General features: G+C 40.9%; 4 protein-coding genes and 1 long non-coding RNA gene across 12 annotated transcripts; 2 read left to right on the top strand and 3 right to left on the bottom strand.

The window, feature by feature from the left end:
- Window positions 1–14,850: 14,850 nt before the first annotated feature.
- SLC30A4 (solute carrier family 30 member 4) lies at window positions 14,851–45,108 on the top strand. 5 transcript variants are annotated; one of them, XM_037054543.1, is made up of 7 exons: window positions 14,857–15,656; window positions 20,445–20,591; window positions 36,190–36,343; window positions 38,109–38,310; window positions 38,924–39,029; window positions 39,825–39,959; window positions 40,828–45,108. In XM_037054543.1, the coding sequence occupies exons 1-7, from the start codon at window positions 15,266–15,268 to the stop codon at window positions 40,980–40,982; spliced, it is 1,290 nt and encodes a 429-aa protein (XP_036910438.1). In that variant the 5' UTR covers window positions 14,857–15,265; the 3' UTR covers window positions 40,983–45,108. The 5 variants fall into 5 exon arrangements, with proteins under 5 accessions (XP_036910440.1, XP_036910441.1, XP_036910443.1 ...); XM_037054544.1 differs by lacking the exon at window positions 20,445–20,591 and having other exon boundaries at window positions 14,854–15,656; XM_037054545.1 differs by lacking the exons at window positions 38,924–39,029; window positions 39,825–39,959; window positions 40,828–45,108 and having other exon boundaries at window positions 14,851–15,656; window positions 38,186–38,304.
- A 3,927-nt stretch (window positions 45,109–49,035) lies between these two features.
- On the bottom strand, window positions 49,036–57,460 carry LOC118992586 (uncharacterized). The gene is made up of 3 exons (XR_005067651.1): window positions 57,281–57,460; window positions 50,387–50,464; window positions 49,036–49,105 (listed from the first exon to the last, which is right to left on the bottom strand). It is a non-coding gene; the product is annotated as an uncharacterized LOC118992586 (long non-coding RNA).
- Window positions 57,461–67,201: 9,741 nt separating this feature from the next.
- COXFA4L3 (cytochrome c oxidase associated subunit FA4L3) lies at window positions 67,202–71,176 on the bottom strand. Its single transcript, XM_037054542.1, has 5 exons — window positions 71,087–71,176; window positions 70,914–70,975; window positions 70,689–70,774; window positions 69,042–69,102; window positions 67,202–67,582 (listed from the first exon to the last, which is right to left on the bottom strand). The coding sequence occupies exons 2-5, from the start codon at window positions 70,947–70,949 to the stop codon at window positions 67,514–67,516; spliced, it is 252 nt and encodes an 83-aa protein (XP_036910437.1). The 5' UTR covers window positions 70,950–70,975; window positions 71,087–71,176; the 3' UTR covers window positions 67,202–67,513.
- A 5,573-nt stretch (window positions 71,177–76,749) lies between these two features.
- AFG2B (AAA ATPase AFG2B) lies at window positions 76,750–92,917 on the bottom strand. 4 transcript variants are annotated; one of them, XM_037054538.1, is made up of 8 exons: window positions 91,262–92,917; window positions 90,236–90,421; window positions 85,118–85,276; window positions 82,279–82,488; window positions 81,349–81,573; window positions 79,890–80,024; window positions 78,857–78,982; window positions 76,750–77,064 (listed from the first exon to the last, which is right to left on the bottom strand). In XM_037054538.1, the coding sequence occupies exons 1-8, from the start codon at window positions 92,354–92,356 to the stop codon at window positions 76,897–76,899; spliced, it is 2,304 nt and encodes a 767-aa protein (XP_036910433.1). In that variant the 5' UTR covers window positions 92,357–92,917; the 3' UTR covers window positions 76,750–76,896. The 4 variants fall into 4 exon arrangements, with proteins under 4 accessions (XP_036910433.1, XP_036910434.1, XP_036910435.1 ...); XM_037054539.1 differs by having other exon boundaries at window positions 79,890–80,020; window positions 81,381–81,573; XM_037054540.1 differs by lacking the exons at window positions 76,750–77,064; window positions 78,857–78,982 and having other exon boundaries at window positions 79,896–80,020.
- A 21,303-nt stretch (window positions 92,918–114,220) lies between these two features.
- GATM (glycine amidinotransferase) lies at window positions 114,221–129,473 on the top strand. Its single transcript, XM_037054535.1, has 9 exons — window positions 114,221–114,388; window positions 115,822–116,043; window positions 121,892–122,087; window positions 122,843–123,033; window positions 123,939–124,076; window positions 124,215–124,379; window positions 125,956–126,019; window positions 126,475–126,591; window positions 128,581–129,473. Exons 1-9 carry the CDS (start codon window positions 114,320–114,322, stop codon window positions 128,691–128,693), a joined length of 1,275 nt encoding a protein of 424 aa, XP_036910430.1. The 5' UTR covers window positions 114,221–114,319; the 3' UTR covers window positions 128,694–129,473.
- The last annotated feature ends 797 nt before the right edge of the window (window positions 129,474–130,270 follow it).

Raw genomic sequence — 130,270 nt, 5'->3', positions numbered from 1 at the left:
GTTCAGTTCCCAGTCAGGACACATGCCTATGCCTGGGTTGCGGGCCAGGTCCCCACACGCAAGAGGCAACCACAGATTGATATTTCTCCCCCTCTCTTTCTCCCTCCCTCCCCCTCTCTCTAAAAATAAATAAATAAAATATTTTTAAAAAATAAAATAAGAAGCAAAAACTTCCACCACCCATCCCCACCAAAACCCATCCCTCCCACACCCATTACTCAGAGGTTTTATAGACAGCTTCTGTTTTGAGTTCTACTGTTGATTGCCACTGGAACTGTATATAATATATTTATACCTTACCTCTTTTTTTTCATTTATCAACTATAGAGATAACAACAAGAGATGTTATCATTTGACTGCTCATGGTAAAACTTTTGTAATGTCTGGTTTAAGTTAATAAATTCAACATATGGATGAAATGAAATGTGGTATTTGGCTATTGAACAGTCTCAGCCTGCTGCTAATTAGTCATCTTTTGTGGCTGCTACAAATAAAATTTTAGTTATAGAAATCTAGTTTAGTAATAACTTGGATTTAGATACAGATAAACTCCTCCAGGAGATGGAATACCTGCGTTCACATCATGGTCCTGCTGACAAGTAATTCTGTGACTATAAACACATTACCTGACCAAATGATACCTTTGTTTTTTATCTCTTCAAACAGGAATAATAACTATCTCACAGATCCAAAAGAGAATCAAATCAAACCATGCCTTTGAAAACAACTAGTAAACCACAGGGCATCATCAGTGCCTCTTCCTTTAGCCATCTCTGCTGTTCCTGGAGTGGGTGCTGGCCAGAGTTAGATGGGCAGGTCAGGAATCCTCACGGTACCCTGCTGCTTCTCAGGTTTCGACCTGTCAGAGATCTGAAAGAATGAGGGTGCCAGCAGGAGTGTGAGCTGAAGCAACAGCTCAGAGGTTCTAAAGCAGAACCTGGAAGCAGAAGAAACAGATGTTTGTTGCCATTAGTAGCAGTGCCAGAGACACCATAAATCCCTGCCCCTCCCCAGCCTGGAGAAAGATTTAGGTGCCTGACTTGGGGACAGGGAGAGCCACAAGAGAAGCCATTGGGTGTAGGCATCAGATGTCTAAGTCTTTGAGATGCCCCTGCAACTAGACCCTGGGACAGAGAGCAGAAGGAGAGAGAGGAGTTCCTGGATGCAGATGGAATTATATCACTGCCCTGGTGACTACACAGGAGTACATGAGTCATATGTGAGAGCTCAGACCCAGAAGCCTCTGGAGGCCTCACTCTGCTCTCTTGAACTGAGCTTTCATTTTCTAAAAATGAGCTCTCTTGCACTAACTCAACAATAAACACCTGAGGAACGTTTGTTCTGTAGTTAATCTAAAAATGTCCATAAGAATACAGCTGCTAGCAGTCTCCCGTAAAAGATAGCACTTCACGGTTCTGGAGTACACGCCCTTGCTGTGAGTCAGTAAGTAGTCTGACTTTGTCAGACTACACAGACTTGTCCTAGAGGTCTTGGGCTAATTAGCCTTTAACTCTGACATGTGCTGGATAACAGACAGTTCCATCTGAGATATGGCTGGATGGGAAGGAGCAAATGTAAGTTCCCCTCAAGATTTCAAATGAGAGAATAAGCCATCCTCTGAGAGTGATCCCAGCAAAAGTTAAATGCAAAGGAAGGAATCACTTCTCTGTCAAAGGAAGAAGCTTGTGAGCAAACAGATTGAGGGTGCTCAAAGATCCTCAGGGAGTATTCTAAGGGGGTGGGACTTTATTGGAGTTGTAATTTAGTAAGTGGAAATCAAACCCATTGTTTTCAGAGAAAGATGTAGAAATAGAAATGAATGGTTCAGTCATTTTGTACTGTTAATGGAACAGTAATCTGTGTAACACATTGGTATATTGCAAAAATAAAAGTAATCACAGCAATATAGTAGTGAGGTGATGTTCTGGATTTAGACACAGAAAAAGTCCTACAAGAGCACTGAACTAGGAGCCAGAATATCAAGCTTCTATCCCGCCTAAGGCAGCGTAAAGACAGCTAAAGTCATTCCAAACAAGTCTGAGGAATGGGAGCCCAGCCAAGTCCCACAGGAAGTAAATCTTAGTGGAAATGACCCCAGCACATGGAGCTGGTAAGCCTGGAACCTACTGCTAACTCCCCTTGCTAGGAGCCAGGTGGACCCAGCAGTTTTCAATCAGATTAGCTTTCCGTGTTGTATTCCTGGTTAAGGTAACTTGAATATCTGGGCTACCTAATTTTATTATTCTTCCTCTCTATGAATCACTGCATTGTCTTTATTTATTTTTAATTTTATATTACAAAAAAATTCAAACAAATAGAAGAAAAGAAAATAGTATAATGAATGGATATAATGTATATAATGTATAGTATAAAATATCCATTAACCAGATTTTCCCACACTAAAGATTTTGCCTCACTAAAAACTAAAATATTTTATTTTTTAAAGAGTTTATTATTTATTTTTTGAAAGACGGAAAGGGAGGGAGAAAGAGAGGGAGAGAAACATCCATGTGTGGTTGCCTCTCACGTGGCCCCCACTGGGGACCTGACCCGCAACCCAGGCATGTGCCCTGACTGGGAACCAAACCAGCCACCCTTTGGTTCACAGCCCATGATCAATCCACGGAGCAAAACTAAAATATTTTAAAGCAAATGTCAGACCCCAGCCATTTCATCCCTACTTACTTCAGTATGGACCTCTAAAACACATCTACACTTTCTTAAATACCCACAATATTCTTCTCTGTTTTTACTAGTTTCTCTAAACCAGGTTGATGGGAGATGAATGCATTCTCAGGATGCCTACAAACCAAGTTTCTGACTCTAAATGCACAGTGAACTTACTGAGGTAAATGCCACTCGAGGACTCTTCTGGTCTCCAGGATGCCTTTGCCTGAACATGACTTTAATAACTGAAGTGCAACCATGGAGGTCTCCTCACTTCTCACATGCGTAAGTCTACACACACTTGTGTCCATGTGCACTCACTGTGCACACATGAACACATGCTAAAAAGACTAATGAAGTAACCCCTTCTGCACAGTAAAACAGTCAGCCACTGTAACAATTCTGGTCGGCTATAAGATAAGTGGGGTGCTAGCTACACAAAGAAACAGGATGCAAAGGTAGCATCTGTGCTGACTTGGAAAAGAGCAAAATGAGAACATTGGAGAGCTAGAAAAGGACCAGCTTGTGGGGAAGGAAGCTGAAAACCATATGGCAAAATTCAGCTGGTCCCAAATCATCACTTCTATTTCAGTATAAAAGGATCTCATTAATCTACCCCTGGCTTCCACTTCATGCCCAATGTCCTCCTCTGGACCATAGGCCCAAGGTAGTGACTTCATAGGAAGTCCTTCTCTTTTCCTTCCTTTCTTTCCATCTTCCCCACCTACACACTCCCTCCCAAATGCCTCCTCCACTAACTCCCCAATGTCTTAATTTTAACAACTAGGGACACATTACATTTCTTTGGATTAACATATGCACAGTACGTAGTAGAGTGTCTGATATACAGCCTCTGCTATGGTCTAAATGTTTCTGTCCCCCTCAAATTCACATGTTAGAATCCTAATGCCCAATGTGATGGTATTTGGAGGTAGAGCCATTGGGAGGTGATTAGGTCCTGAGGGTGGAGCCATCATAAATGGTGTTAGTATCTTATTTAAAAAAGATCCCAAGGAGCCCCTAGTCCCTTCCACCATGGGAGGACACAGTAAGAAGGTGCTGGCAATGAATAAGGAAGAGGTTTCTCACCAGAACATGACAGCTGGTGGACTTGCTTGATCTTGGAACTTCTAAGCCTCCAGAGCTGTAAGAAATAAATTTCTGTTGTTTATGTGCCACCCAGTCTGTTCATTTATCCCATGTACAAAATGGAAATAACAGTATCTACTATGCAGGGTTGTTACAAGGATTAAATTAAGTAACATACTTGAAGAGTCCATTTGTTATATGCTCAAAATATTGTTATTTTTTATTATATAATAGTATCATTAAGAAATCTCCAGCCGTGGCTGGTGTGTCCTGGGCTGAGTGTCAGCCTGCAATCTGAAAGGTCACCAGTTCAATTCCCAGTCAGGGCACATGCCTGGGTTGTGAACCAGGTCCCCAGTTGGGGGCGTGCAAGAGGCAACCACACAATGATGTTTCTCTCCCTGTCTTTCTCCCTCCCTTCCCCTCTCTCTAAAAATAAATAAATAAAATCTTTTAAAAATGTTTTTTAAAAAACAAATCTCTTGAGGGAACATGGGAAGTTATGTTTACTTGTGAAATGGTCAGGCTAAACACAAAACTAACTTAAGAAAAGGATGGCAAAATGGTATCTTTAAAGAGAAAACTTGACAAATTAATTTAAATTTTGAGGCATAAACACCATGCACATAAAAAGACACTACTTAATATTATCTACCTTGAGACCTTAAGAAAACCTTTGCCAGGTTTCCAAATAAAGGTTGAAATAAAAGTCACTTGAGATCGGAATGTTTTGTAAGGCAATCAGGAACTAGCTGAGAAGGAAACACTGTTGATTCCAGCAGGTGCGGGGAAGAACAGAGGACCCGAGTGACCACTCCGGGGCAGCAGCAAATGTATGAAGGGTGTGGTAGTTGCAACTTCCTTGGATTTCTCCAAGGAAACAGTGCAGTTCTCAGTCCTGTGAGCTTGAGGAACCTGGGCAAGTGGTAGTTAGGCATCAGGCCATGGAGCTGAAACCAATGAGAGGAAGGGGAAAGGGAAATTAATGTTAATGTAACAGCAACTGGGGCAAGCCATATGCCAGGCACATTATCTCACTTAAATCACAACAACCCAATTATAGTAGTTATTACTCCCATTCTACAGAGGAAACTGGGGCTCACGGAGATCATGTAATTGATCTGAGCTCCCTCTGCTAGTAAGGGGTGGGAACTGTCGCAGCAATGCCCCAGTCAATAGGTTGACGACTTGTGGCTCCACTTCCTCCACTCAACAAGTGTCTTTTGAGCATCTACCATGTGCTGGGCACAGGGCCAAGTGCAGGAGATACAGAGTCAATAAAGACACAGTCTCCTACTGTCATGGAATGCAGAGTCTGAGAGTAGGGACAGCCATTAGTCAAACAATGCCACTAATAAAGATAAAATTACAAAGTGAAACATGAGTGCACGTAACCAATGGACTCCTCTAGACTTGGGGCATGATAGGTGCCATGGGGGAGTGGGTCCAGAATTTACCTAGAATTAACTAGGTAAAGGAGTGGTAAAAAAAAAAAAAATGCATTTTAAATGAGGCAACTACACTTACGATGGTTGTGGTCAGAGCCCCACACAAGGCAAGTTCATAGTACCTACAGCTCAGGTGAGGGACAGGGTGAAGATTTCCATTCTGAAACGCCCAAGGTGTTTTAACAGAAGCCACTGGGAGGTGTGGGCAGCCACAAAACAGAGCCTTCTGGTGGGTTGTGGGTCCCCAGCTACATCCCACCTTTGTGAGGACAGTTGGGCCATCTAACTGAAGCTGCTTGAAGAGTATGTGGGGAGGCGGGGATTCATGGAACCAAGTAAAGAGCCTCGAGCACCTATGCTAGGATGGGGCTCGCTAAGATGTGAGTGCATGATCTGAAGGAGGAAGAATGCAGTAATATCTGAACCACACAGCCAACTAAAGATGGCTCTAGGTCAGCATCAGCAAACTAGCCCTCGAGCCAAATCCAGACTGGGCCTGTTTTTGTGCAGCCACAAGATAAGAGCGATTTTCACATTTTTGTAATGGTTGGGGGACAATCAAAAGGAGACTAATATTTATGACACATGAATATTCTGTGAAATTCACACTTCAGGGTCCATAAGTAAAGTTTTATGGGAACACAGCCATGGTCATTGCTTACTGCCACCTATGGTTGCTTTCACAACACAACAGCAGAGTTAGGTGACTGCGACTGACACCAGGGTATTGCTGTAAAACTGGTATTGTTGCCTGGCCCTTTATAGGAAAAGTTCGCTGGGCTAGTCAGAAGAGCCTATAAATCCGACCATGTGGTCAGACAACTGAGCTTTAGTGGGACCAAGTGCAAAGTAATGCACTCTGTGATAAAAATATCCAAACTATTTATAAAACGAAAACAAGGCTCTGCGCTGTGAGGTCACAACTCAGAACAAAGCACAACGAGGAAGACTAAAGGCAGCTAGAGTAATATGAAGCAAATTTCCTGCCCTAGACTATAAAAATCAGTACACAATGGATGAAGTTGTTTATCTGCAGATCGCAACTGGTAGAGCCTAGGAAATGATTTCAGGAAGACTAGGCTAAAACACAACTGAGACAAAAAGGCTATAGTGTTTTGCACTTTCACTTAAAAACTATGTGTAGATATAGGTACTGATTGTCTTCATATAATCCAGGGAAAAATTAGTAATAAAGACGAAGACTTTGGGATGTGTATACAGAACTACCAGGGGATGGGATACCATCTAGACTTTGTCTTATTCAACACTATAGATCCAGTGTCTGGTTTCATGACTGAATATGATAAGCATTCAAATAATATTTGTCAAGGAAAGAAACAAAAGGGGGAGGGAAGAAGGAGGAGAGGGGAGGGAAGAAAAAGAGAATGAGGGAGAAAGAAGAGGAAGCAGGAGAGAAGGAGAAGGTTTGGCAGAATCTACAGGGTTTGGAGGCAGAATGGGAGTTAGCCAGATCCTGAGCATGAGGAAGAATACCTCAGCAGAGAAACAGAAGCTCAAAAGGCCAGAAAAGGACCTGAGGTCAGAACAATATCATTTAACTCCCAGTCACCTTTGCTCTAGTTCTAAGGTAACTTGGCTTCTCATATCACTGGTCCTGTGAAGGGGGCATGCAGGAAAACAGGAAAGGTGTATTCCCCCAGGATAACTAATGTATCAACCACGCGGTAATTGACTCAGTCTCTCGGAGCAGTTTGGCATGCATGGATTCCCCTAACCTGATCCTCAGGTGTAGTTTCTGTACCTGCAAAGCTACAGAACTCACCTGGGACTTCGATGACTCTAACAGGGTTGTGGCCTTTGGGGCCCCACCTGGGTGTGGCTGGCCTCCCTCTTGAACACCTCTGACCTCCTCCATTTCAATGTAATGGGAGTCATGTCCATAGAATTCTCTGAGAACGCACAGCCCAGTTTGCTGCAGGACCCAAGAGCAGCAAGCTGTCTTTCCCAGGAAAGATTCTCTCCCTTGCCCAGCAAAGACTCAGCCAAACTCAAGGTTTACAATTTATTCTTGCTGAGAGGTAAACTCATCCTAATGAACTAAAAGCCCCATGTCCTGGAAACCCCTCTGTCCCAAGCAAACCAGGACAGTTAGTCACCTGCCAGTCAGGTTCCTCATTTACAATGGGTCTCTTATCCTACTGTTCCCCACACCTCACCTGGGTCTGCTCCAGAGTATCTGCTGCCTCATGCCCACCACTCAGAATACTCAGAACGGCTCCTGCTGGGTCAGGGAAGGGGCCAGCATGGCCTGGCTGAGTCACTGGGGACCGGGTTGGGATCAGAAGAGATAGGAGACTGAGGAGAAGGAGATCCTAAGGAAACAGCTATTGGAGAGTTAAATCAAAGTCTCCTGTCTTTTATCTAGTGTCTGCGTGTACTGCTGTGTATACAGAATGAGGATTAAACCAGTAGCTGGTTTAATCAACATTTACAATGTTTGGAGTTAATGGAGAACTATTAAAGGGAAAGCTGGCTTAAACCCTATTTGCACATGAGCAGAATGTGAGTTATTAAAATATAAATAACAAAGAGAGTAAAACTTTGTTGGTCAATTAAAAACAACTGTAATGATTATAGTAATTTATACTTAACTCCCATAGGGCACAGTGATTACGAGGCATTGTTGTGTCATGTAAATCATACACAAAGACCTTTGTGATCAGTGCACTAAACATCAGTCATGTGCTCTGGGAGTAGGTTCAAAGCTATTAAAGGTAATTTAGGTTGGCCTAGTCTTGGGATTTTTGCTCCAGGAAAATTAGGGAGTAAAGAGTGGGTGAGCTTGTTACAGGGAGGACCAATACAAAGATACTTCCAAAACACTACTGCCATCCTTAGTTATTAAAGAATTCTGAGAAAAATTCAAAATACTGCAGATTTTAATTAATCCTCACAACAACCCTGGGAGGGAATTCTTACACAATGGCGTTCTTTGTTTAAAGCTACCAGTTGTTAGAGGCCATAAAAGAGCCACTTTGTCTGCAGTTGCTTCCCTGTTCTGGTTTAATTCATACATGTTACGATGTTCTTTAAAATAAATCTGGAATAAGTATAAACTGACTACTAGTGTATTAATAATTTCCAATTATCATGAGACTAAATGATCTCACCACTAAGAATTTCCGAGAAATGACTTTACACACCAGCTTAAAGAAACAGAAATGTTTGTTAGAGGGAAATTTAAAATTATAGATTAACTCTCTGAGATTAAAATGTTTTTTGTGTATTAATCCATGCATATCTGCAGGACTCCTGCTATGAGTACAATGTTAGGTGCTACAGACACGAAAACAACTTCGGATAGAAATGAAGTAATATTTACAGTAATGTGTGTGGTGATGATCTAGAAGTCTAAATAAGCCAGAACATGCTGTTAATAAACCAAGGACTGGAATTTAGCAGTACTAAGAAGGGACATGTACAATTGGAGGATTCTTGAAGACCAGCATTTGCCCATACCTTGGCTTCACAGTTTGGGTCAGATGGCATGGTCTTTAATAACTCTAGGAAAGTAGGTAAGGGAATGTTTTCACATACAAAATATTTGTATAGCATCTTCATGACATAGGTAGGGCAAATATTATTTTCCATTTTTTACAGACAAGAAAATGAGCTCAGCAATAGTACGCTGCTAGGAATCACAATGACTGGATGGCAAAGTTAGCAGCTAACCAAGTTCTCCAAGTTCTCTTGTGGTGCTCCTGTCTATGATGAAGCACTCCCAAAGCGTTTCCAAAGTCAGCCTTTCGCCTTCATTTTCAAGTTCCCCCAGCCCAGTTACCATCTCCAGACTCCAGTGCTACTGTGCTCAGTGTTTAAATACATCCCACCGGGACCACCTATTCATTTCTCTTTTCAGCCATATACTTAAAGAAACCCATAGAAATGTTTCCTTTTTTTGGTTCTTTTTTTCTTATCTTTTTAAAATTATAGTCTTCAATATTATTTTGTATTAGTCTCAGGTGGACAACAAAGTGGTCCCCCTTGATATTTCAAGCACCCACCTGACACCGTACATAGTTACTAAGAATCCATTGACTAGATTCTTCATGCTGTGCTTTACACCCCCATGACTACTTTGTAACAACCAATCTGTACTTCTTAATCCCTTCACCTTTTTCACCCAGTCTCCCAACCCCCCTTCCCTACCCGCCCCACAACTATCAGTCTGTTCTCTATATCTGAGTCTGTTTCAATTTTGTTTGTTCATTTATTTTGTTCTTTAGATTCCACACATAAGTGAAATCATACAGTATTTTTCTTTCTCCCAGTGATTTATTTCACTTAATATAACACCCTTTGGGTCTACCCAGGCTATCACAAAGGGTAAGATTTCACCACTTTTTATGACCAAGTAATGTTCCATTATATATACACCACAGCTTTTTTACCCACTCATCTTTGATGGACAATTTGGGTTGCTTTCACATCTTGGCTGTTGTAAATAATACTGCTATGAACATAAAGATGCATATATTCTTTCAAATTAGTGTTTTGGGTTTCTCTGATATATACCCAGAAGTAAAATCACTGAAGGAAGTGAGAACATACAATGGGGCAAAGATAGTCTATCAGTAAATTGTGTTGGAAAAATTAAATAGATATACACAAAAAAATGAATGTAGACCACTTTACTATACACATACAAGAAAAAACTCAAAATAGATTAAAGACTTCATTGTAAGACTTGAAACCATAAAACTCCTAGAAGAAAACATAAACAGTAAAATCTATGACATCTCTCTTAGCAATATTTTTTTCTGATACATTTCCTCAGGCAAGGGAAACAAAAGAAAAAATAAACAAATGGGACCACATCAAACTAAAAAGGTTTTGCACAGCAAAGGAGATCTTCAACAAAATGAGAAGACAACCTACTACTGAATGGAAGAAGATATTAGCCAATGATATATCACATAAGAGGTTAAGATCCAAAATTCATAAAGAACTCATACCACTCAACACCAAAAAACAACGACAACAACAATCCAATTTAAAAATGGGCAGAGGTCCTGAATAGACATTTCTCCAAAGAGGACATACAGAGAGCCAACAGACATAAGAAAAGATTCTCACCATCACCAGTCATCAGAGAAATGCAAAGTAAAACAACAAGACATCACCTCACATCTGTCAGAATGGCCATCATCAATAAAACAACAAACAAGTGCTGCCGAGGATGTGGAGAAAAGTGCATTGTTGGTGGAAATGCAGACTGGTGCAGCCACTGTGGAAAACACTATGGAGTTACCTCAAAAAACTCAAAAATTCAAATTAAAACCAAGGGAAGACAAAAGTATGAAAACAATAAACTTAATTTAGCAGGTTTCAGCCCACAGTTTGGTTTGCCTGACAGGGTATATAGACTTCTAAGACAGAGATCTCCTTCAACTCCTTCCTGTCCAAGAAGGTAATTTGTCAGTTCTTGGGCAATTCTCTTATCTATTTCAGGTCCTTTTTCCCCTCTCCTGGAGAAGGGGTTAAATTGAATCTCTAGCTACTCTGTTACCATGGTAATACATAGAAAGGAGAAATTATTACATTTGCCATATTTGTATATCACATTACTAACCCTTGTTCATATGCACTCAACAGCTTTCACCCCTATCTGAAAAAAAGAAGAGTACACATTCCAACAAGATCTTATGGGGACCCACATGCTCCAGTGGAGAAAGGAGTTCCCAAGATGGGAAATATGCAGTGTTTGAACCTGCCAATTAAATGACACCTTTTTCCACCTTCAATTAAAGAAAAAAAAAACATTTCCACTTTTTTCGCTTCATTTCCAAGAGGGATTTTATAAGATGATGCTAAGGTCTCAAGGTGTTGGCAAATCTTTGACATATGAAATAGGGATCTCTCCTAGCATACCTCCAAAGAGTCAAGACGGTTTCTGCAAATCATTCCATTTGTGTACAGAAAGAAGCCAAGGGGAACAGTATAGAATAATGGTTAAGAGCTTGAGCTCTGAAACCAAACTGCTCTGGAACTGTGTTCTTACTGTTTGCTAGCTGCACAACACTGGCCAAGTTATTTAATGTCCCTGAGATTTTATGTCTTCATCTACTTAAAAAATAATTGGCCCCGATCAGATAGCTCAGTTGGTTAAAGTGTCAGCCTGACACACCAAAGTTACAGGTTCAATCCCCAATCAGGGCACATGCAATAATCAACCAATGAATGCATAAATAAATGGAACAACAAATCAATGTCTGTCTTTCTGTTTCTCTCTGTCTCTCAAATCAATCAATAAATAAAAAATTTTTAAAGCTAGCATTGATTGAACCCACACTATGTGCTAAGAACTACATATGCTAAGTTTCACATGCTTTGCATACATTATCTTATTCAATCCTAACCATGGCTCTGTGAAGCAGATGCTATTGTTACCATGTAGTAGGTAAGAAAATTGAAGCACAAAGAGGTTAAATAGTTTGCCAGAGATTACCAGTATATGACTGTAAATGATGAAGCCACGATTCAAATACAAGCAATCTGATTCCAAGACCCACGCTTTGAATCATTTCCTTCTTCAGAGTGAGGCTGTAAGGATTACATGCGCTAATAGAAGTTAAGGGTTCTTACACAGTGTCTGACACATAAACAAGCCTTAAGTAAATGTTAACTGTAGTATGATTTGTAGCACTGCCATTTGTTCCAAGGAATTCCTGGACGAGGATCTATTTGAATCTATTGCAGTTAATTGCCCTGAGGTATGTGTCTTGCAATTGAACTGGCAGGCCTCTGGTATAACCTAAATAATCTGTGTATTTTGGGTTACCTAATTAAGAGATAGGCTAAATGGTTGACAATGTTTTCATTTGCCCATGAGAAAAACTCCTCATACTAGAAAGAGATATGAAGTCTCATAAAATCTTTTAAGAGAATGGCATATTGAGCAATAGCTAGCAGAATTGCAGGCAATACCCAGATTATAAATGGTTATATTTCAAAAGTTCATTTGTCTATTGTTATAAACTCTGAATACATAAAAATAAGTTTGCAAATAGTGGTTACATTCCAAGACTATTCACAAAAGTTTATTTATCTATCCCATTTTAAAGCTCAGTGACAATCATGCCACTAACCCAAGGGCAGGCCTAGGAAAAACAGTCCATGTGATTAAAGAATAAGAAAAGTATCTTTCTTGGTACAAAGGAAAGTTGGTATAGAGTATGTTACCATATTTTTCAGACTATAAGATGCACCCCCCGGCCCCCACAAAAATTTGGGGGGAATAATGGTTGTTAATGTTGCTGTTGTTTACATTTACATTGGTGAAATACTATGTTTTTTATGTCATTAAATATTTTACCACATTTTTTGCAAAATTTTTTTCCTATTTTCCTCCTCTAAAACCTAGGTGTGTCTTATGGTCTGAAAATACAGTAGTTATCTACTGCTCTATAACAAATTACCCCTAAACTTACCATATTAAAACAATACAGATTTATTATCTCATAGTCTGTGTGGGTCACCTGGGTTGGCTTCCCTGGGTAGTTCTGCTCAGGATCTCTCATGAGGTTTCAGTCAACATCACCCAGACTGCAGTGATCTGAAGGCTTATCTGGGGAGATCCACTCCCAACATGACTCACTCACATGGCTGTTGGCAGGAGGCCTCAGTTCCTCATCACTGGGCCTTTCCATGGGGCTGCCTGAGTTCCTCATGGCAGCGTAGCTCTGGCTTCCTCTACTACAAGTGATTGTAGAGAACAAGAAGGTAGCTGCAACGCCTTTTATGACCTAGTCTTATTAGTCATACATTGTCACTTCTGCCAGATTCTATTCATTGTGGGCCATAAGCTACTCATAAGCGCAGACCACACTCAACAGGAAGGGGAACTAAGCTCTCTCTACCTTTTCATGTGAATTTTTTAACATATCTTAAAATCCCCATGGAGTTTTTGTTGTCATCCCATCACTCTCTTTAGGGACCCAGTTATACAAAACAGTTCAACTGAAATGGAGAACTTCCCAAAAAAGTTTATTGTAATTTTTTTAAAAAAAATCCATGCTCTTGCCTCAACTTTTCTTGAAAACATCTGTCTCTTTCTTTAAATGGAATCTCATTTAAATAATTTACACTAAAAAGACAGCTATCATACTCCTGGATTATCTACTTTTATTCACTTATATCTCTCAATAGAATATCAGGCACTATAATAAATTAAAAACAACAAATAACCTACTCCCAATCAATTGGATTAAGATATTTGGAGTTAGGAAAGCAAACTTCAGTAAGCTCTTCACCTTCGGCTAATAATGACCTAAGTGCCCTGATTACTGAACATTCTAGGTCTTGGGAACCATGAAATCTCTGATCGTGTCCTAACCTGATTCTCACGGCTGCAGTTCTATGAGAATATTGTGAGCTTTCAGAAGTGAAAAAGCAGTTGGTGTTTTAGCTTCTGAGACATGCAAAATTCTAAAGCATCATCTGAATCTTTGGAGGAAAAAGATGTTTCATGTGACGTTTCATTATATTTTTTGAAACTTGAAATGTGGTCATCCATGTAGACTGTTGACAAAAAACAACGTCGATAAATACTGGATAAATAGAGTTTGCACTATAATTCAACTCCAAGTAGGAGCTGGGTGCTTGAACTATACAATGATTTCTCCTGACCCTGTTCCGTTGTTGTTTTTAACCTTATTTGAGATTTAACCCCATTCGAGAATATAATGAAGTGTAAGGGACTTACTCAAGATAATATACATACCCACAAATTTTTGCAAATAAGTTTAAGACCTCCCAAATCCCAAAAACCCATCTAGGGAATCACGGTGGAGGTAGGGACAGCGTGGGGTGGGCGCAGGGAGCGATTGGCATTTCAATAACATTAGAAGCCTTTTCTCATTCCATTAACATTAGAAGCCATTCCAATAACATTAGAAGCCTTTTCTCATTCCATAATGAGCCTTCTTCTGTTTAACGAGTTAAATTAAAGGCCGGACTTAGACACTTCTACTAGATTTTCTGTGCTTGGGTTTAGTCTGTATTGTGAATACTTGGAGGCAAAGGGAATGTGGAGTGAGCACACAGAGGACAACACATATTTGCTGAAAAAACAATAGTAAATATATATTAGGAGACAGAACTGCTGACAACCAGAAGCCTCGCCCTCTCCAAGTTGACCCGCCTGTGCAGCAAATTTTGCCGGAGAGGCAGCAACTCCGGAGAGAAAAGCTGCTTGATTGAAAGGGCTAAACTGGTTTTCCACAGGGCATCCTAAACCGAGATCCGTCGCAGGGGTTTTCCCTCATTCGGTGGAGCGAACTCCCAGCGCGGACGGGAGGGTTCGGTTCTACCCAGTGAACCCGCGGACCAGGCTCCCCGCCGCAGTTGTCCTACAACGAGGGCAAGGGGAAAGGCCAGGCGGCTATGGGGCTTCTCCTGTGCGCGTCCCCTCAGACAGAGGCCCGGCGGGACAAGGGGCGGGCGCGGGAGCTGGGGTCGGGGGTCGCGGGCGCGGCGCGCGCCCCTGCCCGGCTCCTCGCGGAACCCCGGCCTCGCGCCTCGGCCCGCGCGTCCCCGCGTCTGCCCCTCCCTCACGCGCCTCGCCCCCGGCCGCTCCGGCGCACGCGCGCGGCCTCGCGCAGGGCGGGGAGAGGCGGCGGCCGCGGGCGCCGGCCCCGAACCTGTCAGACCCGCGGAGCCGGCCTGGGGCTGCGGGCGCTGCAGCCGAAAGCTCAGCCGCGTCCCCCGCGGCTCCGGGCCGAGCTGAGCGGGCCGGACCCGCGGAGCCGGCCGGGGGCGGGGAGATGAGCGGCCGCCCTTCGGTGGCTCCCCAGAGAGACGCGCCGCCCCCTCGCGGAGCCGCGGCGCCTCCGAGCTGGCCCTGCGCCCCGCGCCGTCCGGAGCTTCGGAACTTGTGGGCTCTGATGGAGCGCCTTTAATCTAGGACGCGTTTCGTTTTCCACGGGATGGGGAGGGACGCGCGGCCGTGCCACCGGGAGCGGGCGCCCCAGTGAAGCAGGAGCCCGCCGGCCGTCCGCCTGCCCGGAGCCGTGCGGTGCCGCGGCAGCGCAGCCTCTGCCATGGCCGGATCCGGCGCGTGGAAGCGCCTCAAATCTCTGCTGCGGAAAGATGATGCGCCGCTCTTTTTAAATGACACCAGCGCCTTTGACTTCTCCGACGAAGCAGGGGACGAGGGGCTTTCTCGGTTTAACAAACTTCGAGTTGTGGTGGCAGATGACGGTTCTGAAACCCCGGAAAGGCCTGTTAATGGGGCGCACCTGGCCCTCCAGGCCGACGATGATTCCCTGCTGGACCAGGACTTACCCTTGACCAACAGTCAGCTGAGTTTGAAGGTGGACCCCTGTGACAACTGCAGCCAACGGAGGGAGTCGCTGAAGCAGAGAAAAGTGAAGACCAGGTTGACCATTGCTGCCGTTCTGTACTTGCTTTTCATGATTGGAGAACTCGTAGGTGAGTTGTGTTGCCAACTCACTTGCCATTTCCATTTGTCAAGCTTTAGATACATGTGATTGAGGCTGAAACTTTCTTTTTGTGAAGCTTGTTATTTATCGATACTGATCTCTTGTCATGTAAAAAGGCCACAGTTTCAAAGGGCAGCCCAATCTAAGTACAACATACATTTATTGTATATTATGTAACTTCCTCTTTTTAAAAAAGAATTGCGATAAAACACCAGGTTAAAATAGTGCATGATTCTAAAGTTACTTAGAATCATAAAATTTTACAGTATGGAGGGATCTTAGTGAACACCTGCTCCACCTTCTTTTTCACATAAGGAATCTAAGGGCCCACAGAGGTTAAATTAGTTGTCAGGAAATTACATAGTTAATGGTAGAGTCACATCTCCAGTCCCAGTCTCTTGATTTTTTTCTGTACATTTAACTTATGTGATCTCTTTATACTATTTTCCACTGGATTTATATCTAAGAGATTTGCAAAATTAAATACTACCAACTAACCTGAAAGTTATTCATTATAAGGAGGATCTGAAAGAAACCAGAAAATGGCTCCCCAGAGTTTATGAACTTGGTTTTATTTTTTAATTGTTTAGAGATTAATTTCACAGTCACTTTGTAACTGCTAATTTATCTTAGTGGCCATTTACAAAGTGACATTAAAGCATGGAGTTTTCCCATGTTGTCTCTTAATGATGAAACGTGACAAGGACAGAGATGGCAATCCAGATTTCAGGTGGTGGTGGGAGGTTACATGTCCGAAAGTTGTATACATGTCCTACCTCATTTCATATCACTCCTCCCCACTGCTCACTTCAGCCAAGCTGGCCACAACTCAAAAGCTCTTTCCTGCCCTTAAGGCCTTCACACTGGCTGGTCCCTCTATCTCAGTGGCTTTCAATTTTTTTTTTTGACATCACTAGAGTAAGAAACAATTAACATTGTGACTTGTGTAGGTATGCATCATACATATGCAAATGTACACACATATATATATATATATGTAAATAGATGTATAACTGAAACAAACTTTATTTCATATGATGTGTTTTAATATTTTACCAATTGTGGTCCCACCCCACTTAGTTGATTTCATGGTCCACAAATAGAGCGGGGTCTGCAGTTTGAAAAACACTGCTTTATGTGGATTGCCTTTTCCCAAATCTTCTCTTGGCAGGTTTCTTGTTATTGTTGTCTCTCAAAGGACTCCTCTGAGAGACCTTATCTGATTAACTAAAGCACGCCTTTCTTCTCCCTGTTCCCTCCCCAACTTTAAAAGCCCTCAACACCTGAGGTTATCTTCTTTGTATATTTACTTGTCTTATATTTACTTGTTTAATACCGGTTTTTCTCTACTGAAATACAAGCTGAAGTCCCCGCACCTAGAACAACGATTGGCGCAGAGTAGATGCTCATTAATTTTTTGTTGAATTCGTTTTTATTGTGTTAGAGAATTATAAATGCTTAAGCTGTGAAGAGATTAAAAGATGGGAGTGAAGCTATATCCAGAGAAGGCATGGTGTTAGCAGACAAAGATGCAATGACTTACACAAATTCACATAAATTACAATATTGAGTTTTTCAGACTTAGTGATTTTTTGTTAATATTTAGTATTTGAAGTTAAAATCACATCAATCACAGTTTTCCCCTAAGTAAAATTGTGAGTAAAATTAACTTAGAATTTTTGTTGCCAAAGTGAGAATTATTAAGATACAATTGTCCTGACTCAACTATTTTTAAAATCTTTCATTTGGCAAATGTTTTGTGAAAACCAAAATAAGTATTTTCTTTCAAATACTGAGTTTATTTTGAAATACAAAAATCTTGTATTAACACAGATGCTAGTACTTAGTATAGACATTAACAATAGTGCTTAGAATGTAATATAGAATTAAATTGTATGTAGTACAGTGTTTATTAAAGTATGTCAGAAGAACCTAAAGCACTTTTTGTAAGCATGGAGTAACTTTTTTATATGAAGTAATTTGAATACTGAAAGAGGAGATGATTTTGAATCTGGCTTTGCCACTACCTTGCTCTGAGACCTTAGACAAGGTCCATTCTTCCATTCAGTAAGTATTTTTTGAGTATTTACTATATGTCAGGCACTGTGCTGTTTCTGGCTATACAATGGAGCAGTGTTATGATCCCTACTATCTGAATCATTTAGTCTAATGGAAGACACAAATGTTAGACAAATAAACACACAAGCAAATTTATAATTCAAATGATCTTAAGTACTAAGAAGAAAAAGAACAAGGTACTATAAGACCTAGTAACCAGTGAGGCATAGTTTATGTAGGAGCCAGGTACAGTTAAAATTAAAAAAAAAAAGAAGAAGAGTAGGAGTTATTCCACAGTAGGACTCAAATGGAGTAGAGGAGTTTTCCAGGTGAAAAGAACAGCATTTATAAAGGTCCTAAAACAGACCTTTTGAAAGGACCTAAAAAGAATGCCAGTTTGTCTGGACTGTAGAAAACAGGAGGGAAAGAGGCATGGATACCACATCAGGCAGGTCCTGGTAGACTGTATTAAAGGAATGCAGTTTTTCATTCTAAATACAATGGGAGGTCAGTGAAGGCTTTTAAGCAGGGAGTGACATGATGGGATTTACCTTTTTAAAAGATTACTCTGGCTTTTATTTGGAGACTGGATTGGAGAGTACAAGAATGGAAGCAAGTAAACTATTGCAGAGTTCCAGATAAGAGATGATTATGGCCTGGACTAAAATGGATGGGGAGGCCCTGGCTGGTGTAGCTCAGTGGATTGAACATGAGCCTGTGAACCAGAGTATCGTGGTTTGATTCCCAGTCAGGGCACATGCCTGGGTTTCGGGCAGGTTCCCAGCAGGGGACACATGAGAGGCAACCATACATTGATGTCTCTCTCCCTCTCTCCTTCCCTTCCCCTCTAAAGATAAATAAATAAAATATTAAAAAATTAAAAAATAATAAAATGGATGGGGAAAAGTGTACTGATTGAGAAACATTCTAGAGGTAACAATGACAAACTTGGCTAGTGGTGTGGATGTGGGGGTTGATGGGAGAACAGTGTCAGGAATGATTCTGAAGTTTCTCACCTAAGCAATTGAGTATATGGGAATGTATTTCATTTCTGAAGCAGGAAGAAAATACAGAGCAGCATTTAGACATGTTATAAACATGTTATAATGTTTTAAACATGTTACAATATGTATGTGAAATAGCCAAGATGCCTAGTGAGCATATGAGTCTGTAGTTCAGAAGAGAGGTCAAGATATAATATGTAATGCCATAAGAATGGAAAACATCACCTGGAAAGCCCAAGTCTGAAGGAACTCCAACTTTAGAAGTCAGGCAGAAGGCAAACAGGTGTCCCAAAATCCAAGAAAAGGGAGTATTTCAAAGTGTCAATAAATAAGTTGAAGCTTCAGAGGTCCAGTAAGATGAGGACTAAAATATCCTTGAGATTTAATAACTTCATTTTTATTGGAAGTGAAAAAGATTAAAAAGTGAATGCAAACAGACCTCTAGGTAAAGATGGCAGATGAACCCATGCATTTAATTGTACTCTCTCCTGAAGCCTCTCTTAAACTTACAATAAAGGCATTTATATATATATATATATATATATATATATATATATATATATATAATCTCTACAAAGATGTAGAAAACTGAGGAGGGGACAATAGCAACACAAATTTGGGAAACTAGAAAGGAAATTGATAAAAGAGGTAAATGACTTACTTAATAGACCCAAGAAAGCCACCCCCTAAGCAATTAGTAGGGAAAGCCAAGAACCAACCTAAAGCATGAAAAACACCTGGAGAACTTATTCAAAAATAAATTACTGGACCAGAGTTTCTAATTAAGTAGTTCTGGGATAGGGTCTGTGAATTTGCATTTCTAACATGGTCACAGGAGATGCTGATACTGCTGATCTGGGGACCACTGTCGAGAACTACTGTACTAGATGATCCTAATTAGGCCCAGAATTGATTGCAGCAGATACCCCTGGAAGTGTGGGTAAAGAGGAAGGCTAACATAAGGAACTCTAGTCAAAACCTGTTTAAGACACAGTCAGACATAATAATGTACTAGTATAACTAGTGTCCACAGAGATAAGATCGTGTACCCCATGAAACAAGAAGGGCCTACTTTAAAAAAGAAACTCAGGTTTTTTTAAAAGAGGTTTTCAACAACAAAAACATTAAAAATTTTTTTTCACTTAAAGAAAATTTTTAACTCCACAGAAAAGTAAGAAGATAAACTAATGTTATCTTTTTTATCCCTCTATTAGAAGATATTACTGTGTATATCCAAATGAATCAGCTATTTTTATCTTTTATTTAGAACGAGTGTACATTTTATGAGTTTATTCAGTTTAATTTTATGTTCAAACCCTCCCAAACAAGTGAATACCTACTTTTTCTTCAGCTTTATTCTGTTTAGTTATTGTGGTTATTAATTTCACTGTCTTGTAGTGGAATTAATTGGTTGAGTAAAAGCTGTAATGCTAAAACCCAAAACTTACATGTTTTACCCTGCAGTTTAGTGGTTCTTAACTTTTTAAGGTCATTGATTCCTCAGAGAATCTGTTCATAGATGTGGAAATTCTCACTAGAAAAATATATGCATATTTAATGTTTTGCATAAAATTTCATGTACCATGATTTCATTGTAATAGGATAAAGATTTAGTTAGTTCATGTTTTATAGGATGTTACATATTTTTGGCTTTATTGCTTACATTTGTTATTTTAGTTAACTCATTCCTTCTTCCCTCTCATCCTTACTCTAAGGTGGATACATTGCAAATAGCCTAGCAATCATGACAGATGCTCTTCATATGTTAACTGACCTAAGTGCTATTATACTGACCCTGCTTGCTTTGTGGCTGTCTTCAAAATCACCAACCAAAAGATTCACCTTTGGATTTCATCGCTTAGGTAGGTAATTGAGAGTTTTTTAGTTTAAAAGATTTTATGGTAAGACAACAATGAACTATATATAACCTTTGATTAACTTAAATTTTTCTAGTAATAAGCTCTGTTGAAGCAGATGAACAAAGCAAATGAAAATAGGTGAACAGGATTTATTCAGATGCATATCTTCCCATGTACGTTCAACCCAGTCAGCTAAACACTTTACACATATAAGATTATATGATAGAGGAACTTCCAGTCAAGATAGTGGCTTAAGTAAATGCAGCTCACCTCCTCTCACAACCACATCAATTTTATAACTAAAATATAGAACAAATATCACTCATAAACAAGAGAAATCAAGTTGAAAGGAAGTCTGACAACTATGGAATTAAAGAAACCACATCCATCCAACCAGGCAGGAGAGGCAGAGACATGGAATGGGCTGGTCCCATATCCACGTGGGGTGGATAAAAATTTGGGAGTGATATCTCAGGAGCAAGGAATCCCAGCCCCACACCAGGACCCTCAGCCCAGGGTTCCAAGCCAGGAAGATAAGTCCCCATAGTTTCTGGATGCAAAAACCAGTGGGGATTAAGTTGGTGGAAGAAACTTCTGGAGTCTCAAGCAGTTCCTCTTAAAGAACGTACACACAAACTTATTCAGACTCACTGCATCTGAGCTCCAGCTCTGGAGTAGCAGCGTAAAAGGCACCAGTGGCATACTGGGAGGAACTGAAGTGTCTGGCATCAAAGTGAGAGCTGGGAGACAGCTTTTCCCAGACAAAAAAGAGGACAGAGCCACAGAGCCAGCAGGTGGGCGTCATATCTGAAACTCCATCAACCTGTCTAACACACTTTGTCCTACCCTGGCAATCCCCTGAGGCTCTGTCCTACCCAACTTACAGCTGTTAACAGTAGTTTTTCCATATGAATGGCTGATCTTGGCTCATGCTTCACAACTTCCTAAATTCTCTCAAACAAGCAAAAGCTGGCCTCAGTGATGCCCAGCCCCCTTACCTCTTGCTAAGGGGCCCCAGCCACAACACTAGCAGCAGCCAGCCTAGGTTCACAACGTGGCTTCACCTGGAAATCTCCAAGCCCAGCACAAGTAGCAGCCATCTCAGACTCCTTTACAGCACTGACAGAAGGGTCTCAGGAAAAACACAGGTGGGGGCTGCCCTTGGCCTGCACCACCCTGAGAAACCCCAAGGTTTGCACAGCCAGTGGAAAGCTACAAACCACATTAGAGCACCACCATCCTGCCCCTGCACAACTGATCCTCCACAGAAGGTGAAGGTTGGTGGTTAGTGGTCACAGCCATTCCTTGCAACTGACTGACCTGGGAAAATCCCTCACATTGACCTGCCTACAGCAAACAAGATTCAGCCAAGATTCAACAGTGGACAGTGTACTCAGCCCACACAAAGGACATACCTTGAGTAAGTACCCAGCTTGGGTAATAGGGGAGCTTGTGCCACTGGACACTACAGGACAACTACTACATTAGGCCATGCTATCAAGACAGCTCAAACTAATATAGAAACAAATACAGGAAGGCTGCCAAAATGAAGAGACCAAAAAAAAAAAAAAAAACATGGCCCAAATGAAAGAACAGATCAAAAGTCCAGGAGAAAAAGAACTAAACAAAATGGAGATAAGCAGTCTATCAGATGCAGAGTTCAAAACACTGGTTATAAGGTCACTCAAGGAATTTAGTGAGGACCCCAACAACATAAAAAAGATCCATTCAGAAATGAAGTATACACTATTTTAAATAAAGAAGAATTTATAGGGAAACAACTATAGAGTGAATGAAGCCAAGAATCAAATCAGTGGTTTGAAATATAAGAAAGCAAAAAACAACCAATCAGAACAACAATAAGAAAAGAGAATCCAAAGAAATGAGCATAGTGTAAGCAACCTCTGGGACAACTTTAAGCATTTCAACATTCGCATCATAGGCATGCCAGAAGAAGAAAAAGAGCAAGATACTGGAAATCTATTTCAAAAATAATGAAAGAAAACTTCTCTAATTTGGTGAAGGAAATAGACATAAAAGTTCAGGAAGCACAGAGAGTCCCAAACAAAATGGACATAAAGAAGCCCCCTCCAAGACACATCATAATTAAAATGTCGAAGGTTAAGAGATAAGGAATCTTAAAAGTAGCAAGGAGAAAGAAGTTATCTACAAGGGAGTTCCCATAAGATTTTCAGCTGATTTCTCAAAAGAAACTTTGCAGGCTAGTAGGGAGGGGGAAGAAATATTCCAAATCATGAAAAGCAAGGACCTACAGTCATGATTGCTCTACCCAGCAAAGCTATCACTTAGAATCAGAAGGCAGATAAAGAGCTTCCCAGACATGAAAAAACAAAAGGAATTCATCATCACTATTCCCTTATTATATGAAATGTTAAGAAAAAAAGATCAAAACTATGAACAACAAAATGGCAAAAAATGCAACACTATCAACAATTGAATCTAGAAAACACACTAAGCAAAAAAGAACAGACAGAATCATGGATATGGAGTTTGATGGTTGCCAGATGGGATGGGGGTGTGGGGGTGTGGGGGTATGGGGGAATGGGTGAGGAAGTGAGGGGATTAAGAAATACAAATAGGTAGTTACAGAATAGCCATGGGGATGTAAAATACAGTATAAGAAATGGAGTAGCCAGACAACTTGTACACATGACTCGTGGATATGAACATTGGTATGAGGATTGCCTGAGGAGCAGGCAAGGGAGGAGCTTAGTGGAGAGGTAGAAGGGGGTAAAATTGGGACAACTGTAATAGCATAATCAATAAAATACAATTTAAAAAATTATTTGGTAATCATTAATTTTTAAATGTGTTCCCTACTTCCTGAAGACGTTATCAGAAATATTCATATTCTATTTCTTGAACCAAGCAAAACCATGTGGGTTTAATTAATTAATGAACATTAGCTTCTTTCTTTCACTTAGGTTATTCCAACCAAGGCTACTGTAGCCCAGATTTTAAGCATTACTATAATACATATAACATATGAGTATACACTATGGCTGACCTTCATTGAGGCCATTTAGTCAACGTAATTCTGTGAATGCTGACGGAGATCTTTGCTTGACCAGATTTTAGTCAAATCTCCTGATTCTTCTCCAAAGCCCATTTGTGCACTTCCTTGTAAAATCTAATTTTAGCAAGAACATTGCATAAGCCAATTTAACAGAACCTCCCACTCTCAGTATCTGATGGGTTACCCTTGAGTGATGACCTGTCTTCAGCAAGAATTCCGTTAGTTCAGTTTAACCACAATCCCCCTTACTCCTATTTCCTCTTAGTAATTTTCTTTTTTTTAAGATTTTATTTATTTATCTTCAGAGGGGAAGGGAAGGAGAGAGGGAGAGAAATATCAATGTATGGTTGCCTCTCATGCATCCCCTGCTGGGAACTGGCCTGCAACCCAGGCATGTTCCCTGACTGGGAATTGAACCGCGATACTCTGGTTCACAGGCCTGCGCTCAATCCACTGAGCTACACCAGCCAGGGCTTTAGTAATTTTCTACACATAGACTTCCACCCTGCTTCTTGTTTATAAATTCCCACTTGCCCACAGAATATTCAGAGTTGAGCCCAAACTCTCTCCCCAACTGCAGAGTTCCATTGCAGTGGTCCCTGTGCATACCTCAGTAACTTCTTCCCCCATTGAATAAAGTCGTCTTTATCATGTTTTAATGCACATATTTTATTTTTCTATTTTTAACAAATATTAATATTTAACTAAGGTTAAATCATATGTAATCACATACAACTGTGTTTCTTGCTATCTTATTGTTTTTAAGTTTTTGCTTATTTAAAAAATATATATAAGATAATTGCCGGGACTCATATGAAGTGTCATATATCCACATGTCATTTGCTTAGAACCCAAAAGTTGACATTTAGGTAGCTTCAGCAAAACCTGTCTTAAAGAACCAGAATTAACATATTGTCATTTTATTTTGTGGAGACACTAACACTCTTGGCTAATGTATCAGTTCCTCCCCTTCGTTGTTCCTAATATTTAGCCTAATATTAACTCAACATCTAGGTCTTCTAAAATGTAATCACTGGATCTTCTAGTCTATAACTTGGCACTGTAGTTGAATAGCTGTATTCCAAGTAGCTGTCCAAGCCATCTGGTTGGGAAGTTATCTAGTGTCTCATGCCTCAGCACTCTCTACTGCTGCACAAGAGAACCAAAGCACTGAGTGCAGTTTTCTGTCATTGTTAAAGCCACTGCACAGTGCATTTGGATGTGTTCCTAGAGGAAACCCCACTACTTTCCAACACATTATATATTCATTTTTTTAATTAATTGACCTGGAGTTTTTTAACAAGTTTAAAATTATTTTCAAACTTTAATTTTTTTGTGGTTTAAACACCTGTATTTTAAGGTCTAAAACAGCATCATGGAACGGGGACTTTTACCCTCTAGCACTATTTGAGAGAGTATGTTTCATTTAATAGTTCTGTAGTTCTTAACCTCTTTTAGGATATAGACCCCTTGGAACTCTAATGACGACAGTGGCCTTCCACCCCAGAAACATGCAGTAACAGAACATAAAAGTCCTGCATATAAGTTAAAAACCAGTAATTGTGAAAATTCTATTAAATATCAAAAAAGTACAGTGGAACCTTGGTTCTCAAATTTACCTCTTTCCAGAAAACTGTTCAAGAAGCAATTTGTTCGAAAACCAAATTTCCTTTTTCACCTGAGAGACAAGTGACTGATCGTACAGGTATCAGCATGAAAGGTTGTCAGAGAATGAAGACCCAAAGTTCAGTTAGACAACCGAGACATTTTTCCCAGGAACATATTGGTCGAGAACTGAATTGTTCAAGAACCAACACATTAGAGAACTGAGGTTTGATTATACTTAGTATTTATCCATATAGTTACTTTGTGTACTCATAGATGATAAGCACTATGAAAAAAAATTAGAGAAAATAGAACTGACTGATCCTATTGTGTTTCTGAAAATTTCTAAAGGAAGTCAGATCTTTCCCTTTCCTTAAAAGTGCTAAGTTCAAGACGGTGGACTAGAGATCATCATTTGAGTCCAGTCTCTCCTGAGAGTACTTTTTATTTTTGAAATAAAAAGTACCAGAACAAAGAGAAGCAAATGGTTGGGTCACTGGTAAACAAGAAATTTCCAGAAATCTCTGAAAGTTAGAAAATAGATGGGAAGGGATTGAAGGAAAAAACAAGCCAAGAAAAAACAAGTCTAGAGTACACTGAGCCAGGAACTGGATCAACCCAACAGATCTCCAAAGAAGGCTCGGATAGGGATGATCAGAAGTGAGAACTGGGACTGAAAACAAGGAAAATTAGTTAAATGACTATAAATAGGAAATTGCTCCCAGTAATTCACTTTGCTCCTACCTTCCTTCCCACCCCCACCTCTACTTAAGCAGCCTCCACTTTCCCCACCGTAAAATAGTTCTTCTAGAAAGAAATTAACAGGTATTTGGGGAAAGCTGAGGCTTCTAGTGTAGATGTTGATTCTCCAAAAGAAGTCTTTTTCATACCAGAATCAGGGTTCTGCAGCCTTATAGCTTGGTTCCCCACCTACTCACCCTAAAGTACAGTACAATCATAATCTTGTCCTAGGCTGCCCTGCTGTACATCCCTTATTAGTAACCATTTTTATTAGTTGATGGCTTATCCTTCTGGCATTTCCTTTTTACAAGGATAGTTCCCCTGTTCTTCTCCACTAAATGTGAATGGACAACCAAAGATTTTTTGGCAGGTGAGAAAAACCAGCAGCATGAAAGAAAATGAACAAAACTAATCGAAAACTTGGTTTTAGAGAAAAGAGAGGTAATTTGAGGGACAGATTTAAGTTATGTTTTAAATTATTAATATATTCAGAACAATAAAAGTAAAATATTTTGGAAAACATAATAAAAAGCTTTTGAAATTAAAATATTGCTGAAATTAAAAAATTTTTTCTAATAGGACTAGAAAATATCAAGAAAGTCTCTCACAATATAAAACAAAAATATAAAAACAGGAGGAAAAAGTTTAAAACTACAAAAAAGCAATCTAGGGGGTTCAAAGTAATACTATTAAGAACCTCAGAACAAGAGAACTTAAAAAATAAAAAGGTGTAACTGCTTAATGAGTATAGAATTTCTTTTTTGAGGTCATGAGCACGTTCTGGAGTTAGTGGTGATTGTTGCATAACCTTGTGCTTATACTAAAAGCCAGTGAATTGTGCACTTTAAAATTGTTAAAATGGTAAATTTTGGATTATGTGAATTTTATCTAAATTTTTAAGTTATTTTAAAACATAAAAGGAAGACAATTAAGCTATAGATAGTTGAATATTTTCCAGAGCTGAGAAGGGACTCAGCCTTCACAGTAGCAGGGCCCTCTGGGATCTTCTTTTTATTCTACAATCTTATGAGGCTCTATCTAGATATAGAACTTATTTCACTTATTCTGTTCTTTGTAGTAGTGATGGAAGTAATGGAAGAAAAACATAATGGTGACTTGTGGAGCATGAAAAAGACAAAAAAGATATGTAGAATCGAATAAAGCTATAAACCAAAGCAGTGGCTCTCCCTGTGTTCTGAAAATGACCACTGCTTCACAAGTAATCCCGAAGTTCTGTCGGGGAAGGTGTATTTACATTGGACACATTTAAATAACGTTCCTCTTGTGGCCTCCAATACCCAGAGTTGGGGAAGGAATCCCCCTAGGAAATTTCTGGTTTGTTACTACTGTTAATTTTTTTGTTTGTTTTGATGGCATAGGAGGTAGGACAGGTTGGTTTTTTCTTCGTTGATTTATTTTGTAAATATGTAAAACATACTGCAAAAGTTAAAATTATTTTTTTGAAGATTTGTAGAGAAGTCTTCCTTTCATTCTGTCCCCTCCAACCCAACCCCCCCACCCACTGCTTATTAGTAACCATTTAAATTAGTGTCTTGCCCTAGCTAGTGTGGCTCAGTGGATTGAGTGCCAGCCTGCAAACCAAAGGGTTGCTGATTTGATTCCCAGTCAGGGCACATACCTGGGTTGCGGGCAAGGTTTTCAGCAGGGGTGCGCGTGAGAGGCAACCACACCTGGACATTTCTCTCCCTCCTCTCTCCCTTTCCCTCTCTCTAAAAATAAATAAATAAAACCTTTAAAAACATAAATTAGTTTCTGGTCTACCCTCACAGCAGTTCTTTTTGTAAGTATAAGCCAGTATATACTATATATGTTCATATCCTGCTCTCTGCCATCCTTTCTCATGCAAAAAGCAGCATATCATATAAGACTTGGAGGTGTTTCTGTGAATGATAGTCAGACAGTAGTATCATTTTCTTAATTTATTTCCTTTTGTTTTCTCATAACACTTTACATGTCCATAATGGCATTTATCACATTTGTATAATTATTTTAATACAACTGTGTCTCCTTCTGGACCATGAATTAACTAAGAACAGGAATAGATAATATTAAACTTTGTGTATCTGACATTAGTAAATGCTTTATATGAGATTATTAATCAAATTGTTGCAAATTCAGGCTGAATAAATAAGGATATGAAAGCTGTGAAACAGATAATTTAGTATAGCTCATGATCCTCCAATCTTTTGTTTGGGGTAAATCAAATCAATTTGCAAACTGGGAGTACAGGTATTTTTGAAATTTTGGGATTAAAATATTTGGGACTTAAAAACACTTATCTATAATTCTAAAACTGTGGTCATTTTCACAAACTAGACTACAAATTTGTTTGATCCATAACATAGCTGAGTGATACAGGCTTACCTATAGGACCTTTTGCCTAATTAAGAAACTAGAAAGAAGATGCTTCTTCCTTATCTCGGTCAGGGGCCGGTCTTCTTTGTTTGGGTACCTACCACATTAGAGCTTTGTGGTTGTCTTTGGTACAAATCTGAAATCTGCAGTTTTACTAGATATAGGGCCTTTTGGAAAATGATTTAATTTCTCAAAGTATGAGTTTCTTCTATAAAATAAGGATGATAAGACTTGTATTGAAGAATTATAAAACATAATAAGGTAAGGTCTGAGTACCTAACATGGTACCTGGCACCAAGTAAATATCCAACAAACGTTAGTTTCAGTCGTCTTTTCCTTCCCTCCTCTACCTGCCAGTGTATGATCTTACCCAGACTTTTGAGCTCTCTCAAACGACCCGTGCCTGCCTTCCTTTCTCCCCATAATGAGAATTCTTATTCTCTCAGCATAACTATATCAGCTAGGTAGTAGAAGAAAAGTGAGGTGAGTCAACCTGATGGTTAAATAACAATTTTAAAAGATGTGCTTTTTGACTCAGGTCTTTAGTAACATTTTGGGCAATACAACAAAATTTACTTTATCAAAAATCATTCAGTCAAGTTGAGAGAAAGATAGTTGTAGATTTGAAGAGTAGGCCCAGTGGCTGTCCCAGGAATCAGTTCCACTCTGTCAGTATTTCCCTTTCTTTCATGTGAACTCAGATTCTGTAAAATCATTCAGGTTTTTCTTTTTCTTTTCATTTCTTTATTCCCTTCAGGGAGCTACAATGGCAGCTCTTTTGTGGGACAAGGGAGAGGGGTAGAAACCATATGTGAGTTATTTTTAAATGCCTGCATTTATTTTTCTGCAGGTATGCTGTCTTATTCTGGAAGTCAATAAAACTTAGCACTTAGAGACCACACTGTGGGAGAAATCCCACTACTCCTTAGGAGAAACGGCACCATCTCCCCGTCCAAGGGGACGTTCTATTCCACAGAAAACAGTCCCATCCCTGTGCTTGCTTTCGTTTATCCTTCTCTGTGGATTACGAGTGTAATCAACTTTATTTGTATGGTTTTTCTCTCAGTTCTTGGGTGGCAGAGTCTGCATGGATTAAAGATGGCGATCACATGAAAGGACTGTAGCAAACGGAGTTGTCTGTATTTGAAATAAAAAGCACAATACACACTTTGGTAATGCAAATCATCAGCCTAGGCTAATGGCAAGGTGACAGTGTAGGAGTCTTGTAATAGTGTGTAGTTCTACTGAGCAAAGGCCTTGGCAGATCTGTCTAGATGATCGTTGTTCTTGGGTAGGCATATGATTTTAATGCTAATTCTATATAGTTTGTTATTTTATTCCCTGATGTTAAAAGAGCAGAAAGTATTCAGCTAAAAAATCTCTTCCCCCACACATGCAGCAAAAACACGTTTCTTTTCTCTAGTTACTGATTCATTTTAACAACTTCCTCCCATCCCTGACAAGAGTTGTGCCTACTCATTATTTACATCTTCATGAGAATTAATTTGTATCACATGAACATCTATAGGAAAAGAACAGGCACTTCCTAGAATTTAGAGTTTTTATTGAGGCAAAAGAAGACGTGAGTGAAGTAGTCAATTGTAGCATAGTCAAAAGTCACCTCGGAGGACTCAGGGCACCTTGGGTGTGGATCAAGGGAGTGGTAAGAAGGCAGAAAATAGGAGATTATTTAGAATAGGAGATGAGAGGGTCCAAAGACAAACTTTTCAGTTTAGCTTGACATTCTGGTGGCAAGAACGGGCCCCTGAAAATCCTATATGATGTCTTTAGCCTGAGTGCCATAGAGTTGTCTGTGGTTGAGTTGAAATACAAATATTTAGTTTGGAATCCTAGGCAAATCCAATACAGATCACTGATTTTTCTGTTTCCTTCCTATCTTCTATTGGAAGGAGGTAGGAAAGAGAAATGGCAGAAAAAGAAGTAGAAGAGAGAAGGTATCTCTATTTCCCTTCCCAACTGATTTTTATAAACCTCTGAAATCTGTCTTTAGATGTGTGCTATATATAGTTCTTTGAGGCAATAGAAAGACAAGTGTTACCTAATTTAAGGGGAATGTATGCATTATTGGCATCATATCATTAACAAAGTTAACACTTACGGCAGGCCAGTGCCTCTGAGCAACACTCATGAAAAAGCAAATATGCTTGGTCTGAGTGCGGTTTTACACAGTTGAAGCAAATTGTTGCTCATTCACTGCTTAGGCACTCAGTAGTTACCTGTTAAGTGAATGAACAATAGCATAGTGTGGGGAGACAGGCAGTAAATATGTTACACAAACACAACATAATTACAAATTGTATTAAATGCTATAAAGAGAAAGAATAGGGTACTGTGATGGAGAATAACAAAGGAAGACAGAACTCTCTTTTTCTTATGAACCTTGAAAACCTCTAGTTTTGGCAATTTATAGATGTGTTAAAATGTACAGTAACCATTTTTTATGTTTTATAGTACTAGCAAAACTTAATAATCATCTGTTCTCCCCCATTTAATTTTTTGTTACCATTTATTGGCTATTCAAACCGAAACTGTTTGTTCACATTGTGTGTGAAATTCACAGTGTATTTTGTTTTGGTGTCTACTAGATTATTGACCATAAACATTTGTTTATATTTCAGCTGAATATAAAAACCCAAGTGATACTATAACAAAAAACACATTCATTTATCTTACCCCCTCCTCCAAAGCTACAATTCAGCCAAGTGTAGTGACTTCTTTGTTTATAAAGTAACAAAATATGTTAGAGCTACTATAATACTGGGTTTTCTAGTATTTCCATAAAAATCTCTTTCAAGAGTTTTTCATTTTTGCTAAATTTCCATTCAGTCAAGTTTACCTAAAGCTAATGGGGTAGTAACTTTCACAGAAACCAAGGGTTTCCATTGTGCAAGTTCCCGTGTCTGCTTTAGAAAAGGAAAGAGATGGACAAGTTATGTACTCCTTTGTCTTGAAAAACTTTATTGTACGTTATGTGAACAAAGAGCAACCCAAAGCAAGAATGAGAAGATTGTAGCAAGTCATAATTTCATTGTTGATTGAAAACTTCCTTCTCTGTTAAACTTGGTGGGGAGAAAATACATCTTGCCTATGTTTATCTGCATTCCATCATGTTAAAAATACTAGGGCAAAAATTTAAACACTAATTAGTCCTGTTCATATTTCACCAAAGTTTAATTTACTCACAATAAAAGAACTTTTTGTTCTTATTATCAGAATAAATAGCCATATTACTATTTACCATTAGCATTTTTAGCTATATAGTGTTATATGTGCCTTATACTTCTCAATTATCAATCTCAGCCCTAAAAATCAGCTTAAAATTTTGGGGTGTTTTCCACTTTTGCCTTTATCAGTTTTCTGGCTGGAAGATGTTTTTGTGGATAATTTGAATAAAAACTAACAGATGAATGTCTCTGCTTTTCGAAAAGGGAACTAGCTGTGAGCAGCGTTCCTTATTAATTGCTGCAAAAGGGATACCACTGATAGCAGGATCTTTGCATGTCCTTTGAGAATCTCTAGGAATCAGCTGAATTCCATTGCTCTTACTTGTGGGCAGGCACTGGGATCCTTTTTATGCTACTGCCTTGTGGGAAACTGATTTTCAGTTCCTAGTGGGCCCTCCAAGGGTAGAAATCCTTCTTGCCAAGGAATTGTGTTTATGTTTTAGTTTGACTTCTATTTTACTTTATCCGAAGATGGTTTTGCCATACATGAAAGTTCATGAAAAGGTGATTTTGAGTGTTTAGGTGAATTATCGCTGGGATGTGGGCTCACCCAGTTTAGCGTGTGCATAACACACATGCTCATTTTGTCTGAAACATTGCGTAGGGCATACTTATACTAAAATATTATTTGTTTTTTTATCTGAAATGCAAATTTAACTGGGCATCCAGGATTTTATCTGGCAGACCTACTAGGGTAACTATATAAGATCATCCAAACCAGGACACTTTTCAGAGCAAAATGGGGCACTTTTTTTTATTAACCCTTAATATGTTTATTGATTTGAGAGAGAGAGAAGGGAAGAGGGGGAGGGAGGGAAACATTGATGTGAGAGAGAGGAAGGGAGTGGGGGAGAGATAAAAAAAAGAAGGAAACATTAATGTGAGGGAAAAAATCAATTAGTTGCCTCCCATACTTGCCCAGACTGGGGATCAAACCTGCAACCTAGGTATGTGCCCTGACCAGGAATTGAACCCACAACCTTTTGGTATGTGAGATGGTGCTCCCATCAACTGAGCCACCTGATCAGGGCTAAAATGGGGCACTTGTAATAATTATGCCAGGACAAAGGCAGAAATTGAGACTGTTATGGGAAAACTGGAAACTGTGTTCAATTTAATAATAGGGGGGTTGAAAGTATTTTTAATTATTGATTATAGATTTGCATAAGCAATCAAATCTCTCTGTCATTAATTGTATAGCTGTGAATATAAATGTAAAGTGTATCGCTTTATAATTCCATATGTAAAATTTGACTAAGGCACCTTAAAAACTGTGGTGGCCTAACTGCTAGTTCAACCTTGACATTTTCTGTTTTTGGAAGAGTGTGAGAAGGATTGGTATTTTTTAAATAACAATTTTAAAGAGAATTAAAGTTCATTTTTCATGAGCACTAGTATATGAGACTTTACAGTTCACATTTTTTAATTTTTTCATCTTTCTTTACATTACCTAATGTATATTTTACCATCAGCAGCTATAACTTAAGAAATTCATGTGTTTTCTGCCTTGTATTTGGCTTACTTCTTCTCTTTTTAACCTACTCACTTTTTGTTTTGGAGTATTTGATAAATACAGTAGTCCCCCCTTATCTGCAGGGGCTATATTCCCAGACCCCCAGTGGATGCCTAAAACTGTGGATCGTATCAAACCCTAAATATACTTACCTGTAATAAAGTTTAACTTATAAATTACACACAGCAAGAGAGTAACAACAATAAATAATAATAAAGTAGAACAGTCATAACAATATACTATGATACAAGTTACATGAATGCCGTCTCTCTCTCTGTGTCCGATAACCGGTCTGAGAAGGAAGAGGACTGCTGAGTGACGGTCAGGGAGCTCATACAGACAGCACAACGCTGGGCAAAGGGGTCATTCACATCTCAGGTGGGGCAGAGTGGGACAGTGAGAGATTTCATTGTCAGATGAAAAGAATGGTGCACAATTTAAAACTTATGAATTGTTTGTACCTGAATTCCCCATTTAATATTTTCAGACCAAGGTTGTTGGTGGATAACTGAAACCACAGAAAGGGAAACTGCAGAAAATGGGTGACTGCAGTAACCTATTATTCATAATCAGGTTAACCTTAATGTGTATTCCCTTTTATCTTACCATGCTCAACCTAACTTCACCCTAAAAATTTATCATAAGTATTTGAGTAGCTGCTACATGGCAGCCACCCTGCTGGGTGCTGTGGTACATAGGACATGGAATGTAACTTGGTCGTGTCCTCTGCGAGCTTAAAGTCTGGACTTGATGTGGTTGTCTCTCCACCGCTTTGTGTATTTCAGCTGGTCTTTTCTCTGTCTCCTTCAGCCCCGTGCCTCTTTTGAAGTATGATCATTATTAGCATGTCAGGAATAGGTGCACCGTGGTTTCAAGTGGTAATTGTGTTTTTTGTTTTATCCCAACATCTCTTTGTTAAGGCACAAGACTTTATTGGAGTTCCATCTAAATTGATGAGATATCTTCAGGAGACAGGTTATAACTTCTAGATAATTTTCCTGTCTGGTAATTTATAGGTTGGAATAAAAGTGTATCAAAGTCCAGTACTTGAACTGCCTAGATCCTCTGAGCGATGAGTTGACCCAGATTACAGTTTTCCAGATTCTTCCACCTTTTAACACTTAACAGAATTAACGGCTGTTGTCTCTAAAGGAAAATTTTCTTTAAAAGTATTTTCTTGTTTTGAGTTGTCAACACTTGTTTTATATAATAATATTGGTTAATTATTTTAATATATATTTCACATTGCCTATTTTTGTTATTTTGAAAAGATACAAAATTATTTCTACACTATGCTCACATGGTAGAAATTCATTTGGTATAAAAGTATATATAGTTCGAAGTCATCCTGTCTCCTTAGTCTAATCTCCTTTTAACCAGTTTTGTTCCAGCATTTTATATATCATTCCAGAAATTGGTTATACAGATCATTATTTTTATATATTCTTTTATCTTTTCACACAATGGTAACACTATACATGGTTATGCACTTCACTTTTTTCACTTAACTCTGTATTTTGGCGATTATTCCTTATCAGAACATAAAGAGCCTTGTTCATTTTTTACAGCTGCATAGTATTCCATGTTACAAGGCCTCTACTAATCACTTTTTTATTGGTTTCAAATGGTGTTGTAAACAGGGCTTGATGAATAGCTTCATAACATGCCTTGTGTTGTGCATGTGCAGCTTGGTTGGCATGAGCGTATATGTCATTCCTAGAAGAAGAATTCCTGGGTCAGAGCACACTCATACTTGCATGCCTAAAAATGTGTTTGCTTTTATTTAATCTCAAGGTGATACATGTTTGTGGTTAAAAACTTAAAACATTTCAGCCCCGGCTGGTATCGCTCAGTGGATTGAGCACGGGCCTGTGAAGCAAAGGGTCACTGGTTCGATTCCCAGTCAGGGCACATACCTGGGTTGCAGGCCAGGTCCCCAGTAGGGGACATGAGAGGCAACCACACATTGATGTTTCTCTCCCTCTCTTTCTCCTTCCCATCCCCTCTCTCTAAAGTTAAATAAATAAAAGAAAATAAATTTTAAAAACTCAAAACATTTCAAACATTACCAAAAAGAATAAAGTGAGAAATAAATTCTCTAAGCTCCTAGTCCCACTTCCAGATGTAACACTTTCTTATCTTTCTTGTAGATATCAATTTGCCTATTTTTTCTTTTTTTATACATAAATGGTTATATGGTATCCCATTATATGTGTATATCATAATTTATCCATTAAGTTCCTTATTGGTGAACATTTGTCTCTAGATATTTTGGGCACTACCAACAAAGCTGCAATGAAAAACCCTCTAGGTGTCTTTGCATATTATGGATGCATTTTGACCAGATTGATTCCTAGAATCCAAGAACACATGCATTTTAAATTGTGACTAGTTTTGCTTGCTGTTCTCCAAAAAGATATGATTTGATTCTTCTACCAGTATGTCCTCGATGATTTTGGCTATTATCCAACTTATTAATCTTTGCTAATTTAGTAAGGACCTAAAAGAAATTTTATTCATATTGAATTTCTTGTATTTTGATAAATTAGCCATTTCTGTTATTTTCTGTATATTACTATTTATGACCTTCATTCATTTTTCTAATGAGTTGTTCACTTGTTATGATTCTTTAAGTGTACTCATCTATTAGGAAATTAGTCTGTCATTATGTATGTTACGAATTTTTTTTTCAGTTTTTCCCATGTGTGTGGTCTATAAATATACATAATTTGACCCTAAAGAGATGAGGGGAGGGTGGAGAGTGGTAGGAGTGAATTAGTGGGGGATTTGGCTCAGACTACTAAACCTTTTTTGAATAAATAAATAAATCTATATTATACATATATACAGTATATCTGAAACTAATGTAAACTTATTTATATGTCATTATACTTCAATTTTTAAAAGTGTTCCATATTAAACTATTTTTTAATTCAAAGAAAAACATGACAAAAATGATATACTGCTTTTATCTTCTTAAAGGAAAGGAGATCTAAATAAATAAAAGGTTGTACAGTATTTAGTTTTTGTAAGGTATAATAACCATTCTGCAAATACATTTGTTTTTCATATATTTCCCTTCAGAGGTTTTATCAGCTATGATTAGTGTGCTGTTGGTGTATATGCTTATGGGATTCCTCCTGTATGAAGCTGTCCAAAGAACTATCCACATGAAATATGAAATAAATGGAGATATCATGCTTATTACTGCAGCTGTTGGAGTTGCCGTTAACATAATGTAAGCTCTGTTGTTGTTTTTTTTAACAAATTTAATAGGCTTTACTTTTTAGAGCAGTTTTAGGTTCCCAGCAAAATTAAGAGGAAGGTATAGAGACTTCCCTAACACCTCCTGCCCCCACACGCACACAGCCCCCCCAATATCAACATCCGCACCAGAGTGCTGTGTCTGTTACAGCTGATGAACCTGCACCGACACAGCATAGCCACCCAAAGTCCATGGTTTATATTAGTGGGTTTGGACAAATGCATAATGACATGTATCCACCATTGTCATAGCATGCACTCTACATTGTTCTCACATCAGTATTCTCAAATAGTGTGAACTTAGAGACTGTTATACATGCATTTAGTAATAGTGATATTTTCATATATTTATAAATTATATAGTACATCAGTTTTTCTTACAAATGTTAATAAAACACTGTTGAAATTATAAATTTCTCATTAGTTTGCTCACATATGCTGAGGTTTGACTAATAATCAGGAATTTAAGTAGGACAAAGTTTTTTTAAATTTAATTTTAAAAATATTTTTATGTTGAGATTTTTTAAACTACCAACTTTTTTCCTAAAAACTATGGCCCCTGTAAAGGGCCAGATAGTAAATATTTAGGACTTCAGAGCCATACAGTTTCTTTGGCAACTACTCTCCTGTTACAGAACAAAAGCAGCCCACATTCATTATGTAAACAAATGAGCATGCCTGCATTCCAATAAAACTTTATTTACTCTCCTGGCTGGGTAACTTGGCTGGTTGGAACGTTGTCCCACACACCAAAAGTCTGCAGGTTCCATCCTTAGTCAGGGCACATACCTAGAGTGCAGTTTCAATCCCTTGTCCAGGCACATGAGAGGCTGCCCACTGATCTCTCTCTCCACCTCTCTCCCTCCCTCTTGCCCTCCTTTGCTCTCTCTAAAATCAATAAGCATATGCTTGAGTAAGGATTTTTTTGTTTATTTATAAAAACAGGCTGTAAAAAAGTTTGTTTACAAAAACAAAAATTGTACATAGTCCACAGACCGTGGTTTGCTAGTCCCTGTCTAGTGGCTTCCATTCATACTTAGAATAAAATCAGAAGTCCTTGCTGTCCATTTTAATAAGATCCTGTGTACCACTCCAACTCGCCTGCTGGCTTATCACTCACTTTGTTCTAGCCAAAATGCCTGCCCTGCTTTTTTTTTTTTAAAGCACACAGAACACATTTGCATCTCAGGGCCTTTGCCCTGGCCTGCTTCTTCCCTGAACACTCTCCCACCACCCCTTGCTTCTGGACTTCGCTCAAGTCTCTGCTCAGATGGAATCTCAGAGAGCGCTGCCCTGACTGCTCTCCCCATCTCTCTCTACCCTCTTGCCGTGCTTTACTTTTTTTCTTCAAAGTATTCTCATGGCCTAGCAGTGCATTGGGAATTTATTTTTTTTCCAATTTTTTTATTTAATTATTTTTCAAGTACAGTTTTCTGTCTATTACTCCCATCCCATCCCACCCCCGTGCTCCCCCACCCTCCCTCCCATGCATTGGGAATTTATTGGTTAATTCCTCTGCCTTCCCTACTGGAACATAAGCTTTATGGAGATAGGGATCTGTCTCTCATCCACTCTTTTGACCCCAGCACCTAACGTAGTCCCTGATACATAAAAAGTGTGCTCAAGTATTTAGTAAATGAATGAGTTCCATGTTGCCTCATTCATGTCTGGTTAGTCACAAATATTTTTTTATCAATAGTGTTAGGAAGAATAATAATGTTTTCTTTTATTTTTAACAGAATGGGGTTTCTGTTGAACCAGTCTGGTCACCATCATGCCCATTCCCACTCCCTGCCTTCAAATTCTCCTACCACAGGTTCTGGGTATGGACACCACCACGGGCAGGATAGCCTGGCAGTGAGAGCGGCGTTTGTTCACGCTTTGGGGGATTTGGTTCAAAGTGTTGGTGTGCTAATAGCTGCATACATCATACGGTTCAAGGTAATATGATTGCTAAGTTTTCTGTTTTAAAAAATATTTCATTTCAACACTAAAACTAAAGGTGATTTTGTTTCATCAGCATAGTGGACACCAGGGGCAGTCCTACTCAGTTTGTGCTTATGCAGGCCTAACCGAGCCACCAGTCCGTTTCGCTCTTTTGTCAGCACTAAACACAATAGTTATCACGGCACGAGGTAACTTGTCTGTAACCGGCTTTGGTAGTGCCTTCTCTGGAGAACTCAAGTTTAACCTTTGTCACTGTCCCACAACTCTAAACTTGATCTCCCTCCTCTTTAAAATGGGGGGGGGGCTTAAGTCTGAGGGGTGATTTCTAAAAGCCCTTCAATCTCTGATATTCTATGGTTCTGGGTGGAAGATTTAGAGAAGGCACAGAGGAAAATAATAGAACAAACCATTCAACTTCTGAAAATAGATCTCATGAGGAAAGATACTGAAATAATCTCGGAAAGAGTTTCTCAATTGCAGTATCCAAGTTTTACGGTATTCTCAGTCCTGCTGAAGAACAGGCCACAGAGTGGGCCTGCCTGTGCTTTACAGTCTGTTCCATATCTGTCAATATTTAACCACACAATGTTGGTCTGTCTCCTCACAGCCAGAATACAAGATCGCTGATCCCATCTGTACATATGTATTTTCCTTACTCGTGGCTTTTACAACGTTTCGCATCATATGGGACACCATAGTTATAATACTAGAAGGTAAGATCTCGCTAATATCCCCATTGTGGATTTATTGCTCCCCTAAGTCAGACTGGCGGCAGGAGGGGACACGAGGGGACACCCGAGGGCGGGAGCCACGCCGTTTCTTTTTGACTGATACTTACTAGGCTACAGGAACATCACCTTACGTATACATGATGTATACGAACCCATGCTCTCTCCTGTATGTTACCCACTTGACCCTTAGAATAGCTAAGAAAAGAAGGAAAGGCATACGCTATTGTCCCCATTTACCAACAAGAAAACCAAGGTTCAGAGAGGTAGCGTGACTTGACTAAGGCCATGCTGCTGTCAAACTGAGGTGCTAGGGCAAGAATGAAACTCCTTTGATTCTAATGCAAGTATATTTAGTAATTTATTTCTTAATTTCTTAACTTCAATTTAACTTGCTACTTTGTTATACTTTCTGTATCCCTGCCTTACTAATATTATGGATAAGCATGTAAATATAGGTTCTCAACAGCTAGTTAATTATCATCGGGTGCTCCTTATTCTTTCTTTCTTTTTTTTTTGGTCTATCCTAGCTTATTTGTTAAATGAAGTATTCTGGATTGATTAGCATTCCTTTTAGCAAGAATGAGCCGTTCTAAAATATTTATTAGCCTTTTGTGTATATCCTGCTATACGTGTGCATGGTTTATCTTAAAAGTATTAACGTATTTTAAAGTGAAATGAATTTGGCAAAGCTAGTTCATTTTTTTAATTCTACCCTTAATGCATAACTTTTTCTACAAAATAAACTTTACTTACAATTGATATGTTCTGAATTAATAGGTGTACCAAGGCATTTGAATGTAGATTATATCAAAGAAGCCTTGATGAAAATAGAAGATGTTCATTCAGTGGAGGATTTAAATGTCTGGTCTCTCACTTCAGGAAAACCCATGGCCATCGTACACATACAGCTAAGTATGTGGTGGACAGTAAATACTGGGGTGGGTGGGCTTCTGTCTTTGGAATTAAACATCTGTGCTTATAGTTAAATAGGAAGACTTTTCTCCTGGAAATAGTTGTTGTAAGGGAGGTGTGGGCTCTTCAAAAAAGTGAGTTGCAGGTCAGTATTTATAGTGGGTCAATAATTTTTTCTCCCTTTGAGATGAAACCTTACAAGTAGACTTTTGCCTTCAGATTAAAGGCATTAAGTATATGTCCTAGCCAGGTGGCTCAGTTGGTTGGAGCATCACCCCACCAAAAGGTTGGGGGTTTGATCCCCAGACAGGGCACATACCTAGGTTGCGGGTTCAATACCTGGCCGGGGCATGTGAGGGAGGCAACCGATTGATGTCTCTCCTTCATGTTGATGTTTTCCTCTCACATCTCTCTATTTTTCTCCCCCCACCCCCGACTCTATAAAATCAATAAAACATATCCTTGAGTGAGGATTTAAAAAAATAAAGGCATTAAGTATATTTACCATGTTTTTTCTGTATTCGAAAAGATAGATCCTATGTTTTTATTTCTGTGAATTATTTCACAGATGGCTGCTTTTTACTTTTTTATCAAAATAATACATGCATGAGGTTTCTTTTTTTAAGTACAAAAGATGAAAGTCTTGTAATTAATGCCTAGATTTCTTTCTGTACCTGAGAGTGGACTAGAGAGATTGGGATAATGAGAAGCCTATCTAGCTTTGTAAACTGACACACTTACTTCAGGAGGGTAGAAATCAAACTAATAAAAATATGTTCACAGTATGCTAAGGTTGTTTTCCCCCTGTGTCTTATTCAGTAATGTGTGGTATACAATGAATAGTAACAATATTTTCTTGACATTGCAGTTCCTGGAAGTTCATCTAAATGGGAGGAAGTACAGTCCAAAGCCAAGCATTTATTACTGAGCACCTTTGGTATGTATAAATGTACTGTTCAGCTTCAGAGTTACAGGCAAGAAGTGGACAGAACTTGTGCAAACTGTCAGAGTTCCAGTTCCTAATTTGAGATGTTTGGGGGACGATTGCCTTATTCACCCTGCAGTCACAGACATGAGAGCAATGAATGCGCGCCTAAGTGAGAGAATGGGATTCCCGGCAGCTGTGTCCAGACCACACTCCGGTCCCACAGCCAGCCAGCCTGCGAGAGCCGGTCTCTGTCGATGGGGAAATGAGACTTCACCAGGATTTGTAGATGAAGATGTTTCCCAAACATTGTTTACGGGATGAGATGTGACTCCACAGATACCTCAGAGAAGACAATCCAAGACCATACTTCATTAATTACAGCACAGTCTGTGTCATCAAGGAAGCATCAAGAATTCTGTATTCGCATTCAAAAACCCTTTTTAAAGCCCATTTTATATCAACCCATGCTGGAAAACTGAATTTTTTAAAACATAATCTTGACACTCAGCTTCTGGAATTGGACACCCAACTCTCTTTTTACAGAAATTATTTCTCAACAGATTTCAGAAAGCACTAATAACTATCCAGAGTGGAATAGCATGTGTTCCTTAGTGTTTCAGAAGTGTTATATTTCACAAATAAGTCTTAATGTTATTGTTATACCTTTTAAACAAGTTTTTCCAAACATTATAGGGTTTTGAATCTCAAAGTTAACACTTTTGGTTATTTGTAATCTTATCAGAACCAAATTTTTGTCACTGTCATTAAATTGCTTAGGAAACATTTTCAGTATTATTCTGAATGACAGGAGTTAGTCTTAAACTGAAATTACTATATGATAATTTAAACAAATTATAGGCGCAAGGATGGGGTATGAAGTTTCAGATTTAAGTCTTCTTGAAATTACTTTTATTGTTCATGGAATTTATCTTAAGAACAGCATGAGACTGCAACATGTAAATGATGCCCTGCCCTCTTAAGAACTACCTTGGGTTCTATACAGGATGTTTGCTTGTACCTTTCTTCCTGCCTCCGTGCCAGTTAATCCGCGTGCGCCCCTCAGAGTGGAGCTCTGGGGGGCTAGGGTTCCTACCCACCTCTCACATGTGCATTAACTGTGCTCCCCCAGGGAGAATTTCCGTTTGATGGGTCAGGGTTCTCCATGGGCTGTGGAAACCATAAGATAGAATTTTGAGGTTTTCCAATAATATCATAGCAGAAGTGCTGAAAGGGATTGGGTGAAGATATTACTCTGAGAAGACAAAACCTTTAAGGGTTTTTAACTCTGTGTGTGTGTGTTTTAAAGCCCTGGAGTAGGATGGATGTTAAATCTGTGTGGTAGGGAGGTTAAGCATAAAAGTCTCTAAACAGAAGGCAACCTAATTAATAACAGTTGTATTGAACAGTTGTGAATATTCATGTTTCATTTTTCAACTGTTGGTTTTGCTGATATCTTTGTGCACCTTAATAATCCATTTTCAGCAGAGAATCAGAGTAAACTAACAATGCCCCAGACAGGTTGTGAAATGAAATCTTAGATAGACAAGCAGGTGACTTAAGACATAGTGGAGATTATGAAACAGATTTCATCTTCCAACCAAGTATCTCACTATTAGTAACCCTGAGACAAAACCTGAATTTACCTAGAAGATTTTTAAGAGTTGATGGTATCCAACAAAAGAGCTGATGAGGGTTAGTGGTATCTAGTAAAGCCCAATGTTGGTTGAATTGAATTGAAAATTTTATGGAATTCTTATTGTGAATCCATTTAAAATAATGATTTCAGTTTTTCAAAAATTTCAGGGGCATATAAACTGTTTAAATAAAAAATACTCTTAAATATAGAAGGCAAGTAAGAATAAATGAGAGGCATGTCAGTGCACATCTGGGCGTTTATTGCCTTTGTGTCCCTAGCAGGAGAAAGGAAAGGCATACGCAGTGTGTGGCAGTGGGTGCTTCCGTGTCTGCTGGGCTTGTTTTTCGGCACCAGTCCTTTATCTAAAGTAGGTATGTCTCACTTTTCACATTGACCTGTTCCTGGAAAAGTTATTGGGTAAAAGTCTAAAATCCATTTGAGGATTAAAAAGGATCCCTTTGTAAAATGCATAAACACTGAAAACTTTTGTGAATCTTAATTATTGGTTCTATTTAAATGAAGTACACAAAGTTTTCTGTGCTTTTTTTCTTGTAGCAAGAACTACAGGTTTTGTACTTTACTGGGTCTGTGAGATTTGATAATTGACAGATTTAACTTTTTGTAACTTGACAAAAGCTGCAGAGAAAGGTGTGAACCGAGCAGATGCAAGCAGAGACTGCCCAGCTTCTGACACAGACCCTTCGGTCTGTCCTCCAGCCACCCAGGGCCGCCCCCGGCTCCCCTCCTCAGCCAGCTCTCAGAGGAAGGTCCTTTCGTGCACCACGGTTCATTTTGCAACTGGGAGAACAGATCATAACATAAAAACTGGGCAGCTCTTCAGTGCAATGTGTTTTAATTAATATTTGCAAATGATCGAAGTTAGTTGTATACCTAAACCAGTGTTTCTCATCTCTGGCCAGATGTAGCCTTCTGTTTTATTTTAGGAAAAGGCCTATTGTTTGTTGATGACTGTGCTGCCTTAGAAGTACAATGTGGGGAATGCAGCTGAAGGAGGCATATTTCAGAGAACTTTGAAATGCAGAACCAGAAGTGACTGCAATTCCCACATACACTTTCCATTAGCTGCGCCCGTGTAACATGAGCCCAGAGTTTCACAGCTCCCAACAGTATTATTTGCCAGCTCACTGGATTTTGGATTTTTCTGTTGCTTTTTCACTGTTGGATGCTTTATTGCCATTTTCTAAAACAAAGTCTCCTGATCTTAGGAGTCTCCGTATTCTGGTTCAGTCTCTCAAACCAGCTGTCCCCACAGACAGTGTTTATCTTGGGTAGAATTTTCCCAGAATAGACATAGACATAAGCTTCCCTTTCATTTTAAAAAATGGTCAGCAAAAACCATCTTTCAGAGACAATGCACCACTAATAAAAGGATGCATTGTCTTATAAAAGTGTTTCTAGGTGAGGAAAACCTTCCTTTTACCAGTTGGCTGTTCCTGATCCAGGTTCCCTGCACACTGGCTAAGGGTGACCCAGACTGACCACAAGGACCGCGCAGCTGCACGCACGGATCACTGCTAGTGCGACTCTGGGCCATGCTTCCCCAGTGACCACTCCCGCTGCTCTGGGAGACGTCATCATTCGCTTCTGAAGCAAGCACAATTAGCTAAATTTATTTTTGTATGCATTTAGATTAATGAGTTCATCATAAAGAATAAAGTATTACAGAATTTGAGCCCCTTTAAAATAAGCTTTTAGGCAATTTTTTGTTGACTATACCTGACATAGTAAATATAGAGTTACAGAATATGTTCATAGGTATAAGATTAGTTCACTTGGTTCAGTTTGTCTTTCAACCACACTGAACTCATGAGCCATTTGGGTATTAGTCATAAATGGATAGTGACACCTGTGTTGAGAGGTGGCAGGTCTGGTCTCCACGTCACTGGGTAAGCTTAATGTCTTCCTAACCAAAATGCCATTTGCAAACTTGAACTGCAGATCTGTTAGGTGAGTCCCCCCAGGCAGGGGCTCGGGTTTGTTTCACAGATCAGCAACCAGGTATGGTGGTGGTGGGGGCAGCAGAGGCACCAAACTTGGAGAGAAGAAACTGGGAACTCCACAGTGCTGTGTCTGTGCATTCAGGCCGGCCTGTCACTGAATTCTGGCTGACAGAGGGTTTAACCCATTCTTCTAATCATACTGTGAGGACCCACCAATGGTTTCTGGTTTTCTGCAAGACTGGGAAACATTTATGGAGGCTTTCTCTGACAGCATCAATTTAAATACTGCAATTGAACACCTGCTGAAATGACTGCAACAGAACATTGGACTGTCCCAGTGCATCCACTTTGCACTGGAAGGTGCTGTGTGTCTGGAAGGCTGTGCTGCCCTGTGTGAACACGTGTTATTAAGTAAGCCATATCACGGTTTTAAGGAATTGTATATGCTTTTACATCTACCCCTTCAGAAACCAGTATTTTGCATATGATCGATTTTAGAAAGTTTTTGAAGGCAGTGTTTGTCCATGTAATTTAAAATCAAAGTATAGTATATGTATATGTACTGTATTTGCAACTTTTAAATTGTAATTTCCTGTACATTTATTAAATAAAGTATTGTTTTGCCATGTGGTTTATTAAAATAGAAATGTACAGTCCCTTAAATTTCCAAGTTTTTTAATTGATTCAGTAATAGTAGTAGGCCTTAAAACATAATCTCCCTAAAAAGAAAAGCACTAGAAAATAGATAACCTATCCAGTTTTGTAATTCAGATTACAACGCCCCCTTAGGTATTTAAGAAATGAGCCTGAAAAAAATCAGATGGGATAGAAGATATTAAAAGAACCTTCATTTTTTAATTCCTATCAGTCACTTTTAATGTCCTTCCAGCCCCAGCAACACTAGCAGAAAGGAAAGAAAGAAGCCCCTGAGAAAGTAAGACGGGGGAGGACCATGGCGAAGCCAGGGAGCCCTGAGCCGATGCCTCACGAGTGTGGCTAGGTGTGGGCGAACTGTGCCTCACAGGCCAAGTCGGGCCTGCAGCCTGTCTTGTGTGGCCCAAAGATCTGAGAATGGTTTTTACATTTTAAAATGGTTTTTTGAAAATAATAATATTTTATGATGTGAAAATGCTATGGACTTTAAATGGCAAAGCCTGTAAGTAAAGTGTTACTTAAACAGAGCCACACTCATTCATTCGATCACTTGTTGTCCAGCCACTGTCGCGCTGCAGTGGCAGAATGGCTACAGCAAGTGTAGCCTGTGCCACCGGCCCCTGCGTAGGGGAAGGCTGGCCGCGCGGGGTGTCGCCAGTGAGGTCTGCCGCCGCGTACTTAGGTGCAGCGAGCCCTTCGAGAGCCCACTTAGAGGTTGCTGGTACCTCTGAGGCTGCCCGAGTCAGCAAAGGTTCTTTTCTTCCCTTGGCCTTTTTTCTTTTCTTTATCCCCCTTGGAGTTTGGGGAGGAAATACAGGAGAAGAGTAGCAAGATTTCAGATATTACCTGTGTACCATATGCTGCCCCTGACGTTCACTAGCAGAGCAGCGTTTACCCACCCAGAACACCGTGGGCACCAGAATCATTTAACAATGTTTTTCATCATGAAGCTTTAGTCCCTTGATTTTGGAATTCTTCACTAAAGTTATGACAAAAATAAGGGAAATAAAAATGTATGTATGTTGAGTACCTTATGTAGTTTGTGCCAACTGAAAGCTCACAAATGAAAAATAACATTTTGTCTGCTAAATAAAATGAAAATTGGCTGTGAGGCTTTTAAAATAATGTTAAGTTTTCTAGTTACCTAGGAAAAGACAACTATTTTTGAAAATAGTAGTAAAATGAAGTTAGTTAAGTTATAGTAGCAAATAAAGAGATGCTGCTTGTTGTTTATCTACCCAGCTCCGTTTCTATTTTGATGTGTCATTTTTTTGGTCCATGTCAGATGCTAAAATAAAGGGTAACAGCCTTGAAAGCTTTGTTTATGCTAAACTTTTGGCTTTATTTAATCTATTAGTAGAATTATGCTTTGTCATAATTCAGTTTCAACTATGATCCATCATCATTGCTACGAGCTATAAAATAGGCTGAGCATAAAGGGGAAGTGAGATGAGATGTCATCTCTCCATGGACCCTGTGTTTAAGATTAGGAGGCTTAAAAATTCAGCCTCAGTGAAATATCACCAAAAATTCTATCATTTTCTAGCAGCATTGTGGTTTAAGGCTCTCATGTGACTTTTAAAGAATAAACTGTAAAGTTTGCCCTATGGTTATCACCCAATAAAACAGATTGTACTCTGTAAGTTACCAAATAGCTTTCATGTCTGTGGTCCTCGACTTCTCAAACACTTGTTCTGGTTAGACTTTCCAATTCCTATTGTCTGCGTTTCACTTGCCAGTTTATGCCCATTATTTTTTCTGGGGGGGGGGGGGTTAAACACTTTTGTTCACTTTAACAAAATGCTGACACTATGAGAAAAAAATGTGTGGGGGTCGGTTTCTCTCCAAAATATGTTGAGCTTTTTCTTGGTAAGAGAGTAGGATTTTTTTGTAAGTAGGACATTTTTAGCCCTGGCTGGTGTGGCACAGTGGATTGAGCACGCGCCTGTGAGCCAAGGGTTCTCGATTCCCCATCAGGGCCACATCCCCATGGGGTTGTGTGAGAGGCAGCCACACACTGAGGTTTCCCTTCCTCTCTTTCTCCTTCCCTCCCCCTCCCTCTAGGACTAAATAAATAAAATCTTTTTTTAAGTAGGAAATGTTTAATGGACCACATGAGAGCAAGGCCAGCCCTAAAACAAGACAGACACCTGTTCCCTCGACTTTCCTAGGACTGACTCAAGACCCCACCCTCCTCTGTCATCTCTGCCCCACCACCTTTCCGGAGGGAACCTGCTGACATGTAGATGGTCACGGGGATATTTGCCTCTGAATGGTGATGACAGTCATCGTCTGACCTCGGTCAAGGCACGGCGAAGCATAGTGAAGACAGGAGCTTCGCGCCCTCTGCTCATTAATCCACCATTACTCGCCTGGGAAAGCCACAGGGAAAGCCTGGGTCTAAGGCTCCGCACCAGTCGCAGGGTGACTGGAATTTCCTCAGGACACAAGCCTATTCCACCCTCTCTCTGCTTTTGTGTGTGAGGATATTTTCCAAAGTCCAGGGTTTTTTAAAACCCCTACGGAAAAGTATTGCAGAATTTCTAATGTTTGGCTATCAATATATATATTTGATTTCAGAATCATTCTCATCTTTAACCCACCATGAGACTGAAACTGGGACATCTCAAAAAGTTGGCTCGATGACTAGACACGGTTTTCTCTCAAGTGGGTTCAGACCACTTCCAATGCCATCCATTGTATTCAACCAGGAATAGACCTTTGAAGGTCACCTCCCTCCCACTGAACACGTTATAGAATAACACGCAAAATTCCTATGTGTTTTTAAAATTAAACAGGAAATGAAACAATATTAGTTTAGGGGGAATATCTTGGGCCATAACCTCACCCCTACAGATAGAAGATCACACTCACATCATGGATGGCTTAAGAAGCTGTGGCCTGTAGGGAAAAGTCCATCATCTTGGTCATGACACACAAAATCCTTTTGATCTGGGAACTGCTTGCTTCTCCACCCACAGTTCCAACCTCTCCATCACCAATATCCTGCCTCCCACGTGTCAGCCATTCCAAACTACAGTCCACTTTTGGTTTATGGGGGAAATAATCATCGTTAACATCTATTGGGCCCTTATTGCACTTCAGATACTGTGCTGTGCCCTTTATATGTATTATTTAATCTTGAGATGGTACCTTGAAGAACATTATAATCTTCATTTGCAAATGAAGAAATGAACCTGGAGAAGGTCAGTGACTTGCCCAAAGTCAGAGCGGTGGAGTTGCATCACAGGACTAGAAGGTCACAGACAACTCTTAAGGATAGTTAGTAAAACTAGTAAGTATGTTGATACAAAAAGGAACCAATATAGACTGATGTAGTTAAAGTCACAAGCAGCGTTTTAGATAACAGGTGTGTAAAAGTGATGGAAGTATAACAGTTCAGGAGCACTCAGCTTCACGCAGCTACACGTGTGCTTGGTGAAAGAGTAGCCCAAAGTTTACCGTTCCTTAACTGAGGCATCAGAATAGCACTCGATTCCACTGCCTCCGTTTGACCAAACTATCTTCCCTAAACTCACTGGTGCTCTCCTAAAAGCCCCGAACATTTTTCAGCCCTTTAAGTTATTATTCCCTATGAAGATCATTGAAGGAGGGGAAAAGTTGAAACGAAATGTGTACACAGGGCAAGAATTCTGAGGGTGAAGAAAGACAGGCAGACCCTTAAGGGAAGAATCTGAAGTATGTAGCAATATGTCTCAGCCCACACCTGCTTTTCTCCTTTCCTGAGCTTCTGTCTACTCACTAAACCCGTGTTCTTCTGGTCAGAAATCCCACTTTATCTTTCCACCTTTGACTTTTTAATTTTTTTACTTTACAACTGTTAGGTATATTTTTGAGTGGTCAAATCAAAGATAAGCTATCACAAAATAAACATAAACACCCAGGTCAAGAAATGTAGCATTACCAGCCTCAGAAGGCTTTCTTATTTCAGGTCCCATTTCTGTCTCTAGATAATGGTGAACGAGTTTTCAATGTTGTATCAATTTGTACCCCCACCAGCAGTATATGAAAACACCCATTGCCCGACATTTTTGCAAGCTTGGCATTGTCAGTCTCTTACTAAGGAAACACCAGACCTTACTGTGGTTTTACACCTGCATTTCCCTGATGCAAATTAAAAAGAAATGAACGAGCTCCCCCTAGTGGGTAAAATCTGAATTACCTGAGAGACTTTTTTAAAGAGCTGGTAGTCCTCCACTTCTCATCCCCTGAGTCTCTAAGAACAAAAAATTGACCACCTTTCATAAATTCGTTGTCCACTGTATCAGGTTAACCAAAAAGTTTGTTTAGTTTTTTTCATACAGTGGCTGTAGTAGTTCTTGGTGGCTTCATTCGAAACAATTTTGTTTGACTATCGTGACAGTTGTCATATCAATGTGCATTTTTAAAAAACATATCAAAATTGGTGAATTTTTGTGATGCCATTTTAATATTGAAAATGGAAGAAAAGAAGCAATATTTTAATATATTGTGCTTTATTATTTTGAGAAAGGTAAAAAGACAACCAAAATGCAAAAAATAATTTGTGCAGTATATGGAGAAGGTGCTGTGACTGATCAAATGTGTCAAAAGTGGTTTTCAAAGTTGCTTAACACTATTGACATTTTAATCAAATAATTATTTGCAGTGAGGCTGTCTTATGCACTGAAAGATATTTAGAGGCACCCCTGGCCTCTACCCACTAGAAGCCAGTAGTGGGAGATAACCAACATACTCAAAATATCCAAGTCAATAAAGTTATTCGTGAAAATGAAAAACGTGTCTTTTATTTTACAGAAAAAACTAAACAGATGTCGGCTGACCCAATATATCCTCTATTATAGTGCTGTTTTTTACTTTTATTAACTTATAAAAGTTCTTTATATTTTGACACAAATCCTTTGTTATTACCCGTGTTGTTGCACGCACCACCTTTTCCACCTTTAACTTTAAATATCAATTCATTTTCACCTCTGCAAACGGGGCTCGATGCAAGTTCGATTTTGTTATACTCAAAAATGACCAGCAGATGGCGCCCCACCTTTGCTCCTGAGCCATACCATGGGTGGTGCCTGAATGTCCCCTAAATCTCCCAAAATATTTTGCAAACAAACAATGTTAAAGAGTGAGAAATCAAACTTTAAACGATTATGTAGCTAGATAGAATACAGATAGAACTGGGTCTCTTGGTGGGAACAACACATTAATCTTTTTTTGCTCAGAATGAAGGGACAAAAAAGGTCTTTACCTGAAGGCAGGAAAGCCAGGTGAGGGAAGGTAGACAGGGCATCAAGCAGAATCCATGGCAATTCCCTCTGAGAGTCACCTGCAGGTGGATGGAAGAAGAGAGTAACTAGCACACATTGGGACAAAAGGGAGGTGCCCACCTGCACAGGCTGCAAGGAGAGGCGAACAGGGGTTTGGTCAGGGGGTATAACTATTTTTCCTCCGCCTTTTCCTGATTCCTCTTTTTGGTTTTGTTTTCATTAATTACATTTTGTGATTGCTTAAAACTGACTTTGGTGAGCCTCAGAAAACTAGTGGGAAACCAGCCCCAGTTGCTGGGGATGGAAAAATGGTGTGTCTAGGGTGTGTTTGAGTCCTGAGGCCTGGTAGGCGACCAGCAAGCAGCCTGCCTCTCTCTGCCTCTCCTCCTGCCTCAGCTGGAGACCGAGGGTCCTTGACCTAAGTTATTTCAGCTCCTGAGCACTAAGGTGGACTGACCCCTTGGCTACTTTCCCATGACACTAGACAGAGGGATAACGAAACAGACCTCAGAGCTTCCCATTCTCCTGGGTGGTGCCACTCGTAATAAAATAGCCGATATTTCTCCACTGCATTTTCAGTGTCTAGTGTTTGGCTCTGCCGGCACCAGGGGGATGAACTCCTGCTCTGTAACAGATTCAGGGTGGATGCTCCCCTGAGCTGGCCCCCAACTAAGACGGTCCATCCTCCTTCCTCCTCTACTAACTCCCTCCCCACCGAATGAGTGAGTGTATGAGTGACAAGGTCTTAACCTTCTTGAGCTTAGAAATCAGAGCACATAAACCCCACACTCAAAGGAAGACTCCAAGGGAGAAGTCAGATGTGTTGGGCTGGCCAAAAAGTTTGTTTAGTTTTTTCCGTACAGTGGCTCCAGTGGTGCTTAGTCGTCTTTAACTCCAATCAAAACAATTCTGTTAGACTGTGTTGTGACAGCTGTCATATCAAAGTGCATTTTTTAAAAAACATCAAATTGGTGAATTTGTATGTAGCCATTTTAATATTGAAAATGGAAGAAGATAAGCAATATTTTCAACCTATTGTGCTTTATTTCATGAAAGGTAAAAATGCAGATGAAACACAAAATTTGGGGGCAGTGTGTGGAGAAGGTGCTGTGACTGATCAAACATGTCAAAAGTGGTTTGTGAAGTTTCTTGGTACTATTGACACTTTGGCCAAATAATTCTTTGCCGTGGGACTGTCTGATGCACTGGCAGATGTTCAGCAGCACCCCTGGTCTCTACCCACTAGAAGCCAATAGCAGGAGATAGCTGACAGACTCCAAATATCCAAATCAAGAAAGTCATTGGTGAAAATGAAAAATGTGTCTTTTATTTTGCGGATAAATCTAAATGGACTTTTTGGCCAACCCAGTACTGTAGGTAGAGGTGACAACTCCAATAGCGAACGAGGAGAGGCTGGTGGGAGAGTCAGCTTGTGCTCAGCTGAGGTCATGAGCAGAGTGAAGGAACCTCCACTTGCAGGCAAGACATAAACCAGGGCCCGAGGCATATCTGGGGTGTGGGTGGAAGGTGATTGTCACCAAGGTCATCAGCAAGAACGTCAAGCTGGAGTTTCACTGCTCTGAGTCACCACTTCCAACGTCCCCAAGACCCAGCACAAGGACTGGCTCATTTAAAATGTTGCAAATGAACTTCCTGGTGCTTTTCATTCTCACTGTTCAGAAATAAGACCAGGTTGAATTGCACCCCTGAAGCTCTCTTCTGTCCCACATGTGTTCACACCCAGGACTAGCCCCCACCCCTTGCAGCCCATGGAAATAAAGGCTCAGAAAGAGGCTTTGTTTGCTTTTGTTTTCTTCATTGGGGGTGATTGGGTAAACCCACTTTCTGAGCTATGTGGAAGTTCCTCACCAGATTTCACATCTTCAAAAGGCGAAAGACATTGCACCACTAAAGCTTCCTGGCTCTGGGGGTTGCTAGGGTAGACACCCACAGGCTGGGACTGGGCAGGCTCAGGAAAGTGCGTGTCTGCTGGGCAGGAGGGGGTGCCTGTGGCCAGGCTCTGCTTCTCCTGGGTGTGACTACAGATGGGGATGCTGAGGCTTGCTGCCCACCCCCTGCACAGACTGACAGTGCCCAAAGTCAGGTAGGAAAGGCTACCAGGTGAGAGTGCTCATCAGTGTAAATGTTGTCCCCTAAACTGAGGTTTGGAGCCCCCCCTTTCCTCCTGGCCCAGGTGAACGCCAAGGTCTGCTGGAGCCAGCCCACAGTGCTTGCAAGAGCTAATTGGTAAAGTTTCAGGAACTTTGCAAAGCAGTTAGTTGTTAAGCAGCTATTGTTTTAAAATATAAATTATTAAACCTTGTTGGAAAATAAGGTATATTTTTAAAAAGCAACAAATACTCAAAACACATCACTTCCTACTTCTCGTTTTCCTTTTTTTTACTACATTTTATAATTACATATGGTCTTGAGGCTGTCTATATGTACTGTTTCTGCATGAAGGGAATACTGGGTTGGCCAAAAAGTTCGTTTAGCTTTTTCCATAAGCTGGCTCTAGTAGTGCCTAGTTGTCTGTAACTCCAGTCGAAACAATTTTATTAAACTGCATTGTGACAGCTGTCACATTAGCATGCACTTTTAAAAGCTTATCAAAATTGGTGAATTTTTCTGCAGCTATTTTAATATTGAATATGGAAAAGATATGTAACATTTTTGGCATATTGTGTTTTATTATTTCAAGAAAAGGTAAAGAACACAACTAAAATGCAAAAAAAATAAATTTGCACAGTGTATGGAGAAGGTGCTTGTTACATCAAACCTGTCAAAATTGGTTTGTGAAGTTCTTGGTACTACTGACACTTTGACCAGACAATTCTTTCTGTGGGGCTGCCTGATGCACTGGAAGGTGTTTAGCAGCATCCCTGGCCTCTACCCACTGGAAGCCAAAAGCAGGAGAGAGCCGACATACTCAAAATATCCAAATCAATGAAGTTATTCATGAAAATGAAAAATGTCTTTTATTTTATGGAAAAAACTAAGTGGACTTTTTGGCCACCCCATTGTTATCCCAGTTCTGAGCTAGGGACTCATCCTCAGCCGCCTGAAAGTGGTCACATGGGAACATTCACACCATAGAAATCAATACACACCACCAATCAGGGCTTTCTGTCCCCAAGTTCCTGTTCCTTTCGACAGCGCACTCTGTACCTTACCCGGCGATGGAACCCTGTGGGAGCAGCTTTGCCAGCAAGTCCCCCCGTCTGCCACAGATGAAAATAAAACTGCCAAGACATGATCCGCTTGGGGAGGAGAGGTGGTCAATCTCTCACAGGAAAAGGACCAAGAACCTCTTCTTCAATGGCTTTTATTAGGTAAATACACAGGTAAATACATTAGGTAATACACAGGTAAAGCTCATCAATCAATGTCAGGTGTCAAGGATCAAACAGTACATAACATTTCAAAGAAATCTTAGTCTGAGGGCTTAGTCTGAGTCAGTGTCTGTCAGGAAAGGGGGTTGCAAAAACTTGCAAAATGAGTATGGGAGACATACTCATTTCCTGCTTTGACCCTTATCATATGAATGAAAGCACTCTTAGCAAAGCAGGCTTCACAGGACTTTGTGAACTCTTTCTTACGCTCGATCACCCCAGAATCTGCTCTAGCCGACAAAGGGCTCCCCCATCATAGGTTTTCAGGCTTCAGTGGATTAGAGCCAGGAAGCACTTCTCCCAGATGGAAATGGGGACTCAGGCTATGTGAGAATAGCCAGGGGGCGAGGGTCCATCACTCCCTTTGTTGCAGCCCCTCGAGTCCTTCCTTGGGGGCCCCCCAAATGATCATGTCTGGCTTAGGTTGCCCCCCCCCAGGGGTCTTACCCATCTCTGACTAACCAACCAAGCGCTGGGGGCAGGGGATGAAGCAGAAGCAGCGCTGCTACCAGAGACAAGCTTTGTCTCCTTAGTGGCCCGCAGTCTGGAGGTCGCTCACTAGCCTTAGCCATGGGGGGCAGTTACGACTCCTGAAACCAGGCAAAGTGGCTTCCAACAGAACCCGGCTGTGCAATGGCTGGGAGGACAGCCAGCCCTGGGTGTCCTCCACCCTCCACCTTGGCCAGCTCTGGACCTTTTTCTCAGCCAGACCAGAGGGTGAGCGGCAGGGAGGAAGCTGGCCAATACCCTTGACTGCCCATGCCCATGGGCACAGCAGGAAGAGAGAGCCTGGCTCAGTCGTTTGTGGGCATGACAATCTGGAGAAATTCAGGGGAGAAAAGCCAGAGTGTGGAGAGTAACAGGGTAATAAGCCGAAATAAAATAAGTGACTGCACTGAAGAGACAGCACAGCAGCCCAGGAGTCCACCCTGTGAAGACGCAGGGGAACCACAGAATGTCGCATTCTAGTGACCACAAGGGGAAGTGAGCCACGCACCCACACTTGAACCCTGGAAGCTGGGGTTCCAGCACAGGCTCCCCAGCTGGTGCCTCTCTCTGATGGCAGCAACGGGATAATGAGGAGGGAGGAGGGAGGAGAGCAGCAGCCACAGGCCTCACTGTCTGGAGGTGTCCGCAGTCCTCCCTGACTCACTCGTCTGCCTCCTCTGCAAAAGTTCTTTTTTCAGGGGCATTCCAGCCCTCCTCCCCGAATCCTGCCACACACTCACCCTGCATCTTCTCACTCACACCTCAGGTTTCCAGAATCTTCTATTGCTGGTGACACACCAATTTCTATCTTGAGCAGGTGTCCCGTAGGTGACCAAACTGCTGCTCCCACAGGCTCCCACCTCAGGGAGAGACAGCCCAGAGCCAGGCTGGCCTGCTGGTTGGCAGGCCTCACAGCTCAGGGGAGCCCCTCCCTCCCCTCCCACACCCCATCTCCCAAGTCTCCACAAACGATTTTTTCCTTCATGTGACCCATGTTTTGAAAGATGCCTGTGACGTTGTATTTAATAAATAATATCACCCACACTTTAAGTTTTATATACAACTTCCAATCAATCAGAATTTCAGTCATTAAACACCTAATGAGCAGTCGCTACCTGCCAGGCACTGTGCTGGGCAGGAGGGACGCAAAGGTGGCCAGGGCCCAGCCCTCAGGGGTCATGCCTACTAGGGGACAAGCCACAGGTAGTGAGGATGGGTCCTCACAAAGGCCCGAGGCAAGGACCACCTCGGAATGTGCGCACAGCCCAGCAGGACCGTGGTGGTAAGCCTGCCAGACCAGACGGCCCGGCAGCCTCCCTGTGCCTCAGTCTCCCTCCCTTCGTGCGTCCACTCACCCACTCCCTGGACCCCGGGTACACTTCCTTAAACTCTCAAATCTGGCCAGTCCCCTCACTCCACAGCCATGGCTGGAGTTTTAGTCACCACCCTCAGCTACCTGGACTCTGTCTCCAGCCATTCTCCACACCGAAACCAAAGAGGGAGTCCCAGAGCCCCAAACTGACCAAGTCACTCCCTTACTGGAAACCTTCTGTGGTCCCTGTTGTCCTTAGGATAACACCCACGCTCGTTAACCTGGTTTCATGGCCCCTTCTGATCGAACTCACATTAACGCTGAATTACTTCTCATTTATGTGTACACTTAACACCAATTGAATGGAACGCTCACTATGTGCTAGGTACCCTGCAAGTACAGGAATCAAGCGAGAATGTAACGCACAGGGTTCCCTCTCCTCCAGCTCCAGGTCTAGCGAGGATGCGTATATTTATGACATTTATGCAAATGAGTCTTCTATGAATGCAGCAGGAACACTTCCTTGTGGACTTCCTGCTTTGACCACAATCTACTGCTCGCAGCACCTGCCTTCTGGCCCCGCCCACACTGTTCAGGTCCCCGGCGCTGCCATCCAGGTATCCCTCAGGGGTCTCTCTCCTCCTGGGGGTCTTCCCTGACCCTCCCCATGATCCCGTGGGGTTCTGTTCTCACTGCTGTGAGAGCGCAGACAGGCCCTGTGTCCTCCAGGCCTAGCATGGGCCTTGGCGCTGTAAACCCTCTGTAAATGTTTGCTGTGCGAATCACCTAGGTTCTCTTAATCCATGTGTACGCATTTGCATTTAAAAAATTAATTATAAGCGTATGTACGTCAATTTCACACACTCAGCCTGGAGCGGAGTGCTAATAAAGGCAGAAAAAGGTGTCTTAAAACAAGGGCACCTGTGAACCTGGGGGCTTTCAGGTGACTGTGACTAGAGGGGGCTGGCCTCAAGGTCACAGGGCTAAGGTGCGCCTGCCCAGGTGAGGTGGACCCAGCTGCCCCCACGTCTTTTCTGGGGTTGCCATCTTTCCTCTGGGCCCTCGGCCCTCGGCTGACCTCCCACTCTCACCGCCCACCTGCCCCTGCAGCAGGTATCTGCTCCTTCCCCTGGCTCCTGTGGGCTGCAGATTGCTGAGGAAGAGAGATGCGGCACTCGCACCTGGTGGGGGGCGGGGGTACCCGTAGCAGTTGGATTGCATCCTAGGGCAGCCTGGCCAAGGCAGCCTGGCCCTACAGGTAGGCACTTTCATTATTACTCCCACTTTACAGATAAGGAGACTGGCACTTGTAGAAGTGGAGAGACTCTCTCCACTGGGTCTGGGGAACTCCACTCCCCCACCTCCCATGGTCCACAAATCTCACCTGGGCAAGGGCAAGGGCAAGGGCAAGGGGAGGCTGCCTGGGCCTGTGGCAGAGGCCAGATCTGAGGCTTCATTCTGTCTGGTAGGCCCCACCTTCAGCAGCTTATCCACAAAACCCCACACTGCTGCCCTGAGTGTCCTCATTTCCTCAAACCATAGAGTTGGAAGATCACCTGGTCCACCCCCTTCAGCTTACAGCTGATGAAACTGGGGTTCTGAGAAGGAATGAAGCGCTTTACAAAACACCAGTCTCTTGACTCAGTCAGCCCCGGGGCCCTTCCACCAGCCCTACTGTTCACCTGTTTTTCCTGAGCGGCCCCCAATTTTCCAGCTGGTTTAAACCAGAAAGGTGTGCCTCCAGCAAACACCTTCCTGTACACCCGCTCTCGTTTACCTGCCCTTCTGACCCGGAAATGGGGACAGGGCTTGACCCTGCTCCACAGGCCTCTCCCAAGTGGGGACTGGGAGGAGGACGGCACAGTGACAGGCGTCAGGACTCACCTGGGTGAGGAGTGTCTGCCAGGCCAGCCTTAAAGGAAACTAAGCACAGGTGTGCTGTTTACCTTTCTGGGTCACAAACATGGCTGCGTTCTCCCAGCTGACAGGATAAAGCCTGGAGCTTTCAGCCCAGCCCTGAAAAGCCTCTTCTGTTCTGGCCACGACCTGTCTGCCCAGCTTCACCTCCCACCTTTTGGGACCCCACGCTGTCCCCCACCACATCGCCCCATCCTCTGATGGCACCACACCCTCCCGGCCTCTTCCCTCCTGCCTCAGAAGCCCTCCGCTGCTTCGCCACACAACAGCCTCCTCCTCCTCGGTGTGTCTGAAGTGCTTCTGTGCCAACTTCACAGCATCATACAGAAAATAAAAGGCCATGGGTCTGTGTCCCCACTAGACCCTCAACTCCTCCATAACATTCAACTCTTTGAATTCTCAGGATATATAGACACTCCAAAAAAGGAGGGTGTCCCCCCGATAATTGCCAAACAAAATCAATATATGGACTCTGGACTCAATCCAGAGCTGAATTAGAGCAAGTCTTCACATTACACAAGGATCCCCTCCCAATTCACTTACTCCACAATGTTTACCGAGTGCCGCTCTGTGCAAGCACTGTGTACCGTAAGTCCTAGGGGCTGAGAGCTGGAGCAGACACAGGGAGTCTGTGTTCTGGAGGCACAGGGAAGGCAGCGAAGAGTACGAGTTACAAGGGAATGGCCAGCACTGCTTGACTGCAGCTGTTACAGGCAGGTCACTGTATTCAATCCTACATTGGCCCTACAGGTGGGCACTTTCATTATTACTCCACTTTACAGATAAGGAGACTGGCACTTGTAGAAGTGGAGAGACTTGCGATGGCACAACTAGTAAGTAACAGAGATGGGACCCACATGCCCAGACAGAAAGATCTGCCACAGGCACACCTCGTTTGTGTTTCACAATTTTTTACGAACTGAAGGCAAGACCCTTCACCAGCAGAAAGACTGCAGCTCACTTTACAATGGCAACCACTTTATTGTGCTGGTATAGAACCGACCCCACAATATGAGGTATGCCTGTGTAAGGGTTTTAGTTTCTTAATTAGTGACCCTCAACGTTGTCTGCAAACACCTGGAGGGCTTCACAATCACGGATGCCCACCCTGGTCCCACCCCGCAGGTTCCAATGCAGTTGCTCTGGGGTGCAGCCTGGATGCCAGGGGTTCTGGCGAGCTGCCAAGGCTGAGAGCACCTGCTCCAAACTGCGGAGTCCGGGGCCGCGTGTGTAAGGTGGGACCCATCTGCCGCAGACACACTCCCTGCTTGTGGAGGTGTGTAGCTTTCCTGTCCCCTGGGGAGGGGCTCCAGACAGTGTGGGCAGGGCTTGCTTCCTCCAATTCTCTTGGCATCTCACCAGCTGTGACCTTCCTGTGGCCTTGCAGTTGCCACAGACACCTTCCTGGGGAAATTCCATGGTTTCCACACAAGGGACCATGGGTTTTCCAGGACCCTGCCCAGCTTCCACTATGGAGGAGTCAAGCCAGGCAGCCAAAGTCACAGTGAAAACAGCTGGTAGGAGGGTGGGTCCTGGGTGGGCAGCCTGTGGGCTGCGGACCTGGCATGAGCCGGGAGGGACCGGAAACCACCATGCACCCTGCAGATCCCAGTGGGCAGAGCTGGCAGAGCAGGAAGAACACTCCCGGCTTCACCACCTGTCCGCTGCCCTGGGCCCCACAAGTGCACAGGCTCCGAGGGACAGCAAGGATCTCCAGAGCCAGTGGAGCCAGGCTGCGTGGCAGCCAGTGACTCAGGGACAGCACTGAAAGCAGAGAGTGACCTCATTTCTGGCCCAGGGGAAGCATCGACCTCTCAGGAGCACAGAGAGCTGGGGAGGTGGGGGGAGCCCAGTGGGACGCAGGTTGGCAGTGAGGTGTAGAGGGGGGTACGCAGGACGCTTCCCTCATTGGCTGGATTCCCTGCGCTTCCTGTTCCTCACAGAGGTGGTGTGTCTTTTCACTGAATCCTCTCCAGCTTTTCCCGTGCGGAGAGCATGGGCTCCTCCCTCAGCCAGCAGAGCTGAGTTCCAGGGCAGGTGTCCAGGGTGAACGGACTCATATGGCCAGCTCTGAGATCTCCAGTGCTGAAGCCTCCTGCCTCCCAAGTCTAAGACTACACAGTTCACAGCCATCTCACCACATGAGCCATCACTTAGGGTGGTCACGCCCGTTGCTCTAATCTTGGGGGCCAGGATGTGTCCTGTGGTTTCATCACTGAGACCACATGAGAAACATCTCCCTTTACAGGAAAAAGGATGGGTCAAGACACCAGAGCTGCCACAGCCTGTGTTTATTTTGAAGGACCCTCTTTTCTTTACCTTCGTGTAAGCCCCTTGCACACGTAACGGTGGGAAACTGTAACCCACCCTCCCACCATTCTTTTGACATTGTTTCTGTCAGTGCTGACTCTAATACATGGCCCAAAGATGAACAGCATGGTTGTGCGAGAATCCTATGAAGAAACTGCGAGATACGGAGGCCGATACAGAGGCACCCCAGCTCTGCAGAATTTGCTGGACTTCAGCGGTAAAATCAGATGATGTGAATCCAGTATGACTAAACCAGGATGTTGCACATGGGACCTGCACTTGCCTTATCAGAAAGGACTGTGCTTGTCTGCACGTAGAGAACTTTTCAACCCCCTCCCTTGATCTCTTCTGTTTCCTCTTCCCTCCTTATAAAAACCTCTGTCTCCACTGAGGTGTGGAGATGGGCTCTTAGACATGAGACCCCCATCTTCCCAAGGAGATGGGCTTTGAGACAGGCATCTCCCATCTAAATAAACCACTTGCCTTTACATCAGCACCTGCCTCCCGAGTACTGGCTTTTGTAGCAGCAGGCAGCCAGACCTGCGTTCCGCAACACCCGTGTTACCTACAGGCCCATGGCAGATGCTCCTTAAATGTCTTCTGAATGATTAAACCCAGATACAAGTTCTCTTGCTAAGACTTGTGCTATCATTGACCACCAGCATACTTAATCTCAAGGTTTTTAAGTTTTCATTTATTCAACAAATATGAGTACCTACTATAGACCAGGCAATTGCTGCTAGCAATTCGATGGTGAGAGGAAAGAGCTCCTGCTGGAGCTCCAGCTGTGTGGGAGAAGAAATCAATTTCCCAAATGCCCATGAAATGATGTGTGTTTGGGAAACCACACTGTGATGAGGTCAGTGAGGGAGAGGGCCACAGGACTGTGGAAGTACAGGCAAGAGTAGTTAGGGAGAGCTTCTGTGGGGAGGAGGCTTGCATGTCAATCCACCGTCCACTACAGGCGGAGTTCTGGAGTTTGCTTAGCAAGGAGCCCAGAGCACCTTTGGCTGCCTGAGTTGTTTACGGTCCCTCAGAGCAAGGGGAAAACCCACGCCTCTTGCCAGTCCAGTCCTGATCCTGAACGCTAAGCTCAGCAAACTTTTTGGTGTAAGTTTTCCGGTAGATAGGAAGAAAGATTTTGTTGTTTAGACAAAGCGGCTTAAACTGAAACTGACCTCACCCAGGGTGTCTGAGGTGGTTTTCTAGGAGGGAAGGAAGGATTGAGCCAGCTCTCCAGAGATCACAGGGACAGACACACCCAGATTGCCCAATGCTGCAGGGCTCTGCAGCCTGGCACCTCCCAGGCCCCTGCTTTCCCTGACCTTGGGGCCCTGAGGGGATACCCTCCTCAGAGCCACCTCCTCTGCTGTCCACAGGGGGCAACCCTAGGCAAACCACTCCCTCGGGTCAGTGTAGGGAGAGGTCAAGGGCAGATCTGGAAAAGGGACCCTCAGACCAGCCAGAGGAAATACAAAAACATAACTGTCAACAATGAGGAAATAGGAGATGGATGACTGGTCCCTCTGATGCTTTGCCTCTCTGGCACCCTCTCCCCTTTTCAGGGCTCTTAGCTCATAATAATCCTCTGGCCCTGGACGCCTGGTGTTTCTCTCACTTCGGCTGCTTTCTGGCTTTTTGCTCTATCCTTTCTCTCTCCTGACTGGCTTCTTTCCATCTCTACTCCATCAATAACTTGGGGTGTCGGTGGCCCTACAACCGCCTCTCAGCCCTGGCTTTTCTCCTCAGGTGTGTGCCTCAGACTGTGCCTCTTGCCTATCACCTCAAGCTGTGGAGAGAGTAACCGAACTCGTAAAACCTCATCAAGCAGAAGCCACTTGGAGTCTTTGAGAAGAGACCAAAAACACTGCAGGTTGCCAAAGGTCTTGTCTCAGCCCCTTCTCCTCCTCTCTCCTTCCTACTGATCAAACTGTTTTTCCTTTTGGATGTAAAAATGGTTACCTACTATATCACCACCAATTCTTCCCAACTGCATGGCTTAGAACATAAACTCTTGTGTTCAGTTTCCCAAACATTGTCCCCCAAAGAAAAACCCTTTCTCTCCCAACACACTGCATACATGTGCATAATACTCTCAGGCTGTGACCTCAGTGAGGGATGTGAAGCCTCAACGTTGAAACTTCTTTGTTCTAGATGTCCCCAAACTTTAGTCGTGCACCTGAAGAGGTTATTTAAGTGCTCATTAGTAAATGAATGGATCAAAAAGCTATGGTACATTTACACAATGGAATACTATGCAAAAGAAAGAAAAGAAAAGAAACCCCTACCCTTCATGAGAGCATGGATGGAACTGGATAGCATTATGCTAAGTGAAATAAGCCAGGTGGTGAAAGACAAATACCATATGATCTCACCTTTAACAGGAACCTAATCAACAAAACAAAAAAAGCAAGCAAAATACAACCAGAGACAGTGAAATTAAGAACAATCTGATAATAATCAGAGAGGAGGGGGAAGGGAATAATGGGGAGGAAAGGGTGAAGGGTTTTCAGGAATGACTACAAAAGACACATGGACAAAACCCAGGTGGGGTAGAATAAGGGGAGGGAGGTGAGGATGGCTGGGGTGGAGGGAAGATAGGGAAAAAGGCAGAAAACTGTACTTGAACAACAATAAAATTTTTTTTTAATTTCAAAACACATACACACACACACACAGAATTCTGGACCCCCTGCTACGCCCAATATCCTGACTCAATAGGTCTCGGTGTGGTCCCAGAATTCCCATCACTTCCAGGTGGTGCTGATGTTGCCATTCCACCAAACTTCACTTAGAGTAGGTCTGTGCTTGCATCTCAGCCCTCACCCCGAGGCAAGCCGCACTTCTGGCTTACAGGTGGCTAGAGGAAGAGCAATGAGGAAGTAGTGCAGAAATGAAATATCTCTGAAAATATTTCTAAATATTAACCTACCTCAGAGGTTTGCCCCTGAGATGAAACTTCTTTGCAAAATAAGATTCCAAGAAGTTAGCAAACTTGCCCAGTTCCCCTAGCTCATGACTGACAGCCTGGAGTCAGGTGCTGACCTGTCCACTTGCTCCTGGCCCATGTGTCAACTATGAAGCTAAATTAATGTAAGATTTGTTACTGGCAGAGCCACCACCACCTGTCCCAGTGCAGGTGGAGCTAGGGTAATCTCTGCAGAGAAACAATGTTCACAAATGCAGATGATCTACCCACACACCTGATAAATCTACTGCTCCTCAGGTCAGGCAGCCAGGGTCAGCATGGCTGAACAGGCAGCCAGGGCAGCCAGGACAGGACAGGCATCTCCCCTTGCTCTGGCAGGATTTATTGCAGGAATAGACTCGTTGCTATGGCACTCTGTACTCCACCTCCCTTTGTGGGTGGTGGTACACCCATCACTCAGACATGAGGTAAGCCCAGTGCGTGGAGGCCACTCCTTGTTCTCTTCACAATGAACCTTCTTGTTGGCACCACATGAACAGACTGAACGGCGAGCCCTAGCCCAACTGGTCCTGTCAGTGTGTTTCTTACCATCTTCAGCAACTTCCAATTTCCTGATTTTGGAAAAATTTAAATCAACTGTAACATATAGGAATGGGGGTTACTTCAGATGGTGGGGGGAAATTATGCCAGCCTGTTATTTGTTGAGGTAAGATAGCAAGTAAATGTGGAGCATGTTTTTTCTTTCTTTTCTTTTTGAAGTATAATTCACATACCTTAAAACTCACCCCTTTAACTATAACTATACAATTCAGTGGTTTTTCATTTAAAAATTAAGTGTTGCCACAAGAGAAACTTTGGGGTTGATTGAAATGCTCAGTATCTTCTTCTGCATAATGGTTTAATGGGGCAGATGGTAGTCATCAAAACTCTTCTACCTGGAAAATTAAGACCTGCTCACTTTAGTACATATAAATGGTACCTTGACTTAAAAAGTAACTTAAACGTAAATGGTGCCACTCCTGTAAAGTCTGAAACAGTTAGAATTTGAGACACATTCAGTGGCTGGCCCAGTGAACTTGCCTCCAAAATGACAAGCAAGCGATAGGCCACATTGGCCCTGTGCCATGACTCCATCGCTCACTTGTGTTGAGAGGGAGAAGTCAGATAAGAAAGTCTGTATAAAGTAGCCCGTCAGGTTAACCTGCCTTCACAAACACCGAGGAGCAGTCGGAACTTCACAAAGACACGCAACTGGAGAAAAACCCACCTGTGCTACTTGATGTGAACACAAAAAAGTGGACTTTAATTTCTCTAAACAGGATGCCCACTTTCCAAGTAAGTAGCATTTTATTATATATGTGTTATATTAGGCATACAAGGCAAAGGAGCAATAGTTATAAAATTTGGGTATTCCTTAATTTTATGTTAATTTTCACTTTAAAGCAGTATGCACACAGGCAAATAATACAGTAAGCCACCACCAAGACAAAGGCAAAACCAAAGCCCTAGTTTCTGGAAATTCTGTAATTACCCAAGGCAGCTTTCTAAGCATGAGCAAAACACATACTAAGGGACAATCACCAGAAACACTCATCCCACTCATCACAATCTTTACCCTTTTTCCTCATTCAAACCACACACCACCACCTTTGACTGGGAAACTATGTGTAATATGCTTCTGTTAATATAGTGATTTCTAAGAAATGGACATCTGTTTCTAAGGATATGTTTTATATTGTATACCAAACAGATCACTATTACAATGTCTTTTCTGGAGTGAGATCGCCTATGTGGGTGCCCTCTTGTAAGATGTGGTTTCACCACCCCTTGAACTGTCCGCAGCTCACTCCTCTTTGTAGTTTTCCAGAAGTAATCTACTCAGATAGCTCTCCAACACAACTACTCCAAAGTCTAACTCATTTTCTTTCCTATCCACCCCTCTCTTGAACAGTCCCCGTTTTTCTCCCTCCCACATTCTGTCTGGGCACCACCACCCTCCCAGCTAATCAGGTGAGAGACCTCGGAGCCATTTGGACTTCCCCCAGCCACATCCAATTACCCCTGAGATCTTCCCATCGGTCGCCCTCAAATGCATCCTTTCCTATACCAGATCCTTGGGGCCAGCACAACGCCCACCACATAGTGAATGCGCAATAATTGTACAGCTTCTGAAATACTTGAATTTCATGAGAATGTTATATTTCAGATTTTTAAAGTTCCCAGGCCACATGCAGGAGAGTCTTACACAGATGAAACTCTGAAGAGGAAATGGTTCCACACAAGCTTCTTTGGAGTCATTTTCACAACCACACCTGTGTCAAGTATTCACGACAACAACCTAACAGCAAACACAACAAGGGAACCTTGGATTGTGGACTTAATGGTAGTCACAAAGAATATTACAGTTAGAGAATATGTGAATGGGATATATGGGAGGTGATATTATTGAAAGAATGTTCAGCTTCTTAGAGATTATAATGGCATCACAGTCAGCTAGACTGTCCTTTCGCTTAGGCATAAAAAGTTTTATGATGTCTGTCACTTATTTTCAAAGAATTCATTTTAAGAAAGCATAATATATGGAGATACAGCAAATATGGGAAAATGTTAATTGATAAAGAATGTGAGTATTTTTTGTACTCATTTTTCAACTCTGTGTATTTGAAAACATTTCAAATAAAACATTTAGGAAAAATGCTAAGAATACAACCAAAAATAAAATTGACCTTCTGAACTTAAAAAAGTGTCTTGGCCTTTCTCCCTCCCAGCCGCCTGCACAGCACCTTCCATCACATGTTCGCCCCTAAAGCCACTGCATTTCAGTGCATTTCAGGTTTGCATTTCCAAATTGAAGGGCACAGTGATCCCTCACAAATCTGCTCTCCTAGCTGGCCAGCCACGACAGCTGTTCATTCTGATTTGCCTAAACAGTATTGCACTGCACTTGAGATTAAGCAAAGAAAAAGTGTGGTTCCTAACTGGTTTTAATAATTCCTTGAAATCAGCCACTGGAGATTTCTATCTGGGGAAATGTGAGGTGATAAGGAAGCAACAAATGGGCATACCTGAGGCCTTGCGTTAACCCTTTCAGAACTGCCAAGCCTCTAGCAAGAGCTAGTTAATTTTCATTGTTGTGAAGGTGATAGGAGTTTAGCCCTTCTCTGAAATTTCTATTAAATTCGGAGGGAAATTAAGAAAAAAGCATTTATCACTTTTATCTAAAAGAGTTTAAAAACCTAGGTATGTACCCAAGTGAAATAAAAATATATGGCTACACAAAAACTTGTATGTGGCTGTTCACAAAGCCAAAAAGTAGAAACAATCCAAATGTCCATCAGCCAATGGATAAACAAAATATGGTTTATATATACAATGGGATATTAGTCATAAAAAGAAATTAAATACTGATACATGATGCAACATGAATGAGTCTTGAAAACATTATACTAAGTTAAAGAAGCTAGATGCAAAGGCCACATAATGTGTAATTTCATTTATATAAAATGTGCAGAATGGTCAAATCCATAGAGATACACCATGTTACTGTTTGCCTGGAGCTGGGGTCAGGACTCGGCAATGACTGCTAACAGGTACAGGGTCCTTTGTGGGGTGATGAAAATGTTATGGAATTATATGATAGAAATGGTGGTAAAACTTTGTGAATATACTAAAAACCACTGAATTGTACACTTTAAGTGGATGAATACTATGGTATGGAAATTATATCTCAATTGTTAAAAAAAGTTAACAGAAAGCAATTTTATGGAACAGTCTAAGGGAAACCTAGGGGCACACTGGGTTTGACTGAACCTTTGGTCTCCAGGTCACCACCAGCCAGAGTAGAGAGAGGCCCCAGACTCTGTAGGGTACTGTTTATCCTCCTCAGCACAGTCCTCACAGGAGCCTTTGTTGGGCCAATCTCAACATACCTCACATTCCTGTTCACCACCAGAATCCCTGTACAATCCTCCGGCAGGTCTCATGCCCCTTCATTGTCCTTCACTCACCATCTCTTGTATTCCTCTCTCTCCAGAATTTGGTTTCGTTCATTGCTTTATCTCACCTGCACTTGAACAGTGCCAAGCTAACAGTAGGTGCTCAATAAATTACTGGTGGATGAATAAACTTGGAAGAAAAGTTTACCCAGAAATTTTTACTGAATATTACTTAAAATATGAAGGGCTATGCTCTATTTTTAAAATATTTTTAAAGACTTTATTTTTTTTTTGAGAGAGAGGAGGAGAGGGAGAGAAACATCAATGTGTGGTTGTCTCTTGTGCACCCCCTACTGGGGACCTGGCCCACAACCCAGGCATAAGCCCTGACTGGGAATTGAACTGGCAACTCTTTGATTCACAGGCTGGTGAAGTGCTATGCTTTAAAAGGTGTTTTTCTCCAGTAAGACTTCTTCCCCCATTTAAATACATATTTAATCTTTAAGAAATCTTGCACAAATGGCATTTTATTATAGATAATCTAATTTACAAATCTTTATACACTTTAAGGAAAATATTCAGGCATCATAAACATAAAAATTTCAATATACAAAATTCCAATGTACAACAACAAACTTATTTTTAGATTATGTGGTTATTGCTGCACTACCTTTATAATTCTTTATCCAGAGTCCAAAAATGTAGGCAAGCCCTAAAGAGGTAGCAGAAGCATTTTCACATACTGGTGTCGTCATCTACCGGTAGTTTGTATAGGAAGTACTAGATTCATAGAGCATTCCTCAGAAGAAAGTGGCGAGGACTGGTCATTTGGTTGCCCTTCGGACCTTCTGCAACTCTTCAATGGCCTTCCATTCTTGGTTGATTGTTATAAGCTTAAATAAAAAAGCAAAATAAAATGGACAGATTCAAAATAAAAAGGACAGATTCATTAGGATCTGTCCTTTATCCATACATCCCCTTTGGGGGTTTGTCCACACTCCTCTTTAGAAAAGGCATCGCCGTAGCATTTGTAATCAAAGGATCACCTCTTCCCATCTCTAAAATGTGGAACAAGACAGTAAAATAGGCTGGCTTCTATCACCCTATCCCTCCCAAACCCCCTTGCATTCCTGGGTGTTATAGGATCAGAGAGAAAGGCCCTCTGCCCTTTATATCTCTGCCCCTCTTTCCTTTAACAGGATCTAGATTTTTAAATTTCCCATGGCTTTACATGAACCGTAAGTTTAAAAAGTGAGTCCACTCCCCATGAGTGGTTGTATAATGCTCCTAGTGCAGGGTGTGGCAGACAGCCGGCCCTACACAGAATTTCCTCATTCTAGTTACTCACGAAAAGTACAAAGGATCTAAATTATACAATAAGGAAAAAGGGACAGAGCTATGGATAGTCCTCGACATCCAAAGAAGTCACGCTCAGAAATTCTCATTTATCCTCACAAGTCTTCTGTCCCTCCTGGACCCATGAGATAGATGTAGGTAGCTTTAAAAGATCATAAATGTCCTCACCAAGCCAGACTGCGTTATTTGAAAGTTTTGTTAAAAAAAAAAATAGCTTTCTGGCCCTGGCTGGTGTAGCTCAGTGGATTGAGCACCAGCCTGTGAAACAAAGGATCGCAGTTCGATTCCCAGTCAGGGCACATGCCTGGGTTGCAGGCCAGATCCCCAGTAGGGGACACGTGAGAAGCAATCACACATTGATGTTTCTCTCCCCCTCTTTCTCCTCCCGTCCCCTCTCTCTAAAAATAAGTAAATAAAATATTTTTTTTAAATAGCTTTCCGGACAGACCTAAGTATTGTTCAGTCTAACAGACTAAATTTTATTACTCCCAAAATATTTAAAATGCAAGAAGTCTGTGCAATAGTCTCAAAAGAGTAAGTGAATATTAGCTACTTTTGCTTGAAGTGAATGCTACTTCTGTTTCTCAGGATCTCCTGTAATGTGTTACAAAAGACCTTATATTAAATTTACAAAGTAATGGATAACATGAGATAATATATTGTAATTATGAGAAAAAGTTAATATTTGAGTGTCTACTACAGGCCAGGCACGATGCTAAAGGACTCGACGTACTTTATCTTCTTTAATCCTCTTAACCCTATTATTGTGCCCTGTTATAGACTCTGAGAGCCTGCTCCATTATTCACAGGTGAGGTGATTATAAAATCACCTGTGAACAACAGAGCAGGGATTCGAACTAGATCTCTGCAACTCTATAGCACTCACTGACACTACACTAAACGGCCCCTAAAAGTGGAAAGTATTAAATCTGTTTTGCTGGTAACGATGCTAAGCCTTGGGCTAAATGTAAACAACTTTTTTAAGTTCAGAAATACCTTTTGAGGTACATTAGGATCCACAGTTTCCCAAGGTTCTGGATTATTTTTTCGATCAATGCTACAAATAAAATAAAGCTGATTAAACATGAAAGTAGGTGAATTTAAACCAACTCTGATACTGGGTCTACAAACATGCTGGGGACAGACCCAGACTGCACACTGAGGTAATTCATCTGTTAGTTAACTGAAAGTGCTGGAAGGTTCCTTAAAGGGGCTTCACAGGTCTGACTCAAACATTAGGGATTAATTCCTCTGCAGCACAGGAGATCTGAATTCCCTTTATTGGGCTAGATTGGAGAATATTCTCATAAACTGAATAGCAATAGGGGTGGAAACCCAGGCTAACAGAAAGCAAAAATATCCTTGCCCTGGTTTCTGGGACCAACAGGAGGGCTGGGCTTGAACAATGTTGGTGGTGAACTGCAGAGCCCTAGGCCCCCTTGCCGAAGCTGCCCTTTCTAGCCCTGCACTGGGCCAGGCTCCATTTCAAGTTTCTCTGTTCCTCATATTCCACAATATAAGGTATTTTACCTTACATCCACAGCTGAGATTAGATTCATTGCAAGTAATTGAATCTATAAACTCTATCACATAAGGAAAGATCTTTCTAGCAAATCAAAATTTCAAAATTTGGCCCCTGGCTGGTGTGTCTCAGTGGATTGAGTGCCAGCCTGTGAACAAAAGGGTTACTGGTTCGATTCTCAGTCAGGGCACATGCCTGGGTGTGGGCCAGGTCCCAAGTAGGGGGTACATGAGAGGAGATCACACATTGCTATCTCTCTGTCTCTTTCTTCCTCCCCTCCCCTTTCTAAGAATAAATAAGAAGTAAAATCTTTAATAAGTAAATAAGTAAAATAAAATAGCTGGCTGGTGTAGCTCAGTGGGTTGAGCGCTGGCCTACCCATCAAAAAAGGTCACCAGTTCAATTCCTTGTCAGGGCACATGCCCGGATTTTAGGCCAGGTCCCAAGTTGGGGATATGCAAGAGGCATATTTCTCTCACACATGGATGCTTCTCTCCTCTCTCTTTCCCTACCCTCTCTCTAAAAAATAAATAAAATGTTTTTTAAAAAATTTAAAATATCATTAAAGTGATTATCTAAGTTTGATAATGGATATCCCAAAAGATCATTAAAGAAGGTTAAATGATCAAAATTTAAGTTAAAAAACAAACGAACAAACTTTGCTTTGCTGCAGGAGAAGGGGAGGCAATGGATGGAAAAAAAATATTTAGAATTAATGAACTAATTTTACAAATATCATAATTTAATAGTCTTCTGTTATTGGGATGCTTTCTAGCCCTGACTCCAACTTCACAGTTTGGCGTTCTTGTCCTGGGGGGGAAGCTAGGAAATTGATACCATACATTTTATAAACTGAAGGTCGTCATCCTAACATTGCTATTAATGTTTTAATAATAAATGGCTACTAAGCCCTGGCTGGTGTAGCTCAGGGGATTGAGAACGGGCCTGTGAACCAGAGTACCACGGTTCGATTCCCAGTCAGGGCACATGCCTGGGTTGCAGGCCAGTTCCCAGCTGGAGACTCAGGAGAGGCAACCATACATTGATATTTCTCTCCCTCTCTTCTTCCCTTCCTCTCTATAAATTTAAAAACCTTAAAAAAATAATAAATGGCTACTTACATCACATCTGACTTCTTAAGGGAATATGCAGCAAAAGATGTCGCTCCACTCGCAGCCGCCGTCATGATCATCACCAAAGGAATAAGCTAACGGAGGACAGAGTGAGGGTAAATATATTTCAAAGTGAAATATCTGACCTATCACAGAATAGCTATGCACTACACCTGTTCGTCTTTAAAAATTAAAAACATTGAGTCAAGATTTTCAGTTGGTTTAAATACTTACTTCCTTCTTTTTCATCAGGAGTCGAAAAAAGCTCATGACGACCTCAGTGTAGAATGCCAAATCTAGAGCAAAAATAATCCAAGATCTTGACCAAAACTTCAACCCCTTGAACCCAACCTGGTGGGCGCCAAAAAGGCCAACGAACTCCAGAGGGCAGCCTGCGGCCGGCTCACCTGCGCGGCGGGGCGGGGCGACGCTCGCGGACGATGCTAACGGCCACAACCAAAAGAAGCCCCGGCCTCCCGCTCCTTATATACTGACCACAAGCCCGCCGGAAGGGCCTGGCCAGGGCTTTCTGGTCGTAGGTCACGGGTCGGGGACGTGCGGGACCTGACTGGGTTTCCTCGCGGGGCTCCTGCTCCAGGGCGCCCCCTGCAGGACACCGTGCCCGCAGACGCTGTGCAGGCAAATGCGGGCGCCGGGGGCCCCCTGTCATTTGACCGGGTTCTTACCCGCTGACCGGCGCGAGCCAAGGCTGGGCGTTGGCCCTCTGGGTGGTGCCCAGCCGTCCCAGGCGTCTACGAGGGAGTGGAACTGCGAACCAGACACATCTAAAAGGGAGTCCGGAAAAGAAGCTGCAGAGCGGAGGCCCCCCAGGGGGAGGCTGCCAGGTGCAGGCAGCTAAATTATAATGAATTCAATCACATTAAAAGCCCCAAAATGTGATATAGCGCACGTATGGAAATAATGAAAATTAAGTTGTAAAGTTCCTTCCAAAACAATTTTCTTATCCTGATTTTTTTTTCCCAGTAAAAAAGTCAAGGGTGAAGGAGAACAAAAATAATCAGCTGGAATGGTTTCTAGAATAAGGTCCATCCCTGAGACGACCCAGTCTGCTGGCTTCATCTTCAGATCCCTGTTTAATTTACCCCTAAGCTACCAGCCTCACCTTGCACAGAGCATGCCGGTGGCTACAAAACTGGGGAAACAATGTTAACAACAGTTCCATTAAAACAGGAGCCGTATGCCAGGCTCTGTGGCAGAATCTTCTCTACATTTCTGCAAGCAAAGTATGTTATTAAGGCTCAGAGATGCTCAAGTCACATAGCCAGTAAGTGGCAGATCTGTCCTCAGAACCCAGGTATGTCTGGCACTCATCACTGTTCTTTGTGCACCCCGCTCCTAGTTACTGCAATTAAGCCAAGTACGCAAGCTCAAATTTAAAAAGTTATTTAAAACATTTTAAAACTATCTGAAATTCAAGCTATGAGTTAAGGTTAAAACAGAAACATCTTGATGTACACTGGAAAGAGCCAGACGTTGCTCTCTTTCAACCCCATTTTAATTCTTCCTAAGGCAGGGGTGTCAGACTCATTTTCACCAGGGGCTACATCAGCCTGGGGGTTGCCTTCAAAAGGCCAAGTGAAATTTTAGGACTGTATAAATGTAACTACTCCTTAACAGCTTGGCACTTGCTGTGGGGTAGAAACAACATGCCAGGTGGGATAAAAGAAGGTGGAGCCGGATTTGGCCTGAGGGCCTTGTGTTTGCCACCTGTGACCTAAGATCACACTTAATTACCAACGGACTTTGAGAAACTACCTAACCTTTATGAGTCTCAGGTTGGATACCTATAACGTGGAACAAACCTCATTCAGGAGGAAGTTGGGGGAGGGGTTAGAATACCTACACATGTGTAAGTAAATCACATGGCATTCTGCCTTGCTTACAGTAGATATTCAATTACACAGTAACTATTACTCACAAAGATATGTTTTATATAAAATAGATTATAAATGTAGCTTCTCACCCACTTATTCTGACAAGGATTCTTACTGTGTAAACCTAGAGCTGTAACTGGAAACATTTGCCTATTGGTCAGATTCATATCAGATACTTGAGAAAATTCAGCGTTAATTCTCCCTAGAGTGTATTGAATACAATTAAAGAAGCCTTTTAGTGCTCCTTCGGAAGAATTTCTAAAGCTACTTTTCTCATAAGATTCTTTTAAAAGCTTCATTTTGTTAATTAAATGTAAGTTTTTCTAGGAAGAAAGGGTAGATGGAAGACAGGAAGAAATCTTAGAATGATCTTAGAATGATCTGTATAATGATCTTAAATTCAGAGTGCTGCTTTGTTGATGTTATTTCTTTTCAAAATGCAGTACAGTTTTGTAGTAGTCTAGGCATTGTTTTGAGAATGGGGGCACAGTAAATTCAAAGGATTAATAAGACACAAGTCTCTTACTTCAAGGTTCCTACAATGTAGTGCCCATAAATTCTAACCCCAGGCATAATCTGGTGCCAATAACAGATGATTAATTCTAAGGGGATCTGACCAAACTTACCAAAAGTAAGGGTATTTATTTGAACAGACAAACCCACTATCAAAAGACATTTGGGGGGCAACTATAAATACAGACTAGATATGAAATATTAAAAGAGTTGTTAATTTTGTTAGGTGTGGTAACAGTGGTATGGTTATGTAAAAAAAATCCTTTTTAAAGAGTGTAGATATGTATATGGAAAGAGTTAAGGAAGAAACATGATGTCTGAGGTTCACTTTATATCACTTTAATAAAAAACAAAGCAAATTTAGCAAAATAGCATTCAATCTAGAGTTAAGTATGTGGGAGTTTGCAGGTCTATTCCACTTTCACATGCATTTGAAAATGTTCAGGAAGTGTTTTAAAATTCACATACTAGATGCATGTAGAGTTACAGATGTAGTGTGTCCATATAACCTTTAAAATCTGCTTATTTCTATTGCCATTACGCCCAGAAACCCACCTCCCTGCTTTCAGTTAATGCCCGGATTACTGAATTTGTGGGAGATACAAGGTCAGTATATAATCTGGTCTTTCCCAGGATGCCGAGCAGGCGCAGCCCCCACCTTTCGAACCCTGAAGAAACGGGCCCTGACCATGTGGCTCGGTTGGTTGGGTGTGGTCCCGGAAAGGTCACCGATTTGATTCTCAGTCAGGGCACACCCGAGTTGCGGGTTCCAACCCAGGACCAGGAGTGCACGAGAAGCGACCCATCAATGTTTCTGTCTCACATGGATGTGTCTCTCCTTCCTTCTCCCTCCCTTCCCATCTCTAAAAATAAACAAAATCTCTTAAATAAATAAATAAATAACAAAGGAACCCACTCAGGACGCTTCACCCTTTGTAAGCCCATAATCCTGGGAGCTTCCCCTCCCCACCTCAGTTGCCAGAAACTTCTAAAATCTTCTCTAATTGCTGAAACCCAGGCTCTCAGAAACATGGAGTCATGACTGCTTGGTTCCCACACCAGGAACTGAAACTTAGATTTCAATCAGCTCATCTCATGCTTGATGAGAAAAAATGTTTTTATTAAATTTTTTTGTTGAAATTCTTTCTGCCCACTCTTCAGTGGCCACCTAGTTAGCAGGTTTAGCAAATACTGGATCTGCTAAATGTTGGCATGTCTGAGGTGTACTACTTCATTGTTTAAGGCTCTTAGAGTGGCTGAGAGGAGTTTGCGCCGCATGTGCCAGGAAAGCTATTCGTACTTCCCAGGTGCTTAGAAACTGAAGTGCTTCAATTTTCCCACCAACCAAGAACAGCTTTCGGAAGTTGCACAGAGCCATCCTCAAATCACATGGAAACTGAGTCAGAGCCAACGGAGAGGTGATTACCAAAGGTGAACTGAGGTCAGGGGAGGATGAGGAGAGTAAAGGGGGTCAAATATATGGTAACAGCAGGAGACTAAGCTGTGGGCGGTGAGCACCCAATACGATATACAGATGTCGAGTTGTAAGGTCACACACCTGAAATTCGTTATCAACCAATGTCACCCCAGTAAACTTAACTTAAAGAATGGGGAAAAAACTGAGTCAAAGAAATCCTTGATCTCACTTCCTCATTTATTGAGTATTCCAATGAGAGAAAACACATGGCTTTGTCCTCAGGAGGCTTCCAAAGGTCTGATAAGAGGTTATAGTTACAATTTTAACAGACATTTTCAAATAAAAATTCAGCTTCTAACCAAAGTGTGGATACTAAATTTCCAGCCTGATATGCACAACTTTTTCATGGAAAAAACGAGAGGCCTACAGCTAGAGTCAGAGTTAAGGGGCTCAGGCCAGGGTGCCTCAGGCCTAGGGCTGGCAAAGCTTAATGGCTGCCTTGTCCTATAAAATCAATTGATAGAGAAGATGAATGAAAGATGTCGAATTCTGAGTTTTTCTAAGCATTTTCCTCACTACTCAAAAGCGAGGGACCAGCTTGTTAGAATAATTTAGATGAATTACAATGTTATATCTATAAATAATTATTCCCCAAAAGGTGAGGTTTTGCTAATGTGTCCTGGCTCCAGCCAGAAAAGACGACTTTCCAACAACTTAACATTTATGGCTTTGTGTATTTCACGCACTACGCTCTGATCATACCCCCAACTCCTGGTTGTATGTAATTCACTGCACGACCTGTCTGAGACCTGTGCTCCCAGCTCGCCTGTTGGTCCTATGTCCGTCTCATTCACTTAACTCCAACAACTGCTAGGGCACCTTGTGAGTGAAGAGAGGCTCAGTGAGCTGCTTACCAGGTATCGCCAGGTGAGAAAAGCAAGTTACATAGTACCATGTCTGATCTATACCTGTGTAAGGGACTGGAAGGTTAAATACCCGTGCTTTCTTTGTGATTATCTGTATTTTCTGGCACTCTAATTATTTTTGTGATAAAGGAAAATTAAAATGTACATGTGATCTATCTCCTAAAAAAATACTTAGTTACAAAAGGAAAAAATAGTAGCTATACAATGGAGAAACTGGGTAATCCATAAACAAGTGACCAAAATTAACATGACCAGTAACACCGACACCCCGTGCCTCTATCTGAGCTCTTTGAGGACAGGACGGCACTTACGTTCGGCTCAGTTGGTGACGCATAACCAGAATCTACCACCATGTGATACAAGACAAACACAAATCAGGAACCACTGTTCTGTGACATAATTAGTCTGTACTCTTCAAAAATGTCAAGGTCAAAAAAACCTGAAGAACTGTCTCAGACTTTAGGAGGCTAAAGAGGAAAAAGAACAACTAAATGGATATATGATCCTAGACTGGATTCTGAAATGGGAAACCAATGACTACTGGTAGGATGAATGGAAAACCACAGGATGATAGATTAATATGTTGTATTAACGTTTAATTTTTTGAATTTGATAGATGCACTGTGGTCATATAAGAAAATAACCTTATTTGTAAGAAATATACACTGGCCCTGGCTAGCGTGGCTCAGTTGGATGGAGAATCGTCCTGTGGGTTTGATTCCCAGTCAGGGCACATACCTCGTCTAACTCACCTTCTTCCTTATCCACCCCTCCCTTGAACAGTCTCCCTCCCACATTCTGTCTGGGCATCACCACCCTCCCAGCTAATCAGGTGAGAGACCTCGGAGCCATTTGGGCTTCCCCCAGCCACATCCAATTATCCAGAGAGTCTTATCCAGATGAAATTCTGGGGATAATATCTATTCTTAAACACAGGCATAACTCAGAGATATGGCAGGTTCACTTCCAAACCACCGCAATAAAGTATCACAATAAAATGAGCTGTAATCTTTTTGCTGGTGGGGGATCTTGCCTTCAATTTGTGAAAAATGCAACATCTGTGAAGCACAGTAAAGCAAGGAGGAATAAAATGAGATATGTCTATAGTTGAGCATATGGCAAAATGTAAAAAATTGGTGAATATGGGTTAGAATATATGAGTTCTTTATTCTATTCTTGCAGCTTTTCTATAAGTATGAAGTTATTTCAAAATGAAGTTAAAAATGCAATCAACCCAAACCAAACCACCCCCCTGCCACTGCATAATCAACACACATACATATACCTTCTTCCTAAATTACAGTATTTTAACATACCTGTTAGAAATAAGATAAATCTTGGCTTATCAGGCACAAGTTTGTTTGTTTTATTTACAAGAAATAACATATGTACAAACTCTAAAACTGTGAAGTTGCACTATAGTTCAAGTTCACATTTCAATTAATCCTTGAGCAGGTATATACTTTTTAAATATCCTCTAAATTAGAAAATCCTTGTTTCTGAAATAAGTTTTTATATAAAGTCAAATCCTTGTGACTTAAGGATGGCTTGACAGTCTGAAGTGACTTTAGAAAGTGCTCTTGTCTCACGGTGGTTGCTTCTAGTCCATTTTCTTGCAGAGCCAGCAAGGCAGCCTAAGGGATACAATAAGAAATAGTCTGCTTCATTTTTGTATTATAATATACAAAGTCTGAATGCAAACAGCTCAGTCTTACTGCATAGAATTCCAATACTCATAACAACCAAAACATTAAGCTATAAAGTTGGTAATTAAAAGTCCTCTTAGTAGAACTTTTCTTCTAAATTAACCTCTGGCCTTAAACAGGAAAAAGTTGCAGAACAGTATGTACATTATGAGCCCACATACATATGTGAAGATCAGAGATGATCTTCCTGACCCCAGACTAGGAGTTTCCAAACAGGGACACAGCACGGATCACAAAGGAACACATCAAACACACACTTTGTGACCCAGCAATTCTCTTTGTAGGTACATACATACATGAAACAGACACGCATACACATGTACACCAACAGACATGTACAAGACTGTCCACAGCAGCACAGCTCGTAACAGTAAAGCATTGGGTGCCCTGAATGTGCAGGAGTGGTTTCCTCTGGGGTAGAGAGTGGGGGGCCCAAGGAAGCTCCCGGGGTGTGGACAAGCTTTTTTAAGCTAAGTGGCAGATATACAAACGTGTTCACTTTGTGTTAATTCAATGCACTGTACCCATATGGTCTATGCATTTTTCTGAACGTTATATTTTACAGAAGTTTATGGAGAGAATATATGTGCCCCTGTGTCCATTGCAGCATTATTTACAATAGTCAAAATATGGACGCAGCAACCCAAGTGACCCTCGATAGACAAGTGGATAAAAAAGCTGTGGTGTATATCTACAATGAAGTATTACTGGACCATAAAAAAGAATGAAATCTTACCATTTGCAACACCATGGAATGACCTAGAGGGTATTATGCTACGTGAAATAAGTCAGACAGAGAAAGACAAATACCATATGACCTCACATATATCTGGAATGTAAAGAATGACATAAATGAACAAAACTGAAACAGACTCACAGATACAGAGAACAGACCAATGGTTGACAGAGGGGAGCGGGATTGCAAGACTAGGTGAAAAAGGCGAAGGGAATAAGAAGCACAAATTGGTATTTACAAAATGGTCACGGGTATGTCAAGTACAACATAAGGAACGTAGTCAGTAACTATGTATGGTGCCAGGTGTGTCCTGGAAATATCAGGAGAAAGTATGGCTGTCTAACCACTACGCTGTATCCCTGAAACTAATGCAAAATAGTACTGAATATAAACTGTGATTGAAAAATAAAATTAAAGAATAATAAAATTTATTCAAACTTAAAAAAACATTTATGGAAAGGGAAAAACATGGACAATGGCTTCTTTTGTCCTCAATATAAAGTCTAAATGCCTTAAAGTGGCTTAGAAGGACCGGAGTGATCCAGCCACTGCCCACTTCAATAATGTCACGTCATTTCTTGTCTCCAATCGTCTGCATATTTTATTCCCCTTGCCTCAAACACTCCCCTTCCCTCCCTCGGCCTGGGAGCTCCCTCGCCATCCCCCGCCTTCCAGTTCACACACCCTCTCTCGCAAAGCCTTCTATGACACCCGAGTCTGGTGTTCTTCCTGGGTGCTTCCACAGCACCCTAGACTTGCCCGACTCACTGCATATTTTCAGTTGCCAACTCAGGGTTAAGACCTGCCCCTCCGCACACTCCCCATCGGCCTGGAGGCTCCGTAGGGAGGGGGCTGCCGCTGTCTGTTTCACCTTGCCTGGCGCCTGCCGCATGGACGTCTGTCAGCAAATACTGCTGACTGAGTGAAGAGCTGGACAAAGGAAGAAACACTTCGAACCCAACATTTCTTCACTAATTAACTTACTTCTTTGCAGAGGTTTCCAAGATCAGCCCCAGAAAAGAAGCGGGTTTCTGCGGCTAGGCTTTCTAAGGAAACATCAGGCCCCACCGGCATCTTTTCTGTACAGACTTTCAAAATGGAAAGCCTGCCCTGAAACAAAATGTGACATGTTTATAACCTTATAACATTTCTGTTTGACACATGCTATATTAAAAAAATCAAGTTCATTAACAACCACAACTAAAACAAAAACAAAAACATTTCAAGTTAAGAGTTTCCTATTATGTTACATAGAAAGGATGTGTATTTAAGAATCAAACAGTAAGAAAGAATCACTTTACCTGAAGAGGTAAAAACGATTAATTAATCAATGGCTCATATTACAATGGTAAAAATGACATCATGATAAAATTTTAATATTTTTACAGTTAATGTTTAAAATAGCCAATCACAGACACATCTCTTTAAGAGACATGATGAATCTCTTTTTTGGGCGTAAACAGTGCCATCAGACAGGTTTAAAAGTATTGTAAATACATGAACTATCAGACACAGCTAAAAAATAGAATAGACATTTAAAATTTTTTTCCATCCCTTCAAAACTTGAGAAAAGCCCAAGGAAAGACAAAGCCCATTCCCTGTGCCCTTCACCCTCCCTGCCCAGTGGCTCTGGGCGGTGAGGCCAGAGAACTCACTGATTCTTTGGCTGTGGATACACTGTGTGATCTCTGACATCTCAGATGTCCCCACTGTGAAATAAGGATGCTGACCCACACAAGCTCCAAAACCCCTTTAACGCTTTAGGACTCCTCCATTCTGGTTGTAAAATAATGGTGAGTAGACTCAACAAACGTAGTAAGTTCACTGAAATTACCACCTTACTTTTTGGCTTATGTTTCTCCGAAAGCAGGGCCAGAGCACTCAGAAAAAGCAGACGGAAAAGATAATTTATGAAGGGCACCAGGCAAGGAAGAACGCAGAACCCAGTCTGGAATTCGATCTGCCAGGCCCCTGGGAGTTCAGACATTCCCACAGAGTAAATGTGCACCACGATTACCTCTGCATCTGGAGGTGGGATACAAATAATCTTGTCCAGCCTTCCAGGCCGTAGCAGGGCATCGTCTAACACATCCGGTCTATTTGTCGCCGCAACGATCATGACATTTCGATTAAAAACTTCCTGAAACTCTAACTGAGAGAAAACATACAATACAAGGTAATGTCAATAAATCATTAATTGTATCTTTTTAAATTACAAATCAGTAGGTCCATTTGTTTTTAAGTAGGGATCTTTTTCTTTGGACTACAATGCTTATACCTCCTATCCAGACTACCTTCTCGATTTCAAGATACTGCGTTAGCAAATTATTCATCAAAGAGCCACTTGTGCACATGATGAGGGGAGAGGCGACTGTGAGGGAACATCTCTCCAAGAAAAGTCTTACCTCAGACCAGACAACATCTACCTGGTATCTGAGGCACCTGAGCCTCAGTGAATGTTTACAACCGAAATGGGTGACTTGAAGAGACAGAAGCATAGGACAAACACATGGAGATGTATGGCCATGAAAAGTCTTGGCTCGTCTCCTTAAAGAGAGAGATTTACTTTACTTTTTATTTTTCTTTCCAGAGGCAGAAATATGACAATTAACCTCAATTCTAAGTATATAAACCGTGGCCGCAGATAAGCAGCCAGGGCAAGGCCTTACATACGAAGCATGCAAGGGTGTTTGTGGAACCGAATAATCGACGTATCAATAGCTCTCTGGCAATGTGATCTCTCAAAGCAGTGAGTTCCCTCTACCTGCAAGTGTTCAGCTGAGGCTGGATAAACACTGTAGGATGCTACTGAGTCATCCCTGCATTTGAGACTTGATTAGAAAACTTCATGGGTCCCTTCGAATTCTAGTGGCACATGTTCCTAAGGAGCTATAAGACTTTCCTTACAGGGAACAATTTTACAAGGGGGAAATAAGCAGTAACAGAAAAAGAACAGAAGAAAAGGAAATTATCTGTCAGGGACTATTTAAGGACACCCAACTCTATCTGGAAGAGACTCAGAAGGGAAGAGAGAACTTCCAAAGGTCACTTTAACTTCATTATAACCAGGGATACCCCTTCCTCAAGGAAACTGGAATTTTCAATTCTAAAATTATTGAAAATAATAATGTTTTATTTCACACAAAAACAATTTACAAAGGGGTAAACACTGGTTTTTCAGGATGTAGAAATAACAAGAAACTCTCTTCTCCATTAATAATATGTAAAGTTCTATTTCTTCACCTTAGAAGAAATAAAGTTCACATTCATATACAGCTAAGATAAGTTATTATGAAATTTACCTCACTTTCTCCAGCTAAATCGCGATTTTACCAGCTTTGGAAAGAACCTGAACAGAGTCAAACTGAAATCATATCATTCTTCCTATAAGATGAATCCCGCTCAGGGAACGCTAGTGCAGGTGCATTCTGTTTAAATGTTGGCCTGGTTTTCAGTGTACTCTGGCTAATAAATACCTCTTCATTTTTTTTCAGCTCCTTGTATTTACCCTGTTGATCTGATTTACTTCCTCTTCTTTCTATAGTTTTAAGTCCAACACCATCTAATTCATTCAGGAGAACAGAAAGAACACGCTCTTGAACATTACATCCTGTGTTGCTGATTGATCGGGCGCCCAGGATTGAATCAATTTCGTCCAAAAACACAATTGCTGGAGTATTTGCTCTTGCTTGTCGAAATACCTTTTGTTAGGGAAATAAAAATATTTAAAAGCTATACATCATACCTTACTCATGTGAGTGTATGTTTTCTACATTACTCTTTTTACAGTGTGAAAAGAAGAGAAAAAATTGAAATGTCTAAGGATTGGGGAACAAAGAAATAAAACTAGGAACAATGGAGTATTACACAGGGTTAAAAATCATGTTTTCAAAGAATGTTTAATATTATAGAATTTTAAAAGTTAAAAAAATCACAATAAAGACACACATATATCCCCTGCCCAAGAAAACAGAAAGACAAAAGAAATTCACCAAGATGTTAATGTAGGTAGAAACATTATGAACAAGTTCTTATTTATATTTTCTACATTTTCTAATAAATATGTAAAACTTTTTTTTCAAATTAACAGCTTTTATTTATTTCTTTTTCTTCAAGTACAGTTGTCTCCACTTTCCCCCCACCGCTTTCCCCCACCCAAGTGGGAAGTGCCCCACCTCCCACCTTCAATCCTACCCCCCTTGGGTTTGTCCTTGGGTCCTTTGTACCTGCTCCTTGACAACGCTCCCCCTTCTTTCCCCCATTATTCCCCTCCCACCTCCCCTCTGTATAACTTTTCTAACAAGAGAAAAGCCAGTTACATTTTTTTTTAAAAATTTTATCCTTAAGGTATGAAATGAAAATTCAAAAGTACACTTAACTGCATGGGGGAAAATAAACAAACCAACCTGAGACAAGAGTTTTTCTGAATCTCCAACAAAAGGTGAAAAGAGATCAGCTCCGCTCACAGAAACCAACGAGCAACGGCAGCTGGTGGCCAGGGCCCGCACCAGGGTGGTTTTAGCACATCCAGGAGGGCCGCAGAGGAGAACGCCCTTTGGTGGTGGTAGGCCCATCCTGACAAATTCACGCGGGAATTTCAGAGGCCATTCAATGCTCTGTAGTACACAAAAGGAGACGGTCGTTTTAGCATACAATGAAACATCAAATAATTCAGTAAATTCATTTGCCCATTCAACAATTCTCAGGTACCCATTTTGAACCGGAAAAGCTGTCTATTCTCCAGAGCAGCCAGGGATGTTGTAACTGAAGTCAGGTCACATCACTTCCTTCCTAAAATCTTTCCATGACTTGTCATCACAATCAGAATTAATCCCAAATCCAAACTCCTCACTCACCACTGCTTACAAGGCCTTACATAAGCTGACTACTGCCCAGACCGCTTCCGTCTCTGGTCCTTTATCTGCTGTTCTCTCTCTGCCTGAACACTCCCTCAACATCTTTGTGCAGCTATCCCTCATCATTTAGGCCTCAGTTCAAATGTCATTTCCTCAAAGACATCTTCCCTAACCTTTCTAATTAAAGCAGACCCTCCTTCTCCTAGTTACTCTATGCAACTGCCCAGCTCTTGCTTTTGGAGCACTTATTCGCGCACTACCTGAAATGATTATTTTTCCATGCTGGGTTTGTTCCATTCTGCTTCTGCTAGAACATCAGTCAACTTCACCTCTAAATCCCCAGCACCTAGAATGACACCTTCACAAAGCAGGCACTCAATAAATGTTAACTAGATAGTTAAATAAATCTTCACTTCCTCTTAGGTAGATAATTTTATCCTTATCATTTTACAGATGTTGACACTCAGGCTTAGAAAAGTTAAGTAACTTGCCCAGGGCTCCCTGCTAGTGAGGCGGCAGAACTGAGACTGACTGCAGGCAGTGCAGATCAAGAGCAGGAGCTTTTACCTTCCGCTATATTGCTTCGCTACAAAGGAGGGACAAGACACGACCTCTGTACCTAGGCAGCTCATATTTTAGTTGGGGAGATAGGCTTGTACACTAACAACCAGGTGAGAGAAGGGGCATTCCATCTGGGGAGTGCCCCAGATGGGGAGAGGAAACAATACGTACAGAGAGACACCCAATCCACCCGCCATCAGTAAGTGGGAACAGAGGGAGGATGGAGGATAGGGGAACCAAAAAGCAACAGAGTTGAAATGAAGGCAGGAGTCAGGTCACAATAGGACTTAGAAGTTTTAGGCAACATTGAGGAGCAGTACACACAATGGACTAGAAGGAAATGAAACTAGAGGCAAGGAGACCAGTTAAAATTCTCTTGCAATGACTCAAGACTACAAAAATAACACGGCATGTGTCAGAGGCAGTGGAGGTGTGCAAGGGGTGGATTTAAACATAAGATGTAATTGTATTTTACACAGAGACTAAGTTCTAAATCCAGAGGGGAAGTATGTGCATGCATGCGATGACCCTATGCATTCAGAAGACAGGTTTCCGACTTGGGGGTGGGGTGGCTGGCTGGCTGCACTGAGGCAGGGAATCCAGGTGTGGAGGTGGAGTTGATTAGCTGAACTTTGAACAAGCTGAGTTTGAGATCCCTGGAAGTTCTCCAGTAGGTCAGCAGCTGGGTAGTTCTGATAATCAAAAGAAGTGTCTGGGCAGAACATAAGGATTTTTAAGTTAAGTTTTCTGGGAACAGTTGAAGTCTTATACATCAAAATCACGGACTCATTCACAGAATGGAAAAAGAGGACTCCCAGGAGCTCAGAGCACTAACATTCAAGGTACATGAGAGGAGTGTTCAGAAAGGCAGGAAAGCTTAACATCTCAAAGCTAAAGCGTTTTCAACAGAAAGGTGTGGCCCATCTCTCACATATTTTGTGAAGATTAAACGAGACAATGCAGAAAATCAGGGCATATCATAAATGTGCTTAACCATGGACACAGCGATGCCAGGGTTCACTGTAGCTGGAGCTCCTAGTGAAGATGAATAAATGATGATGGATACTTATAGATCGGTCTTTTGTGTGTGTGGTTAGAGACACCTAGTTCCTTATGACAGGATCACGGGAAGGTAAGTTGACAAAATCAATTTCTGAGACTGCAGTGCCAGCAAGCACAGCGGAGAGTTGTGTCCCTCAACATCCACTGTGGGAACCAGCACAAGCAGCCATCTGGGCCAGGCTCACTGTTTATTATAATGCTGTGCTTTTACCAGTCCCAGACCAAAGGCCCACCACCTACTAATGTATTAGTACAGCCTGTGAACTAAGAATCATTTTTATATTTTTAAATGCTCGGGAAAAAAATATTTCACGATGTGAAAATTATATGGCTTCAGGGTCCATAAAGAAAGTTTCAACAGAACACAAGCACCCACTATGTGATGCCTGTGGTTGTTTCCGTGCTACCATGGCAGCTGAGTGGTTGCAGTTCAGACTGTATGGCCTACAAAGCCTGAAGTATTTACTGTCTGGCCCTTTACAGAAAAAGGTTGCTGACCCCTGCTCTAGATTATGAACTCTTTAAAGCATAAAACAAACAAAATGAGAATGAGGTAGGGAACTATGAAAACCACTATTTGATGCCTACAGAATTGGACGGAAGTCCAATTAAATAAAGACTGAGGAGTGGTCACTAGATTTAAATGTGGGGATCAAATTAGCAATGGCAGGAAGAGTGGTGTCGGCACTGCCTGCTTTCACCATAAACACACTGATTGCGCTTAAACTGCAATATTCTTCTGGTTTGAGCAGTCTCTCTAGTTTACCTGTCTTAACTTCAGTTTTACATCTTCAAGGCCACCAATCTGCTCCCAGCCAACAGGTTTGATGTCCATCAGCCCAACGACACTTCGAAATGATGAGGGCTGAATCTTCTTAAAAGCTTCAAGGAAGTCTGCTTCATCAATCATCGGCTTGTCCTGGTTCTGAAGAAACACACCCAAAACAAAATCAAACCAAAAATGAGGTGAGATTTTTTTTTGCATAATTACTTTTTCTATCTTCTTTAAATCTGTAAACCTCTTTTATCATTATAAAATTTATATATATGGTACAAAAAATTACCCCCCCAACATTCATCCCCAGAGGATACCAACAGTCTCCTCTGTGCTCTCCCAGCATGTTTGATAACCATAAGCATGCATATATCCTTGCAAACAGATAACACAAATGGGAATACACCATACATATTAATTTGTCCTTTTTCACAGATCTTAGAAACCTTTTCATATCAATACAGCACTATCTCACTCCTCTTCTTCTGCCTCACTTTTACATGTCAAGTACTTTTTTTAAAAAAAAGATTATGTTTATTTATTTTTAGAAAGTGGGGAAGGGAGGGAGAAAGAGAAGCAGAAAACATCAGATGTGTGAGAGATACATTGATGGATTGGCTCTCACATGCCCCCAACCAGGGACCTGGCCCACAACCCTGGTGTGTGCCCTGACTGGGGATTGAACCGGTGACTTTTCGGTTTGTGGGAGGACACCCAACCCACTGAGCCACACCAATCAGAGCTACATGTCAAGTATTCTAGGTAATTTCCTCAAAGCAGAATCACAGAGCTTAAGAACATGTACACTTACAGTTGTGACAGCTGTTACCAAACTGTCCTCAAAGCTGCACCAATAAACAAAAAGGTGCTGTTCTCCCCACACCTCTCTGACACTGGACATTACCAAACTCTTAAATTTCTCCCATGTGACAGAGGAAATAGGACTCACTATTGTGTTCATTAAATTTCTTCAATCGAGAGTGAGATGGAGGGAGTAAAGGAATTAGAAAATCACCTTTTTTGGAACCATCATACTAAAGGCTTTTCTAAGCAAGAATCACTAGTGGATTCTAATCTAGGGGAGGGAAAGTTCGATCAGGAGAAGGATATTTGCATCACCTCAGAAGGTCTCCACATAGATTTATTAGTTGCAAATGGAAAGACAGCAGCTATATGGTGGAGAAACTGGACAAAACCTTGACTGTTGATCACATCAGTCACCACTTCGGGGCATCTTGTGCCTCCAAATGTGATACCCTAAGAAGGACACACTGCACTTATGCAGTATTTCCAACAGGCACACATAACCTAAATCTCTGAAGAATCATTAGACAAACCCAACCTAAGAGGCATTCTAGAAAATCACTAACCCGCATCCTTAAAAAATGGCAATATCAAGTATCACACACACACACACATACACACACACACACACACACACAAGGCTATGAAAGTGTTCAAGATTAAAAATAAAAACTAAGTGTAACATATTATACTGGATGAGTCTGTACTCAAAGAAAAATATGCTAAAAAGATCAAAACTATTACCAAAACCAAAATATGGACTCCAAAATATGGACTATAGATCTGATACATTTTCATCTATTGATACCATTTTGATCTACTGATCTATTTTGATACTACTGATACATTTTGTATCAATATTAAATGTCCTAATATAATGAATACATGTATACTGTGGTCATGTATGAAAGTATCCTTGTTGTTAGGAAATAGTTGTTAAAATACTAAAGGATAATGGGTTATGATATATGCAGCCCATCCTCAAATGATTCAGAAAATGTGTATACATACATGCATACATACAGAGAGAGAGAAAATATTGGATTGGCCAAAGTTCATTTGGTTTTTTTGTATAAGATGGCTATAGTGGCATTTAGTTGTCTTTAACTTCATTTTAAACAATTTTGTTAGACTATATTGTCACAGCTGTCATATCAGCATGCATTTAAAAAAAACATCGAAATTGGTGAATTTTTATATAGCCGTTTTAATACTGATGTTGGAAGAAAATACACATTTTTGGCATTTTATGGTTTATTATTTCAAGAAAAGTAAAAGTGCAACTGAAATGCCAAAAAAAACCCGATTTGTGCAGTGTACAGAGAAGGTGCTGTGAATGATCAAATGTGTCAAAAGTGGTTTGTGAAGCAGATCTCTCACTGGACGATGCTCCATGGTTGGGTAAACCAGATGAAGTTGACAGCAATCAAAGATGCATTAATTGAGAACAACCAATGTTGTACCACTCAGGAGGCAGCCAATACTCAAAATATCCAAATCAATAAAGTTACTGGTGAAAATGAAAAATGTGTCTTTTAATTTACAGAAAAAACTAAACAGACTTTTTGGCCAATCCGATATAAAGCTAATTATGTAAAATGTTAAAAGTTGGTGAATTTGGATAAAGGATTTAGCAGGAGTTCCCTGTCTTGCAACTCAGCCTAAAGTTTTAATTATCTCAAAATAGAAAGTCAGAAAAACCCAAAAGTGGAATCTTTAAAGAGAATATTTCATGTTTTATTGACCATTTGTAACCCTGTTTTTGTCAACTACCTGTTCATGCCTTATTACCCACTTTCTCTTGGATTATTTGTCTTTTCTTATTGGTATACGAGAGCTGTTTCTACATCGAGGTAATTGGTATTTCTGTCATGGGCTAAAAGCATTTTCCCTGGTCTGTCCCGTGTCTTATCTTTGCTTATCGTTCTGCCATTCCAAAATGGCCAAATTAGTAAACCATTTCCTTTTTTGGCTATTAAGTTTTATGGTATGCCAAGAAAGGCTGTCTTCACTCCAGATTTTATTCTGGAGAATCTTCTAGCAATTCCCTTAATCATTCTAGTGAAGCAGATTTTTTGTTCAAGTTAAAAACTCATTTTTATTTGTAATATCTGTATTACATTTAAGTATTTGCCCTCTTATATCAAATTCTAAGCATTTACTTGTCCAAAAATTTTCATTTTTAATAACCATTTTACCCCATTTATGTAAGATGATGTAAGTGAATATGTATATATAAAGCAATTCTGAACAGCATTCCTAAAAATGTTAATTATAATCTCTGGAAGAGACTTCAGGCAATTTTTACTTTCTTGATAATTTTTTATCTTGTTGATTATTCCTTATAAAAAACACTGTTAAATAATCTTTTAAATAACTTTTTTTTAAACTGGCTGGCAGTATCAGCTACTAGACTAATGCTCCACGGTCAGGTAGACCAGCTGAAGTTGACAGCAATCAAAGACACATTAATTGAGAAAACCAATGTTGCACCACTCAGGAGACAGTCAATTCTCAAAATATCCAAATCAATAAAGTCAGCCAATACCTGACTAATTAACCTTTAGGTAACACCTACTAACATTTGAAAATCCCATCAATATTTCCAGATCACTTATATGTACATTATTTCACTTGACTCCCATAATCCTCTCAGGCATATAAAATTCTTTTCCCTCCATGCGTACATGTGTTTCTGTTAATTCTCATCCTTTAACAGGAATTCTTCACAAAAAGCTGACCAGACTTGAATGTGTCCCTTGTCTGCCCTGGCACACACAGAGGCAGGAGGCCCTCAGCTGCTTGGAGGAGGAAAGAAGAAAAAGATGGAGCCAGTACCTCTCCAGATGCCTCTGTCCCTTCTTCCTTTATGCCCTTCTTTCTTTCTTCCACTTCCCCTGGTTGTTTAAGACCTCAGCCATCACCTGTGGTAACTATGCCTGGGCAGGCCCCTCCTCAAGTAGCACTGGGCTCTGCCCTAGGATGACAGCAGCTGGCTGGTCCACCTAAGCCAAGGTGCTTAAGGTCAAACCTGGAACTTCAAAGCAGAGGGAATCCTAAATGTAAATTCCATTTCTCTTCCCTTGGTACTCTCTTCATCCCCTCAAAAGGCATATGTCCTCACAACTTTACACAGGGACTTGTCATTGTATCTTCAAGAAGTTTGAGCTCTAAACCCAGAAGATGAGGACTTAAGTTTATATAACTCCTTCCCCAACATCTGTGTAAGAATAAAAATACGTGAACAGAGGAAGCATACAAATTATCTAGGTAAAGAGGTTTTGAAATTTTAAGATAAGTCATCCTTTTACGGATTGAGTTTTAAAAATTATAAGCCCATTATAACAGAGATGAGAATTTTGTCCCCAGTCCTCAGCATGTTGAAATTAATTTTTTTCTAAAGGGGGCTAGGAATTCAAGATTACTTATTACATACAACGTGAACAGATTTTCCAATCTATAGTGTTAAAAACTATTATATTTAAGCTAATATTCTAATATTTTTAATAGAGGTATTCATAGTTAAAGATTTGAATGTCCAAGTCGAATTTAAATAAAACTCCAGGTGCCCAATCTTTTCCTGAGTTAGAAAAGGTCATTTTCCCTACAAGGTACTTACTAATAACAAAGGGAAATAGTATGACAACAGAAAAATCTTGGAGATACCACCTTATCCAAGAAATCAAAGTTCATGGGACAAAGAGGTATCATTTGCTACCTAACAGATGCAATGAGAACACAGGATCATTCTGTGATAGTCCTGTCAAAAATGCAAAACCTGAATCAAATTATAAGGAAACATTAGTTACACCAAAGTGAGGAATATTTTACAGAATAACTGACATGCACTCTCAAAACATTAACGCCATAGAAGACTGAAGAGTGGTTCTAGATTAAAGAAAATTAAGAAATCGGAACAACTAAATGCAATGTGTAATCCTGGATTGAAAATGGTGTTTTCACTTCTCTTTTTTAAATTTTTGCTCTAAAGGAAATCAGTGGAACAAATGGTGAGATTGGGTAAGGTCTAAAGTATCATGTCAGTGTTCATTTCCTCATCTTGATAAGCGTGCTGCAGTTAAAGTCCTTGTTTTTAGGGAAAATACACTCAAGTTTTCAAGACTTGCCCCTTGGTATGGTAGGGCATGGTAGCTGCAGTATATTCTCAAAAGTAAGAAACAGCTGTGGAAAGTATCAAAAGTATCAAAAGTTCCAAGAAATGTACTTACCACTTGTTTAATCCCCCAAATTAATTTGTTACCTTAATAAAAAACGTAGCACACATGTTTTTGGCATGTTTCCTACCTTCTCCCCATGAAGCAGAGCATGCATGGCGGCCTCCCTACAGAGTGCTATCAGGTCTGCGCCAACGTAGCCGACTGTCATCTCTGCAAGGAGGCTCAAGTTGATTTGAGGAGAGATGGGCATCTTTGAGGTAATAACCTGCAGAATCTCCTTTCTTTGTTTAAGTGTGGGAGTCCCAATGACAACCTATATGCAAGGCAAAAAAAATTAAAGTTTACAGTTTAAAATATTTTTTTATCTTCCCAAATATGTACAATAATTTAGTGAGCAAATTAGGAACTATTACTGTGTACTCTTAAGCATTCCTTTATTCTGAACATATGAAAATCCTCATTTTCCAGAAGAGTAACACTGGCTATAAAGCTGCACGATGAAAATTATATAGGTCATTTAAGAAGTTTTTATTTGTTATTTTTGAGACTATACCAAATTCTAAGAGCCAGGTCACAGTCCTTACGGAGGTGATTTGAGAGTGGTACTAGATGGTATGAAGAAGAAATCCTCTCAAGTTCAGAACAGAGTAAGCTAAAAGTGTGCAAATATCATATCTCTTTAGAATCCTCCCACAAAGTTCAAACATCACTTCAACTAAACACTGTTCAAACTACTGATGTCTGCTCTGATTTAGTTCTTCCCTGTCTTCATCCTTTTATTCTAACACATTTATATATCGAGGCATTCCTTTTACTTTAAATTCTCATTCCTAATTCATTAAGGTTTAATGCACTCGTAGCAGACCTACTTCCCCTAAAAATTACCTTTACCGATGACAGTACGCTTTTTCAGGATCTGCCCAACAAAACTAACTCCCAATGGCCACCCTGCTTCTCGGAACAATTTGACTGTGAAAAGAAACCGTCCTGGCTCACAGCCCATATACTGACACGGGCTTCGCATGACAAACACCCCCACCATCCTCGCCGATTTCCGAACCTAAGTGGCAAACACCTCGCGGAAGCCAGCCGGGGCCAGAAGAGGACGAGGTTCCAGAGTAATAGGTTAATTGGCCTGGCCTGGCCTATTTACCTCTCGGTCAAATCTTCCAGGTCTGCGCAACGCTGGGTCTAGCGCGTCCGGACGGTTGGTGGATCCCACCACCACCACCTCGCGGTCCCCGCCGAAGCCGTCCAGCAGCGTCAACACCTGGGCCACCACGCGGCTCTCCGGAGCTTGGTGAGGGCCGCCCCGCCGCGGGCACAGAGCGTCTACCTCGTCCAGGAAGAGGAGAGTGGGCCTTCGACTGGCCAGCTCCTGGGCGCGTTGGAAGACCCGCCGCACGTTCTCCTCTGTCTCCCCGGGCCGGGCGCCCTGCAGCGCGGGGGCGTTCACTGCCAGGAGCTCCGCGCCCGCCTCCCGGACCACCGCCCGCACTAGCTGGGTCTTCCCCACTCCGGGGGGTCCCGCCAGGAGCACCCCGCGGGGCACTTCCAGCCCCAGCGCGGCCAGGGTGCGGGGATAGCGGAGCGGCAGGCTGAGGAGCTCTCGCAGCGAGTCGGCCGCCTCCGAAAGGCCCCCCAAAGGCACCTCGGGGTGGGACTGCTCTTCCGATGGAGGCTCCCTGCAGAGGCCGATGAGGGTGTGAGGAGTGACCAGCCCAGCAGGATCCGGACTAGGCACCCCACCGATGATGTGCAGGGCGGCCACCGGGCCGGGGACGCCGGGGCTGGCGGCCACCACGTGGCCCTGGGAGACCGGCCGGTTCCGCAAAAGCTCCTGTGCTGCCTCCAACACCGCGGCTGGATTTGGAGCACCGGGCGCGCCCGCCGGCTCACGCAACTCCGGCCACACAGTGAGGCGCCGAAGGGGCGGGCAGGGCGCCAGGCGGAGGTGGCTCAAGCTGAGACTCCCCTGTAACACCGGCGCCCCGACTGCCCACCCGGGGCTCGCGCACTTTGGATCCAATTGCACAAACCCGTCCGCTCCATCCCGCCGCGGCCAGGCGGTGCAAAGGCAGGAGCCGCCGTCAGGCAGCGAGATCTTCACCGCCGAACCCAAGTGCGCGCCCAAGGCACGGAAGGCTGCCGGGCCCAGGCGACAGCGCTGGGTGCCCCGATCCCTAGAGTCTAAGGGTAGGAGTCTTAAGAGAGGTCCTTCGGCAAGGGGACCTGAGTCCCAAGCCATTGCACACTGAGGAACCTAAGACGAGCAAAGCCGGGTAGAAGTTCCACCCGGGCGGCAAAGGCCGATACACTGAGCGCCCCGGCCGGAAGCAAGTGACGCGCATGCACCAGGAAAAAGTCACTAGCGTCCGAGTGGAGGCCAAAAGGGCCAATCGGAAAGGCTTGGGCCCTGGGGTATAGTCTGTGGTGATGTCGGGTTTGAAGGAAAACGCGGTCGGATTCCAGAGCTTTACGGCCCAAGCGTTCGTTTCGGGTGTCTTGGAGGCCGCGTAAAGCTAACTCAACTAGGTGTAACGACTCGGCGGTTTGCAGAGTCACCGGCGTAGCAGCCTCTTTCCCGGGCTCTCGGACTCGAGCGTCACCACGTGCTCGTTTGGAAAGTCAGGCTGGAGGCCGCCGTTTTGTGGGGAAGCCGCTGCAGCCCCCGTGGGCACAGTATTTTGGAGTGTTAATGTTTCAGGGGACTTGGAGTAGCTGAGAAACAGCCCTGGCGCCTTTGACAACCAGGGTTCCAACCTTTGTATAAAAAAGCGCCAGCATAGCAAGGGAGTAGCACAGTGGAGCATTTTAAATCCTTTGAAGAGAGGGAAGAAGTAAAATTGGGCCATCTGATGTATTTGTGGCACACCATCATAACCACTTTTATTCATGTGATGAGTGATTATTGTCTGTTTAGGGGACAGCAGTACTGAGTCCTGTTTTAGAGGCGATGCCTGTCTGTATTAAACTTCCTGCTATTATTCTTTCCATCTTTTCTCTAGCCACAGAGAATTAATCTTTCCTCTTAGCTGAAATACATTTCCTCTCTTTTTAAATTCTACGAACCAAAAAGAACTACGGATATTCAAAATTTTAAAAAGTGCTTGTTTTTATACTACTCACATCCTTCTGCCTCTACTTTTTCCACATTCACCGCAGCCCCAATTTATGAAATTTTAAAATTGAGATTGCAGATAGAGTGCTTAAGCCACTGAAGAGTTGGTTTTTCCCTACTTATGCAAATAGTTGACCCTTGAACAACACTAGAGTTAAAAGTGCCCCCCCCCCGTCAAAAGTGTGTATAACTTGACTCCCTCAAAATTTACTAATAGCCTACTATTGACCAGAAGCTTTACTGATAAAATGAACACTAGGTTGACATATTTTGTATGTTGTATGTGAAAGGTTTTCTTACGCTCCACTGAGGAAGAAATGCTAATCAACCACAAAGTCAGGCAGTATAGAACTTTAATGAAGTTCGTGCACCCAATGAGATTCTATGGTCTGCAAAGTGCAGGGCCAGAGAAGTCCCTGCCCAAGCAGAGAATGTAGTGGCATTTTATTTTCATTGGCTCTCCGTGGGAGGTGGGGATTGGTCCTCTTTGAACAAAGCAGCAATATATCATTGGTGGTTCTCCTCCGGTTCTTTTGCGGGTTGTAGTTCAGCCGCCATTTTGTGTTACCCTGCCCATCCTGATAGTATATATTATATGCTATTTTCTTACAATAAAGTAAGCTGGAGAAAGATGTTATTAAGAAAATAATAAGAAAGAGAAAATACATTTATATGTCATTTATACAGTATATTTATAGTACTGTATGTAGTTATTGAAAAAATCCCCACATTGATAGACACAGGCAGTTCAGTCATTCAAGGGTCAAGTGTAATCAACTGCAGACTCTATACAACGTCTTCTCAGTGGAAAATACTGTCTTATCTGAGATCTTAAAACCAGTGCAACTTCCTGGCCTCACTCAAACCTCAGGGCAAACACTGTGGCTGACTTCTGGATTCCACAGTCAATTATCTGGTTTCTGCTGTAGGTTTTTAGCTCCAGTGCTGGGACAACTTACAAGGAATCAGACAACAGCCTACTAAGAAGAGGTCCTGAAATGGCTAAACCACTCATTTCATCCAATTTTCTTTTTTATTTTGATCTTACTGGCTTCTGTCCTCCAAACTCAGACTTTTTGGTAACAGTTTTGTATTTTATGAAATAAAAAAACAATATTTTTACAGACCCCTGAAAGTGTAAATAAAGTGCCCACCAAGTTACTCTGTAATGATGACTGTATCTCACAGTTCTTTTTTTACTCTGATTCCAAGAAGCTTTGAGGATTCAAAAAAAGGGAAAGAAGACAATGCAGTCATAATGTCCTTAAATATGTATAGGACTCTCTTATAAAAGAGTTGGTATGTTTATGTATATCTACAGTGCAGAACTGGCCAGGTTGTGAAAGTTTAATGGAGTAAACATAAAAGTCCTCCTCACATTTTTCATATGGTCATATGGAAGAGGTAGGAGACATTTTATAAGATATAGGCACAAGCATAACCAAAACTAACACAAGGAGGCAAACAAAGTTATGTAAATCAAACTTCAAGTTTTCTGCATTTGGTTTAAACAAATGTAAAGGCTGTGATATTAAGGATATGATGTGGAAGAAATGACATATTGCTTTGGGTTGGTCTGAAAGATTGATTTTATACAAGGTCAAACTAGAATTATCTGACCTTGTTCATATACCCATGAAATACTCACTTCAAATCTTTCCCTAAAAGGCCCAGTTCTCACCTTAGAGCAACAAGAATCCTGTTCCCGGGCCTTCAGCTCTTATTCACACACTCTCCGCAGAACTCTAACTGGCTATTTCCAGTTAGTGAAATCCACTGTGTCCCCTTAGGTCAGACCATTGCAACACTACCTTAATATTCACATTTATCATGCCATTCACTAATATAGTCTTCTCCTTCTGGAAAACCATTGTGATGGGAGTTTTCTGGTTCTTTTTAAATTTTTTAAAATATATATAACCCCAAAATTGGTGATTCAATGACCTGAAGAGCACCAATTAAAGCACCAAAAGGCTGAACCACTAGAGGGAGTCCCGACCCATAAAAGCCAGAAGGCTACAGGACTTTTCCGTTTGAAGTGTTTTTAGCTGTGGCTTCTACTAGATTTTTTCCCAAGATTTATACCCAGTTACTTTTATCACATTAATTTCTACATGTCTCAGGCCATGAAGAACTCACTTTTAAAGTTAAACTGGTATATTAAATATCAAAATGAGATTCTCCCCCAATTCAAGATGTAGTAGTAGATTGACATCCAAACTGAATTTATCTTGCTATAGACTAGAAATAATTATAACGTTTAATTGCGACAAATAGCCTCACAAATATTTCACGAGATTTTCCTAACGAGGTTCATTTAACAGTTCCTCTTGATTTCAGTTGCTACATTCAAGTTTACACTGTACCTAATATTAGATTAACTATAAAAATTCTAAATTAACAAGTCTAAAATTCAAAAGAAATAGTTGGAATTTGTTTTTATAGAATAATAATTATACATTATTTGTGTCCCTTCAGCATCAATATTACATATTAAATGTTATATTTCAGGATGTAAAATATACCATAATTGTGAAAAATCTATAGAAAATTATTAAGCTAGTAGCATGAGACATATATGGATCCATGAATGCTAATCATTCTTATGCCTCCATTTTCATGTAACATTCAACCCAAACATATTTGAACAGTAGCAATGACTGAGTTGTAATAGATAAGTGTAGAGGTTCATTTAACTGTACATGAAAAGGAATGATTTGCAAATGTTTTATCTCAATATGTTCATGCAGATATGTCAAGTGACTTATTGCCACAGATACCTAATATAACTAAGACTTTCTTATTTTAAAGTAAATAAGAAAATCTCCTAAAATAGGACCTTGTTAAAATTGTTCTTTATATTTTTCCAGTTTTACTTTTTCTCATATATCAAGGCTGGAATTATTCTTTACAAGATACAGAGTAATGGGAGGGGGGTGGAATTAGAGCCATGGGAAATCTTTGCTGAACTATAAATGACCAGCAGACTATATTTAACAGAATGTCATTCTGACAGTCTGTTCTTGCAGATTTTCAGGAAACTACTTGTTTCATCACATTTTTATAAAGTAAGTCTTTAAGATAATTAACCCACATGATATTGGTTCAAACTGTTCAACTAGTAAGAGTAATAAACGTCATGTGTTTATTAAACAAATACTTATTGAATATCTACTTTGTGCTACTTACTACACCAGAGGCTGAGTATTTGATGGTTTTAAAGACTTCATGAAGTTTATGGTCCAGTGAGGAAGTCAGACATTAAATGACTCAATAAGTGAATAAGCCAGATAATTAAAGATGATGGAAATTGCTATGAAGAAAGATAAACAGAAAAGGCCTTTACACAGGGAAGCAGGGAAGGCCTTTCTGGGAAAGTGACATTTAAGCTTGAACCTGAAGTTTGAGAAGGAGCCAAAGAGAAGAATTGGGGTGGGGGCGGGGAGGGGCAGAGTACCAGTCAGAGGGAAAGTGTGGAACAGGTTTAAGAAATTAAAAGGAGGCCAATTTTGTCTTTACCGTACCTTTGCATTTATATTCTATTTTTTCTAATTGTTTTACCTATGTAAAACAAGGTGGATATTTTGTTACTCTGTATAGATAGTTTAAGGATGAAATTAACTTTAAAAATATGTATATGGTATACTTTACAGAAATCTAGCAGTGTGCTGAATTATAGCTGTGCTCAATAAATACTTGTTGGACTGAAATTAAGGAACAGAGTCTGGTGACACCTGTTATGTGGGTTATATTTTGTTCTGCCCAGATACACCACATGCTACTCAGCGGAGACTCAAGTAGACAGACCTCAAGGGTGATGATCTTCAAGGAGAATGTCCCTGTTAGTCCATTCTTCCTTCCAACTTCTGTCATTCATTTCTTCCTCTTTTGACAGTTTAAAAGTGCAATTAAATCAATCACTATAAAAGACTGTTAGAATTTAGGATTGTTGCCATAATCTTTGCTGATATTTAAATACTGTATCTTAAGGTTGAATATAACATGCATCGAGAAACCCATGGGCTGTAGACTGACTTATCTAGACATTCATCTTCCCTTTTTTCTTCCTATTGTCAATAGGAATCCTTATCACTTTTATTAAATTACTGCAGCAGCCTCCTAACTAAATTCTATCCCTCCAGTCTCTCCTAACATTGCTACTATATTAATTCAGCCAGGTAACTGCTGTACTTTGACTGGTTGTATCTCTCTTAATAAATCCCAGATTTTTCAAACACTCAAATTTGTCTAAGAGTGGACACAGTATTATGTAAGATCTTATCTAGGAAACTGAGCCAGAAAGAAGTCCAGCATATAGTGCTATCAACACATTTATGCATCTAGTTGCATTCTGTTCCTGTTGTTAGGCAATTATTCAATGTGATTTTGTACTATCTCTCCACTAAATTCTTTAAGTGATTTGGGAATTTGTACCACTCTTTTCTAGTATTTTGTAATTTTTGCTCTCCACTGTAACATTGAACAAAATACTAAGTGCTTAATAATTAAATATGCTGGTTCTCTCCATTACTAGAGATTTGGTTTGAATTTAGGAGAATGAATTTGAATCTCAGAAAATCTGGTTGGAGTATTATATTTGAGATATACTAGATCTGAGAATCCTTGTTTATCATGACAAATCCTAGAACTTTCACACTCTCAAACCCATCTAGGAGTAACCTAATATTATATGAGATCTGGTCTTGGCGACCGAGCTGGAAACAAGGCCAGTCTACAGAAATGGGAAGACACCATTAGAAAACAATGTGTAGAGAGTAATTCACCAGTAGTTACTTCATCAGAGTCTCCTCTAGTGCTTTGCTACAGCCCTTTCAAGAATGGAGTGAAATCTTTTTTAAGGCATCACAATCAGAGGAGATGGAGATATCTGTGCTGCACCACTGTTTCTAACTGGTTGCCAAGGCCTTCCTGCAGGCCAAGTGTGAGCCCTGAGAGAGCAGGGAGGGAGAGAGCTCATAACCCTTTGACCTCAAAATGGGGGGACTGACACCAGAAAAAATTGACCCACTGGGTTCCAAAGTAGCAAAACTGAAGATAAAGGGAGGAAGATACACATTCTGAATTCTCTTGAGCAGATTGGGAACTTTCTCTAGAATAACCACATTGTTCACATTATCTTTGGTACTGAATACTTCATTTGTCTGTTGAAATAAAGGTCACTCACTGTTTCCCTCCCACATCCAAAAATGTGAGGGAGTAGCCATGAATGCCTTGGCCTTTTTCAGCTTTTCTTTTTTGGCAACTTTTTCCATGTTTTTCTGATACTCCCAGACCTTCAAACTTTTCTGACTTCAAGTAAACTCAATATGTTTCATTACCATGAAACAGCGTCTGACCTGCTTTGGTGCCATTGGGGTGGATTCTAGGCAATCATACCATGTGCAGACATAACTCACTGGTTCTTCCTCTGGCTCTTCTCAGCATGTAATCTCCTCTTTCAGCAGAAGGCTTTGTTCTGCCTTGAATGAGTCTTTTTCCTGTCTTCCCTCTACTTCCTCCTGATTTTAAAAGTTGACACTGAGTGTTAGTCACCTTTAATCTTTCATTCTACTTTCTACCAACAGAGCCTAGTTACTGTCTTGCCGTGTGATCTTTAAGCAATCATTTAACCTTTCTGAGCCTGATTCTTATAATCTGTAAAATGGATTCTTGTGAGGATTACGTGACATACTATATTATATTAATCATAATTATTATTGCCTGCCTTGTAGGGATAACATGAGATAATTCATTGACTTCTTTTGAAAAGTAGGATGCTCTATTGATATGCAATATAAGGTTCTACTGAACAGTAATAGCTATCCTGTGTCAGGCACAGTTCCAAGTGCTTTAACTGTATGCTCTCATTTAATCCGCCCAAACTGGGGAGGTTTAAATTCTTATGTCTAACTTGCAAATGAAGGCACTGAGGCACAGAAAGGTTAACTAACTTCCCCAAGGCCACACAGCTAACAAGAGGCAGAGCTGGGATGCAAAAGCAGGTGGCCAGGCCTGCTCCCAAGCCCCCACGCTGTACCGCTGCACTATGTGCTGTGCTATGATCAAATTTGGGCTTACCATGTTCACTAGTTACTTAATAATTATGGGACCTGAGGCAAAACTTAAGATTCTAAATCTAATTTTCATCTTTGGTAAAAAAGGATTAAAAAAATAACCCCTAGTTCATAGATTCATTTGCTCAACAAATATTTATTGAATGCCTACTATTTGCTGCACTCCAATATCATGCTGATTACATTCACATAAAACACTTGGCATATTTCCAGGCACAAAGTAAGTGGTCAATGACAATTATTATTCTAATCAATAATAATAAGCCAATAGCTTTTCTGATACATGTTTCCTATTACTCAGCCAAAGATTATATTCTGTCATAACCATATAGCCATTTTCTACTGGCCTCCTAATTCTATTGGAAGCATTTTTGTGGTACTATTCTACAGAATATTGCCTTGCAATATTCAGTATTTTGTCATGTATAATGTGCACTTTTTGCTCAAATTTTTGAGGGAAAAATACGGATTACATACCATGAGTATGAAAATCCCATGTATAATGCACATAAAATGTGCATTATACACAACAAAATACAGGACCTCTCAGGGCTAAACAGACAAAATGCTTTAAATGGCTACTTTCCAATATGTAGCTAAGGTATGTTAAATATGGTTTACTACCAAGGAACTTGAAGTACATTTGGTGAATATAAAGCTATGAAGAAGGTCAAACACAATGCTTTTAGGAGATGTATGATGAGGTCAATTTGGGAAATGAAATAGCCCCACATTACATCGCTGATGACATATAAAAAGCCCAGCAACACTTTCAGAATCCAGACAGAAATGATGGCCTGCTGTGCCCTGCTGTGCATTGTTGCTCTCAGGATCCATCCTTTGCCTGCTTTACCCACATTCTGTGGGTCAGCAGAATTTGCTCGGTTGCATAAGAGATTTTTTACCTCCCTAGAGTGCTGATAATCAAATGAGATGATATATCTGAAGTCACTGTGAAATACTAAATACACACACACAGAGTTGTGGCAGACCCTGTCCAGAAGCATCCGCCTGTTGTGGCTGACAAGGAGAATGAATGCCCAGGCGACAAGAATTCTCTGGAGAAAAAGGGAACAGCATGACTACTCTCTCAAGGGGAGAGTGCCTATGGATGCCTCAGCCACTCCCTCAAGAGGGGAGCACCCGACCCTTGCCTACACAGGCTCTTATTGTTTTCCTTGGGTCTTACATCAGAGAAAGATTTATTATCTATTTCATAGAATATTATTGTCTACATTTTAGGTACTATCAAGGAAATGAAAATAACATGCAGAGGGGAATGGTGATGAGCTGATTAGCTCTATCCATGGGCGAATTCACACAAGTTTTGGATATTACCTTGAAGATAGACAATACACATTTGTTGTTTTAGACCAGGGTGGTGGAGTTTTAGCAAGAGCAAGCCATAACAATCTGTATGCATTTTCTAGGCCCGATTCCCATGGGAAAACTCGGTTTGAAGGTCTGGCTCCTGCTCACCATTTCGCTTCCGTAGGTTTTCCATACAGAGCTGAGTCACATTTGCCAGACTTAAACAAACCGGTCCACTACACAGAGTGGAGAGTTTTCATACAAGAGTGCTGTAGACGTGTACTACAGAGAATACTCGATGTAGGAAGCAGATGTAAAAAGTACTATCTTCCCCATTTCTGAACTAGTTGTCAGCATTCTTTTTATTTCTTAATGTGACCAAGCTTGCCTTCCTGTCCTCACTAGTTCCCCTTTTCTCCATTTCAGTTCCTAATTATAATAACAGTAGCTAATTTGTAGTGAGTGCTGTTTTAAGAGCTCTAGATATATTCATTTAATCATCGCACCGCTCCGAGTTACACACAGAGGGGTTAAGTAACTTCTCAAGGACATATAGTAGTAAGTGACAGGTCAGGCTTCAGCTCAGGCATGGCCTCTCGCTCTGCCCAGGTGTCTGCCACTGTCCTCCACACACGTTTACCAAGTTCAAATCCTTCAGGCAGCAGTATGTTTTTCACCTTTTAAAGTCAACTTTAATATAATATTTGTTACCCACTTATGATAAATTTAGAATCTTACCAACTATTAATAATTTGTGTTATAAACTCTGAGTTTCAGTCATTTTCTGGGGAAAAGAAGAATTTAGCAATGACTCTGCATAATATTAATTAAACCACTAGCTAGCTTACAAAGCAAGTCTGTACAAGAAGTAAGGTCAAAATCTCAGGTATTTTCCTGGTGAATACTTGGTATAACATTCAAGCTGCTACTTGCTCATAGTTAGGCACAAGGTTGGCAGAATCAGCTTTCTTGATGGCATTTAAAATAAGCAGTGTCTAGAAATGTATACAAAATATCTTTCTGAGATATTGGAATGGGCTGGTGAAAAACTAGGACTTGAAGAAGCCTTGTGATTAAGTACTTTGTATAGTTAGGCCTGGGGAGGTTAAGAGACTTGTTCAGTAATTAATGCTGTCCAAGCAGTTACTGATCGATTAAGCAGGAACTAGAATTCAATCTCCAGACCAGCGTGCTCAGTGTACTTTCCTCAGTACTGCATTTCAGACCAGCACTATCTCCAACAGGCTGTATGATGCCTACTATGATGTGAAAGGCTTCTCACAGTCAAGAAACTCTATTAATTGCTCTAATAACGACATTGATTTCATTCAGGAATCACAATTTCATTGTGATTTAAATAAGTAGATTCCATCTATCATATTAGTTTAATTAGAAAGCAGCAAAGAGTTTGTTTCCTGTGGCTTTGATCTTGAAGGACAGACCAGCCCACCTTCTGTTTGTGAGAAAATAGTAGTAGAAGAAATAATGTGCACATAAAATGTATCTTAGTGCTGTCCTAAAATCCTTAAGTATAATTTCAGAATGGATAAAAAGCCTCATGTTTTAGAAACGGACCTGCTCTCCTCAAAACTGATCTTTACAAAAAACTAGCTTATTGTCTTTTTGATGTGGTCTGGATACTTCTTTTCAACATCAAAAGAACCACAGTTTATGAAATGTTTGCCTCAAGGGTGGTTCTCTCAAGGAAGATAATTCCCTTTCCCTCCTTTGGCTTATATTAGAAGAATCAGGTATTTATTTTTGTCACCTAGCTGCTCCTTTTTCTAAGCTTTGGCTGTACTTTGTGAATGATCCATAGCTATTCAAAGCTCTTTGCAGCACGAGAAAACCTCTGCCCTCTCCTGGGAACGCCCTGGCCTCAGAAAGCCCTGCAAACAACCAGACTATAAAGTTCGGCGTGTGGGGTTCCCTGGGTTCTTGCTACTTAAAGAGTGTGAACTATGGACCAGCAGCATTGGCATCACCTGGGAGGCTGTTAGAAATGCAGAATCTCGGGCGTGATTCAGAATCTGCCTTGTAACAGCCTCCCAAGTGACCTGTATGTTCTGTCCTGGATGCTTTTATGTGAATGCCTTATTGCTTCTCTCCCGTATAGAGTAAGCCTGGGACCACAGTACCCCCACCCCAAGGCAAAACCACAGGTGGAAAACAAGAAGGCTTTGGTTATCTGGGGACAGTTTCATAAATTTTGCCTGACAGTTACTAAACTTGGATTGGAAGAGGTCATCAAGCTCAACCATCATCATTGCTGTGAATTTCAGTATAAGGATCAATTTTTGTAAAAAGGTGAATTTGTGTTCAGCATATTCTGTTCAAGAAGGTAAAAGCATATAAAAGATCTAAAAAATGTAGACATAAGAATGGGATAAGTTTATACATTAAAAAACTTTTAGCTCTGGCTGGTTTGGCTCAGTGCATTAAGTGCTGACCTGCAAAACAATGGGTTGCTTATTTGATTCCCAGTCAGGGCACATGCCTGGGTTGCAGGCCAGGTCCCCAGTTGCAGGCGAGCGAGAGGTAACCAACCACACATTGATGTTTCTCTCCTTCTCTTTCTCCCACTCTCCCCCTCTCTTTAAAAATAAATAAATATTTTTTAAAAACTCAAAATTCCCTTTAAAAAAACTTTTAGTGATTAAGGTAATGAACTTCAGTTATCTGGAAAATTTATTGACCTAAAATGTCTCAGCCAACCATGGTAGTGTCCCCAAGAAGGTGTTTATTTCTTAAATCCACATTCCAACACCATATGCCAAAATTTATGGGCTTATCCAATTAAAATTTTAGTTTAACATCCCATACATTTAAGAAATTGCTATTATCTATTGAACTAAAATTTTTATAAATAAAGGGAACAAAAGAAATAAATCCCCCTAAAAGAAGAATTCCAATAATATATGAAGATAAACCTCTCTTCCCTTCCAGACTGGTCTTAGTGACTCACTTCAGAAAAGAAAAGAAAAATACCAGGGAATGGGAATGGGAATACTAACTTTACAGTGGAGGAACCTGGCAAATTCCACTTTCAACAAATGGTCAGGGTTAAATTAACATTACCTGCGACACAGTGGGATGTCACTTACCTCCTGACAATGTGATGAGAAGAGCATTCATATTTATGGCATTCTTTCCCATAACGCCCATAACTAGTCACAAGGAAAACATGAGAGGAGCCCACTTTGAGGGACAATCTGCAAAATACCCAACGAGTATTCCTCAAAATCATTTTGGTTGTGAAAAACAAAGACTAAGAAACTGTCCCAGCCCAGAGGAGACCAAAGACATCTCAACTAAACATATTGTGGGATCCTGGACTGGAAGAAGAATATTTTTGGAAAAACTAGTGAAATAGGGACAAAGTCTGAAATTTAGTTGATAGTAATAGTTAACTTTTGACAAATGTGCCACGGTAACGTCAGATGATAACGTCGCAGGAAACTGAAGTGAGTGACAGATGTACAGGAACTCGGTTCTATCTTCGTGACTTTTCTGTAAATCTACAACCTTTAGTGGAAAATAAAATGAAAACTCCCCACAAACCCATGAAAACAGTTTTAATATATTAAAATAAGACTGCTCTTGACACATAGATTCCATTAGAGGGCGGACTTGTGTGAAATGCCTGCCTATAACATTGGATTGGCAAAAAAATCATATGATTTTCTCCAGAAAAGACACATTTTTCATTTTCACCAATAGCTTTTATTGATTTGAATGTTTTGAGTATGTCAGCTACCTCCTGTATGGTATAATGTTGATTATTCTCAATTAACGTCTTTCTTTGATCACTATCAACTTCAACTGGTCTACCCAAATGCGGAACATTATCCAGCAAGAAATTCCCAGCACAAAACTTCACAAACCACTTGTGACACATTCAATCAGTCACCCCCACCTTCTCCATACACTGCACAAATCTTTTTTTGTGTTTTAGTTGCATTTTTACCTTTCTTGAAACAAGAAATGATAATAATATGCCAAAAATGTTGTGAATTTTCTTCCATCTTCAATATTAAAATGGCTACGTAAAAATTCACCAATTTTGATAAGGTTTTAAAAATGCACCCTGACATGAAAGCTGAGATACTACAATCTAACAAAATTGTTTTGAATGAAGTTAAGGACAACTAAGCACGATTAGAACCAGTCACAGAAGAAAACAAACTTGGCCAACCCAATAGCTGCACTTCACTCTCTTCTTAAGACTTATACCACCATTTCACTGAACCTGGAAGTTAAAGGTTTACATTTTTGAATTCCCAGAGCATAAAATCCAAGTCCATTTTCCTGAAGCTCATTTAACTCTTGAAAACAGAATTGTACTGAGAAGTGATCTCAGCAATGTGTGATGAATTTGGATGGATGAGTTATTTGCCCTTTCTGAGTCATAATTATTCCATCTACAAAATGAGGTCCCTCCCAGTTCTAAAATTCTATAAATGTTCCTTTCTCAAATATTTAAACATTGCTTTAAAGTATGGTATCAATTCTGAGGAGAAGACATTAACATTTTGATTAGGTAATTAATTCCACATTTATTAAACAGCAATTGATATGCTAGGTACAAGTGCTTGCCCTCCAGACGTCTTGGTCTGGTGAAAGAGACAGATCTATAAACAAGCTGTTACAACCAGGCGATAAATGCTATAAAAGCGGTATGAAAAAAGCGGTATGAACAAAGCGTGCAGGTGCACGGGGAGGAATTGCTTCACTCTGCCTGTAGAAGCTAGGGAAGGCTTTGGACCTAAGAAACTAGGAAGACCATAAAATATTACTATTTGATCTAAATGGAGTCAGTGAGGAATCAACCCTATAGTAGTAAACATTTACTCTAACTGGCTGTGTGTGAAAATTTGGGATTACTGGATGTTCCCGACTGTGAATTAGCTGCTGAGTCAGAAATGTGGTTGCTGCAGAGCTGGTCCATGAAAGCACAAGTATCTCATTTTGCAGATTCACTCTCTTGGGAATGTCAATATGCATGGAATTGTGAGGTGACTTCATCACTGTCACATGAACAACATTCCTAGAAAAGGCCATGTGTTGATTGTCATATTCTGTCATTTCCAAACCGAGCCTTTATTTAAAAAATCCGTACCTCTCTGATCATTCCATTCCCATCTTACAGCTGAATATTGTGGCTTAGGCCTTGCAATCTTCTGTCTTAATATACAGGTTTGCTTTTAATTCTGAACAGCACGATAGAAACAGAAATGTAGGATTCCTAAGCAAAAGTTCAAAACTGGCTCTATCTTTGACCCTAAGCTTGCAAGTTCTGAATAATTCTATTTGGGCAGACCTTGCTTAAGTGAGGAGAACATGACTGGTGGTGGTGGCAGGGTACCACTCACATGACCTTGGGGTGGGACAAGGGTGAGTGCCTTCTCCTGGAATGCTGCCTATGCCAAAAAGGAATCTTTGGAGAGGGGTACAGAAAATAGACAGATGTTAATTCTTTACTCCCCAGGGACCAGCTAGAGTACCTTTTGCCAGGAGTGATAATTCTGGAAAATTCCTCACCAGCAACAAGTGGGACAGGCAGAAGTCAAATAGCAAAAGACCTGAGAGAGCTGGGCAAAGTGCAAGGCAGACAGAAGTGCATTCCCACACTAATCTTCCCATCCTGCCAGATAATCACATGTGCCGACGTGAGAGGAGCCAGGTGGCTGTGGGAAGTTTTCTCCCAGAACAGTGTCTACAGTTTTCTGGAACACAGCTATGAGGGAAAACATCTGTGACAATAAGAGAGTTCTTTGTACGACAGAACCAAGCTTTTGCTTCCTAAAAAAATGGCATTTATGTTTCTTTTTCTGATTGTAAGTGTAATAATGGCTAATAGAGAAAACTATCCAAGTTGCAGGAAAGCAGAAAGAAGAATATAAAGAATACCCATTATATCCTTATCCAAATGGGTCACTGTTAAAATTTTAGTAAATTTCTTTCCAGGATTTCATATGCTAGATATTCAACATAGTTGAAAGACTGCTATATATGTACCATTTCATATTCTGTTCTTTCTCTCTTTTAAAAGATTTTATTTATTTATCTTTAGAGGGGAAGGGAAGGAGAGAGGAGAGGAGAGAGGGAGAGTATGGTTGCCTCTCCTGTATCCCCTGCTGGGAACTGGCCTGCAACCTAGGCACCTGCCCTGACTGGGAATCAAACCATGATCCTTTGGTGGAATCGGAACTGCGATCCTTTGGTTGAATCAAACTGCAATCCTTTGGTTCACAGGCCCTCGCTCAACCCACTGAGCTATGCCAGCCAGGGCTTCTCTCTTTCTCTTAATAGCATGACATAAGAACTGTCCTAGGTTAGTAAAACCTTTGTAAACATTCTTATTAGTGGCTGTATGCTTTAGTCTTCAATGAAGTTTACTTATTCTAAATCCTAAATGTATTCATTCAGGTAAGAAATGCTCATTAAGAAAAATGTATTTCTTCACTTAAGAGCCAAATGCCGAATGCATTATAATTTCCTTAACCATTCTCTAATTATTGGTTGTTCAATCATTTCTTATTTTACAGCATTTCTTGAGGACCTAGGCCAGATATGAAAACAAGGGGTCGGATTGAAGAAGAAGATTGACAAAATACTGGAACAGGAATTTGAGCTGAAAGAATGAGACAAGAAAAGGGTCCAGAGAGAGTTGACTTCACACCACTAAGTCATCTAAAGAATACTTCCTGCAAAACCAAGAATTGTTCATGGGCAAAGAAATGTTTGTGGCACTGACATTAGGTAACATGATGGTGATTCACTAACATCTGTATCATTTCTGGAACTGTCCGGTATGCCTTCGTTTCTCTTGGGCGCTGACTGATGCGGCCCACCCCCTCCTGGTCAGCACTACCAATGCTAGTGGCTGTTGGGTCAGCAAATGGAAGTGCCAGTTTATATGAGGCACAACTTTTTCAGCAGGATAAATGAAGTTTTTTAGCTCCTGCTAAAAAGTCTTAAGGTTGGGCTTAAGTGGGAATGAATATGCAGCCTATTTCCAGAGCCACCCTAACGGAATGGACTCTTTGGAGCATCCTGCTCTTTCCTGATGTTCTCCCTTCTTTGACTGGAGTGCATGGGCAATAGCTACGTTAAAATACCTTCTCTTGCCTCTGTAGAGTGCTCAGAGCATTTAAGCCATTCCTGCACTTGTTTAGTGGCCTCCTACTATGTTCTGGTCTTTATCATCAGCATTCATCTATGCCTAACCTCCAGAAGTTTAGTTTGTCTAAAACTCATTCCCACATAATCTGATAGGTGTAGAGTTATCCTAAGAAGAGCAATTACCGTGTTTTGGGGACTATAACATGTACTGCCCCCCCCCCAAATTTGGGAGGAGTCATAGTTGTTAATGCTGCTGTCGAGTTCTGTTTACATTTACATTGGTGAAATATTATGTCATTTATGTTATTAAATATTTTACCACATTTTTTGCTACTCTTTTGCTATTCTTTTTGCCAAAGAATTTTTTCCTATTTTCCTCCTCTAAAACCTAGGTGCCTCTTATGGTCTGAAAAATACGGTATCTGATAAATAACTCCTGGGAGAGACACTCACAGATATCCCGAAGAATCACGGGAGCATGTGACACAACACGAAGCTTACGGGAGAGTATCTGATATTAAAAGTAGTTGGCCTACATATATACCTTGGGTTAGGCAATAGACATTTCCCTGAGAATTTGCGAGAAACTCAAGAGGCACAGACATGAAAGGCAGACGGGCCTGGGTCTGGACTTGGCTCTGTCAGCGGTTTGGCAGTTATTTAACTCTGGGCAATTTATTTCACCTCTCTAAGGCTCGGTTTCTTCATCTACATGAAACTGTTATAAGAATACTTCCTCATAGATGATTAAATGAGATAACGTATATGTAGCGCTCATCGGGCGCATGGTCAGCACCCAGTAAACAGTAGCCATCATTGGTAAGTAGAGTGGGAGTAGCTTTAAAGTAAGTTAAAGCCAGCAGGTGTTGACTGAGCACCACTAAGGCTGGGGCCAAGCAGTAGATCATCCCAACACAGACATACGCACTTTATCTTTTCTATAAACTGAGTTTTTCCATATGGGTCTATTCATATTAAAATGATAGCTGTACCTTTTTCAAAACAATAGATTTATTACATTATCTACTAAATTCTAAGCAAGTCTCCTCCAAAAGATAGGATTATTGGTGATACTATCTCTTACAAACCCATTGTTTAATTCGTTAAGAGTGAATTGTATTCATTACTTATTTATCTACTCTAAAAGAAAAATTTCTTCTCAGTCACTTAACTCTGAGGTTATGTTTCATAATTTTTAAATATAATGGGTTTTTTAAAACACAGAGTCCTATGCAATCTACTTAAAGAAGCATTCTCCCTTTGTATTTTTAAACAACTATTAATTTTACTTCATGTGAAAGAAGGATGTTAGTTCCCATAAATGGGCAGTGGTTCCTCCCTAAATAAAGGTATTTCAATTTGTACCTCTCCTAAGGCTGAGGTGACCCAAACAAGATGTACAAATGGCCAAAAGCACATGAACAGATTATCAACATCATTAGTCATTAGGGAGATGCAAATCAAAACCACAACGATATACCATGTCACACCCACTAGGATGGATATAATAAAAAAGATGGACATGCAAGTGTTGGTGAGGATGTGGAAAAACTGTGACCCTTACACATTGCCTACACGAATGTTAAAGTGGTGCAGCTACTTGGGAAAACACGTTGCCAGTTCCTCAGAGTATTAAACATGGATATGAGGCAGCAATTCCAATCCTAGGTATAGACCAATGAGAAATGAAAACATGTATCCACACAAAACTAATTTACTGTCAATGAGGGAGAAGAAGGCAAGAGTTCACGGTCTATTCCATTTCATCTGGGGGTCGGGTGGAAGAGGAAGCAGCAATTAAAGACCAGGGAGTGCCCAGGTGTCACTGCTTTGCAAGGTGGCCCAGTATTAGACAAATAAACTGCAGAATATTTGTGCTTCCCACTGATGATGTCAGTCTAAAAACTGTTACAGAATTTTTCCAAGAGCAAAAAATTAATAAGTAACAAAGAGAAAGGGAGAAAAGAAGAAAGAAAGAGAGAGAGAAAAGTGCTTTGATTTGTTTTTATAGCAGTAGAACTGGCTTGGGCTCCATCCACATGATACCCCCTGGATTCTAGGAGGTAAGTGCATGTTCTATGGCTATAATAAGAGTTTTTCTTGGATTTCCAGTAAAAATGGCAGTGTAGGCAGACATGGCTCACCTCTTCACACAAACACATCAAAATTATAACTAAAATATAGAACAACTATCATTCAGAACCATCAGAAATCAAGAAGAGTGGAAGTCTGATGACTACAAAATTAAAGAAACCACATCCATCCAGACTTGTAAAAGGGGCACAAATATGGAACAGGCTGGTCCCACACCCACGCATAGTGGATAAAAATTCAGGAGGGTTATCTCAGGAACAAAGAGTCCCAGCCTCACACCCGGGCCACCCAGCCCAGTGTTCCTGTGCCAGGAAGATAAGTTCCCACAACTTCTGGCTGAGAAAAACCAGCAAGGATTGAGACCATGGAAGAAACTTCTGGAGCCCCAAGCAGTTCCTCTTAAAGAACCAATACACAGAATCACCTACTCAGACTAACTTCCTCTGAGCTCTAGCACCAGGATAGCAGCTTGAAAGACGCCAGTGGCATATTGGCGTCAGGGAGAACAGAGGCCATTGTCCCTTTTCTGAGCTCTCCCCAAACAGAGCCACTGAGCCAGCAAGCTGGTGCCACATCTGAGACTCCATCAACCTGGATAACACAGTTTGACCTGCCTTGGAGATCCCCAGAGACTCTGCCTCACCCAACTTTTGGGTCCACATGACCTGCTCTTCCATATGAATGGCTGGTCTTGGCTCATAATGCACAACTTCCTAAATCCTCTCAAACAACCAACAGCTAGCCTTAGTGAGCTCCAGATCCAGCCCTAGCAGCCGCCAGCCTAGATTTACAACATGGCTTCACTTGGGAATCTCCAAGCCCAGAATAAGTAGCAGCCATCTCTGATCGCTTTATAGCTCAGGCAGGGTGACCCCAGGCAAAGCACAGGTAGGGTCTGACCTTGGGCTACACTACTCAGGAAACCCCAGGACCAGTGCACTCAGCAGACAGCAATAGACCACGTCCATGCACCACCACTCTGTCCCTCACAGCCGATCCTTCAAGGAGGGTAAAGGTTGGCGGTCAGTGGTCACAGCCAATCCTTGCAGCTGACTGGCCTGGGAAAATTTCTCCCATTGACCTGACAACAGCAACCAAGGCTAAACTACAAAGGAGGGTGTACTCAGCCCACACAAAGGGCACAGCTAGAGCACCCAGCTTAGGTGACAGGGAACACTGTGACACTGGACCCTATAGGACTCCTACTATGTTGGCCATGCTGCCAAGACACAGAGTCAAAGCAGGTCTACCTAATATATAGAAATTAACACAGGGATGTTGCCAAAAGAGGAGACAAAGAAACATGGCCCAAATAAAAGAACAGATCAAAACTACAGAAAAAGAACTAAGTAAAATGGGCATAAGCAATCTATCAGATGCAGAGTTCAAAACACTGGTTATAAGGGTGCTCAAGGAACTTAGTGAGAACCTCAGTGGCATAAGAAAGACCCTGTCAGAAATGAAGAAGACACTAATTGAAATAAAGAACAATTTACATGGAAACAACAGTAGAGTGGATGAAGCCAAGAATCAAATCAATGATTTAGAACATAAGGAAGCAAAAAACAACCAATCAGAGCAACAAGAAAAAAAGAATCCAAAAAAGTGAGGATAGTATAAGCAGCCTCTGAGGGACAACTTCAAGAAGTCCAACATTTGCATCATAGGGGTACCAGAAGGAGAAGAGAAAGAGTAAGAAATTAGAAATCTATTTGAAAAACTAATCAAAGAAAACTTCCCTAATCTGGCAAAGGAAATAGACTTGCACGTCCAGGACACAGAGAGCGCCAAACAAGATGGATGCATAGAGACCCACTCCAAGACACATCATAATTGAAATGTCAAAGATTAAAGATAGAGAATCTTAAAAGCAGCAAGAGAAAAGCAGTTAGTTACCTCCAGGGGAGTTCCCATAAGACTGTGAGCTGATTTCTCAAAAGAAACTTTGCAGTCCAGAGGGGACTGGCAAGGAATGTTCAAAGTCATGAAAAGCAGGGACCTATAACCAAGATTGCTCTACCCAGTAGAGCTGTCATTTAGAATCGAAGGGGAGATAAAGAGCTTCCCAGACAAGAAAAAAGTAAAGGAGTTCATCATCACCAAACCATTATATAAAATATTAAAAGGACTTATTTGAGAAAAAGAAAGTCAAAACTATAAACAATAAAATGGCAAAAATACATATCTATCAACAATTGAATCTAAAAAACAAATTAAGCAAACAAGAACAGAGACAGAATCATGAATATGGAGAGCATTTTGATGGATGCCAGATGAGATGGGGATGTAGGAGAATGTGTGAAGAGGTGAGGGGATTAAGAAATGCAAATAGGTAGTTACAGAATAGCCATGGGGATGTAAAGTACAGTATAGAAAATGGAGTACCCAAAGAACTTATCTGCATGACCCATGAACATGAACAATGGTGGGGGGATTATGTGAAGGAGTGGGGGGTGCTGGGTGGAGGGGGCGAAAGGGGAAAATTGGGACTAACTATAATAGCATAATCAATAAAATATAATTTAAAAAAGAAAAAAGAAAGAGTTTTTCTCTAAGCAAAACTTAAGGACATCTGGCCTCATGATTTCCAGGCACTCCCAATTCTTATATCTGTAAAATTAAAACTGTATTTCTAAAGAGTGACATGAGGAGTCCTCAGATCCCCAACAGAAATGGCATAAATAGCCCTGGCTGGTGTAGCTCAGTGGATTGAGTGCGGGCCTGCGACTCAGACAATCGCGGTTGGATTCCCAGTCAGGGCACATGCCTGGGTTGCAGGCCAGTTCCCTGCAGGCCAACTCCCAGCAGGGGATGCACGAAAGGCAACCATACATTGATGTTTCTCTCCCTCTCTCCTTCCCTTCCCCTCTAAAGATAAATAAATAAAATCTTTAAAAAAAAAAGAAATGGCATAAATAATGTCAATACCATGTATTACGTGTACATACTGTACTCTGAAATCCCTTCATTGAGGAGCACATCTCTGGCCACCCAAAGTGCACAGAGAGAATTGGACCTTAGAAGTAGGTGCATTTGATTGTTGGGAGAAGGCACTTTGTAAATTTTGAGAATATTAGGAACTTCCCAAAGCCTTCACTAGAAGGTGAAGGTTCCAGATCAGACAGCAAGTTAGCGGTAGAGCTAAGGCACGAACCTACACTTTCTGACTCCTTTCACCGTATTATTGCATTTGGAGGCCTCCTCGTTGTTAGAGCTGGTAAAATATCACATCATATTCACATAACTCTAGTGTCACACCAAGTTCTGCACGTACAATCTCTCCTTTCAGCTCCCCAATGACGTGTGTGCTAGGGACAATAAATGCAATTGTTCTTCCTTGCAGGATAAGAAGATTGCAACTCAAGAAGATACACTGTAGTCTGTAACAGAGTCAAGGCTATAGCCCAGCTCTCCCAATGGCCTCTGCGCAGATCTTTCCTCCATGCCACCCTGGTTGGTGCCTTCCATTAATGAACTTTGGAAAATTAGTTTGAGACTAATTTGAGACACCAGAATTGAAAAGAAAACTCACTAAAAATTAATAATTACAAATTTTTAGGTAGAAAAATGAAATAACTCAAATCTATCTGCCCCCTCTCTTGCTGGGAACTTAAAAGTCAAACTAAGTTCCCTAGTTTTGCACAAATCCACAGCAATTAAGACTTTTCACTGTTAGGGGACTACTTTCCCCAATAAATGTATCCTAATCAAATCTAACAAAATTTTAAATATATGAAATGGAAGGGAAGACACTGTCTGTAGTCCTCACTTACTTCTGGCCCATTTTTTTCTCTGTTTTTGTGATTGGGTTTCTCAAGCCAGAGGCACATAGCCAGAGACTATATGATTCGGCAAGTATTCCAAAAACACCTAACAAGCTGGTGAGTGGAAAGTGTAGTGTTCGGGGTGGCGGGTGACCTGAATTGCAGCCCGAGTCCTCTCCAGTGTCATTCCCGGTGTAGCCCTAAGCAGCCACCCACACCTAAGGTGGTCAGCGTTCACAGTGATACAAGAGGGCTGGGTCAGTGCACACAGATGAATTTAAACGTGTGATTGTACTCGTGCTTTGCATGAATAAATCTGTAAAGGTAAACTTAAAACAATGGATGTGTATACTATTAAGTTTCCTTCGTCAGAAGTCGAGTTCCCCGTCTCCCCGCCCTCCCTAGAGACGATCCCCGGCCTCTTCTCGAACCCAGGCAGGGCTTCTCTGAGCGCCGCAGGAGTCGGTTGGTGCATTGACCAGCTAAAAGGGGGCAGGCGCCAAGTGACCCTGAGCCCCGGGGAAGTCCCTTACCATTCCCAATTCCCGGCCACCTGTTCCCGCAGCCTATTGGAGCAAGAGGGGTGGCCAGGGCGGGGCGAGGCTACAAAAGGCAGCGGCCGCGCGCCCGGACAGCCTGCGGCGGGCACGCTTTCGGGACAGTGGACTCCCGGGCCGCAGCGCCCTGACCACAAGGATCACCGGCCAGGCGGGCGTGGCGCGATGCTGCGGGTGCGGTGTCTGCGCGGCGGGAGCCGCGGGGCCGAGGCGGTGCACTACATCGGGTCTCGGGTGCGTGTGCTGCCCGCCTCCCTTGTTCCCTCGCCTTTCCCCAGCCAGCCTTGCATGACCTGGTCCCCTCTGGTCCCCCTTGGAAGCTTGGCTTCAAGAGCCTTTGCTGGTTGCCGGGAGTTTGGCGGTGCCCCGGGCGAAGAAGACAGCTGCTGGGGCCACGCCCTGTGGGTACAGTTGGTCTCTGCGCCTCTCGGGCCACGCTGGCCATCAGCCCAGGGGACTCCACCCTCCCCAACCAGACCTTTTTCGCTCCACGGAACTTGCGGCGCGGAGTGAGGGGATGAGGGCAGCAAGTAACACCTCGTAGTAAATGGGTGGTGTTATCGGGTTCATTGCCTTCGGAGGGCATAGCATGCGTGTAGGGTGGATCCGAGGAGGGGCAATCTGGGGCCTGAGGACGGAGAGGGAGCGAGCAGGCCCACCCCAAGTGTAACAGGGAGTCCTGCCTGAGTTGCGACAGGCGTTGGAGTCAGTTCGATTTGTACTGAGTTTCTGCCCCATCCCCACCCGCGGCTTCTCTAGTCAGTGGGCGCGAGCCTGCAAACCCTCCCTAGCTCCTAAAAGTGAAATATCAAGGCAGTTTATTCCCAGCAACTGGTTCCAGAACAGCTGTCACTCTCCTCCCTGTGGTCCTGGCATATCCTATGGCCTCCTTCCTAAGGCCCTAAAGAGATTTGGGGCTTGAGATCTTGGGGATGAGGGACTCTTTGTGCTAATTTTTATAGGTCCTGCATTTTCAAAGGCTCTTTTTTTTTTAAAGTTCTTAGATCTCCTTTCTAGTTGTGTAAATTTGTGCCGGGTAAATCCTTATCTTGTCAAGGGGGCCATGGACCACGTGTGAAATGGAGTAACTGGCACTTGGTCATTCTCAGAACTGAACTGCCAAGGAATGTGAAGTGTATATTGGCAATGAAAAAAATTTGGTCTGAAACTGATTATTTTGAAAAATAAAGTCCTTTACATATTTTCACTTGGGGAAAATATTGGTAGCCTAGTATTGGGAATCTTTGATACCAAGGAGGGAAGGAAACCCCCTCCCCTCAGACGGTCTTGACACGGAGCAGCTCTCTGCAGTTTTCTGGGAAGAGAGTGGCCCATTACCTGCAGATGAGTTGCTTAGTTTGATTAATGCTTGATTGCAGAAACCATTCTAAGATATAAATGGGTGTCTGGTCACTGGGGACAAAATCTTCTGAAGGGTTTTAAAGAGTTATGTCAATGAACATAGCAGATGCAAAGATAATGTATTCATAAATAGGAAGGTAAAACACCTGTCACTACTACCAACCTATAAATTAACATCTTGGCTTATGCTCTCCAAGAGGATTTTAAATGTCACTATGGTACCCTAGGTTTTCATCCCACCTCTACTTCCCCTTCCCCCACGTGCTTATAGGACTACACAATAATCTTTTGTTTGTTCTTGGCAGCTTGGAAGAACCTTAACAGGATGGGTGCAGCGAACCTTCCAGAGCACCCAGGCAGCTCCGGCTTCCTCCCGGAATTCCTGTGCAGCTGACAACAAGGCTACTGACCCTCTGCCCAAGAAGGCCTGCCCAGTCTCCTCTTACAACGAATGGGACCCCTTAGAGGAAGTGATCGTTGGCAGAGCAGAAAACGCCTGTGTTCCACCGTTCACCGTGGAGGTGAAGGTACAGCGAGGGTGTTCGCTCATCTGAAGTGGGGTCACTCCTCACCTTCTGTCTGGCTTCTGCTCCCACTGTCTTCTGTAACTGTTTTCACTTAGTTCACTCCAGAGTCCCAAGTCCAGAGCTGATTTTAAGTTCTCTTCATTGGCATATCTGCAGTATTTGACACTATTTACACAAATGACAACTCCCTCTGTTAGCTTCTGAGAGACTCCTTTCTGGAGATATTCTTTTACTATTCCTCACATCTTCCTTCACCATCTATCATGTTGGAGTTGAATAGAATTTTACTGTTGGCCCTCTTCTCTTGACTGTTCTCACAGCTTCAGAACCTACCTCCACTCTGGTCCCAATTTCTCTCCTGAACTCTGTTCAGTTCAATACGTCAAACTCCGTACTGGATGTTGCCACAGGACCTTAAACTTGGCATATCTTGAATTCAACTGCCAATCACTCTGCTAAACTGGACCCTTTTTCATTTTTTCCTTTAAGTTTTTGGCATTCCTATTTACTCGGGCTAAAACACCAAAGAATCATCTCTGGTTTCTATTGCAGTCACATCCTCCATGTCCATTCCCCAAGATCACAAGCCTTTTGTCACAATGAGCCTTGCCCCCATCCCTCTGCTGCGGCCTCAGGTCAAGTTGTCATCTACTGCCTGGACCATTGCAGTTAACTCCTAACTGGTCTTCTCTGTTCACTCTTCAAACCATCGTCTAGCAGAGAGATTTTTTTAAAAACCAAAATTCAATCATGTTACTCATCCTGCTCTTACTCATTCCTCCTGTATTTTCTACCTTATTTCTTAAGATAAAGCTCTCACGGTATTCAAGATCCTTCATACTTTGGCTCTTGTCTATCTTTTGAGGACTCCCCATTTCACTCCCTGACTCATTTTAGAGATGTGTTAGTATGGCAGGTTAGCAGATATGCATTCCTATCGGGTGTCTCTCATCTGTAATGTTCCACCTTGGTTTTCAGCAGACTTTTAAAGATCACCATGGAAGCAGCCAAATCAGACTACTCACTAATCCCCAAACAAGCCTTATACCTTTGCTCCACCTAGTTCTCTTCCACCTTTCTTCCTGGGTGCCTTGTCTGCAGTTTAAACCTACCCCTCTTACTAACACTTAGCTCCAATGGCACCCTCCACAAAGCCTTACCGGATTTTTGTGTACCAAGTAGTATTTCCCTTTTTAAAAGGCTCCTGTTGTTCTTCATGTGTAATATTCTATGGCCAGGACTGCCATGGTTTGGCGTTCAGGTTGTGTGCTGCCTAGGGGTCCCGTATCTGAGGGAGTGCCATCAACATTGTAGACACAGCCTACATTTCCATTAATAATGGGTTACAGTGTACTGTATATCTTCAGTGTACTTACCGTAAATTCTTCCTGAATATTTACATTTGTATTTGTGATGTGGATCAATGAAATAAACTCTTTTACCTTATTGTCATCATCATCATAAATGTTGCCTACCTACATTGTTCCAGGGCTCCAGAGGTATTATTAGAAAATAACTTAGTATTTGGAGAGATACTATGCTCACATAGAAAGAGAGGTTAATACTGAGTATCTTATGCCAACCAACTGGGAAGGCAGTTGAACTGAAGTGCCAGGAGAGCTAAGGAAAAAGCGATGACCAGGTGCTGAATAGTTGGGAAATCTTAAAAAAAAAAAAAAAGATTCTTGTGTTAGACCTTGAAGGCAAAGTAATGGAAAAAGTGATAACTTCTGATTGTTCTGAAACTACCTTTGGTTCTGATATTTGAAATTTGATGAACAGGTTGATTTATATGTTACCACATGTTTTAAAAGGCACAATCTTTGAAGTCTTTTCTTGGAAAGATGCCCCATCCCATAACCATTTTAATAGGTGAAATTAAATTTCAGCTTCAAGGAACACATTATCCTTCTTCTTGTCTTTAAAACTATTGACTTTTATACCATGTGCTTTTATGTAATCAGAGTTCTCAGTCATTAGTTTGAGTTTTTTGTCACTTGATTTATAACTTTAGACTTTGTCATTTCATGGGATTGTGGGAAGTGAACCGGGCTGAAGTCAGGAGACTGGGATTGAATTAGGTATTCAGTAAAGTTAGAGAACTACTCTCAGGTAATCGGCTGTTTGACCTTGCGCAAGATTCCACAAATTTCTGGGTGTCAATAAAATGAAGATATTAAGAAGTCTGCTATCTACCTAACAAGATTAAATATAATATAAAGTGTTACATGGTAATTATTTTAAAGGATAAAATCATAACTCATTATAGTTGTATTGGTCCAGTTTGCTGATTACATGACAAGTGTACATTGGGAGTATAATGGTTGTAGATATTTGTAGCATTAGCAGTATTGACTTCATTCATTTGTCTAGATATTTCTGCTTTATGTTACATACTAAAAGCTAGGTATTGCCTAGGCTAAAAACTGTAGCTGGGTGGCACAGTTGGCTGAAGCATCATCCATACACCAAAAGGTTGTGAGTTTGATACCCCGTCAGGGGACATGCAGGAGGCAACTGACCAGTGTTTCCCTCTCATCTCTCTGTCTCCCCCTTCCTCCCTCTCTCCCTTCCTCTCTCTAAACATATCCTTGGGTTAGGTATTGAGAAAAGTAAATCTAAGAAATGCATGACCCTAGAAGGCAAGGCCTTACCTTCTAGTTGGAGGAAAATGACACAGATGTATTAATCAGTTTGGGGAACAATGAAAGATAAAACAATATAGTAAACTGTATGCAATTAGAGCATACAGTATGTGGGAAGCTGTAAGTGCTAGAAAAACTCTATGGGAGTGAGTAACGCAGTTGTCAGGAAGCACAATTTTTAAAAGCTATATGGCTTTTTAATTCTATAAAATATAATGAATACTTTCCATCAAATATGTGCTTTTTGTTTTGCCTTTGTCTTTTTTATAAAGCCCTTGATAAAGGATCTCTTATAAAATATAAAAATCAATCAAAGTTAATGGAATACATTTGCAGCTGGATAAATAAGAAATTTCTATTGAGATTTCCTAGTCTTCCAAAGACCTTCTATAAAACCCATTTGGCAACCACTGTGAAAAGATTGAGGCTCTGAAAGACTACAGTCTCTAGGAATGCAACCACATCTCTACAATATTCAAACTATAATATGCTAAGCATTTTTTTAAGTCTTGCAGATACTTGGTAAATCCTTGCTAACTCATTTAGCAGGGTTGTAAAAGAAGTATAAATAGTTCCCAACTATCTCTTGGAAAATGTAATGTACCCTGATCATTTCAACTTTGTCCAGCCTTAGCCAGAGCTATATAAGTCACACTTGTTCAAACAACTTTTTTCTCCCAGGGAAGTTTACTTCAATATTTATCTAGGCAAGCTTCACTCTGCACAAATAGTCCCACAGGATACTCTGGAATATGCCTGGCAAGACAGCATGGCTGTGCATCTGCTATAATCCAGTGTTAAATTTTCAAAGGCTTCTTGTCTTTCAGTGGATTATAAGAGATGTGCCTGGCATGAGAAGGAGGAAGTGGTGAATGGATGCAGTACCAGGATGTGTCTGAGAGGAATATAAAGAGTCATTATTATCCTCTCCTTCTGGTTGCTGCTACAGGACTTCCTAGGTGTAGAATAGAGTGAAGTGCTTTTGTTTTGTTTTGTTTTTTAAAGAATGGATTGATCTTAAAAGTACATTTTTAATACTGATAACATTTTTCATAGACCAGATATTGAGTCCAATGTTTGCCTATAGATCTTTAAAAGTAAAGCAACTAACTAATAATTTAGACAGGGTTCAGCAAACTTTTTCTGTATAGGACCAGATAATAAATATTTGCAGACCATAGGTCTCTGTTGCAACTAATCAACTCTCAACTCTGCCATTGCAGTGCAAAACACTGTAGACACTGTTCCCATAAAACTTTATTTACAAAAATAGAGGCAAATTTAGTTTAGAACTTCACTGGCATTCTTTGTTTGCTAAAGACCTGTTTTTCAGATTCTTAATCTTTCTCCAGCAGGCTGAGCTCAGGTCTAACTGATGTGAACCTGACACTCAACTAACAAGAGGCAGGTCTGCTTTCGTATGCTTGATATTCACTAGGCTGAGGTGGAAATGGAAGTGAGGACAGAAAATCCGGAAAACACACTGTCTTTGACATTAAAGAGCTAGACATTTAGACAAACTATTTCATTACTCAGTTTTTCTTCCTTGTCTGAAACTGATCGGTGATGGAAACCTTATTTGACATGATCAAGACTGGTAGTTAGTTAATCAATGATATGTGGAAATTTTTTTTTTTACATTTTAAACATTTTTTAAAACTTAAAACATATAAATGTACATTGCTTAGCCGACCTTTTGATGAAGGCCCAGGGCTTTTTCTTGGCTTTTGGATCTTCTGATCAGAATTCTACTTCATCTAGATACTCGATAAATTGCATCCATATGCCTCACCTGTATTTCCTCACATGGTTCTTTAAACTGAATGAGAACTCAGCCACGTGCAAAGCAATCTCATGCCAAACAATCTCAATGAAGAATCCTCTAAATTTTTATACTTTCAAAAATTGATTTATTACAGTTATACCTACCCTAGTTCAACAGTAATTTTTTAGCGAATTGGTTGAGCCTTTTAAAAAAAGATCCTCACTCAAGGATATGTTTATTGCTCTGAGAGAGAGAGAAACATCAGTCTGATTGCTTCCCATATGCACCCCAACCAGGGATCAAACATGCACCCCTAGGTATGTGCCCCAACCAAGAACTGAACCTGCAACCTTTTGGTGTACAGGACAACATTCCAACCAACTGAGCCACTGAGTGCGAACTGGTTGAGCCTTTTTTAAACCATTCAGCTGCTTTCCATTCAGTTGTCTTTTAAAATGCATATAATCCTTGGTCACTTTCTAAATATTAAGCTTTATATTTTTTAGCTATTAAAAATCTGTGACTTCATTTGTTAGATAGCTTTCTTCTATGGCAAAAGGACCTGAAGCAATGAGAGTTGGATGGTTTGGGGAAAGGAGAGGTGTGGTGGGGTTGAGACCTGTTGGCTGGGAAGGGTAGGAAGCACCAAGGGAGACTTGCACTACTGCACAATTTTCTAAGTGGTAACTCTGTTGGATGGGAAAATCACTAATACATTTTTTTAAAGATTGTATTTATTTTTCTTTAGAGGGGAAGGGAAGAAGAGAGGGAGAGAAATATCAATGTATGGTTGCCTCTGGTGTGTCCCCTGTTGGGAACTGGACTGCAACCCAGGCATGTGCCCTGACTGGGAATCGAACCGCGATCATCTGGTTCACAGGCCCGCACTCAAACTAATACATTTTTAAGAGAAACAAAACATACATGAGAGTATGTCCCTAACCTTTAAGGAGGCAGCTCCCTGTTTTCCTACAAAATATCTTTAAGTGCTCTTATCTAGACAGAATTCTGGGATGCATGGATAGTCCATTGTTTTGTCTTCATATAGGTGCCCCTTTACTTTCTTATGCTATTTCATTTGTTCTCTTTTTTTAAATTTCATCAAGACTGTCTAACGGGACCACTTGTGTCCTATTTTGTCTATGAAGCATGTACAAACTGGCCCAAGAGGATTTCAAGCCTGTGTGAGGCAGACACACTGAGTGGTAACAGGCAAAAGAAGCCAAAGGTCTCAACGCATCTAGGGAATCGAGACTTCTTCATTCAACAAATATTGAGTGTCTTCCCATAGAGGCACTGTACTCCATGCTGGGGATCAACACGGGACAAGATGTGGTCTTTCTCAATTCTGCTAAGTTATATAAATCATGGTTCTCCTATAAACCTAGCATGAGTTGTATTTTTCTTCTGTATTTCACTTATTATCTTCTGCTTCTAGGCAAACACATACGAAAAGTATTGGCCATTTTACCAGAAGCATGGAGGCCATTATTTTCCCAAAGATCATTTGAAAAAGGCTGTTGCTGAAATTGAAGAAATGTGCAATATTTTAAAAATGGAAGGAGTGACAGTGAGGAGGCCTGACCCCATTGACTGGTCAGTGCAGTATAAAACTCCTGATTTTGAATCAACGGGTAAGTGATGTAAGATCCCTAAATAGCTAGTGTCTTAATTTTTACTTTATTTCTTAATGTATAAGGAGAAAACTGATAATTTCTCAGATATTTCCTTGTTTTAATAATTCTTCAAAGCTTTAAAGATTACTTAGGAATAGTTTGGTTCTTTTTGATATGATTAAGATGTACACATTCAAAACTCCATTGTAAATATGAATTCTCCTTGAAAGAATCAGTTTTTCTAAACTTTATGGTAATTTTCTTACATAAAAACAGTGGATTCTATTTAATTTTCCTTGAGAACAGAAGTGAAGAGAGGAACAGAAACATTCCATTTTTAACTGACACTGCCACAAGACTGTTTGTGGACCTGGGTTCAGTGTTCTATCTAATTGATAGTTCCAGACGCAATCGGTGGCCCAATTTTTACCTTGTGGTACAGATATTCCCTGAAGAACTCTGTTTCTGTGTAGCAAGGAAGGAGCTTACAAAAGATGAAAACTTAGTGGTTCCAGACCTTTTTGCACAAGGACCTTATTTCATTTTTTTTCTTTTCTCTCTATTTTTTGTTTGGCTTCACCATCCTCACACAGAATTCATGTTAACAATCCAGTATGTATCATTCCATATTTTTCCCATTTGCATATAATTATGTACATTCACACTACTCATTTTCTGTGATTTTTATTTTACAAAAAAATGGGATACCATCGACTTTTCTATCTTGCAAATGAGCATTACCAAGGTCATTGTGCAACTCTGTGGTCCAATAGGTTTATATGGTGCGATGCCTCGAGACATCCTGATAGTCGTGGGAAATGAGATTATCGAGGCTCCCATGGCATGGCGTGCTCGCTTCTTCGAGTACCGTGCGTACCGATCGATTATCAAAGACTACTTCCGCCGTGGCGCCAAGTGGACAACCGCTCCGAAGCCCACAATGGCTAATGAGCTTTATGACCAAGTAAGTCCCTGATTATAGGGGTGCTTACTAGTAACTTTTCTAAATGATCCCAGAGAGTGAGATGGAGATTCTCTGGTACCGTGTTTTTGTTATGCGTTTTATGATGAAAACAAGAGTAAATGATATTGTGGTAATAATGGCTAATACTGGTACTTACTTGGTGCTTACCTGTGCCAGGTCTTCGGTTAAGCACTTTATTTACAGCCTCAGTCCTGCTTCCACTTCACAAGCCCATGAGGAAATAGTATCTATCATTCTTTGGCAGGGATTTGCCTGAAGGCTCACAGGTGTTCATTGGTGGACTGAGAAATGTTGATAGACTCCATTCTCTTCTAGAAAAAGAATGTAGTCAAAGAATTTGGTCTACAAACCAAATTTACAGTAAAAGGAAGTATATGTCCTTTATTAGATCACTTGGTATGTGATAATTTATAGAAATAATTTAAAAATCTAATTTTCTTCTAGGGGTTTAAATAGAAATAAGTAATAAATTCATTCCACCACACCCAATCAAATTTGGCAGGGGAGCACAGCATCTCATTTCACGGTAACAGTCAGGCTCGGGACCAAATTCCTTTTCCAAAAGAACAGAATGACTTCATCCTGTTGACTTTCAATATTGTAGGTACATAAATCAATGTCATGGAGTATTTTTGGAATCATTCCTGCCTCTGTACCATTTGCTTCTAAGTGTCAGGAAATTGCTGTTATGCCATTTTTTGTTGTTAATTGCTTTTTTTGTTGTTTGATTTGCATGGGCCTACATCTTGCATATTTTAGTCTAATACCAGGTAGTAGTAGTAGACTGGGTAAATGATGATGATAAACTAATTTTCTTAGCAATCAATGTCCTATAAATAATTTTCTCATGAACCAATGCACGGTGTTCATTCTTGTTCCAATAGGATTACCCCATTCATTCTGTGGAAGACAGACACCAATTGGCTGCTCAGGGAAAATTTGTGACAACTGAATTTGAGCCATGCTTTGATGCTGCTGACTTCATTAGAGCTGGAAGAGATATTTTTGCACAGAGAAGCCAGGTTGATAAAGACTGCCTATGCAATTTCACTCATTATTATTGTATTTTTAATTTCCACATTCAAATATTTTCATTCTATTTTTAGTTTTCTATTCACAGAATCAAATCTTTATAGGTTTTATCTCCCTTTTGTTTTCAGGTTACAAACTACCTGGGCATTGAATGGATGCGTAGGCATCTTGCTCCAGATTACAGAGTGCATATCATCTCCTTTAAAGATCCCAATCCAATGCATATTGATGCCACCTTCAATATCATTGGACCTGGTCTTGTGCTTTCCAACCCAGACCGACCGTGTAACCAGGTAAGGAAGTTGTTAGGGCTCTGGAAAAGTAGTAGAGTCTGGCAATTAAAGTAATTGCCACTTATATTTTAAGCACTTCCATGATTCCTAATGGGTCTAAATGACAAATTCAACAACATTCAACATAATTATTACCAATAATTAGATTACTTATGTTACATTTACTACAAGATGTCCAATACTCAGACATACACTGTATAGTGTCATCAGACTTTGGCTGCGCCGCTACGAGAGCCCGGGGGTTGTGCCTGTGTGTATGTTTTTATTCAACAGTGGTCTCACAGTAGTTCCCCTTTATCCTCAGGGGATATGTTTCAAGACCCCCCTGTGGATGCCTAATACCATGGGTAGTACTGAACCCTATGTATGCTCTTTTTTCTTATATATACATATCTGTAATAGTTTAATTATTAGGCACAGTTAAGAGATTAACAATAATAACTAATAATAAAATAGACCAATTATAACAATATACTGTGATAAAAGTTATGTGAATATGTGGTCTCTCTCTCTCTCTCTCTCTTTTTCAAAATACCTAGAATTTTCCATTTAATATTTTCAGACCATGGTTGACTGCAGGTAACTGAAACCATGGAAAGCAAAGCCACAAAACCACGGATAAGAGCTGGGGGGGGGGGTGGGGGGTAGGAGCCACTATGTATCATAACTTGCAGCTCAGGTTCCAATTGCAGCTGCATTGCAAACAAGATGATCCCTGTATATCTGGGGCAATGCCACTGGCCCATGGGCAGTGGGTGTCTTCTGCCCTCTCTAGTGGGTCAGGCCTCCTTCAGCCAGCCCCACCCGGAGGGAGGGGCAGAGCTGCTGCACTGCAGCTGGTCTGTCCCTATCACCTGCACCTCCTATTTCCATCTGCTGCCCCTGCTTCCACTGGGTTGGTGAGTGAGTTTGTTATTTGCTGGGCTGCAGTACATGTTTTTAAAATCACTATTTTACCACATCACTCTTCACTTTCATCCCATAAATTAAGGCCCAATGACCGAGATTAGTTATTCATTTCATTTAAATGTAATTCATTGCTATACTAAGAGGGTCAGTGAACATAGGGATGGCTGAGTTATAATAAATAGGTCACTAAGGACAATTAGGGTTCTTCGGGAGTACGACCTTAACATTTGTCTTATACCACAGTCACAGGTACAAAGTGATGGGCTATTAAGTGGATGAACTCTGGGTTTGACAGTCACATCTTTGCTTTCTTGTAACTAAATAGTTAGGAAATATTTTTATTGTCTTTAAAGAGAATTTCTCAAGGAAATTATCTTTGATATTTTAAAATCTCTGAAACCTATGAAAAGCACAAGAGTATTTTTTTAAAGTTTTAACATTTCTTCTACTATTTAATTTTAATCTGGTAATCTGGGGATTTTATGTACATTTTAAATTGGGATTCAAACAAAATCATCCTAATGTCTTAAAATTTTAATTTCTTTATACTGACAATGGAGAAGACAGCTTCTAAAAAATAACTATTAATCATAAGGGCTATCAGAGACCAATAATGATACGAGTAGTATATATAGATTTAAGCCTCTTTGGGTTTTTTGGTTTGCAGATTGATCTTTTCAAGAAGGCAGGATGGACCATAGTTACTCCTCCAATACCAGTCATCCCAGATGGTACGTTTACTTTTATATACTCACAGGCTAAAACGACTACTTCAGTGACCAAGAATCTTGCACTTACAGACAGCAGCCCAGGTTTTTAGCAAATTAGAGGAAAAAAACTATTCCCCAGTAGGGAGTGAACTGGTACTTGGGCTACGGATACTAGAATAAAGCTGGACTTGCATTCACAACCTCTCCTTCCACAGAAAATGAGAAAGAGAAGATGGAAAAATCACTATAAAATAGCATCTCATAAAGCAAGAAATGATTTTATAAATAAAACAAAGTGAAATCCAAATGTGTAATGAGTATAGACTGATTACAGTTATAAATTGTCTTAAGATAAAAAATTTGCAGAGAAAGTCAACTCTAAAAACTGAACTGACAGTTTATATTCTTCACTTTCAAATCCTTGCTTTAAACAAAAATGCTAGCAGACATGATTTAAAAGTTGTTGCTATTTTTAGATCACCCACTCTGGATGTCATCCAAATGGCTTTCCATGAACGTCTTAATGCTAGATGAAAAGCGTGTTATGGTGGATGCCAATGAAGTCCCGATCCAAAAGATGTTTGAAAAGCTGGGTATGTACAATATATGAAATGTTGTCATGTATAAAGAACTGAAGAAATGACACGCTAGGTTTGTTGTATGCTTTATCTAACTCCTTTTCTATTCCTCTTAGAGGTACAAAGTTATTACCTTACAGATGGACAATATTTTTGTTTTCAACAATCATAATCTCAAAAGGTCGGAGATGCATTGCAGGCTCCTCAGTCATTCCCTTAGCAATAAATTTATCCATCTTCTGTGACTTATCTAACTTCCTGGTGTCCATGTGTGGAGAACTACCCTTTTGTTGTTGAGCATGTACATTACTCAGCCCTTCCCCAAATAAGAAATTGTTGAGGGTACATTAAAGTCATTTCTCATTACATATTTTAAATGACAATAAGAGTACAGATACAGAAGTGATTTATATGTGTGATAAACACAATGAACAAAGTAATGGAATGCAATAGATATCATTCTGTTGCATTAGTGAAATGCAGTAGATCATTCAACTTGAACTAAAAAGCATAACTGGTTTTTCTTTGGGTGGTAGTTTGCTTATCCTGATATTCATCTTTCAGGCCAGATATTCTAACACAATAGAGAAAAGTGTTGGAAGGAAGGATTGTCATATGGCTATTATATAAGATTACAGAAGTATGTATGCTGACCACTCTTAATATATTTGATGTAACCTAAGTGTCAAGTAAGGCTAGGTAGTAAGTACACCTGCTGTAATCGAGTCATGTTTTGAGTTATTTTAGGTGTTCTACCCAGAAAAAATTATTTGACCCCTTGACACACCCCTCCTTAATGTGATATCAGTATAAAAGGATTGGCCTGTCAGAATTGGACTAAGCCCAGTCAAATGATTTAACCCGATGCTATGCCACTTTTTTCCTGGTTCTCATTAAGTAACCTAATTGCTTGGGTTTCGTTTCTTTATCCACTAAATTTTTATTGTTTCTCAACTTAAAGTATTATTGAGCACCAAAGATACAACATTTTATTTGTAACAAAGTCTTTTAAACACATAAGGAACTTTTTAAAACAAAACTTTTCAAGTAACTGAATTCTCTCCAATTTCAGCATTATGGATCTAGCAATCTGAATAAGAGAGATACATCTGTCTATCAAGAAAGATGCTTTTATTTAAAAGCCCGCCCCTTATCTCAAGCCCACTCCTTCCCTCTGTCCCACCTATTCTTACTTTTCAGAGCCCTGCTCACTGTCACTGTCTCAGGAAATTCTTTCCAGTGACTCATGCTGCCTTCCCCTCCCTGATGATACCAGTGGAACCTTTACTGACTCCATAGCTTATCTTTTGTCCCAAAATAATGGGTTCTTGTGGGAGGAGAACAGATTTTCTTTTTAAAACCCCAGTATGCCAAACACGACAGATTCTTCCCAAACACCACTGGTTGATTGGGTGCATCATAACCATGTCAATACAAATGATGTCAGATTAAATTAATTGTCAGAAGCTTTGGTACCTGTATGACCATACAACCCAGATATTAAAATATCAGTTCAGTTCCATTGTTTTCTTAAGGTGACCTAGTAAAGTTAATCATATTAGATAAACTTTGCTTATATGTGAGTTAGTGAAGTCAACTTTTCAGGTTAGGTAAATTATACTTTTCCTACTAAATTGACATGGTAAAAATAGAAAAGCCCAACAAAATAGTTAAAGCATAATTTTTAAAACCCTTGAGATTTTACTGCTTGACTGTTTTTGGACATTTGACAGGTATGTCTTCTCATCCTACCTACTGACTTTTGAATAGTCAACAGCACAAACTAGACTTCAGAATCTCTGCTGACTTTTTGATGAATGTCTTATATTAGCAGTGGAATAGATCAGATGAAATTGGTGAAAATAAAATTGAAAGACTCTCCTGGGTTGGGGCAGATTTCGGAATTGGAAACACAAGATTCCTCTCTGTCTTTAGGCTTACTTTCTATAGGAAAACTTTCATGCAAGTCCATCTAACTGGCCACATCTCTCTCCTTCAATACAGGTATCAGTACCATTAAGGTTAACATTCGTCACGCCAATTCCCTGGGAGGAGGCTTCCACTGCTGGACCTGCGATGTCAGGCGCCGAGGCACCCTACAGTCCTACTTTGACTGACCATGCCTGATGGGGCAAGTCCTCAGATAAACCTAGGAAGCATAGGACAGGGCTCATTCTCCTGCTTTAAAGAGTGCATGAACTGTAGTGCTTTAAACAATCATATCCTTAACAGGGGTCTTAAGCCTGGTTTATTTTTATTCCTTTTCTTCGTTATAAGGAAAATAACTTGTGTTAGGTCTTCCTCTCTACTCCTAAATGTATTTGCTATTTGGCTTCAGGCAGAAAAATTTGGTGAATGTGTACCAAGACAGAAATTAGTCCTTCAAGTAACTTGGCTGCTAATTAACCATCTACCTCTGTTTTTAATTTTTTTTCCAAAGGCAGCTTGAACTGTTGGTTCTAATCTTTTTTTTTAACTTTTTGCTACACTTGTGATATATCACTTTTTTCATGAATGATTTAGCATGTTCACAAATCTTAAGTAGAACCAGATGATTGTCTCTTTCTAATAAGGAATTTTAGTAATTTTTAAAATTTGGTATTTTTTTTAAGTAACCTAGACTTTGCAAACATTTAAGTGAATTTTCCATGAATGTTTTTAATATTCTCATCTCAATATTGGTGGTAGTTGCTACTAAAAACCTTTTCATATAACTTACCTTATTTTAAGTGATTTAATCTCTTTTTCTTCTAACATTTTAAAGAAATAGTTAGTGCAGTAGTAATTATCAGTTACCATCCCTAAATTTTGATATTAGTATCTAATGGATACATTGCATCTGTGGTAATCTAAGATTTGTTTACAGATGTGCAAATTACTTAAAGTTTGGGCTTTAATAGCATTAAAAAACTAATAGAGGTAAAAAACCTACATGTGATGTGAAATAATTTTAATGTTGAATACTGTATGCATATTTTTATTCTAATAAACTTTTGTGTTACAAAATGGGTTTTATTAGAGTTTGGCATTAATCTAATTATTCTGAACATAGAAAATTACAGGGTGTAGCTCTTGGGACAGAACTCTAATCCTCTGAGATCTACATATTTATCCCTAGTAGATAAAAGTTTAAACTTAATTCTTGTATTTGGAAATGTTTAACAGAGTTCAATTTTGTTTATTTTTTTAAATATATTTTATTGATTATGCTATTACAGTTGTCCCATTTTCCTCCCTTTATTCCCCTCCACCACCCTTTCCCACCTGCATTCCCCACCTTTAGTTCATGTCCATGGGTTGTACATATAAGTTTTTTGGCTTCTACATTTCCTATACTATTCTTAAACCTCCCCTTGTGTATTTTCTACCTACCATTTATGCTACTTAATACCTCCCCCCCCATCACCCTGCACTCCCATTCCCCCACTGATAACCCTCCATGTGATCTCCATTTCTGTGATTCTGTTCCTGTTCTAGTTGTTTGCTTAGTTTGTTTTTGTTGTTGGTTTTTTCACATTCAGTTGTTAATAGCTGTAAGTTTATTGTCATTTTACTGTTCATATTTTTATCTTCTTTTTCTTAGATAAGTCCCTTTGACATTTCATATAATAAGGGCTGGGTGATGATGAACCCCTTTAACTAGACCTTATCTGGGAAGCACTTTATCTGTCTACCCTTCTATTCTAAATGATAG

This window comes from Sturnira hondurensis, unplaced genomic scaffold, assembly GCF_014824575.4.
Source record: "Sturnira hondurensis isolate 20B ecotype Veracruz unplaced genomic scaffold, ASM1482457v3 Scaffold0008196, whole genome shotgun sequence".
Taxonomy (NCBI): domain Eukaryota; kingdom Metazoa; phylum Chordata; class Mammalia; order Chiroptera; family Phyllostomidae; genus Sturnira; species Sturnira hondurensis.
Note: the sequence above shows the minus strand (reverse complement) of the source record. Positions and strands in the feature narration are given on the sequence as shown.

Coding starts and splice junctions, on each gene's coding strand:
- SLC30A4 (XM_037054543.1), top strand. CDS start 15,266: ATGGCCGGATCCGGCGCGTGGAAGCGCCTCAAATCTCTGCTGCGGAAA. Junction 38,311..38,923: donor CATACATCATACGGTTCAAG/GTAATATGATTG, acceptor GTCTCCTCACAG/CCAGAATACAAGATCGCTGA. Junction 39,030..39,824: donor CATAGTTATAATACTAGAAG/GTAAGATCTCGC, acceptor CTGAATTAATAG/GTGTACCAAGGCATTTGAAT.
- COXFA4L3 (XM_037054542.1), bottom strand. CDS start 70,949: ATGAGCTTTTTTCGACTCCTGATGAAAAAGAAGGAA. Junction 70,775..70,913: donor TCCTGATGAAAAAGAAGGAA/GTAAGTATTTAA, acceptor GTCCTCCGTTAG/CTTATTCCTTTGGTGATGAT. Junction 69,103..70,688: donor CTTAAGAAGTCAGATGTGAT/GTAAGTAGCCAT, acceptor TTTTATTTGTAG/CATTGATCGAAAAAATAATC.
- AFG2B (XM_037054538.1), bottom strand. CDS start 92,356: ATGGCTTGGGACTCAGGTCCCCTTGCCGAAGGACCTCTCTTAAGACTC. Junction 90,422..91,261: donor CTGGAAGATTTGACCGAGAG/GTAAATAGGCCA, acceptor CCTTGCATATAG/GTTGTCATTGGGACTCCCAC. Junction 78,983..79,889: donor TCCCACCTCCAGATGCAGAG/GTAATCGTGGTG, acceptor ATTTTGTTTCAG/GGCAGGCTTTCCATTTTGAA.
- GATM (XM_037054535.1), top strand. CDS start 114,320: ATGCTGCGGGTGCGGTGTCTGCGCGGCGGGAGCCGCGGGGCCGAGGCG. Junction 123,034..123,938: donor CTAATGAGCTTTATGACCAA/GTAAGTCCCTGA, acceptor TTGTTCCAATAG/GATTACCCCATTCATTCTGT. Junction 124,077..124,214: donor TTTTTGCACAGAGAAGCCAG/GTTGATAAAGAC, acceptor TTTTGTTTTCAG/GTTACAAACTACCTGGGCAT.